Source organism: Meleagris gallopavo, chromosome 1, assembly GCF_905368555.1.
Source record: "Meleagris gallopavo chromosome 1, MGAL_WU_HG_1.1, whole genome shotgun sequence".
Lineage (NCBI taxonomy): Eukaryota > Metazoa > Chordata > Aves > Galliformes > Phasianidae > Meleagris > Meleagris gallopavo.
In genome coordinates, this window is record NC_139404.1 from 12,976,664 (window position 1) to 13,105,018 (window position 128,355).

Below are 128,355 nucleotides of genomic sequence, written 5' to 3' on the forward strand. Positions count from 1 at the left end.
AGATCCCTCTGTTTGATTTAGTATCAGCCTGTGTTTGCTAAAGCCAAGCCCCATCTCTAATGAAATTAACACCAGGCTCAGAAAGACTTGACTTTTTGTGTGGATAATTGCATGCATACAACATTCTGTTTCTCCCTGTTCTGTAGATTATTGGGAAACAAAACATAATCTTGTGGCAAGAAGTGTAAAAATTTCCTCCAGCTGCTGACACAAACCTGACAAAGACACCTGAGTGGCTCCTGCCCCACCCGTCCACACACCAATGCTCCAACATCCCTCCAAAGTCTGAAGCAGAAGCAATTCAGCACCTGCATCTTTGCTGCTCCACTCTTGTGCCTCAGCTCGAGCTGACTTGGGCACACATTTCATTCTGCTTACATTATTAGAGCAGCAGTAACCTCTGGCAGGCAGGTGGGAGACAGCTCTATCTGAAACCGCTGCAGCTCCTTGCTTCACTGCGCACAAACTGAAGCCCTGAGGAGCTGAAGCTCCATTTGCAACCATAGGAAGCTCGGGAAAGTCAGCAGTTCACCTTTCTATGGTTCTTTGGGGAAAGAACAAAGAAAACAGCAGATACAATACAGCAGTGTTCTTAGGGAGCTGTATCTTGGAGATCACATATGCAATAACTCACTGGTCAGTAATGGAAACTATCAGTGGTATCTTTATTCACCAGTCAGCAGTCAAATCCCTTTAGTGGCTGCTTCCCAGACACAACCAACACTTTATTTCTTCACATTTTCACGCATTTCACCCACTGAGAGCACATTACCCAGCCGCCTCCATGCTGCTGGGTAGAGGGTGCTCCCAGGTGGCAGAGGAGCACTGCATTTCATTTCTGCCCTCTGTTACAGTGACACACAAAAAGAAACCATTGATAAATTGTATTTTTCCTACAGGCTACTAGCTGTGTGAAGGATCAAAGGCAAAGTGCCTTTTCACAGCTCTAGGTGCTTTAGAAAAGTAATAAATAACAGCAATGTTGAGGCTGTGTACAGACTTTGTATCCAGAGACAAAGCATTTTGCAAGCACAGGTAAAAATGCTTATCGTATTTTATACAAAGGGGAACATAGAATCCAAATAATAGGTAATATTTTTCCTTCTATGTGCACAATATGTTGGAACAAAATCTATTTTAACAATATTGCATTTATCTCAGCTCTGCACCGTGCACTAAAATGTGTGGTTCCAAAGCTCCTTGCCACTGCAGGCAGGAGGGAGGCACGGTGCTGCCTGCTGCAGCAGGATGCCTAGGGTTGGGGCTGTGACTGCTGACACACTAAGCACTCATACACTGATCAACCATGTCCTAGCAAAAGCATTAACTGTTTGAGGCATCCAACCTCTGTAAGCCACAATTGAGGCTGAAACATTGGGACTACACACCTGGAGCAGGATTGCACGTGTCGAGCATGGATTGCAGCAGCATGGCAGATTTTCCTTCCCATTTTGCACTGACCAAAGTATATGGATGTGTGGGGATGTGATGGGGACTGTCAGCCTCCATAAATGTGTGTGTGGCCTCTGAGGCTCAGAGGTGCTCCCAACAGGCTCCACATACAGGGTGGTGACACTGGAACTGGTGCAGAGAACTTGCGGCTGTGGGAGAAACCAGAGGTGCAGACTGTTCTTTGTTTAAAATTGCATTTTTGCCACTCTGATTAAACTGCACTGCATCTCATTAACAATTCAGGTGTTGTCTGTGTCTTTAGAGAAGGAAACGTGAGATGACAGACTATTTAACAAGTTCATTTTGAGCACAAAGTGTGTTTAAGACAGGAAAAAAATATTACTTCATGCAAAACTTGGGTTTGTGTAATTGCAGCTCTGACTGCTTCTAAGATGAAAAGTCTCTTTCTTAATTCAAGGCAAATGTAGCAGAAATAATGTTTAGAAAAGAGGTGCAGGTAGGTACACACCAGGGAGTACAATTTTAATATCCTGAGTACGAGATTTCTTAAATCTGTGTCTGACCCTGCATTAACACACTTGGTTACATTTCATCTGCCACATTTATCTTTGTCACTTACTTTTTCCCTACAAGTTGTCTGCCTGTGCTTGTGTTAACCTTTCTGGCTGATGCTCCTGCCCATTTCAAGGCTTTGTGGAATCCTGCACCGACCCATTGGGTGAGGTCTGGTTATGTCCTTCTTGGGCAGATCCTCCTTAGTACCTGGTGGCACAGATTCCAGATATCTGCCCTGAAAATAAGCAATGCAATCAGCAGTTCTTTAATCAAGAGCACAATAGGTAATTCTGGAAGCTCTGAAGATGTGCTCAGTGCAGATTTACACCTGATGCTATGGCTGTGTCTCAGTGTGGAGTGAGAAAGATTCAGGTAGTTCCCAGCCTGTAGGCTGGGTGGCAGGGTTATTCATCAGCACTTCCAATGCAACCTAAAACTTTTGTTTGAAGGGCAATGTGTGTGGAAGATCTTATAGAAACATAGAATCTTTGGGGTTCAAAGGGAGCTTTAAAGGTCATCTGACCCAACTCCCCTACTAATGATCAGGGACACCTACAGCTAGATCAGGTTGTCCAGTCTGATGATGAATGTCTCCAAGGACAGGGCATCCACCACCTCTCTGGGTAACCTGTTCCAGTACCTTACCACCCTTAGTGTAAAAACTTCTTCAAATCCAACCTAAATCTAAGTTATGATGGGATGTAACTGAAAGGATAAGGGATAAGGCTCCCAAGCATCTTGTTCTGAAATACTTGTGTGAATTTCCATTAGTGCAGTTCCTTGGGCACCCACCTCTCTGCTGAGACTTGGAGCTGGTGGGAAAGCCCCAGCTTGCCTGACCTTTCCTGAGTGTTGATTTATCCAAAATAGAAGGTGCTGTCAGAAAGGGTGGATATCAGCAAGGAAATGAGGAGAAGTGGCACAGTGTCAGGCTGGAGCTTTCATTCAGAGGCCCCCAAAACACACCAGACTCCATCCCAACAGTGTGGCCAAACCAAGAGCTAATTGCCCAGGCCACCTCTTGGAGGTCTGAGGCGTCCATCACGTCTGGCACCCTTGGTTGCATTCAGGCCTCCTCCAAGTCTGGAGGCCTCTGGCAGAAACTTCTTGGAAAGCTGAACAACAGCTGAATGGCCACTGTGTTTCCTGAAGGCCAAGGGTTCTGTGCTGTTTGCTGTCTTTCCTACCTCCTGATTCAATGTTTTGTAAATTTAGCTCTCTCCATCTTCAGTGTGAGGATGAAGACACTTATAGATGTTATTTATTCCAATAGCGAGAAATGACTTGATAATTTATGGGTTGTAAACCCAAAGTTGTACAGGTTTTTACCTCAGGAGAGAATAAATCCACGTCTCATTTCAACACATTTTAGACAACGTGCTCCTTTTTAATGGCTTCCTTTGATTTTACTCTGAGATATGTAGACACTTCCTCACAGGATTTTCATAGGGGAGCTTCATGCTGTTCTGTCAGGTTGCATATTTTCCCCCTGAATTTCTTATAGAAGATCACGCTTATTTGAATTACAAAGATGTTAACATTGTGTTGTCACTGTGAATAAGGAGTTTAGGCAAAGATTTTATTTTGATTAAGAAACAGAAGTGTTGGAGAATAATGATTGCAATAGCAATAAGAAATGCATGGATGTTTAAAATGAATCAGAACATATTTATTTATTTACACATGTTGAAATTAGAGTACAATTTTAGCCCCAAATAAAATAATTTTTGCATACAGTTGCTAAGTCTGGTTGAGATGATGTGCATGCAGTTTTGTGCCCTGAGAGTAAAATATAATGGATACATATTGGTACATGGCGTGAGGAATTTTTAGGCAATCGCATTTGACATTACAGTTCAAGGATGGAAAAGATTTATTGATCTGTGAGTTAAATAGTGACCTTGGTTTTACCTCTTGTTAGTGCTTTGTAGGTTGCATTCAAAAATTGTACAGTAGTGAATCCTTAGGCTCAGGTAAATGTAAATCCTTCCCTTGATATGTCACAAAGGAGAAAAATCACTGCAGGAGATGCTCAGTTCTACAAGTTGTTTAATTTAGAGGACATTTTCATGTCTTCTGCAGAGATTAGGGTCAGTTTTGTGGGATTCCTCCATCTCCTCTTTTCTGATGACAACCGTTATTTTGATCTATCATGACCTCCCAGGCCAATATTTGTAAGTAGTGAATGAAGTCATGAGCCAATACCATCTAAATACACAGTATGGCAAATGGGACAGGACAGGCTTTTGTGTCCCTGTGCCCAGCCTCACACCACTGAGGTAATTATTAAACTCGTGGCAAACAGAACTTTGATCCCATCTGTATTTTTAAACGATTGGCAACTGCAGATCTTTTAAAGTAAGACACTTGAAAAGTGACACAGGAATTCATTGTGTCAACACAGAAGGTGTCCAGTGCAAGGTTTAGAGGAGCAAACAGCAGTGAGAAGCGGCATCAGGAGCTGTGGGGCCTCCACTCGGGGAATCGAAACCTTCATTTCCCAAACGAAAAGGACATTCACTCAGCATTAGTGCTACTGTCTAGCAAGAGAAGGCAGCCATGGTCAAGGAAAAAGTGGACGTGTAAAAGGATAAAAACAGGCACTGCTCATAGCACAGCAAGATCTTCAGAAGGTGAGCTGTTCCTGTTGCTGTCTCACAGACCTCAGCAGGACAGCTCCTTATGAGACGTGGCTGAAGGAAATGCCACCATGCGGGTGTCCAGGAGGCACACAGCGGCCTCAGGGGCAGGGAGGCCCTGTTTGGTGGCCACTCCGCAGGACAAAGGCCTAACCTGGGGATGGGCCAACGTGGCACCAGGATGGGGCCAGAGCACTCTGGCTTCTCCCTGGTACGGGGTCCATCTGCAGGAGACAAGGCAAGATGGGAAATGCCAGAAGATAAGCAGCCTAAAAGTAGCTTAGAAGCTGAGCACTCACCAACAAATAGACCTCCAGCTCATCACAGCTTCAGCAGCTCAGCTTAAAGTACTGTTAGAAAAACAGAACAAGATAACACCAAAAAGAGCTTTTGTAGCATAGCAGAGAACCCATTTCTGCCTCCATGTGCAAAATACTTCTCTCTGGTTTACCTATGTTGGGTTATCTTCTTCTCTGGATGCTAAGAGCAGTGGGGTGAACCAGGAAATTTTTTCCTCATTGAGCTGCTGCCAGGAGCTATATTCTGAGATCCCTGCAGCAGATGCTGCAAAACTAATGGTAAGAGCACCAACTCTCCAATGTTTGCTTAACATAAGCCAGCAGTGTGCACTTGCAGCCCTGAAGGCCAGCAGTATCCTGGGCTGCAACAAAAGAGGGGTGGCCAGCAGGGACATGGAGGTGATTGTCTCCCCCTACTCTGCCATTGTGAAGTCCCATCTGGAGTACTGTGTCCAGGCCTGGGGTCTCCAGCACAGGAAAGATGTAGAGCTGTTGGAGAGGGTCCAGAGGAGGGCCATGAAGATGACTGGAAGGCTGGAGCAATTATCCTATGAAGATAGGCTAAAGGAGCTAGGCTTGTTCATTCTGGTGAAGAGAAGGCTGTGGGAAGACCCTATTATGACCTTCCAATATTGAATGGGAGATTATAAACATGAGGGATTTCTAACATGGGCAGATAGTAATAGGACCAGAGAGAATGGTTTAAAACTTAAAGAAGGGAGATTTAGTTAAGATGTCAGAGGAAGTTTTTCAATGAGGGAGTGGTGAGATGCTGGCACAGGTTGCCCAGAGAGGCTGTGGATGCCCCATCCCTGGAGGTGTATGAGGCCAGACTAGATCTAGTGCTTGATTTAGTGGCTGGCAACCCTCCCTGTGGCAGAGTAGCTGAAACCTAATGATCCTTGAGGTCCCTTCCAATTTAAACCATTCTATCATTCTATCATTCTATGATTCTCATGCACATGTGAATGTGGGGAAATTTGGGGAAAATGAGTAAAGTGCAAGAGCCCACCTGCCACAAGGAAAGCTCCCGCTCACAGCCACTTTTCACCAAAACAAAAAACAGATGGGATAGTTTGCTAAACATTCCATCTCGCTTTCCAAGACTGATCTGTACCTGTTGTGTGCCCCTGTGCTTAAACGCAGCTGCCTGGGGCTGAGGGCTGTGAAGTGTCCTGAGCAGCCAAGAAATGCCATGCAGGTGATGAACATCATTATTCAGCAGCAGAACCTTAGGCTACTCCTAAAGGACTGAAGTGAGCAAGTATGGATAGATATAAGGTATGGATGGGCAGGGAGATGAGCAGCAGAATCAAGGCTTTCCCTCAATTTGTCTTGCTGTATTAACCTATGTTCTGAGGCTGGGGAGGTGAACAGCCTGGCTGTGCACAACTGCAGTCCCAGCATGTGCAGCCCAAGTGGTTCATTCATTTCCGGTTGCACCTAATTAAAGAAATTCTTCCTCTATTTTCATTATAGAAATAATTTCTAACCACGTACTGGAATAAAATTACATTTCTCCCACTAAAACAATTTTGCAGCGTGTAATCATACAGCTCTTGTATTTGCAGTGTAAGATGCACCACACAGGGACGTGTCTCACGACTGTGTAAATTTAGAGCTCTGAATATTTCATGCAAGTTGTAAAATAACATAGTGCAATCAGAAAGTATACCAAATTGGGAAGGGTTGGGCTAAGGTGTGAAGATGATGAAAACTCATCTGTTTGCTTGGAACTGTCAGCTGGGAGTTACTTGTCTACAGTTCCAGAGGCCGCTCCAATAATTTATGAGTGCTTTCACAGCTGTTCCTTGCCACCCCCCCACCCTACCAGAGATGCAGCCATTTATTGCACCTACAACACTGGCTGGATTTCTGCCTGTGGAGGGTCTCAGAGCAGAGACCAGCACCCTGCAGGAGATGGCCCCAAGACCTGGCAGGGGATGCCCCGATCACTGCTGAAGTACAACCAGTGGCTGGAAATAATAACCAAGTCACCACGAAGTAAGAACCCTCTTATTTGCAGTGATAAAAAATATCTGCGGATGGGCAGGTATCTATAGAGGCAATCTGCAAAGAAATAGCAGGTGAAAGCTCAGCATGCCGGCGAGGCGGCTTCCTAATAGCTTCTGTGTATCACCTAGCAAACGGATATCTACAGCGGTGTTGCTTATTGGTGATGACTGATAATGGGATTACTGCTCCCACATCCAAGAAGCGTGGCATCCCAAATAGCATCATTTCATGCTGATGGAAAGACATTATTATCGTGTCCTGACTTCGTGTACTGCTCAACCAGTTATCTATGCAGGACTCAGTGTGGAGCTCTGAGACTTTATAGGGTATTATCATGTTATATGAAATTCATGCTGCTGCAGCTATAAATCAAGAGGATGCCTCGTTTGGTGGCTGGTTCTCCTTGAAACACTATCTCTAAGCAGAGGCTCTGTTCTCTGAAAGATTAGAGAGAGATTTAAAAAAAAAAAAGTTGTCAATTAATTTAATGCTCATGAAAAGGGCAGGTTTAATAACTTTGGCATTTGCACAGCACTGTTTGTTACGGCCTAAGCTTCTGCACAGCACCTTAAGAAAATACCCCCGGCCTGACCAGAGAGTGCCTTTCCATGGATAAGAGGATAGTTACGTCACACTTTTAAAATAGTATTTCCATCTACTGACACTGTCTAGGAGAGCACAAACTGTGGCAGAGGCCAAGTGCAAGGAACATCAGTCTACAAGGGGCTGCATATATTCAGGATGTTGTTTTGAGGGCAGTCAGGCTGATCCAATGGCTTATAGGTACCAAAGAACACGCTGCCAGTCCTCACCCTGCTCCCCTGTCCTTGCTCAAAGGCAGATCTGAGAACTTCTCTTTTGTCAGTCAGGGTGCTCATCAGCCCTTCTTGCCTTGAGGGAACGCAAATAGCTCCCCAGATCTTTAGCTGGGTTAGCTTTTGGCTCTCAGAGGGTAAGACCTACTATGAAAGTGGTAGAAAGTAAATGAGGGAAGTGTATATCCTAGGGAGAGGGAACCCACTAGCAAGAAGAGATGACTCACCATATCTCACAGAGTTGAGCCCTTTTCTGGTGGATTAGCTTGGAAATGCTAATGTGGGGCTTCTCTCCTCAGCCCTGCACAGCCCACATACACAAGGACTGCTAAGTCCACAGATGCCCAAAAGAGTTGATATTCCCCAGGCACAGTGTATTTATTAGGGTGGCTCTTGTCTGAGACCTTCTCTTGCATTTTCTCACCAGCAAGAGTAACTACCGCATTTGTTGGACACACGAGCGTTGGCTTATCCTTGATGGAGCTGGAAGAAAAAAGTCACCTTGGGAACAAAGAGTTGATAAAGTACTGCTAGGTTCAAAAGCAGGAGTAATGGAAGTTGAATAGCAAAGCTGAAAACCAGAAAGCTTTGGTCAGCTTTGTGCAGCTGATCTGAGCCCTCCAGTCAGCCCCATTTAGAGTCCCAGCTTGAGCCATCTCTGCTGGGCTGCTGACGATGGATATTTCAACAAATCTCTCGCCTCCTTTTGCTGACAGGAAGCGGTATTACTTACAGGACCAACTGAACCAGGGCACGCAAAGCAGATTGGGGTCAAACATTAAGACATATCTTTATAAATTCATTCCTAATTAAGCTGCAAAAAGGTCAAATTTGAAGATCAAGCTACAAAGGGGAGCTCTTGTATCATTAACCTTAGGTGTATATATGAACCCCTCCTAAACCACCAAAGTCAGATGAAGCCTTTGGATCTGTGCCTCAAGTGCTGCTAATTCTCATCATTCCAGAAACTTATAATGAGAAATCAAAGCTAAAATCCCAGCAACGAGAACTAATTCATACGATGACCAAACACGCTTAGTAGCCAACTCTACTAGGTCTGAGTTAGCCTGCAGCAGCAGGTTTTTCTACAGTCTTTTCACCCGTGCTGCTGGTTCATTTCTTCATGAAGAAATGGTATTAAATTGATGAGGTAAACGTCTGCACCCCCTCAGGCTCTCCATTTCACCTGCACTTTAAAAAATAAACGAGAGGGAAAATAGCTTATTAAATTAAATGTTTTAATCTTGAGGTTGACTTGAAAACTTAGCATCCATCCTTTGTGTGCTTCTTCTTGGGACTCCCAGCAAATAAAAAGAGAAGGAGCAGTGAGATGCACTGGGGAGAATGTTAACGGCACTGTAAGTTAACAAGCATGCAGTTTGTGAGAAAAAAGCAACCATCAGACTGGCAGAGTTTATCATTCAGGATTCACCCTATACACGCAGGGAGAAGGCAGAAAGTTCTCCAACACCTACAACAGAAGGATGGTACTTTATCATCCTTTGGAAAATCACAGAGAGCTTTGAAGGTGTACAAAAAAGTAATGATTTAATAACAAAATTCTGTTGGTTGCACATTACGTCTTTTAAATGCCTGTTGACTATAAAGGCTTGTAATATTTCAGTAGGTTATTGCCTCTGAGAGGTGTTGCCACTTCATTATACATTTTTTTGATTGTTCAAAAGCCTATGATGCTAAAGATTTGCTTTCTTCTTCCTGAAATAATGCCTGAGACTTGAGTGAGAGAGTGAACGTACAGCGCATGCTGCTCATGAATAAAAGATGTTTGCAGCTAGGCAATCTAGAGTGTTCTTCTCTTAGGGGATTAATGCTATTCTTCAGAAATTATTTTAAAGAACAGTTTTTAGAGGAGAAATATTTTTGCTTGAGTGATGGTGAGGATGTTGCAGGGGGGAGAAGGGGAGGGAACCGGGGCATTGAGCATCACTACGGCTATGGGAGAGGGCTCGGTGCAGCTCCTCACCTTGGGGCAACTCTTCGGATCACAGCATCCTTCTGGTGCTTTCCACCAGCTCTGTCTTGCACAGTCAAGTGCTTATCCCTGCTCCCACTTTTAGACATTTCCTCCTTGCTCCAAATCTAAACATGGCTACCAGGCTCCTGTTGGGCAAATCATCATCCATGCCCTCAACCTTGTCACCATCATTGTGCTGCCAGCTCTCCAGGCCACCATGACCATGGGCACCATCTATGCATGGAACAGACTGAAGAAACACAGCATCTTCTGCTCCAGGTTGAATATTAGGGAAGATTTCTTCTCAGAAAGAGCGGTGGAGCATTGGGACAGGCTGCCCAGAGAGGTGCTGGAGTCACCGTCCCTAGAGGTGTTCGAGAAAAGGGTAGCTATCACACTTAGGAACATGGGTTAGAGGGCATGGTGGGTGAAGGCTGGACTAGATGACCTACGTGGTCTTTTCCAACCCCAACTTGTACAAAGTTGTGACTCTCTGGGTGTGATAGAGTGCCTCCGAGGCCTGCCAAGCCCTGGGATATGTCCTCCTCACTGCCCAGCTCCACATGCAGCCTCAGTCACTGTCTCTGATTCTTAGCACCAATTGCATGGCAAGCAGTGAGCCAGGTGTCATGAGAGATGTCTTACGGGACTCATGGGTGATGGTCTTGTGCAGATCAGAGGTAGAGAAGTGTGAAAATGCTCTACTGAACTGTAACTGTGACTGGCACCCACAGAGTGCTTCTGCACACACATCTGAAATAGCAGCGACAGTCAAGATGCTCAGAGAAGGGGAATGTGGTGCATATGCTGCATACGAGCTGCGGGCAGCATAGCCACTGCTTCTGACCACCTACAGGACCATGCCACACCTGCAGCCACGCCGTCATGCTTGCACCCAAGCTGTTGTCACATTATAGAAGCCAAAAGCTCTCTAATGTGGCTGGACTGCATCACTCAGGCTGGCTGCCTGCAGGAAGAACAAAGGCTGAGCCATGTTCCAGGAAGCACCAACACATATGTGCACTGCCCATGAGCATGACAACATCTGTAAAGGACAGACACTATCTCTGTCCCTCTTTTCAAAGCCACAGCCTTGGTGGCACAGCGAGTGCAACCTACTGAAAGGTTCCTCCTCCCTGGAGAGTGTTTGCAAGCGATCAATCAGGAATTGCTCTGTACACACTGAGAAGACAGGGAGATCCCTGTCTGCCCATGAGTTTTAAGGATAAAACTCCAAGTATCACCTGCTTATTGTACACAGTCCTCATAACAAAACATTTTTTCTTTCAAGAATGTATGTACATGGGTTGCTCCAAAAGTAATGCCTCCTATTTATTTCCATAGGAACTACAACAAAGAGCACGATAATTCTATTTGATAGAGCAAATTCTTAGGTACAAAACACTATTTGTCAACATAGTCACCACCACCAGCTATGCATTTTCACCAGTGATGAACAAGAGCCTGCATGTCATGCATGTCGCTGTCACTGCTGCTGAAATGCACCAGCCACCATCTCACTATGCTCACATCCACTGGTTGGTCTCCATAAAAGATCAGCAAGAGCCATTGAATGTCAGTGAGGCAATCAACGACACACCTTTGCTCCATCTGCACTTCCATGTCAGACTCCATTCTGTCAGACTTCCCCTCTGCTGACATCTGTCACACAGCAACAAAATGCAGTGGAATACTGACGGGAAGGTTCAGCCTCTGCTGCCATATCACCAACATCTGCCTCTGACATTGTGGGCCAATGTAACTAAGTAGAAGACACTACTTTCGGAGCAGCCCCTATGCATATAAGTAAATACGTATGTAATTTTATAGGATATTTGGATCTCAGGCAGCTGTGAACAAATTCAGCTTGTGAAGAGTCACAAAGTCCATCAGTATAAGAACTACAGCCCTAAAATGTGAGGGAAAATGAAAAATGCTCCCGTTTCTCTAATGCTGTGGCTCTGCCTGTGGTGCTAGTAAGCAGGGGACTGCAATTACAGTTTAAGCATTTTATTGCAGGAAAAACATCAACACGTGTGCTGTATTTTTTGGCTCCTAAACAGCAAAGTAAATGTACATAAAATTGTGAGGTGATGTATAATACATGAAATGAAGACATTTTGATTCATGCAGCAAAATGAAACACATGCAAATTATTGGTAGTCTATATGGAATGAAGTTTCATTCCACATAACTTTATGTGCTTGCACAGAGAATCTGCAATCCCACAAAGGAGCACTTTGTCACCTGTAATGAATGAGGGGTTTTAAAATGAGAAACCTTTTGAGGTTTGAGCCAATAGATATCTAATACATCTAATATATGGAGACTAAAAATAACACCGGAATACACACTGTATCCAAATGAAACCATCACATTTGTGCTTAAGAAATTAAGCATCCAGCAAACACTTAATTTCCCCAGAAATACCTCGCTTTAAATTCCATATTTTCCTCTGCCACATTTTTCACTCAAAAGCCTGTGTGAGCTTTTGTACTGTTGCCAGGCTTATTCTGTGTGTATGTACAGGTTCTTGCCATGGAGATGTGTCCCTGACATGGAGGCATCCAGTATAGGAAATGACACGCAATGCCTTATTCTTCTGGTTTAATTAATGCTCTGACAACTTGGCAATGTGGCTGCAGCAAAGAAAAGGTCTCTGCAGGAAACCGCAGGTTCTGAGCAATAAGAAAGCTGTCAGAATTTTACTATATATCTATAGTAACATATCAAACATCCAAAGATTTCTGGAAGGCATCTGTAGAAAAGAATTCAAAAGAGAAAAGGTTAGCAGAAAAATGATGCTCCTTAACCTACTAAAAATAAAAGAATTGCTTTCCCAGCAGCTGAAGCTGGAACTCTTAAAGCAGCCTACAAGGACTTACTCATTCCATGCAGAAATTCCCGTTTTTAATGCTTGAGGACCGTTAGGTACATCTACAAAGGGTTATCCTGATCCCCACCGAAGCAGATTTTCTCCTGCCATTTAAACAAGCTGAACGAAGAATGGGTCTGTTCCACACAGTGATCCGGATCCCCAGGACCTGCTGGATTCACTATGTTGGGCAGCAACTGAGACACCAGCCTGAAGGAGGCTGCAACAGCAGCCACAACTCTGGATCATCATGGCTCCACGCCTTACCAAGAGCATAATTCAAAATTCACGGTCTTACCGTCCTCTATCAGCACCTTCTCTTTCCCAGGGTAGGATATTGCAAAGGAAATAGCACACCAAGTACAGCACCACCCAACCTCCTCCAGTATCCCCACGTCTCTTTGGCTGTGCATGCACAGACACAGGGCTCTGTTCTGATGGATGTGCAGTTCTCAGTCGCTGACGGACAACAGCTGTCAGTGCTCATGCACTTAATTGCCTTCAGCACCAAAGATTCATGAAGTTGTGCTGCACACTTAAGTAGCTTTCTGTAATTGGGACTTAAGGGACTTTTATTTTAGTGAACAGATTAATTTATTTCTGCGAATGCTTCCCAAGCGAACCAGACAGGCTTGTCTCCTCACAGGTCTGATTTCTGAAGAAGGGACGTAGGAGAAAGTAAAAGGCTGCCACCAAAAGTATTCATTCCGCATGAAAAATAACTACAGGAGAGGATATGGGTGCTATTCAGTGTTACAGCTGCCATGAGCAGCAGTGGCTATAATGAAGATTACCTGATTTTTTTCCATATAATAAACTCATTAGCTTCTCAGAATTTATCAAAAGATTAACAATTTTCCTATAATGGGTGTGTCAGCCTTAGCAGAATTTCTATCTCGAGGGTAAAGGAACTTCAGCAAAACTTGGCTAATTGTATGATGGAAAACTAAGCCTGGCGTCTTCTTTTTTGAGACTGATACAAAAAATGTTGTGATTGTTTCACTGAAAAGCCTTGTATTCCCATGCTTTGGAGAAGGTATTGGAGATGAGATTGGGAAGAGCAAAAGAATTGAGTCTACAGCTGGGTTATGCACAGACCATCTAGACAGAAACACAAATGAGTCTGTGCTCATTTTAAATGTGGGTGGTGAGTGGTGGAGGGATCGTTGAGGAGAACACTTTGCAGAAAACTGACCAGCTATTTGCTTTTTTTTTTTTTTTTTTTTAAATGCATCCTTAGGGAATAATAAAAAATTGCATGAGAAACATTACTGTGGGATAATGGGATGGGCATTCCTCCAGGTGTCTGCAATTCAGAACTGCTGGAGCTGCAGGGGAGTATCATCATAGATCCTCTTTGAAGATCATAGAATCATGAAATCAGTTCAGTTGGAACGGATCTTTAGAGGTCATCTAGATCCCTGCAATGAACAGGGACCCCTACAGCTACAGCAGGTGCTCAGAGACCCATCCAGTCAAACCTTCAGTGTCTCCAGGGATGGGGCATCCACCACCTCTCTGGACAACCTGTTCCAGTGCCTCACCACTGATGAAGGAAAGGTTACTCCTTGCTAAGCTCTTTCCAGCCAGGATTTAGAAGTATCTGTATAAAAACTCTCATCGCCCGTCTGAAGGAAGTGCACAGCCATTGCTCTCCCAGTTCATGAACACCAGAAAAGCCTGCTAGCAAAGCTCTGCTATCCTACTGTTCCTACCTTATTCCCAATACCTTCACCTGAACTCAAATATCTAAACATTTTACGAATTTATATGCTTACATACTTCCCTGAGCAAGAATCAAATGCAGAGAAGAAAGTATTTGCACATTAAAAATCCTGTTCTGCTGAAAATCCATGTGTGCCAGGAAAGCAGAACATATGTACTGAATGCATTTCTGAGTGCATTTAAAGAGAAGTGCACTTTTGCTTTGCTGCTCATGACAAATCACATTCTACACTAGGCTAGGTCTTGTTGCCATTTTTCATCAACATTTTATCAAAGCCCAACAAACTTGTAAAACAAACATCAACAAGACAACCAGCTACATAGTCACCATGGCATGATGTGCTTAATCAAATTTTGGAAAAAAGAACATTGCTGAAGCCAAACACCTGCCCTTGAGTCTTTAGTCAACACTCATGAACACCCACACAAGTGTTGGCAGGACAAGGGACATTATGAGACAACAGGATGCTCCAACAACGTGCACCCAAGGCACAGGCAGCCCACTGCAGGCTGCCCACTTCGCTAGCTCACTGAAGGCTTTGAACCTTCAGTGGAAGAAGAGTTAGGGACACTTTCTGGTACTCTGGACTGCCCTTTTCTCTGTTCTACTCTTCCCTTGGTTCCTCTGATCAGCTCTAAGAAAGCTGCTCCCTTGCTCAGTTTCAGGGAAAAGGGGTTATTAATTTACAGAGGAGGAGGCAACATAAGTACAATCCATTACAACATCTCAAATATTAAATCCACCTATGCTACTTTGGGCATCAAGCTGTTTCTCAAAGATGACCTTGCTATTGGACAGTGAATTACTTCCTTAACCTAAACAGCATGGAAACCGGAATGGGCACAGGCTGCTCAACAAATAGTCTTGGTCTTACTTGTAGGCTTAATACTAGAAGTCCAAATATTTACAAATACGTGGCTTATCAAATATATGGCTGATATATTGCCAATGTCAAACAACAAGCAGTATGATTTCCAACTTTTTATTCCAGCAGAAACTGCCACTGATGTTGAGAAACCAGAAGTTACCATCATGTCAGTAGCATTAAATCCTGGATGGAAGAAATCTTCTGTTTCCAAACCAGGCAGACTGAAGCACATAGCATGCCTAACTCCAGGCAATCCCTAAGAACCTGCTGTTCCTTGCTCTTCCGTGCTACCTCTGCCAATGGAGGTGCAGAGGGAATATCTAATCCTGGGATATTCAACCGTCTGCGTTTTGCTTCCAGGTCACAGACATGTAATATCTCCTATGTTCCTGCTGGGAATCCCATCCTTCACACTATTTTCCTGGCATGGCTGTCTGTTCCAGTTAGAGGGAAGCAAGTAGCGCCTGAAAGGGCTTGGCAAATCTACTTGGATACTGGAAAAATTTCACCAAGGAAAAAACGGATCTATGCTCATATGTAAATCATGGTGTACAGCTGCACCAGATGTCACAAAATGTTCAAGTAACCAATTCACTTCTTTTAACTAACAAAAAATCAGAGAACAGGCACAGGGATTATTATGGTCGGCACAGTAAGCTCTGGGAGAAGCAGAGTAAGGTAAATCACTGTCAAAAAAGAATAAATTTCCTTCATACTAAATGAAGATGCACTCTTACAAGACTCTTTTAAAAAGAAAATCTCTAGGCTATTGGTATGAAAATGCAGCTGTTGATGAAGTCAGGTATTTAAGGGCACTAATTTCTCTGCAACTTTGTGATAGGCGCAATGCTTTCCCCATTACTTTCTTCTTCTAAAAACAAGACCTGGCTCCAGTGGATGTGTGGACCAGGCACTAAATATAGGTACTATGCATTTATAATCTTTAAAGTATTTTAATACTTTTTGAATGGCAAACATAAAAATCTTGGTATTCTTTAAATAAATCCTCTTGTACTGAAGTACTGAGGATTTCTCTTGCTCTGCATCTTTTGCAAAGTTCTCAAATTCACCTGTAGGATCAGTGCAATTCTAGTCCTGGGGAGGCTGAAGCCCAAGACTTCACCCATGAAAATGGGGTCTTAAACTGAAATATTGCTAGGGTACATAATAGGACACTCAGCAGTAATTTATAAACTCATTGATATGGATATATAGAGGTATTTCTAGTTTGTTAGAATAAATTCCACTATCCATCATCAGCATAGTTATAGCCTACATCCATCATCCACACCTCAGTCACCTTGCTCATTCTCATTCTGCTGATTCAGCTTTAACTTTTATATCACTTGATAGAAATCTTTCAAAAAGGTCACAAAAATGGAATTAAGTGAAAGGAGAGCAGCTCCAGGTAAGGGATCCCCAGTAACTACTCCTTCTCCAGGTAACTTTGTTTAGTCAAATTAACTACATCCCACAACTATCTGTAGCCTCAGCCTCCAGATTTACACTGGTAATGATCATCAGGCTAGCGGGGAAGAAATTGCACTACAAAACATATCTCCAGCATAACATTTCCTCAATGCACATTTTCTAAGGCCCATACTTTGTGTCACCCATTTTCTGTGTCCCAAAAAGGGGGTTTGGTAGTTCTGACAGTCTGACCTTCTCTCTGGGATTAATGGGACTACAGATAAGGTTGAACAACCAAATGAACACACTCGCTGCAATGCTAATGGAACACCTTTCCAGCAGCAACCTAAACCAGAACTTACTGTGATTGGTTTTGTTCCACACTCAAACATCTGCAAAGGCACATCAGTTCTGAAAAAGCATGGTTAGTATTTTCCATGTACATTGCCTGTGTGTTGCCTAGCACCTATAACAAATTAAGTCCTCAACTGGTTCTGCTCTTGATCTCTTTTTAGAAAAGATATGGCAACAGTGAAGAAGAAACATCACTTACCTATACATGTCAGGTGATTCATAATATCCAACTGAATTTTAACATTAAAACAATACTGTGCATTTTATTAAGTGTTATTACAAGCACTTATGTGCGTTTATGGATTCATACAGCTAAAAATACTAAGATTTTGGAATTGATTTAACCATACAACATTGAGTTGGGGTCAACTTGCTTTTATACCAGAGCAAAAGACCATTATGTTTTTTTTTCCTTTTTGAAACCTTTGACTTTGCATCTTCTAAAAATGCACATCATCAACAGCATTAAAAACATTCCTGAAAGAATCAGGTATTAGTCCAAGTGGTAAAAATCCTTCTGGTAGGATATTAGATATAAACATTGTGTGACTCCGAGATGACAAAGTTTTTTTATGCATTCTTATACTCACACAGGATGTATTCCATGTTCTCTTTGTATTCAGTTTGCATGCATTCTCTAGAACTATTTGAGTATTTCTGATATTTTTATGCAGGGTAATTTGAAGTGTTATACTATTCAGAATGTGCTGTTGGGAGTAAAACTTTCCAAAGAAGTGCTTCTTACAAGACTGACTTGGTAGGTGCTTTGGTTTTCAGCCAAGCTGGCAACCACTGAGCAGGACCTTCATATGCTGCCACTGTCCTTCTCCAGCAGTACAGCCCAATCTCCCTTTGTTGAAAGCTGTAAAAAAAGGTCAGCTGCAGAATTTTCAAAATTTTGTGACTTGAGAGTTGTAGGACTTCATAAATTAGTATCAATCACATTAAGTTTCACATATCTAAATGTAATCCACATCAGATATCTGGAAAAGCTATGATGCATGGCTGTTTCTCTGCATGGGCTAGTTTAGGTGTAACAGCTCAAACTTCCTTCGTCAATTTTCAGCCCTTGGTAGTCAGACCAAGAGCTAAGCTCAGCCCATCACAAGCTCCAAAAAAAGAAGCAGCTGTAAAGTTTAGTCCCAAGTACAACTTGCATACATTTTTATTAGTAAAAACAAAAGTAGGCAATAAACATTTTGAAACAGGTCATGTATTTGCATCCATTTATTTCAGCAAGTGTGACAAATGTTGCCACCTCATGGACAGGTGCAGAGTTTGATGTAGCTCAGCAGTCGGAAGGAAAACGGATCACAGAGATGACTCACTGCTGCCCTTTCACATTCTCCTGAGGAGGGAAATGACAGCTTGGCCAGAAGGATGCTTCTGTTGCTTAGATTCACCTGGAACTCCTTCATCTGAGTCCAAATCCAGAAGCAGAAGCCTGGCTACACATTCACAATTGGAAAAAAAAAGTGAGAAAGAGCTACACATGTTCAGGGTATCTGACCATCTCCAATATCAAGACAAGTGTGTATTTTTCTTTTTAGAAATCCATAGTGGTCAACACATGACGTAGCATGGTCTTATACTATTAAAGAGTCAAAGGCAAGCATTAAGGAACAAAATAACCAAGTAACAGGCTGTGGGGCCCTGAGTCTTCAAGATGGTGAAAAAAACTTTTGATTTATGAAGACAATAATCCTTAAGTGGGTCAGTGGATTTCAATACTCTATAAAGGTAACAGCAGCTGGGACTCCTCTGCTTGTAAATTGGAGACAAATATAGTTTCATTGTATTCCATCATATATTTCCAAAGTCAAAGCTTTGTGCTGTTAGAGAACTACATTGATTATTCATTATTACACCTTGCTTGGGCAACCACTACAGGAATACTTTGTCAACTGTTGAACCTCTCTCTTTCTGATGGAACGGCAGCTGTGCCACAATTCTCTACAGGACAGACACTGTTAAAAAAACCACTACAGTGTGCATCTTAAATTATATTCTTTAAAACAGCATTATAATTAGCACTCTACAGAATTGGATGAGTTTAAAGGGAATTTAAAATGTTCAAAAAAAAGAAACTTTCAAGTTCAACATCAGGTTAGAATTTCATGAATCAATGAGTTTTTAAAAGCAAGATCATAAAAATAGATTCGTAGTTAACATTTATGAATGGTCTGAAAAAGGACAGTATGATGATTAATTGGGAGTTCCCAATCATTGTGATCTCCATGTAACAGTGTAACACTCTGCCTACAAATGACTGAAGAGAAAGTATTTATACCAGCTTGTTTTTGAATATTTTCTTATATTTATTGTATTTCACTACTCCACTCTCCTAAAATGGTAGCCTCAGGAAAAGCTACTTTGGCAGGCAATTGGAAAGATTCCTGTGGAGAGGAAGTGAAAAGACTGGGCATACAAACAAGGGCTGCTGCCATGTTCAAAGCACTGGGGAGAGTTCATAGAGCAAAATGCAGTCCTAAGTAAATGGGTTTCAGGCAATTTCAGTGTTAAGATAACATCATTAAGAGTAGAACAGATTGTGCTCAAACCCTGCTGTTTATAATTAACACATTGCTTCCAAATACTCCAGGGTCCCCGGTAAATAGTCCTCTGCTCAGATCTACCCAGACCAATCAGAATATTTTCATCAGAATCCATGCTGGGCCAGCACCTGTTTGGACAAATCCAAAAGAGCCAAAATACTCTTCATTCTGGCCAGCTAAGTAGAGAGATGAACACAGCTTGCCTTAGTCATTGTCACAGTGTCCATATGGCTGTGAAGCTTGTTTTCACAAGAAATCGTACAAGTACTTTATTATGTCGAAGTTCACAGTCCTATAAACAAAAACACAGTATATTGGAGCAAGCATCATAACACTGCTAAGACTGCAACCTGTTTGGAGACATATATATGAGACACAGCACTATCAAAATCAGGGAATATCTCCAAATAAAAGCCATCAAGATTTAATTTTTAATTTTTAATTAATTTCGTACCTTCTATTTATTCAAATTTTGTTAAGTTTGAAAAAAATAAAGCAGCTTTCTAGCAACAACTGAAAGGTTCTTATTCCAGTCATTAAGCAGAAAAAATATCTAAGTAAATACATTTTCATATGGTAAATATGATATTCCTGTTGGCGATGCAAAGTTGCAGCCTTTTATGCTATTGAGTGTTTTGTTCATTTTCCAAACCACCTGTTTTACCATGTACTACATAAGTCCTTCATCTCCACTCATTTGCAGTCTGTGTTCTTTCAGTCTTGACACTAGCTGACCCATATTCGTAGCTAAATTTGAAAAATCCGAGAACACTACTCAATAGGATAGAAGATTTTAATGTATACTTTTATACTTCAATAGCAGGCAGAACGAACAGCAGTAAAATAAAACATATAATTATTTTTTTTGTCTTCAAACTCATTCTGTCATGCAATCTAACACTCAGACTTTGAGATTTACTGCCTGAACAAATAACACAAATTACTGCATATAATGACAAGTATAAAATTAAAAGTTTTTTGGTTTTTGTGTTTTTAAGTATTCAACGATTCAAAAATAACTGTTCTCAATGCTAAGTGAGATTAACTGACTGAATGTCTTATTTTCTAGGCTGCAATCATTTAATATTCTCTACTCACGCGCTATTCTGTAACCCACTTTTCAAGAAGTTTTTATAGAACATCACGTTGAGAAGAGAAAAAGTTCAGAAATCCCCATGATACCTAATAAGGTATAACCTGTTGGAGTCTACCCAATAATCCAATGACAAAACTAAAGGAAATAAAATGCCACTGTTATATTCATATTACCTTACGTTGCTCAATAAAAATGCTAATTATAAGGCTTTCCACAGAAACAAATCACATTCTAACACCAACCTTATTAGCTAAATGGAACTCAACCACTGTCGTAAGAACAAGATCATGAGAAACTATATGAAAAGTTACATGAAATTTTATGAACATTAAGTGATTCTTACTTCAGCTACAGAAAGATTATAAACCTGAGTTTGAGATCTATTTATCAGAAATGAAAAGTTTCTTAAAAAGAAATGCTTAAACTGATTTGAACTGAAAATGTAAATACTACAAAGCATGCGAATTTATCTGCAAAGGCTGAATGTATGTAATAGAATAGAGAGAGACATGGAGTTCTACACTATTAAACAGGAAGACCGTGCATTGGAAGAGGTTATCACCTTAAAAGCCACCAGAAAGATAATTAAGTTTGCTCCGCTTTTCCAAAAGCAGGTGGGTTTCGGCTTGAAAAAAAAAAAAAAAAACCAAACCAGACTTCATTCTTTCTCTAAATAAATAAATAGATAAATAAATAAATGTTGAATAGCTTGAATAGGGTTGGGAAGGGGAAGGAGAGGGCACAATTGCCTGTCCTACTCTCCAGCCCTGTAGAAGTAAGTTTGTCCAGCAGCAAGGTTGAGATGCTAACAAGGATGAAGTATTTGAGGATTTTGATGACTGAAGTTATTTTAGTGCTATTATAGTAATGGAGATGAAGGAATCAGGAGACAGTCGGCTTACTCAAAGCAGTCTGCAATAAATATAACTTCTTCCATTTGTGGTTAAAAACTACAGGGTTGGAAAGACAGTATCAAATGCTTTTCTAAAATCAAGGTAGACTACATCTACCACTCTTCCCCCATCCACCCAGCATGTGACAGCATCATAAAAGGCCACCAAGTTGGTCGAGCACAACCTCCCCTTGGTGAACCCGTGCTGACTACTCCTGTTAACCTCCTTTTCTCCCAGTTGTCTGGAGATGGTATCCAGCACAAGCTGTTCCATCACCTTTCCAGGGACGGAGGTGAGGCTGACAGGCCTATAATTACCCGGATCTTCCTTCTTGCCCTTTTTGAAGACCGGAGTGACATTGGCTATCCTCCAGTCTTCAAGGACCTCCCCTGTTATCCAAGACCTCTCAAAAATGATGGAGAGCGGTTTGGCAATGACCTCCGCCAGCTCTCTCAGCACACGTGGATGCACCCCATCAGGTCCCATGGACTTGTGGACCTTAGTACTGCCATCTGACCTAAAGGCCAGTGCTGTGCACTGAGGTTTGAAGTGACAACATCTCTATCAACTTTCTCTGTTAAACATAAGCTGCACGGCCCAAGTTTTGGTCCTGTTTTCTCTCCACCTGTACTGTATGGCAACACTAATAGAGTCCACAAAACTTCAAAGGATATTGAAGTTGTAGGTGAAGGGCCATTGCTTCAAGTGTCCGAATTTGAGAATCCTCATAGTCAGTACAGAGTTTAGAACCTGGTTTCTGTACTCATAGTAAGAGTCAGAGCAGAAGCAAGAGCATAGGGATGTCTGCACACAGTGATCCATGTTGCTAAACAGATGGTTTGCTGTACTTGGTACCAGTGGGAGCTTTTTCAGAGCATCATTCACATGTGATTTTATTGCTGGGAACAGCAAATTGATGCAGCAAAGCCCTAGAGATGCTAGCAGTTATGGCCCAGCCAGGCCTGAACAAGATGAAGTTTTGCTTCACTATGTCTGTGTGGTTCACTGACGGACTATCAGACATTTCATAGCTCAAGGAAGCAATGTGCACTGAGGATAGGGGATATAGCCTGAAACACAGATTCCTCTGAAGTCCCATATTACAGAGGAGAGGTGGCCTTCATAACCTTTTTCTTTTTGCCACATGTCATTCCTGGATTCTGGTCTGGCTACATATTCTTTAACCAAGACCTGCTAACTGAGCTGGCTGCAGCAACATGTGTGAGGTAATACTGTTTGGATTTCTTGTCAGTGAGACATCAGTTGGATTGTTGCCTATATATTGCATGCAGTTCTGTCTGTAATTTATCACCATCTCTCCTGATGCATCTGGAACTGCTCTCCAACTCCCACACTGAAGGCTTTGAAAGAACAGGTAATTACTACCTTTGACGTACCTACATTGAATTATTGAATTAGTTTGTATTAACTACAGAAGGCAGACAATGTGGAAGATTTCTTATAACCTAGGCAGCTTTTATGTAAGTCGTAAACTAACACTTCTGAGAATTAAATATCGGTTTGGACTTAAATACCATAATGTGCCTCTGGAAATAAAATGGATTGCTGTTTTAGATCAGTATATTCACTGTAGACACTATAGTCAGGAAGTTCCTGACTTTCATTAAGCACAAAGACAGTATGTTACTATGACACACTATAGCAATTCCTCGGCTTACTCCTGTCACTCTAAGATAGCTGTTTTTCAAAACAGGATTGAAACTTATCTCAAGTTCAACACCTCCCGTAGATAAGACTCATTCACTCATTCTTCAAAAACATCCACAGATATCCATTCTGATCTGCAGAGCGCTAACATAAAGACTGGGAAAAATACAGGTTTTAAGTCTCATTCAGACTGGCACATATAACACTAAGGGTCTCTAGAAGGCTCACCGGGCAATAGCTCTGATGAAGTCCAGAGATACGGTACATTTGTATCGGGGTCCATCAAGCTGGTCATTGTTGCCAACCACGGCCAGCAACTGGAGAGTCACAAGGGAGGTGATCTACAAACAAGAAACATCAGTAATATTAATCATTTTTGCTAACATGAAGAGCAGTGGCAACCTTTTTTTTCCTATTTATCATCAGTGTGTCTTCCCAAGTTACAATATTCTTGTACTTCAGAAAGTTACTCTTGGTTTCTTACTGATTTTCACATAGTCCTGGAACTAGAGAACTCAGGAATGTTTGTACATTTTCTCTATGACATTTTCAGCACAGGCAGTGAGCCACACAAGCTAAATCCTTCAAATCAAAGTTATTCTGGAGTTCCGATCAGAGAGAGGAAGATCTTGGGGGAGAATTACAGGCATGAACTGAACATCTTCCAAATCTTTGCCCGACAGCCAGGACAGACTTTGATTCTCTTTCCTTTATATCTGAAGACCTCCTCATCAATTTTCACACTCAAAGTTGAATTTTCTTGTTCCAGCTCATACCACATTTCGAACAGATGGTTAGTATCACTCTATTCCAGCTAAAAGAAAGGAATTCAAAGGTCGAAAAGAAAAGGTCTGAAGACCACGTGCTTAAAATAAATAGTGCCTGAAAGGACAGAAATTTGCCTATGAAACCTCATGCAGTGCCTTGGCAGAGCTGCCGATTACTGTACCAGTACAACAGTGTACCAGCATATTTGTCACTGTCTTCTTCCCAGGGATGACTGCAGTATCACCGAAGTGCAGTCAAAGGACGTTAGCATTGAATGCAGTCAGGCTGTTCTGCCTCAGGAAAGAATCCTGCAGTGATTCTGCTGCCGCCCTACCACCACCCCTGGGAAAGAAATAGGTAAAAGCAGAGAACAAGAAAATATTTTCCTAGCCTTTGCAAAAGATGCTGCTGAGAACTCAGTGCAACAAGAATTGGTATCTCAGCACAGCCCTACTTTTCAGAAAAAAATCACCACAAAACAAAAGGCTATGACCTGCTTCTGTATAAAGATAATAATATAGTAAGGAATATCTGAAGCATGAATGTATTGAGAAAGAGCATCAAATCAAAACTTCAAGGAAGCATGCTGTTATAAAAGGTAGCAAGTATCAGAATCAATTAAAAAAAACACCCTAACTCAGTAATAACCCCACTCTTCCACTGGAAGCGAACTTTGTCTTCAAATGTGTGACAGGACTTGCAGGAGGTACAAATTTCCCTCATGTGGATATGATATGAAAAAATGACGCTTGTGGAGAATAGAAAAAAAATACAAGCATCAAGAATGAGGCAATCTTTTATACAAGCTTGTGCTTAACTTTCCTGTATAGGGCATTAGGCAACAGTAATTAGGATGCCATCTTTCTGCAAGGTATTTGGAGTCTGGTTAAGGAACACAGGCCTCCCTCTGCTCATCAAGACAATGACTTAATTCAGCTCAATAATTACATTAAAGAGAAGCAGATGATTTACAAATTGTTAGTGCTGAAAGCATTTAAGAAAACTGAACTTGCTATAGTGTACATAGCTCAAAACACAGATCATTAATCACTTTGGACTTGTCCTTGAATTATAACCAATCTCAAACTTGTTACATGTTTGTTTTCTTAGAATTCTCATGAGTTTGAGAGCATATTTTTCTACACTCTTCATCCAACAAAGTCTTTATTTAGCTAGTAAAGAAACACAATGTAGTAGTCTGCTGTTGCAACTGCTGTTTTACACCCCAGTGCCCCATTACTGCCTAATCACTTCTGTGATATGCACTTGCAGCTGGCCCCATGTTCAGAAATTACCAGTGAAGGAATTGCAGAAGGCTCCTAAAAGCTTCCAATGAGCCCAGCAAAAGCCTAGAGATAGCTTGGAGCTATTGCAGTTTTGTGAGATGCAAAAGTGACTTTGCTGCTGCATTGCAAATGTACCAGCCATGATTTAACAGCAAATCATAATTGATTTTTTTTCCAACTATCATCAAATGCCACATATGTAACATAAGGTCAGCAGTATAAAATTCCTCACTGAAGGCTGACACTATAAATCCAAAATAGTGTCAGAGTACATGGGAAGTTTCATTGATGTTTCAGACGCAAAGTTTTTGATCATGTCAGAATTAGTTAGTTAGCAAGCCACATTTTACTCACTTCTTTCAAAAGTCCTCCACTTATTTAGCTTAATAAATGTCACCATAGTGAAAGGAATGTCTAAACACTGAGTTCCATAATTGAGACTGCTTAAAAAGGAAGAAATAGACAGAATTGCTGTTTTTAATTCATGCATGTTTTTAATTAATTCAGGTAGGAAACAGCTGAAGAGGCTCAGAACTGACAAAAACAGAGTCCGTATCTCAGGGGAGCAGCCTTGTGATCAGGCCACCTAAGACAGTCAAAGGTTATATTCTAGAATACCTAACTTGCGAGTCTTCAAAGTAGAATTCAAGACCTAGCTACAGATGTCTGCTCCATACATGGAGACAGGCAGAGATCTCACGAGGACACATGCAAGAGCCTCCATGTTGTTCTGTGGGCACCAGCCCAGAAGCTCTGTTTGCACAGCTTTCTCAACAGGTTCAGGAAAAATCAAAACCAAGGGTTTTATAAGGGTTCTGTCACACAGCAATAACTATTTTTTGTTTGCTTGTTTCCTGTTTTATACAAATACAACACTTCCACGGATAGGCCAGAGACAGAACTGGGTGACACTTCTGGCAGTAAGCTGTTTTGTCAGAAGGTTCAGTTTTGCTACAAGTGGAATTAAGTCCCTGAAGCATTTTGTGCTCAACCCATCTATCTAGATCTGATTCATAGGAAAGATGACTTTCTTCATCAGTCATTACATCATCTAGGTCACAGAAGGCTCGATTTTCCCTGACACAAGGGATTTGGGCTTCCCTTCGTTGAGCACCTGGGACTTACCTGGGGCATGGGTAACTTTGCAGGTAAACTATTCTTAAATGAAGATATGTCATCATATTTGGAAAAAATAAAAAAGCAGTATCAAACTAATTATACTTCTTAGCACAAAGAAGTGTTCAAAGCTTTTTTTTTTTTTTTTCCCTTAAACACTGTGCATACAGTGGCTGCATTTCATTGTCACAAAAGCTGGAAAAAAACATCTGGCAAGAAGAGCCTAGCAACTAGCCAGAAGAATTGTGTGGGTGACATAAAAGAAGAATATTTACTGAGAATCTTCTGAACAAAGGAAATTACAGTTGGGAGAAATATTTTAAAGCTATTCATAAAATTAAAGTTATATGTGGCAATAATTTAACACCAGCAAAAGCTAATAAGTAAATGGAATTTTCTATAAGAGGAACAAGAAAATCTAAAGAAAAGTTAACGGAAAGAGAAAAAGGAATAGGTGTCATTTTTATGTTCTAAAATAAACCAGGACTGAGCTTTCTTTGGAATGCATTTATGTGAGAAACCTGCTGCTGAAAGCCTGGCTGCAAGGTGGGAATACCCACACATGCATGGCCAATTGTTGCTGCAGTGACCCCTCAGAATGCTTCTGAAGATTCGCTGGTCAGAGACAGACATGGACAAGCCTCTGGAAAAAAACACAGAGTAACCCACCAGCCATCCTTAAAGGCTGCCTTTTTCCTATCAGTCTGAGCTAACAGACAGCCTTGCATCATTCTCCCAGAGAAACAAAGGCAGGCTTTGTTAGCATGCTGCTGCGAGGGGGCAAGAAGAATTCCAGAAGTGAAAACTGTCCATGGGGAAAGGCCAGGCTCTTCCCATCGACAGGCACGCCTGAAAGCACTGACAGAGGTGCAGAACACAACTGAATTCAGAACAGAGGTACAGGCACACATGGGTTTGGTTTGGTTCTGTAACGACAGACTACCTCAGGAAGAAGTCTGGATAAATCGTGTGGCATATCTTGAAGTTAATGGGTAAAACTAAAGTGAGAAAATGATGCTGACTGCTATAAGAGATGAGACTGAAGTATCACCAAGTGGAACACTCTAAACTGGACTAGACAAAATCCTAGTGAAAAATACTGCTTTAGGAACAAATCTCAAACTGGCAGAGATGTACTGGATGATCTACAAGGTATTTTTCATCTCCACATTCTACAATTTCTACCTTGCTGTACTATTAACCACAACTCTTAAGTCTGGGTTACTTTCAGAAACTGACAGCTTTAACCTATTTTATGATTCTGAACCTCAAACCAATCAAGGTATTAAGAACTTCCATAACTTAAGTTATAATACTCAGACAACAGTACTATATTATTTCACAATCTTTAAAATTTATATGCTCTCGAGTATTTATATGTATTTATATTTATATGCACCACTACCAGACAGCTCTCAAAGCACAAATGCAGCTTGTGCACTTGTTCAAACCTCACTGCTGCTTGTAGTTCAACTCAGGCACACGTTAAGGCTGCTGCTGCTCAGTAAAACAGTCTGAAAACCAGATGCTATTTAGAAAGCACCTTTCTGTCTCCATGACTGCAGAACTAGTCTCCTGGAGCTGAATTCAATGACCCCAGTACAAATTACGTGAGCAGAAAAAAAACCTGCTCAAAATAATTTCAATCAAAATCATATCCAGAGTATGTTCAGTGTGCCACCCCTGGTAGGAAAGCCAACAAATGGGAAGTTAATGATAGAAATAGCAATTACATATATTTAAGCCAGCAATTGATCAAAACTGCTTTTATAAAAATTACTAAAAATAAATCAATATTTTTCTGAATGCCTACATTTTAACAGACAGTTAAATACTTTATAAAGTATTTTGTCAAATTTTCCATTGGTAGTGAGTCAAAGTTTCCATTCTCAGTAGCACTCCAATATTTCTAACTATACCATGCCATTCTTGCCTTATTCTTTATCCTATCAAACTGCTTACAGCCTTTAAGTGTACAGTTAAAGGTTCACTACTATATGCTTCAGTTGTTGTCTTTTTCTCAGTTTAAATTATTCCTTCTCTTTTCAAACCATCTTCTGAATGTAACCCAAATGTTTCTGGCCAAAGCCAGAGATATATCCCAGACATAGCTCCAGGGGAGGAACTCTGTTGCCTTCCCATTGGAAACACACATGGGTGTCTCAACAAGACGCCACAGTGCATGGTCGATATATTTGTCATTGCTGTGCAACTATAAGGTATCCCCCACCCTTAGAAGCCTTTTTTTTTTTCCTATGAATATTTGTGCTGTTAGGCTTTTTTTCCCCCTATACCAGTTATTTTTGCATTTCTTTTAATATTTTTCTGTTGACTCTATACATCACACTACCTACATTAAGTAATCTCTGCACATTTCATCAATGGGTTGACAATACTTTACAGAAGACTTTCTCAGATGGAGCAAGCAGATCGCTGGCACTGATAATTAACCTGAACTAGACAAAAATGTTGGCAAATTTCAGATGTGACAGCATAATCGTCACTAAATGTTCAACAAGTGAGCTCAGACCACTCTGTTACCTCTAAAATCTGATGTTGCTTAGGCTTGCTGATTTTTTTTTTTTTTTAACTATTTTTATTTTTATACCTATTTAAGAATTTCAAACTATTTACTTTCTCAGTACACTTAGTTGTTACCAGGCTGCACTTCTGACAGCATGGCAGGCAGGGAGATTCGCATCATATTTTCCTTTAAAAACTATCATGCAGTATCCCTACAATTCTACTTTCACCTTTCAGTATTAAGTATTTCCTGGATCATCATCACTCTGTGTTACTGAAACCATTAGGTCATAGCATTTTTTTCATGAGTGCACTACATTTTATTATAAAAGCAAGAAACATTTTCTCTCTAACAACAATGACTCCCTTAGAAGACTTTTTCAGAATCCTAGGAAATTTGCTTCAGGTTCCTAAGTCATTTTATTCAGGACCAATTTACACGAGTACACTGCTTTTAGTCAAATCTTTTGCACTTGTTATTCTGCATCTCTGTATTATGCTCATCTCTGACTTCACTTCATTTACAGATTTAAACAAGCGACACTTTTAGTTCTTTCAAGGCCTTGTCACATTGGTAGTTCAGTCCTTCACTAAGACAGACAAAACTTTCAACAATTCTTTAGAGTTTTAAAAAGACGATCCTTCTGTTTTCAGAAAAAAATGTTTACTTTTGAATTTTATGCTGCTTAGCCCACTAGTTTGTGCCATACCATCTTAAATGTATTTCCACTTCATAGTAGGAAAGTTTCTTAAGCCCATGGCATAGAATCTTGAATGTTTACATTACAAAATTCCTTCAGTTTCCATTATATGGGTCATAACCATCATTCCCATATGGTATTTTTCCCACTGTATAAACAACATGTATCACTTGCCTTGTTGTACTCTGTCTAACTTTGTGTCCCACTTACGTTAAATATTTGACAAAACGTGTTGCTGATCTCATAGGCTGATTAAAGGCGTAAGTGTGAATCTTTCACTTTTTTTCCTTCTCCCCTCCTCCTGTCCCGTACATCACTCACCTTCCTTCAGACCATTTCAGCATACTAGAAGCTGTCTATTTCTATTACACTTTCCTGTAGATCAGCTTCCTTGATGGCTTCTCTCTTCAACCGTAAGTGAAGCAAATGTATTTTTTTTCTTCAAGAAGACATCCTCACCTTCCCCTAGAATTTATATTCTTTTTTATAATCAATTCTCTTCAAATCTGTCTTCTACATCTTTTTGTTTGATGACAATTTAATTTATAGAATCACAGAATGGCTCAGATACCTGCAAATCTTGAGTCATCAGTGCAGCATCCTTTCATCTCTCCTTTACCATATTCCCACCTGTACTTTCTCATTATCTCTAGCCTTCACATCTTTCCTTTCAAAAAACATTAAAAAAAAAAAAATCCACAACTTTTTAAAATGCAGTGAAAACAAAGCTCCTGTTTCATGGATACTGAAACAAGGTTCAGTAAACATCCCTGGAAAATAAAAAGGCAAGATAAAAAAGTAAGCAACAAAAGCACAGGAAGTGGCATTTCTTCAAATATGCAGTTAGTCTGTGGCACACCTGGCCACTGAAGTTCAGTGAGGTGATACAAGGTTTTATGAAGTTAAGAAAGTAGCTTAACACAATCCATACAAACATGGGCTGTTAAACACAAAGACTGTCAAATCTGCAGCAAACAGCTGAGCCAGAGTGAGAAGCAGTAATGTACACCAGACAAATTCATCCTACGTTTGCCAATTGTATATTCTTCCCTACGTGTCTGATATTAACCAGTAGCTGTTATGACACATTCACCAGAGGTTATATAATAAATCAATAAATATCAATAAAATCTGCATCTTCTACATCCTACTACTTTTCCCCATCACCCTTCTGTTGGGTCTCCACAGGAACTTCCTCAATATTAATTACCCTATTTTCTCCATAGCCTGCAGTCTGGGGAAAATAAATAAATAAATAAAATTTGCTTCTTCCTACCAGCTTCCAGAAAAGTTCTAGGTATCTCAAAAGCAGTGAGAACATTAGCCTTGCCCACTATAATTGTCACAAAAAGAGAACTTTCTGAAAGCAATTCAATAATTTATTCATTTTTGAACTATTCTTAGATGGTTCTTTAGAATTATAAATGAATTTATTCTCCACTATTTTTACTTGGTAGATAAATTTGGAGAAGGATCCTTTTTCTCTTAGAACATTTCTTTAGCATTAATTCAGTGCGCAGAAGGAGAAAGAGAACAATAGAAGGCAATTCACAACGATGTTAAAGTACTTTGTCATCTACCCCGAGAGGCACGCTAAAAATTTGCTTAAATAATCGTATCTCAAAATACATTTCTGTACCCGAGGATATATGTGTAAATTTCTTCAAAAATTTGCTAGTCTTGGAACAGACTGCAGTTTATTTTGATCCTCTAAAATGCTGAAAAACAAGAGTTGAATGTACTTAAAATCTGCTGGATGCACACACGTTTGAATCATTCCGTAACAACCTGGGGAAAGCACTCCTAACCACAGGGTCTACAGAGACAAGTTGTAGACAGATGATTCAAAAGTACTTGCCTTTCTCTTTTGAATTTTAAAATCAGAGCAAACAAAGATGGTAACAGACGGTCAAAAGAACACCTGGGGAATGATGCTTACAGTTCTTTTGATTACTTAAGTCAGGCAGCTTCACAACATGGACACCACGCAAAGGCTGGCTATTTTTCAAGGCACAGGCAATATGGAAGTATCTGTCTGCCTCTCTGTAACCCCACCATCCCAGGTTCATTTCCGCAGAGCTCCTACATTCCAAGTGTTTTTCCAGAAGCATTTAGAAAGCTATATTTACATACATAAACATACATACACACACACACAGACTGTTTCCCTGAAGAGAACTTTTAATGAAAAAGATACTGAAAGAAAACTCCTAAACTTTTCTCCTAGCTGTCAATACATTTATAGCACCTCTGTCCAACAACGGCAGCTTTCTAGATAAGGCAAGACAAGTTGGATCCAGAACAGAAGACACTAACCTTAAATATGTTGTCAAATATGTGTGATAATGACATGACTTGATACTCATATTGTAGAAGGCCCCTAAATTTTTAATACTATTGTCTCAGCAAAATATAGAGCTGTGTACAACTGACCTTTCACTGCTGTTGGTTTTGCTTGCAGATACAACTTTGTATTGAAAAAGTAGTGAAAGCAATTAGAATTTCTGACCTGAGACAAGGCAAAAATCAGCACTCACTGATTCAGAATGCTGTGAACAGAACTCATAAATTAAAAGGATAATTCCCACAATGAGATATTTGGGGGCATCTTCTGAGACAAAATTACCTTGCTTTCTCTAAGAAAAAGATTTTCAAAGCCTGTTAACTGCAGTCTACTTTTTTATGATTATGATAATTAAGTGTGGAAAGAATATTGATCCAAAGCTTATATAAGGAAAAAAGATTTTAAGAATTTTTAATTAAAACAACTACTCCAGGAAGATTTGACCTAAATACTTCTGAAATACAAAAATTAGACATTTTATTCACAAGGCTAGACAAACGGTAACGTTTACAGTATCTGAAGTAGGAGTTTGCTCTGAGAAAGTGACAATTTAAAGAAATTTATTTTGTATCTTGGGATTACTAAAATCAAATCTAAAATTCTGTTTACTGGTAAAAATCATAGAATGAGTTGGGTTGGAAGGGACCCAAGATCATCAAGTTCCAACACCACTGCCACAGGCAGGGCCACCAACCTCCAGATCTGGTACTAGGGCAGGCTGCTCATGGACCCATCCAACCTAGTCTTGAAAAAATGTTTCTCTTTGGTTTCTTTCTCATATATGGTTTGTTTCTAATAAACTTCCCTAGTCTGCAACCTGCCCTCAAATACATACCATGTGTAAGAGCTCAGTGTCTTTAAAGATGGCCAACAATAACATAATATATCCCAACTACTCAAGAGAAGCACTGCAACACACTCAAAATTAAGACTACATTCATTGTAACTACATACATCTCCACACATTTCAGTGATTCTATAGTAGAAACAGATAGCAACAGAAATAAAAATAGAAATAAATAAATCGTATTACTGAAGCATACAAATACATCATCCTGGTAAAAAAAAAACAAAAAAACAAAGAACTCTTCTGTTCCAGTATGCTGTCTCTTGAGAGGAGCAGCAATAGATGCTTAGGAAAGAGTACAATACAGATTGTACTCTTGTAAGCAAGAGAAATTCCACAACATACACTCCTGGGTAATCTCCATTTCAGGGACTTAAGTAATTACATATAAAATTATTCACACATACAGATCTGATGTGTTGAAATATGGCATTTCATTTTGTTGCATTGTAGAACTGAAGCTAAAAAGATTGCTAAACTGGGAAATTAATGAACCTAATCAACACATTGCAGGAGAAAATTATGATAAGGTTGCATATACTAGGATGAAGACCATCACTCAGTAAGTCAATCATCCTAATTGCTTGAAAAATAAGGAAACCCTACTGTAACAGCACAGAAACTAATGGCTGTAATCAACAATAAGAAAATTTCGCTTTGTTTTTATAAAAATTGATAAGTATGCAACAAGTTTACAGTACAAAAGTGACAGTGAATTTGTAACATCCATTTGTATTCATCATTCTCCAGAAAGCAAAGCTTCCACTCATCCATGAATTGATGTCATGAAATATTAAAAATTTAACTTCAGTGACCCAGTAAATACCTTTTAGATACAATTGCAAAATATATCTATAAATATCTTTAAGCCTCTTGGATAGAGGACCCTTAAAAGTGGTCATAAGTACCAGCTTTCCATCTTTTATTCAGTTGTACTGTTTCATCAGATGAAGAGCATGAAACATCATCTGTCAGCACAACACATCATCTGTCAGCAATTAATTTGAAAGGAAATAAACTGTTCTGCAAACACCATACTACTTTTGTATGCAGTTTCCATCACAACTGTTAAATTTGCTAGTTACACCGTGTATCACTTAGCTTTCCCAACCTGGGAAAAAATAGCTTATAACACATTTGGCAAGCACACATGTCAGGTAGAAAAGTTCACAGACAACCAAGAAAACAGATGAAGTAGTGAACTAGCATGCTGTAATATCTGCTATCTACACAGGGTAGAGAATTTAACTCAGTTTTATCTACAGACAAGTAATAAAAAGGGAAGAAAATATCCAGGTTGGCATTGAGGAAGAGACAAACTTTGTATCAAGTACTGTTACACTTCAAGTAATCTCTTGAAATTGCTCTCTGAATTGCTCTTGGGAGCAGTGTGTACATTCCATCTAAATACCTGCAAAAGGAAAGTATCATGTAGGAGCAGGATGCAGCTAATTAGTATTTGTCCTGCCCTTCCAGGATACAAGATAATACTATTTAGACTGACAGAAACACTCAAAGATACAACCCTCCTTCATATCTTAAAGCATCTTACTATAAAGTTTGGATTAAAATTGGTGTAGCTTGTAAACACTGACTAAATGGCTCCTATATCGTTTTATCATCATTTATGGAGCACTGATGTGCTGCACAATACAATTTCTATATGTAGACCAGGAAAGGATTAATGCATAGAAAAACCAGCACAAGACATCCCACTTTAGTTTCAGAGGAATAAAACGCAATCAAAAAAATGCAAGTCTCAAGTTTCCATGACTGATTAATATTGATTTTTGCAGTTGACGGCTGTGCCACTCACAGTGTTCTTTTTATCAATCATTATGTCAAGACTTTTTTGTAACATTCAGTGATAATAAATATGATTTTTGAATGTTATCACCATAAAGAAGGTTATACCCCAGAAAGTATCACGTTGATCACTACACCAAAAAAATCCATGCAAGAGATTAATGAAAAGATGCAAAAACACATGAAAGAATCAAACAATGAGTGAAGTCTTTCCATTTTATGGATGAAAGCCACTGTCCCCCTACCTACAGTGGGAGATATAGACTGTATCTACACATATAGTCTATCTTTCTCTATTCTGTCTACTGCAGTGAGAAAAACGGAAGAAAAATCAAACCAAAGAAATAAGAGGGGAAGCAGGTATGATTTGGTAAAGGCAATATAAGTGTCTGATGAAAAGTTCCTTGTCATTCCTATTGACTGTACTAAACCCCCTGAAGGTTTTTCACAGAAGCTTTACATAGTGGATAAATAAGTCCCAAGGCTATCTTCTGCAATCTCTTTAGTGAGAAGAAACAGAACTATCCCTCTTGTACCTTTTAACCTATCCACACCAGAACTAGCACTGCAGTCAATAAATGTTTATAACAAAGAATGGTATCAAAGAATCAGTGGATCAGGGAGTACTGGTTTTAGCCTGCGGCTTTTCAGTAAGGGAAACTCAAGCAGCAGAGATGAATTGTCATCTAGGGCTGAAAACACTCAACTTAAAGGCCTTCCCCTTTCTGTCACTGAAAACTCAGTCTTGCTCTGCGTGAAGTTCTTGACATGCCCAAGAAGATTCATTAAAACAGACCACTGGTGGAAACTAGTTATCAGATCGGGACATCCAAACTGCTCCTTCTGAGGTGCCTGGCAGCCTGCATCCTCTTTAATGGTTATACTTGATTTTACTACAAGAAGTAACAATCTTAGAAGTATCAGTGGTGACTTCCTTCAAAGTCAACAAGTTATCAAAACTACATCTCCAATATGCAAGGACATCTCTGCGCTTGCATATCTGGTCTGGCAGAGGCACTACATATCAGTAACATGGCTGATTTTATCTGCGAAGTGCACTGAGACTTCTTCACCCCAAGAATAATTTAAAGCTACCAACTTTGGAAATTGCATTTCAAAGAATTTCGCACTCAAAAATAAAACAGAACAAATGTTCATAAAAGAAAGACTTTTCTGTCCCTAAAATGATTCCCAATTTATTTTATAACAGAGAAATTGTGCAATATGAATGCTACCATGGTAATGACTCACTTTATTGAACAAGAGAAAAAATAATTATCCCAAACCTGTGCATCATGCTAGTACATGAAGTAAATTTAGTGCCGTCCTTTCCCTTCTTGCTATTTTTCCTCTTGCAAAGAGAGACAGATTTTGAATTTATACATTATTGCAAGCCAGGCATCATTTTGCTTGTTCCTCCCACTTCTTTGTATATTTTACACCTCTTGAGGGCACAATGTGAAGGACTCAGTTACTTACAAAAAGAAAAAAGGATTAATGAATCAGAAATGCTCTTCCCCCTCCTGAGTTAAGTACAGAAGACTCCTACGTAAATGCTTCATGCATTTAAGAAAAAGTGAAGCCCTAAGGCAAGCACAGCACATGCTTAGTATTCACTCAGTATACTGAAACAGGAACCTTACATTTATAGTAAACCAAAAGTTATTAATATCCAAACATAAATAAAATCTGATTTTACTGTTTGGTCCAAATATTCTTTGTGATATTATGTTCTTGACCACATTGTTACATTCTATATACAAGGGGCCATAATATTTTCAGAAGAACGGCATGGATAGAAGCCATACAAATCCAATTACTCTCAATAGAAGTTGCATAGCTAAATCCCTGTGCTTGCCTTTGACATTTTGGAAGCAGTGGGGGAGGTTTTACAAGCAGTGAATGTATTATCCAAAACTCAGTTTTCTCTGAAGAAAAATAAAATAGATGTAGACGTATTCAGATATCAACAAATATTTATGTGACTGTCAGTAAAACCACATTTCTAGCAAAGCAAGAAATGATTTCCTCAAAACTCTACCAAAAATAAAAGTATTATCCTGCTACTTGCACAATAAAACTAAATGCATGTACGTATTAGTTGGATAAATTATTCTTATTTTACCTCCAGTTTTGATCTTTTTACTTCATTTGCGGTGGATCTGCCTAACAAAATGCTCAGGAATGAATTAAATCTTGTGCTCACCATTAGAGGACAACTCAAAGAAAGTGTTTGGGATGTATTAAATTTATGTTTTCAAATGTTACCTTAAAGAAGAGACTTGGAAGTGCTTTAAAAAAAATGATCTTGTTTGCCATAGACCTTCATCACTTTATTTTTCTTAACTATTCCAACAAACTTAACAGTAGAAACAAAAGTACTCTCATCCAACTTCAGCAACTGGTAGATTTCTTCCATTACTGAGGACAATTCAGGTTTAAGCACATTCACACACATGCTGAGAAAAATCTTCTTTAAATATGCTGCCTTCATGGAGCTGGAGCTCTCCAAACCATCCAAATACAACTTATTTTGATAGACTGAAATGTAAGCTGTCATGGTATATCCTTTGTAAATACACACACACACACAGCTAAATGTGATTAATACTCCTTATGAAGTTCTTAAAGAAAAGGAAAATTCCAATAGTTCTACTAGGAGAACTCACAATTTCATGTAAAAGAGACCACTCTTAGCTACAAACAACCTCCTCTCTTTGCCCAAATCTCTCTAGATTAGTAAAAGGATCTCACGTGGTGAATATAGTATGTAGGTGCTTTTTCCACCTTAAAAGACATTAAAACAAAGTCACTAAGTGTGCATGTTTTAAATGTAATAATTTAACAATTAAATCATAAGATAACTGGAGAAAAAGTACAAATGCTTCATTTTACAGTAATGCAATTTTTGCATTTGAAGGTACTTTTTGTATGGATACATTTTCCAGTTCAAAAATAATTCACACAACCACAGTGGAGACGACTTCTTATTCTGTTAAGTCGGAGTATTAAAACAAACAAACAAACAAAAACAAAACAAACCTCACAGAAAGGTTCAGCCTGTGTAGCCCATGTACTAGAAATTTTAAATAAAACTTGTGCTATTTCAAATTAATTATAACTATAGAAATACTGTATCTTCAAAGACTGGAATAATAACCATGCTTTTTTTTTTTTTAACCTACAATGGATGACAAAGCTGATACTTCATACTAAACTACTGCCAATAGAAGACATTGCTAGATATAGCAATATTCTGCAGCAGGATGTTCTGAAATCCTTAAGATCTGACTAACAAGACGTTTACAAAAACATTAGCATGCTTTAAAAATATACATAATCTGCTGGGACAATATCTGAAATGGTAGCTTCTCTGGCCAAACGCTCTCCACAAAGCTGCCTTTGAATTTTGCAGCTATACAAAGCTGTGATTTCTGGGCTACAGAACTTCAGTGTATTAAAATGCTTAACATAATAAAATGTAAGTGATAAAATGTTTCATGTTTCAACTGAATTAAAAAAGAAACTGTTCTGTAAAGAGAAAAACTTATATCCATAAGCCTTTGCCAACACAAAATACTCAAATTTCACTCCCCTGACCATGGCTCTTACAACCTCAGCTACTTCTATCCCCTCACAACCCCTTCCTGTCCCTCATTATAACACTTGGCACACCACACACCTTCTGTTCCCCAGATGCACATGGGTGAAAACATTCCACACCCCATGGCTGTGTGGGTTAGCTGCTGGTGGATGGCCAGCACCAGCTCAAACTGGAAAACCACTGAACAGAAGGCAGTGGTCACCATCCTTCATTACATTTGTTGGACTTTAATGTCTTTGAAACATCCAACTTTCCATCCATTTTAGTCAGAACCAGATAAGCTAAAAAAAGGCTTGGAGGACGTAAATAGACTGAAAAATGTGTCAGATACGCAATGGACGCTATTCTGGAAACCAGGCTAGGAGAAGCTTAAGAAATAAGCAGCCCTCTGAAAAGTCAATACTGTGAAGATATGGAATAGACACTGATACATAATCACATTCAAACATACTACAGACTTGTGGTGGGGGTGGAAAGGAACACAGCCAGAGTTTTTATCTTCAACAGCTTAGGAAGTACTTCAATATTACAGATAAAACAAAAACAGTTGCAAGTAGAAGTACAGCAATTCATTAACGAAACACGTATATCCTTTATTTTAAAAATAAATAAATTCAGATATAAACCAAAACCTTCTTCTAAAGAAAAGAAAATTTGTAAAATTAGAACAAGTACAAGATTCCTAAGCATTTTCCTCCAACCAAACCTTCTCGGTGGTCCCCACAAGCAGTTGCTCTTTGAGGGGATCACAGATGAAGCACGGGCAATACTTGTTAATGCATGCAGGATGGCCTACTTCACAAATCAACTGTTAGTTGTTCATTCAGAAATGTAATTTCATTCAGCTGACTGATGAAAGAATACCTGACAGTAAGATCTTTCATAGGCTAGGTTAAAACCATTATCTGGGCCCACGGCTTAGATTTTAGTCTCTATGTGGCAATTTTTTCATGTGGCAAGCCCTGCCCAAGGGGAATCCCCCGTCCCCCTGCTTGGGGGCTGGCCCATCCCCAACTGCAGCCTAGGCTACAATTTCCAGTGGCAGAATGCAGCCTATTCAAGCTAGCATGATTAATTTAACCAAAAAGAAAACCACAAGCAGAGAGAAATGGATTAAACACCAACAAAACCCTACACACACATGGTCTTATCTTAGACTTGCCTTGTTAACATTCCACTTTTTTGAGCCACAGGGTGAAGCACTCCCTGGGCACTGCCCAATGCTGACACTATAACCTAGTGCCTTCCCGGTCTCCAGCACAACCCAAGGCTGAATTCAGGTATTGTTCCTCCCATCACAAAGCAACTGAAAGAAAGCCACTGCTAGGTTCCCAGAAAGCTGGGGAAAGGCTTAACTGAATTTAACCCTTAGTGTTCCCTAAGCAGCTACACAACATCCCCTGGGCTAAAGCTACTTTCAGCATCAGTAATTTCCAACTTCTTTGTAACTACTACATGCTACATTTGGAAATACTATTAGACAGGGGCACACAGCAAGGAAACAGTGTTATGAAATAGTTTCATTTTCTCCAATGAGACCAGATGTTAAAATTTTCCTGTAATGATCTAGTAGCAAAACCAGAGATACAATATGGTTTATTTACTACATACTTTGTGTTTTCCTCTAACCAACAAATGTATCTTTAACTTTCAAATTTGCTCTCCAGATTCTCTGCAATGGGAAAATCCAATAATATTTAGATCCAACAAAGAAAAAAAGCTAAGACAAAGGAAAATAAATGCAAAGTACTGATGAGAATGACTGGCAAACCTTATTTAATCAAGAGGTTAGATTTGCAGAAGTAAAACAGTATTAGCTTATATTGGATCATCCAAATCTTCAACATACCAATGAAATTATTACTTATCTAAATGTAAAGTCAGCTATTCAGTAAAGATTATTTCAGACATTAGGATATAACATTGCTATATTTTCATCTTAAGTCTGTCACCTTTACTTCAATATGGAATTAAATAACTTCAAAAAAAGATGGCATACTTCAAAATAAATTTAACAATTTTCTGTATGGATTCTCATATGCTTCCGTAACTTCTAGAGTTTGTTAAGTCTGAGTTGCATAATCTTTTAAGTAAAGCAATACTTTTAAGTACTGCCACTTAATGCCACATTTTCTGCGGATTTACTGTACATTTCTATCAGACATTTATAAAGTTGATCAGGTTGATACCCGTGTGTCACTTTATACAATGTACTCAGCCATGATTATACAGTAAGCACCTACAGATAAAACAGAAAAAAATAAATATATTCTCAGTGCATTATAAAATCATTGAAACAAATTATTTGCCCATCTTTTCAAAAAACAGAAAATGTCATTTTCCAAAGGGTTCCACTATTGAGTAGAGAACCATCTCAATATGTCTATCAGTGACCTCAAATACAGAGTTGCTCTACATAAAGGTTATGTCTTGGATGTATGTGTGAGCACACCCTGGACAGTTGGGCTAGTTCCAGTACTTCCGTAGGACAGTGCTCACCTGTAATCACTGCAAAACGAAGGAAAAAGAAAAAAGAAAAAAAACACCAACAACAAACAGGTGAAAAATACGTGGTCAAACTTCTATGCCCCCGATTTCCAACTTTAACTTCTTCCTATTTAAAATATATTAGGGTTTAGCATCAAAATGAGCAGTTTTTCTCTTACTACCTATATACCACGAAGATGACAGTGGTTGACAGTTGTGATGACACATCCCCATATTACATCTCTAAACACTTTTTTTTCTCATTTATGCATATTTTTTGTTTTGTTTTGTTTTGTTTTTTGTTTTCCTAGGAGAATATTGTGCTTATTCACAAGATATTTCCTAACGTCATCTGCTGGAAAAGTTGTAAAACTAGTTTTTTAATATTTGGTTATAAAATAAAATTAATTTAAAACAAATTAAACCTCTGAGTTTCAGCATTTTTATTCATGTGAATATGACTATAAGCAAGACTATCATCTGAGGCAATACATCCTTTATATAGATAGCACTTCTATAGGTAATACAGACAAGAGTATTGTTCCACTCAGGATGCAGAGGGAGTTAAATCATGAAATATTCAGTTTTAATTAAGATTACTGTATCAAAGGCAAGACTTAATGCAGAACTGAAGTAAGGATGAAGGTTAATGCCTATTCTATCAAGAATTTACATAAATTATGTTTCAGTAGCACACTAGAAGGCTTATATTGTCAATTTATACCATGTGATATCATAGAAATTAGAGATTGAAAAGTATCTATTAAGTTATCTTCCTCTCTTCTCCCTCCAACACAGAATTCTTTTCTCAAGTTTATTTACAAATGCTTTGTTCACTGAAATTTCAAATAGCTCAAGTAGTAGGACAATCCACTGAAACGCCAGGAGAGAGTATTACACACTCCAACATCTCCAACACGTAGGCTGTTTTGGGGGATTTTTATTTTTTTAACAGTACTCAAAGATAGGCTTCACCTCATCTTATTTCATTACTCCTACTTAGACCTCCTTTGGACTTCAAAATGAATCCTTTCTTGCTACTTGAAAGCTATAAATGCTTTTAGACATTTTCATCATCCCCCAGTAGCTATTTAGCCAAATTAGTATAGGGATCATCCCTCTTGATCTGAGCATCGCCAAGCACACAGATAACTATGTGTAATAATTACGCATGTTCATTTCCTTTAATCTTTCTTCACAAGTCATTCCCTTCTAGCCTTTAATTTTTACCACTCTTCGTGCCTACATCTTCTTTCAAGTGTTAGTTTCTTCCAATTATTTTCTTTCCTCTGAACAGCTTTGTATTGGGCCATTTCCACTTAAGTATGCTAGTCTGAATTTGTGAATTTATTCTCATTTTTTTCACTAGAATATGTGGGTTGTTCTTTCTTATAAAACAACACACTCAATTTCATAATTGAACAACCAAAAAAAAAAAAAAAAAAAAAACCTGTACTAAAAACTAGCATCTTAACTTATTAAAAATATTATAAACATAAGTGCCTAATAAATTGAAATTATTTACATTACTCATTTCTGTCTTTGGCTATTATTTTCCAGGCTCCATTTTGGAGTACAGATAACCAATCTTCTTTCTTTGCATTTGTTTCTGCAGACACTCTAACTACAAATAGAGTTAACTGCATAAAGACTTGAAGGATTATTTATGTCCTGTATTTGCTATTCCTATCGTGTTTTCTTACGTTTCTTCATGACCACCCCAAAACACTGAGTTATCCTTAGTGCCCGAGCACAACACAAAGTTATAAAGGCTTCCTTTGAGTCAGACAGATTTGCTCTCATCTGACTGAAGTGCAACTCCACGAAGTAAACTCCAGACAGTGCATACGTAATTTTAGCTTATTCTTTTAAAGCAATTTATGATAGTAAGATATTGATTTAAACGTGATTATATAATGACAGAAGTAATTAGGGGATTTTTTTTTCTCTTAAGCAGAAACTGCCTTGTTAATTCCCCACCTGTACCTCTTTACTTTTCCCAGTCGTTAACATATAGTCCAATTCTCATCATGACCACAGTAAATATGCTAAAAAAAAAAAAAAAAGTGGTCAAATCACAGTTCTCAGGCTAGTGTTTTTTAATGCCCCCAGTAAGACTAAAACTGTTGAGATCTTGATGTTTTTTATTTTGTACAGGAGGAGGGAAGGAAAAAGCACGTCAAGTATGCATTCATCAGCAGACCAGCCAACTTTGCAACAGCCTGTCAGTCACTACATCTTTTCATCCTTCCCCTTTACTACTTCTCTTGGTTGACCGATGCATTTTATGCTACAGAATCTCACACTGATAAGAGTAAATCAATAAAGGAAATAAAAGATTTTTCAGGTTAAAAAGAAGCACAGAGAGATTACACTGTTGATGTCACTGCTATACCTGTTCAGTGAATCAGAACAGATAGCTTCCATCACCCATCCTTCTAGACAGTCAGTCTAGCATCTTTCACAAGTACTACAGTCACACAAATTATTAAAAAGCTTTTCTCTGCACCATCAGTGTTACACATCCATTAGAGGTCACTTCAGGCTAGAAAATATCTGTTGCAAAACATATTCCTATGCTATTTACTAGTAATAAATAAAAAAGGCTGGAAAAAATAATTTTGTATCAACTATCTTCAGTTTTATTCTCATAGCTCTGCAGTAATCCATTAAGTCAAACTCTTTACTCTCTGTATCAACTACTGAAATTTATTTTATTACATACTATTAATCAGTGCAACTTTTGACTTTCATATTTCTTGCCTAGATATCTAGAACATAAAGTGCCCTCTTGCCCATTTGATCTAGGTCACACATGGTCCTCAATTATTAAACTAAATCCAACAGGGATCTCTCTTTCTATGTCTTTTATTAAAGCCCCCACTTAATACTCTCCCTGGTCTTTATTTTTAAAAACTTGATTTGCATTACACTTTAAGAAATATATATGGACAGGAACAGGTGGGAAAAAAAATTACATATGTAAAAACATGCACAAAGACACCTGTCAGTGTTCTACATGAATCGTTACAAAGAACTGGCCACATGTCCTGCTTGAAATGGAAATGTATATTAGCTTGTAATCAAATTTAGAATTGAGTATCACTTATAATACAGGAGATAACAATTTGAAGATTAAAATACAGAATTTTTGGTACTGGGATATTTTCTCTCCACAGGGTTAGCCTGTAACTCAAGTTCATCAGATTCAAGTAAAATTGTCCCATCACATGTTAGTGAAATGTGCTTGCAGACAAGCATCTACCTTCTGCTCATCTAGAATATGTCTTAAAGTATTTTAATTTTAATTTCCATTGTTAAACTGTGCCTTAAAATCCCCTCTAAATAAGCTAAACCATGTTTTGAAATTTTACCTCCAAAGCACCTTCAGAACTCATATCTGAGCAGCCTGTTTTTTTTCCAGTTCTTCTACAAATTCCTCATGCAGAGGTTATACCCAGTCTTCTCATATTTCAAAATGCAGAAGCAGAAAATCCTACCTTTCTTGTCATATTTGGCTTTCTCATGTGAAAAAAGATCGCTATTGATGTTTTCCGCAAGACAATAAGCCGTGCTACAGTTGCTCTACTGAAATGTGGCTCAGAGATGTATGGTTCACACAAATTCAAGGATGGAAAATGACAGATCATCATCACAGAATTCTGCAGAGTAAGTGTCTACCAGGAAAATCCCAGCATTGAAAAGACAGAATTTAAGCACTTGCTCTTTGAGATAAATCAAAAGCAGTTCTGCAAATTGAAGGCTGGCACTAGGCTGCCAGCCCCAAAGCATACTACAGCATAACCAGACAACTCAGTGCACCCAATCCACAGGAGTGACGAAACGAATGGTAGGGTATAAAAATCAACTATTTTTCCTGCTCTGCAAAAGTTTTGACAAGGAACATGACAACCAAGAAGGTGCATTTGGTGGCAAGTTTTTGGATTGTTTTATGAATAATTCAGGATACTTAAGAAAAAGAACTTACTAGCCAATATGAGTAAGACTTCTTAGTCCTCAGAGGTGGAATAACTTTAAGATAGCTTCAAATGTAAATATTTACTTTGTAGTTATGTAGCTTCTAGCTGATAAAGTAAAATTGGTACTTCAAGGACACACGTCACTGTAATCTAATAAACGTAAAAAACTGTCAAAATCAGAGAACTTTCAGAAGATCACATCTACAACAGGGTGCATGAGATGATGTTCTCTGTATGACCATTTCTCTCCATTAACTAGAAACTCACACTACTGACTAGCTTAGATATACGTGTGTACTGTCGAAGTACAGTGAAGACAAATCTGATTCTGCTTCCGTCCGTTTTTGTCTTAAAAACAAACAAAAAACACTTTTATGGAATCAAACTTCTGCAAGTCTATGCTACGTTAGGACATTTTAGCTTATCTTATGACTCCTCCACATTTTAAAAAGCAGTATTTGTAATGTTCATTTGGAACATAAATTTTTCATATTTTTCAGGTTTACATGCACCATGTTGTCAGTCTTCCACATTGCTTCCCGCATCTATTTATCAATTTCTATTTCCATAGATGGAGAAGAGAAATTACGTCAATTCTTAACCACTCTTTGTACATCAAGAAGCATTTTTTTGTCAAGCTTCGTATTTTTAAATCCCGCCTTTCAAATTAACTGTAATGTAGTTGCTGCTTTTATCCCAGATGCTGTGTCAAGCCGCACTATTCCACATCAAATGAATAGAAAGCAGCAGAGGGTCCTTGGAGGAGGAGGAGGAGGGATGTCAAGTAGAAAGTCAGATAAGTATTAGGAAAAGTAGAAAGTGGCTTGAACCGACTGCAGCTGGCAGGGCAGAAACAGTAGAAGTGTTCACTGAAGTGATCCGACATATTTTTTAATACATCATTTTGCTACTTTGCACTCTATCACTGTACAAGTACACAGCCTTGGTACCTTCCTTGCCATCAAAAATGTAAAGAGTTCTCCTGGTACAGATACAATGCTACAGGTTTATTTCACATGCAATATGAAAAAACCTGTAGTGAAATGACAGATGAGGGGTAAGAACCTAAAGAGAATATAATCTAGAAAGGGAGATGTAATAGCACATGAAGCAGAAGGAGGACAGAGACCTTATCAGAACCATTCTGAGGAGAGTACCAGTAAATAGAAAGTAAGATTACAGTCAACTTCTCTGCTAGTGATTGTGAATCATTTTTGTGCCATTTATGTGCAATTATATTCATTTACATTCATTACTGTATGTGCAGAAAAGTACAAGTCCCATGTATAAGTTAAGGCTTGAAAAATGAAGACCATGTCAGAATATCCACGCCCTTACAACCCTGCTGAGGGAAATGCCAAAGAAGAAGTAAAGCTATTTAGGTAAAAAAGACAATGGAAGTACAAAGTAAAAGAGGTGAAACTGGCCTTGGGTAGTCTTCAACTCAGAATCAGAAATAATTATAGTCACCAGGGCAGTGGAGAAACTGGGACACTACGTTGCGATTTGACCTGAGTCCCGTTCTAGTCCTGAAATTATATTTCACTGAACTAGGTTCTATACAAATTCTCAGTAAGGAGATGGCTTCTTTTCCCATTCTGTGATCCATATTAGCAGAGAAATCATCCAAGTTATTTTTAAAAAAACAGAACAACAAAATTTATGAATAGTGTTTACGATGTCACCTGGGTGTTCAACAGTCCCCTACCATACCAGAGATTTGCAAGAGAAGTAACAAACTCTACCTTAACTCTCCAATTTACTTTATCTCGATGTTGTATCCTAAGTCATTTTGACGAATAGCTGGTAATTCTGGAACACATTATGTGCATACAGTAAACAGTTAAAGGGAAGTGATTAGAAAACTTATCATATACAAGCTGTTTTTAGATATGTACGTTATCAAGCGAGGTTGTGCAGTATTTGCTTAATTAATCCTTGCTGTCTTAACAGATGAACCAGATGTACCATTATGTTCTTTGTTCTTCCCTAAAGAGGGGATGAGCCGATTATTTATCTTCAAACAATAGGAGTTCATGTACCACAGTGAAGATTTTTTTTTAATCTGGGATGCAATCACTAACAAGCTTCAGCTGCAACTGCTTGATGTAAACACAGTGTGAATCTGTTCCTGGAGTATTAAATGATTTTCCATTAAGTACACGAAACCAATTTCTAAATAAGCATGTGAAGAAAGGGATGGAAAGGAAAGAGTCTGGAAGGAGACGAACTCTGCTCTGATTTCATATATTCACATTTTCTTCTTTTATACACTAACACATTTGCATAGATAAGTTAAAATTTCAAACTTCAAATACTGTTTACAAATAATGCACTGATAAAACAGAAGTTAAAGAAACCATTGGTTGATGCAACAAATGTTTTACACCATACAGTATATGATGTGAAGGCACAAAAGAATATATAAGGAACATAGGGCTGCAAGAATTGCTAACAGATTCAGAGAATTTAAAATTCTTCACCACTGTTTTAGCAACGTGGTGCATCTATCTCAAAAACCACACTTTTTATTTGGTCACATTTGAAAAGTACAAATTTCCTGTAAACAAATTTTAAAGAGCATTATATATAGCTACTTACTGGTTTATGAGAGTCAGCAAATTCTTACAGAGATGCTACTAAAACGATAAAAATAGAACAAATATAGCTAGAAAGCTTCTCATTTTTTTTCTTAACTAAAAGCACTGGCAGAACAAATTAAGAAATTCCATTCATCTTCCTCAATCTCAATCATATCTGAAGTCCTCCTTCTCTCCCTCCCTCTCAGTAGGCTCTTGTCATAACTAGAATTTCTTCTGTTAAACTAGTTTTCAATAATTCACAACAATTTGCCTTTGTTATATACATTTATCCGTGCCTTAAAAACAGCTGAAGTGCAAACCTGGGCACTGTTACCAGAAGCTTTTTGGAAAAATAAGTTTTCTACCTAAATTACTGAGAAGAAAGAATTCAAGTAGAACAGAACAGAGTTTGGTTAAGAAAATACTTAAGAAAGCCTCCCAGGAAACTGTAAAGCTTCATTAATATGGAAAGTGATAGGACAAGGGGGAATGGTTTTAAACTGAGACAGGGGAGGTTTCGGTTAGATATTAGAAGGAGGTTTTTCACTCAGAGGGTGGTGAAGCACTGGAACAGGTTGCCCAAGGAGGTTGTGGATGCCCCATCCCTGGAGGCCTCCAAGGCCAGGCTGGATGTGGCTCTGGGCAGCCTGCTCTGGTGGTCAGGGACCCTGCACATAGCAGGGGGGTTGGAACTAGATGATCATTGTGGTCCTTTTCAACCCAAGCCATTCTATGATTCTATGGTAGGTCAGACAACACAGCATAGCTCAAACATCAGTTTCTCTACAAGATCTTTTCTGTACCAGCTAAAACTAGAAGGAATGAAGCACCAGAAATATATTTATTTTTATTCACAACCATGCTGATGCTTAAAGAATAGTCAGCTACTTGGTTAAAAGTCATGGTTTTTCTTTCTCTTCTGAAAAAAGCAGGCTTTCTCAAGCTGCCACAGCCAGTGCAGACGTGCTAACCCATGTTCCCATGCTATGCATCACAAATTCCCATTTAAGGCTGTAAATTTCCATCAGATCAGTTTGATGACCAATAACAGAAAAACTGAGTTATTTATTAGCTCTTATCACCATCTTTCCAAATGTACTAAAAATTAACAGAGTACTGACCAATAGATTACTAAACTTTCTAATCAATAGATATAACAAAACAAGGCATGCGATGCATAATAACCTAGAGAATAAGGTATGTGGTAAGATCAAATGCAACATTAATATTATAAAGACATAGAAAACACAGCTGCAATTTTGCCAACAGCTAAGCAAGCTGTTCTAACAATCCCTATTAGGTATTGGTAGTCATGACATCACCGGACAAAAAAAGCTGCTTTACATGCCCATATGGACAAGATGCCTGCAGGGCTTGCACAACTTGAAGAGACTGAATGTACATAGAACTGTTAGTGATGTTATATAAGAATAACACTCATTTTGCCAGCACAGAATCTATGTGGACCTCCACAGACACTGCAAAAAGAAGGGAAGTTTATTTGTAACAGTAATGAAAATTACCAGTAACGACAACTACCCCAGAGTAAAGTTTATGTTCAATCATCCTATGTTTGGAACACTGGGAAGCAAAAGTCTTTAGAATGATTAGATGGGCAGCTATACTGTACACAACATGTATTTTTAACCAAACCTTTTCCTCTGGAAATGCACACATCTTAGCAGTGAACTACGATCAGGATAAGAGCATCTGATGTCTGAGAAAGGCCATGCCAAAAAGCAAACTCCCTATCAAATAAGTAGCTAACTAAACCAGAATTCTTACTATCGTCTTGTCATCTGAATTTTACCATAGCTGGAAACAATAACAACAAAGTAGTAGTTCAAATATCAAATTATCATATGAAATAGCATGATATGAAGTATGCTGCTAGCAAAACATAGGCAAATAAACCTTGTAGGTAAATTGCCATAAACTGTTCCAGTTGACGTACACCAATATTAGTTACTCCTTAATCTACTCCATGAGAGGCAGTCAAGAAAGGAAGGAAAAAGAAAACAAACCTGGCAGTATTCTATGCTCCAAGAAAGGGTATTTTAATCAAGGGAAATTACATTCCTCTGGCTCCTTCCAGCTGGGAGCATTCTACATCAGGGGTTTTATGTATTTCTAATAGATCTGTATCAGATTGGTACTTAACACATGACTCTAAATCTTAGAGCTGAAGACTTATTCCACCTTCAGATAAAATCAGTTGCTCTGTAACCAGCATCACTTGGAATTGCATTTATGGGTTTGCCAGATTGGAAAATGTTAATTTTTAACCTTCGTTCCAAATTCTTACATATTTGTATTAGCTTCAGGAGTTTGTGGATCTCTTAAGGAAATTCAAATGCTTTTCTTGGGTCCAGCATTAAACAGATCAGAAACATCTTTAAATGAAATGCAGGCTGTGGAGTACAAGATAGCAGATCCATCATTATATATCTACAGAGAGAAACAGCCTTCGTGAAAATTTCATTTTCCAAACACACTGTGAATAGAAATTAATTCTAACTAAATTAATTCTACGTATATTAATATTGGGTATATATGATACTTGTTGTTTTCATATATAGGTATACTACATATAGATAAATCTGAATTATAACTATTTAAATAAAAATATAAACATAAAATAGATCTATTTTAAAATAATCTAACAGTCTTAACTTTAATGCATTAGAATGAAATGCAGACAGAAGTGAAGTTACCTATCAGCATGTTCCAGCCATTACTACATTCTGAGATCAGTTATTGCATCTTTCTGCATAGGCCTCTCTCCAAATGTTCTGGGTTGTGTTACTAATTACGAAGTATGCAAAAGTAAGCAAGACAAAGGAGCTGGTTCAATTTTAGAGAATAAAAGCAACAGCACAACTCAAATACAAGTAGATCTGGGCAATCTTTTTAACGAAAAGCATACTTCACAACAAGGTGGACTGTTTGGTCTAGATATTAGAGGTCTTTTCCAGCCTTAATGATTCTGTGATTCTAAGAAAATAAAAGCAAAATAAAAGATATAGAAAACAGGACACGTGAAAAACAGCTGAGAGAATTAATATGAAGAAGCAACTGAAAAATCATTTTGGTAAAGGCGAAAGTATTGGTGAATTTTGGCTAGCAATTCACAGCGTAAGCCGTAACAAGAAAAACACAACCTTGTGATATTAAATGAACAACACCTATCTACTTCAATGTAAACAGAGCTGCTTTAATTTAAATAAATATTGACAATTCCTGCATAACGTTCCATGCAGGAACAAATTCATTTACAATCTTCATTTACAAAGAAAAGACTGTATTTCTGTCTAAATAGTAGAAGTCTAGAATGAAACACTGTCCTTCTACAAACCAGAGTGAACAGATCCGTGCAACATGCACTTGTGGTAGATATCATAAAGTTTCCTGGTATCCATCCATCCTGTAGCAATTACATTTGGCCGCAATGCACATTTGCAGCTCTGCACAGTAGGTGCATGTGGACACAAATCATAGTCCTGGTGGCTCCCTAGGGCTGCAAAGGCGAGCTGCTAGGAAACATCAACCAGCTTACCCAGATATGTGACTTTGCTGCTATTGTAGGATGCAGGCTGCATACCACATCACTGCACTGGCTGAACAGTTTTCATTTTTTCCCCACTAAAACATTTCCCCATTAGCCATACAGCCAATTAGAACATCAACTGTGCAACTGAGGCACAAGTGATGTTGTTGGTATCATCTTTCATCTGTTAAATTATTACCCAAAAGTGCATCTGAAGAAAAATAGTTGGAGATTGTGTCCTCTGAAATGGTTACAGAAATCACTGATTTAATTTCCCTTATCTCCTGATTAGAAAATAAGCAAATTCAACCAAGTTGGTGATATGTAACAGCAACACAAAATGCATTAAAAAGCAGTATCATCATGATAAATTAAAGCTGCTAAAACAACAACAACAAAAAGGATATTCTGGAGAAGACCTATATTCACATATGTTCCAGTATCAGTAGTCTAAAAACCTCACCTTTGCTTCCTCTCAAACAATTCCTCACTAGATGTATGAAAATGTTATTTAAAAATAGCACAGAAAAAAAAGAAAGGAAAACCAGAAGAATGTTTAACCTTTGAAGTGGCAATAAAAACAATTTTCATTTGCAGAAGTGTAAATCTGTATCTTTTTGTTTTTCCTGCTGCTGTTTGCTCTGCTAACTAGTGAGGGCAGGGGGAACAAATCAACTTTATAACCCAATTCATACAACCCAATTCCAGCAAGAATCAACTGTAAAGATCACACAGCTAAAAGACATACATTAACTTTCTGTTTGAAAAAGTACGAGATTGTTAAAAGACTAATTAATATTATTCATATTACTAACGTTAAAAGGCAAAAGTTGTATGAAGATTGAAATTTTAAGTTGAAACTCTGTTTTGTGAAAATGAAGCATTTTTAATAAACCCAACTATTGAGCAGAACATTGAAATTTTTTGTGCTCAAGGAAAGCTTCATTTGGAAAAGCTAATAGCCACAATTTTGGTATGAATAGAAATGATGTGCAGAAACAAGAAGCAATAAGAAACATCAAGAAATCAGCAGCATGGCAGATCTTAAAGCAGCTGCCAGTCCTTGAATCCTGACTGAGATTGTTGATCAACTTTAAAGTCAAGGCATGCTATTTTCTGATAGCACATGGGAAGAATTCGCAAGCATTTGGTTCATGCACAGCCTTTTGGTCTTCAAATGAAAGAGCACAAAATTAAAGCTGAATCAGTTAAAAAGACTGATGTTTGATTTCCAGCTTTTTAAAACTTCTGCACAATAACTATTTCCCTATTTTACACACAAGTAAGAAGAAAAAAAACTTGCAGCAATCTAACAGCAAAAAATACAGATGCTGTAAGGTAATTAAGCTCCTAAGTAATCACTTGGAAAACTATTTGGAAACTAGATCAGAATAGTTAAAAAAAAAAATTAAAAAAAAATCAGTGAAACATGAAGTGTTTTAGGCTATTCCAGTGGAAGTACAATTCAACTACTTCAAAATCTTTTAAAATTCTGCTCTATGTTATTGTACATTAGAAATGAATTTTAGACTAAAATTTAATGCAAAACCTGTTCCTAGAGACAAAAAAATTACAATACTTTATTTTGGTATCAAAAAATTTAATTTCAACCTATTTTCCCTAACCTAATTACAATTCAATAGATGCCTTCTAACATGTCTTTACAGCTTAATCTGCATATTTTAAGAAGAAAATATTACTATGACAATTCTTTGACAACACTGCCATCTAGTGTTGAATTATTTCATACTTTAAAATGAAACAACTATGTTTAAAATCACTGCTGCCTGGCTTCAAATATTTAATGAAAGAAAGGCTTAATGCAAGAAGTACCTACATGGTCAATCAACAGTAGACAGAACACAAGTGAAACCAACCCAAACATTACTTGGATTGTATCGTATTTTATTCTGCTCTGCAACAGCCTTGTAAGACACCTACTCATTTCTTACTGAACTAACCCTAGTTCTATCCTTGTTGATCAACATACATCATTAACTGAGATAATTCTTTGTGACTTTATATTAAGTTGCAGCTTCAACGCTGTGTCTTAAATCAACAGATATACTGCACTGAATGCAGCAAACCAGAACAGTTGAGGTATAAAAGTCACAACCCTCTCTCTACGCAACGCCATTAGACTGACCAACAAACTTCACAGTACAGTGAGTTAAAGAATCCATGCATTTATAGAAAAGCAATTTATCTCAAGCTACCTCTGACATTTCAGCCAGAAGAAAAAAAAAGTGAATAGATACTGTTGTCCAAAATTAGACATTTTTATTCACTTATTATTCACACATTCATTTATTTATTAGTATCACTGAATTCTTTCTGTTCCAAAGAAACTCTAAGTAGCTACAAAGCTGAAGCCAGCCAAAGGCTGGACCAGCGTGCTTCAACAATATGATGCCCCTTCATATAACATTGCTTATAGGAAACTGTGTAGCTTCAAATATTCACAAAGTTCGGAGTTCTTCTGAGAGCACAGTGAATTCTTGAGGTGAAATGACAAGAGAAAGGTAAGAATGTACAGGACGCAAACAGGTCAAACAGGTCTGAAAGGCCACTCCACATCTGGAGTACTGCTTCCAGATGTGGAGTTCTCAGTACAGGAGAGACATGGATCTGTTGGAGCATGTCCAGAAGAGGCCACAAAAATGATCCCAGAGATGGAAAAGATTTCCTATGAGGACAGACTGAGAGAGCTGGGGCTATTCAGCCAGGAGAAGGCTTCGAGGCCTTTATATTTAAATTAAAGCTGAGAGTGGCCTTTCAGTATCTAAAGGGCAGTTACAAAAAAGAAGGGAAAAGACTCTTCAGCAGGGTCCCCGGTGATAAAACAAGGAGAAATGGCTTCAAGCTCAAGGAGGTAGGTTTAGGTTAGATATATGGATAAAATCTTTTATAGCGAGGGTGGCGAGACACTGGAAAAGGTTGCATAGTGTTGTGGTTGATGCCCCATCCCTGGAGACTTTCAAGGCAAAGTTGAGTAAGGCCTGGGCAACCTGATCTAACTGTGGTGCCCCGGTTCATTGCAGGGGAGTTGGACTAGACGGCCTTCAGAGGTTCCTTCTAAGGACTCCATGATTCTATAAATTGTTTACATCTTTTTTTTTTTTTAAGCCTCCTCCTCAATGCCTCTGGAAGGTAAAGCATTGACCTCACCTGGGAGGTGCAGAGTACAAGCTGAAATTCACTGATCTAAGTACAGAAATGTTTCTACTAGCAGATTTTTGAGCTTGATGTCTAATAAGGTCAAATACCTCAGATCCTACGGTAACCTTTAACTTTTAACCAATGATCTTTAACTAAGTTCAAGCTTGAGAGAAAATGTTGCATGAAGATGTAGCTGCCTACTGCATCTGTAAAGTACCTAGGCCCCTATCATTATTAGTAAATACACATACACATACCAGTGATTAAATAAAGCACTATAATTCACTTGATCTTGCATTTCTTAATTTTAAAATGTGTATTATTTGTGGTGAATTGTTCTGCAAATATGAGAGATGAACTTCACCAACCTAAACGTGTGTGAACACTGAACAGCAATGATTAAAACTGCAGCAGAACTGGTTAGGTATCTCAAGCTTACTTCCTAGAACTCTGCATGAAAACAAACATCATTTAAGTAATCCCTGATTTGAGACTTATCAAGTAGATGTATAAAAATATTTCTAAGTAAAAGTCAACTGGAAAGCAAGAAAGCAGCGGAAAGGGAGATCTTCTAAGGTGTACATGAAAGCTCTAAGAATCAAGCTGACATTAGAGAACAGATATTTACAACTGATAAACGCAGAGCTTTAGAGAGAACAGAGAGAATCCTACATTTACTGCACTTCACTCAATGCTATAGTTATGCTGCCACCTAGTGAAATGGGAAACTCACTCTCCTCTGAAAAACAAAAAGTTGGTTCAAATGAAAAATATCATCCCTATGACATATATATACCAGAGCAGGTACTTTCAAAGACCTTACTCCTCCCTCTGCTCTTTCTTGACTACTGCAACTTCTGTAACACATTATCGGTGACTAATTCTGTCCATAGGATAGAGAACACTTAAACTGAAATGCAAGAAGGCTAGCAGACTTCAGTGAGAATCCAACAAGCTAACCAACACAGGTAACATTCCACGATCAAGAAAAACTGTAGCTGTTATAAAGTTTCAGATCATTACATAGATAAAAGCTTGTATTCATAGCTACTAATAGAGATAAATACTACCAAGAGACTTCAACTTAAATTAATAATGTGCTTATTTTTCCATTATATTCCATTAAAATAGTGACTTAAAGAACCAACAAAAGACCTCCACACACATACCAGTGTGAAACCTTTTCAAAAATTCCACAGACAATATACAGGAAATAAAAGCAAGTACATATGTACTTGACTCACCTGGGAAAATATATTTGCAGTTGGAGCAACTCTGTTGTCCACAATGCTATATAATATTGCTAATAATCTGTCCAGAGGAAATGGCTTTGGTCCAAGGAGGTGATTGCTGGTCTGCAAAACAAACAGGAGTTTTTAATCCAGGAGATTTTTCCCAGAGTATCACAAAATGCTATTCTTGTAATTTTCAGTCTCTAGGGAGGCACAATCACTCACAGTAGTCTTATATATATATATATATATATATGGCTTCACATATATTATGGAAAACATTGAATACATGCTTTCCAATCAATAAAAAAATACAGAGAGCACTAGTTAACATGGCAAGAGTTCAAACTGCACAATAAATGGGAACATTTTGAGCTATAACAGAGATTTCCTGTCATTGGATTTATAGACTGACTTGTCCTGTTAAATTACCGTTTCCCATCTATGGATTAAAGAGGAAAGACCTGATTTTATGACAAGGTACAAATAGCTTTCTTCAGTTTATCAATGGGAAGACACATTAGACTTCTTAAAAGCTAACAATTTTTAGCTAGTGAAAAATGAAAATGTCCAGACTTCTTCTATTGCATACAGTCTGCAATCCACAATTACCTTAAAAGTACTGCACATAACAGCAGTTTTTATAAATCTGCAGGAAGTGTTTTTTAAATATGTTTTTTGGGCATTTTACTGACAGAAAACAGATGTTTTACTAGATAGTTTCAATTTGAAAATATTTAGAAAGAGGAGATTCTGCTAAAGTACCACCATATCTGCTTTGACTCATTTTAACTAATCTTTTCCTCTCTTAGACCTGACACTACTTCTCTGTTCCAATGGCAGTTGTATTAGCTTCTTATGAAAGGCAGCTGCAAATCAGAAATCTTAATACTATAAAAAACAAATAGGTCACATCACATTAGTTTTACATCACACACAACAGCTTTACTTCTAATCATGTTTTTGTCCAAAACAGACTGAAAATTATCAATTAAATGCCTACAGAAAAAAATCATCAGATGTTTCAGAACAAGAATTCTTCATCTTAAATGCCATATTAAACCACTCTGATAGACAGCCTTATGGTCTTCAACATGACTATAGTACATCAGCAGAGTAGATCTTGTATAGTTTAACAGAGATCATTTGATCTTCCACTATTAAGTCTGATCACATTTTCATGGGTTTGAGTCATAGCTGTTACTTTAGTCACTTCCAATGAAGAAAACTGATGTGCTTGCTCTATGTTCCATGTAAGGCCTTTAGCTGAGCAAAAACTTGCTGTAAGACCAGGAAATACACTGGCTCCTGTGAATACTATGCTGAAACAACAGGTAACATTCTGTCCTAAAACAACTGATTCTATAAGTTCTTCATTTTAGAAAATCGTAAATAGCTGAAGTCTTCTGGCTATTTAAGATTTTCTAGAATTATGAACTTCTCTAGAAATCAATAATGTTTCCAGATTTAAATTTCATGGATTCAGAATTGGCATCAACCAACGATGCTGATGACAAGTAGATGAAGTTATGTATTATTCCCATGAACACGATAGAGTTAAAGGCTGACAGTACAATAACTTCACATACAAAAAAAAAACCACAACCAGAGCATAACATTCTTTAATGGTTACTGATAACTAAAGGAACAGGCAAGGGACATCCTGCTGCCAGAAAGTAGAGTTCAGCACAAATATTTACTCATTTTAAAGTCTGCTTTGAAAAGAGTTAGTGACCAAGTAAACGCACAGGGGAAATTGCATCTTCCTGTAGGTCTATTTTACTAGACTCTGACAAAATCCATGTGAAAGAAAAAAACAGCATAGAAGATGTAAAACTTAGTTTTCCCTTTTTTCTCTGCTTCTCATGTGGTACTTCTTTTAATCTATACCAACAGACAAGGCAGCAGTGCTACAAAAACACAGTATAAATAGATTCTTGAATTTCACTTCATTTATATTAGACTACAGAATTACAAGATGGTTGAGGCTGGAAGGCACTTCTGGAGGTGCCTGGAGGTTATTCAATCCAGTCCCCTCACTCCCACAGTTCAACAAGATTTGTTCGCTCTTTTATATATATATATATAACTAAAGCTTCACTGCTACTAGCTCACAGAACTGACTTTTTAAACTCAGAATCTACCAAACTTCAGGCAAAGAACAACAGCAAGCCATGTAGAAATATGAAGCAGAAGCAACTTGCAGACCAACTGATTTTCACATAATTGTTACAAGAAAACAGCTCTGATGAGTTCTTCACCACCAACAACCAAACATTCCTGGATATACCCATGAGGACAAAAACTCTTCACAGCTACTAAATTCACATACAAAACTAAGCCACTTTCACTGATTAGGCACAATGACAAAACTATGACTTCATCTTCAAAAAACAGCAGATAATACACTTGCTTTTAAGAAAGTCATTTAAACACATACCTTTCCTATCTTTCACAAGCACTTACACCTATATTTTAAGAAACTTAACCAACAGCATTCTTCTTTGAAGCAGACCAACATTAACCGCTGTATTAACTTGTTGTTAAGCATTAACAGACTCAAATTCTCCATCCATTCATCTATTCTCTTAAGTTTCTAAAATGCTTTACTCTTCACATAGCAAAGTGGAAAACTATAATAGGATTCACCTTTCTGATTTGAAGACCTAAATTTAATAGTCTGCACCACTGCACTCACCAGAGAGCCACTTGATGGAGTCAGGAGGACCCTCCTGCAGACGCCCAGGTAATGGTTGGTAAATCACTCTATGCAGTGACTAGTTTCCCTCTAGCTACTCAAGAGCTTTGCTGGCTACTGTACTGAATGACATTTAAATTTATGTGCAAATTGAATAGACCACAAAGCACCTGTCATACGAGGATGCTGAGAGGTGAACTGCTTAACCTTGAGAGGAAAAGGTTTGTGGGGATCTTATCAGCGTGCAGATAGATGGGGCTTCAGGAGGTCTCAATTCAAATCCCTCCTGCACAGAGCAGGGTCAGCTGTGAAACCAGACAGGTTAATCAGGACTACATCAGCGCAGTCTTGTAAACCTCAAAGGATACAGAGTGCACTCAGCCTCTCCAGGAAGCCAGTGACACTTCTTGACTGTCACTATAGGGAAAAGTCTTTCCCTTACACCTGGTACAAACATCTTGTTTCAGCTTATGCCCAGTGTTTCTCACTCAGCTACAGACAGGCCTTCCCTCAGCCTCCCCTCACAGGACAAGTGCTCCAGCCGTTGACTGCTGTGGGGATGAACTTGGCCAACTCACTGATATGTCCTGGAGATAGGGCAGAACTGGACACAGTTCCAGATGTGGCCCAAAGACTGCTAAGCAGGGATTCACTTCCCATGACTTCAGCTGCCCAAATTAAGGAGTTCAGCTGGCTGAGCCCAAAGCATTACATCTTCTCCTAAGAGCTGCTAGCAGACAAAATGATAGACATTTTAGGCATTGCAGACTACAGCGAATTCATAATATAACACAGAAATAAGTTCCCGATTTGCAGCATGAAGTTTTTTCTCAAGTATTTTTTAAGTAAGCCATTTTACAAAAAGGAAAAATACAGTTTATAGAGCATAGAACTGGATAATATGAAATTCTCCACACATGCAATACTGTCAGGAATACAGAGACACATTCATGACCGAGACTGTCAAAAGTTCTGACAAAAGGAAACAAGTGTTTTCCTTAAGTGTGTATTTCATTCTCTCTACTTTGACATTCAGCTTCCTTTTTTGTAGCATACGTTGATCTATTCATACTAGCAAAGCAGCCAAGATTAAAGAGGAATTTCAGAAGATAGTTTGTTTAAAAATGCTTCTGGAAAAGGACATCACTCAAATATACCATCAGCACCTTTGTGGCATTAGCTTTCAGAAAACTCATTTCTTCAGCAGAACTAAAGAACACTTCCAATACATGTTTTAGCTTCAAAAATCCAGGAGGTGTCCCTAAAGCTATCTCTTCACTAACAAAGAAAGTAGTAATATCAGAAATACGTCACCAAAACTGTACTAAAACCATCTATACAGATAAGCCCAATTCATTCTAGGACAGCACCACAGAATCACAGAACCACAGCTCGGGTTGGAAGGGACTTCAAGGATCATGAATCTCCAATTTCCCTGCTACATGCAGGGACACCAACCTCCCCATTTAATACCAGACCAGGTTGCACAGGGCCCCATCCAACCCAGCCTTGAACACCTCCAAGGACAGCGCTTCCACAACCTCTCTGGGCAGCCTGTTCCAGCACCTCACCACTCTCTCTGTAAAGAACTTCCCCTTGACATCCAACCTAAATCTTCACTCTCTCAACTTAAAACCATTTCCCCTTGTACTGCAGTTGTCAACCCTTTCAAAGAGTTGTTTTCAAAGAGGTGTTTGTAGGCTCCATTTAGGTATTGAAAGGCTGCAATGAGGAAACCACACAGCCTTCTCTTTTCCAGGCTGAACAAGCCCAGCTCCCTCTGCCTGTCTTCATAGGGGAGGTGCTCCAGTCCCCTGATCATCTTTGTGGTTCTCCTCTGGACCCTCTCCAACAGCTCCCTGTCTTTCCTGCACTGGGGGCTCCAGATCTGGACACAGTACTCCAGATGGGGCCTCACAATAGCAGAGTATACGGGGACCACTCCTCTTCTGGCACCCTCAGAATGCAGGTAAGATGGAAGGTATGAACTGCACACCATCTCAACCAGAAGCTTCTCAACAGCAGTGCCATGAAGCATGTTCTCCAATATCAACCAGAAGAAGTCAACAAACATACAGTAACTATTAAAACGTGTACACCCCAAGTAACTAGCAAGCACAATCAGCATACAGTAATTCCTGAAGTTGCATTTAGCATACAGTTACTTCACAAGTCTGTTTTCTTCACATTATCATCTTTCTGCTTTAACAGATTTGAATTTTCAAATTTGAGAAATGGTTTCTTCTGGAAAAGCCAGGAGAGTTAAATACAATGAAATGCTCCTTCTAGAACTCACACTTTACTGGAATTCTTTGGCAGAAATAAATTCCTGTAAGAGTAGGAACAGTTCAGAAATTCTTCCAAACAGAAGATAGTGAAGATTTATGAAGATCTTCTGGAATGAACTGAGGCAAAATACTGCATAAAATAGTACTTGCAAAAACTCAAGGGAACCCTCATATCATTTCACAAGGAAAGATATCTTCCACATTCAAAAAAATTATTCATGAATGTGGCTCCGGGTAGCCTGGTCTGGTGGTTGGGGATTCTGCACATAGCAGGGAGTTGAAACTAGATGATCACTGTGGTCCTTTTCAACCCAGGCCATTCCATGATTCTATGATTCTCTTCCCCAGTTGTCACTGTGTGCTTGTGCGGTTTCATATTCCCAGCGTTTGTGTGACCAAAGCCTTTCAGAACTTCACAACTCCAAATCCCATATTAACATGCCAAAATTTCATGAACAAGAATGAGGATTAGAAGCATTCTTACATAGTAAAAGCTTAAACCAAACTAAATCATCTGTACAATAAGGTGAAAATTCTTAACCTCAATTGGCTGAACTTTCAACCTTTATTATCATATGCTAAAAGATGGAAATATACTTCTCAATGTTCTGAGCAGAAAGTATTTTTAAATTTCCCTCACTGTTATACAACTGAAGTATCATGGGGTGTATGCTGGAAATTAAAAAAATAATTATAATAAATAAATTCTAGGTTAAAGTCCAGGTATCCTCCAACAAAATAAAACAACCACCAATACATCTGATCACTTGTAAAAGCAAACTCCTACAAAAGCAGCTCCACCAGGAAAAATCTCACTCACTTAACTGGAAAAAACATTGTCCCAGATCAACCATGCAACGAAACCCAACAAATTCTGCTCTTATCTGCAACAAGGTAAATACAGGCAATTTTTTCCCCTCACAGGGAATTCAAAAGATTTATTTTTTCTAATTAGAAAGCAATGCCTTCAGATTTTAAGCCTGGCTGTACCTAAACATTTAAGGCAGGATTTATTTCACCTAATGTTAGCTTCCTGCCAAGTGGATATGTACAGCCAAACTAGTTTCCTAAGCTCCCATTATAGCCAGTAGAAATCTAATCAATATAGTTTATGGTGCAATTCATCCAATTCAATACAGAACCTACTTAAGCATGAGATGAATCTTGCACTGCACTCCAATGCCCACACCAACTGGCTCTGCACTGTCTATAGGAGACTAGTTTAGATGCAGCATCCCCCTGGATTTAAGTGAATGTGAACTCCAAATATGATGTTAGACAAGTTTTTCTAAGCAAAGGTACCTAAGCACATACAATTGGTGTGAAAAACACAAGCGAGCCCCTACTTGTAACACTGCATATGTAATCCTTTATTCCTGTATTTCCATTTCCTTCATTGTAAAATAAATATACAAGGTTACATCTAGGTCACTGCATCTCTGTGCAATATTTATATAAAGTCAGAGAAAATGTATATAAAGTCAGAGAGCAGCAAAAGAAATGCTGGTCCAGAAAATCCCTTTGGGACCTGCAGTCCTTTTCTCTACTATTGCTGGTACAGTGCCTGAAAAAATTTCTAAACCAGACTCTGGCCTACAAGCAGTTAGAATTTCTGGCATCAACTGTTAGGAGTGAAAGGGCCCTTTTACCTGTCTTACTCTTACTACAACGAAAACCAGAGCTCTTATAGAAGGAAAGGACCTCCTGAAATGCTACAAAGTTCTGTCATACTAATCATTCCCCAAGACATATTTCAGTTTCTTGCATGCAGTCAGTTTAATGTAACATAGCAGATATCTTCTCTTCAATATATTTGATGTACAGGGTTACAAAATTTTAATTCTCTTCAAAGTAATATTAATTTTTAATACAACAAAGGTACAAGATGAGATCTTTCGCAAATTTGGGCTGTCCTGATAATGAAACTTACAGGTGGGCAATAAAGCAAGCTCATTTAAATGCACACATCTAATCACACTTTCTGAACAACAGCCCAGAGCTTTGGCAGTAGGCTAAATGGAAAACCAAAAAAACTAGAACTAATCTAATAAAGATTAAAAAGAAAAAAAGAACTGAAATCTTAAACTTTTGGGCCATTAATTTTGCTTACATAACTACATGGATCTTGTCAGTTACCCTCATTTACTTTTCTTTCCTCAGTACCTCTTCCTGTTCTGTTTTTGTACCTACTTGATAGTTTTTCATTTTCATGAAAATGTAAATAGACTACAGGGCATAGACTGTGCCTGCATGGTCTGATGCTGCACAAACAGTAACAAAATGAGAGAAATTCATAATTAACGGAAGTACTTCTGAGCACTAAGAAGTAAATTCAGACATAAGTGCATTTAACAATTATACAGAAGTACAAGCTCTACAGCACAGTTAAGGTGACCGTGACCTCTATATTCTATCATCCCATCTCTTATTTTTCCCTTTCTTTCACATTCCTAGCTGTTCTCATCTCCCTACTAGTTCCCATCTCATCACTAAGGCTGAAAATCCTATTGCTGAGAGAATAAAACAAAACACTGCTCCTGCAGAGGCTGCAGGAAGAACATTCTGGTCTAAGGCACAGCAATTATTTCTCCACTTTCTCTCTTCTGAAAATGATTTATCAACTAATTAAGATGTGGATGTATTTCAAGAAGATAACAGTCCTTAAAATAATCACATGCTCAGAAATATCTCTGGAGTTCACGTGCCAGAGAGAAGAGGTATATGACATCTATGTGTACAGGACACGTATTCAAAGACTTAAGAATTCCTACATATACTTAATTATCTACTTAAAGGTGCAATACTTTAAGTAAAATTAAAAATCAAATTTTCACAAGTATAATCAGCACCACTACAGAAACAGGACCCAAGGACTCTAATCTCCTGCAGTGCCAAAAGAAAAATGAGGGCAGGTTCAGAAGGAAGGGTTATTTAAGCTAAGAAATTATCAAATTAAATTTTTCACCCGCACTGCTTGTGGCGCTAAGAAGGAAGGACAAAATGATGATTTCTGCATGGATTTAGTACTATCTGTACTGCTCCTCTATGATTCATCTAAAAGCAACTCAACAGTTTACAAATGTTAATTTGATTTTTCCTCTTACATTACATCTACAAATACACATACAGGTACTTGTTTTCCAAGTACATCAAGCATCTGTTAGTAAAAACTGGTGCAGCTTCACCAAAATCAGTTATGTTTAGATACTTATAACTATGGCAAATTTAGTTAATAGTCTGATGGAATAATTACCTTTTTTTGGTTAATTGATTCTTTCTATGTAAACAACAGAAGTGCAAAGTTCTCAAGCCTCAACACACAAATTTAAAGTCCTTATATCTTAAACATAACTAGGAATTGAAGTGATTTGATTTTCAAAATCATTTGTTACCTTAATGTGCTCAGCAGAAATTGTGACACCTGGCTCTTCTAGACATGCTGTCTTTACTCATGATATACAGTGGGATTGAGTGTACCCTCAGCAAGTTTGCTGATGACACCAAGCTGAATGGTGCAGCTGATACAACAAAAGGAAGAGATGCCACCCAGAGGGACCTGGAAAAGCTTGAAAAGTGGACACACAAGCATCTAATGAGGTTCAACAGGGCCATGTGTATGGTGTTGTACCTGGGTCTGGGCAACCCCAGATATGTGTACAGACTTAGAGAAGAACTCATTGAGACAAGTCCTGCGGAAGAGGACTCAGGGATGCTGGTGGACAAAAAAGCTGGACATGAGCCAGCAGTATACCTCTGCAGCCTGGAAGGCCAACTACCCTGGGCTGCACCAAAAGAGGGGTGGCCAACAGGGAGGGAACTTTCCCCTCTGCTCTGCCCTCTTGAGGCCACTTTTGGAGTACAGCATCCAGGCCTAGGACTTCCAGCACAAGGATGTGGAGCTGCTGGACAGGTCTAGAAGAGGGCTACAGGGCTGGAGCAAAAGCTGAGGGAGCTGGGCTTCTTTAGCTTGGAGAAGGTTCCAGTGAGACCTCACTGAAGCCTTCCAGTTCTTGAGGGGAGCTTGTAAGCAGGAAGGAGACACATTTTTTGCACGGTCTGACAGTGAAGGCTTTAAACTAGAAGAAGGGAGATCTACGTTTTTGCCCAGAGGGTGGTATCCCTGGATGTAATCAAAGCCAGGCTGGATGAGGCCCTGGGCAGTCTGAGCTGGTGGGTGACAACTCCACTCACAGCACAGAGGTTGGAACTAGATGATCTCTAAGGTTCCTTCCAACCCAAGTCAATCTATGATGACCTTTAAATAGCTTTATTGAGTACATTTAGCTATAAAAAAGATGTGGAGGACAAATTTATGGTACAGTAAATTCTCACGAAATAAAAATGTATGCATCATACAGAAATGTATACAATGTAAAATAAATGCATCAGTAACTTATTTCAAGTAATGCCTGTTTCTACAGTAAAGAATACAGGATAATACAAAGTACGAAAGTATGAAATCAGTAGTGCCGTAGTAAGAATATCTTTGCTCCCAAGCTCAGCTTTGAAAGAAAAAATAGATACCTTTTCATGTTTCTTCATGAAGTTGGTCTTCTTAATTTTCCCATGATGCTGTAAAACAAGCAAGAGCAAAAAAACAAGAGGAAATACGATATGCAAATTATTTTCTGTTACTGTTACTGCAGTGACAAAATTAAATGAATCAGAAAGAATCATGCACCATGTCTGGCAGTATGCTAGTACAGTTCTGCTTTTTTATTACGCCTCCAGTCTGTACGTCTCTGATGCTGCTAAGTAATTCTTCTTACTAGAAGTCCTAAAATCACACTTAGCTCTTGCCACATCGTGTCCCAAGTGGTATAAAACAGCACTCTAATATTTTTTGATGTAATGCATAATTTATTTTTTCTTATCTAACCCAGAACTGGTGAGAACAAGTGAAAATTTGCTTTTAATATTGTTCATTGCTACCTTCTTCCTCCAACCCTCAATCATATCATGGAAAGGAAGATTTTTCATTTCTTTTTCATTCCAGAGAAGTTCAAATGATGGCCCCTTGATTTTTAAAAATACACCCATCTGAATTTTCATTTTTTATCTCCTGCATTTCAGAATTCAGACGGTCTGCAAGTTAGCAAAATGACAAACTACACAACATAAAGCCAGTTCAAGTTGAAGGAGGAAGAGAACAAACAGGAACACAAAGAGAAAACAAACAAATAAAAACAATTTAAAAAGGAGCTTCCTTAAGAAAGAAGACAGTCCTAAGGTAATATGAAGGGCAAAATAAGGACACAAATGGCGTAAGGATGTTATAAATAAACAGGTTAAAAAATATATTAAGAGAATAAAAGAAATGAAAGCCGGCATGTATAAATGATACAAAATTACTGGAGAAGTACCATTCAAATATTCGTTAACATATTTCAGTGTTATTCCTCAAAATATCACTTGACATGTGCTTCCACTACTTTGAGAAGCATTAATAAGTGTATCTTCTTAGCACGCTCAATGAATTTTGAAAAACCCATCTCCAATAAAGGAATCTTTTGTCCATTTTAGTGATTAAAATTTCACATTTAGTATTTATATAGTTCAATACTTGGCCATGTCAAGACCTCAGTAACCATGGCATTTCTGATTGACTTTTGAAGAACTTAATATTGTACTGAGTTTTCTATAAATAATTTACCAGAGTAAAAAAAAAAAAAGACAGTTTGTTCAATTAACACATACCACACATACTTAGAGACAGCAAAGTAATCTTTTTACTATGCCTCTGAAAAGAAAACTGCTCTAATAACAGAGAACTGTTGGAGGGGAATGTGATCAAACCTACATGGCATAATAGTGAAGGATCACAACACACATTTTATCCATTTTAACGGTTATGCTGCGATCTCCATATGGTATATTTCAGGTATTCAATGGTGTTTCAAAGCAACTGAGCAGGTACTCCATTTCTGTGTGAGTACAACAAAACATGAATCTCAGAGCTCAGATTTTCAGTTAATTTTTAGTATTGTTTAAATTGAGACAATTACAATTCATATATTTTTTTTTTAAATTAAAGAATATTTTAAAAGCAACTTATTTTTCATTTAATCTTCACAAAGCATTTGAATTTTCACGTAATTAATAGCATCACTGCCCATTATTACTTTACTGTTCTATCGGGCTTTTAATATTCCAGAATCCCACAGATCACAGCTATATGTAGCCTAGCACATCTACTAGTAGTGCAGATTAGCATCTCAATGCCCACGCTGTTGTTTGCATTCCTTTTGCTTTCTGGCAGTCATTAGTAAACTACTCAAAAAGATAGTTTTCTCTGATCAACTTGCAATCTCATTACAGCCTTGTCAAAACTATGTTCTGTTTTCGCTGTCAGTATGACTCAAGAACACACAACTTGAAGGCATACCCAAAAAGTGTTACCACTGGGCTCTGAGATGCACCTGTTTCCGAATTTTGCCCCAGCACCTGATGAATTGCTAATTGCTATCTGACGATACTTGCAGCAAGAACAGTAGCTTCTGTTTCACCCAATTCTTGGGGAAAATATTTAATGTCACTGACTGAAATGCCTACACTGTTCCTGCTTCAAAAACCTTAGAAGTTCACATTGCATTTACTGTGGGAAAGTTCAGTATGGTTCATATGCAAGAGTGGAAATCAACTTCAGAAATGGTAAAAAAAAGAGAGAGAGGAAAAAATTAAATTGAGAAGGTTGTTCAGTGAACACGAGCAAGAAAGATGTAACACGTTAGGTAACATGCCTTACTTGACTTGATTCTTGTAGGCTTTCTTGTTTGAGTTCCAGGACTAATATAGAAAAATCTGGCCAACAACATTTGTTTAGAAAATAAAGCACTTACTATGAAACTGCTTGCTCAAGCAAAAAGAACAAAAGATGCCCATAAAAATAATTTGTCAGTCACTGCTTACTAGAAGCACACCTACAACACTCTTATAAAAGACTAGACAGAAAGATGAAAAATCTTCAGTACCAGAAACCCAAAACTCACTTTAACAATTAAGATAATAGCATATCATTCACTTGGAACTGCAGTAAACTCTAAAACATGTATTCGCAATTCTAATTTGAGAAGAAAAGCATATTCTTAAAGACTTTTCCTCATGTTCTCACATTTTTTTCCAGTTGCTCACCCTTACCTGCCATGAATACAATATATTCATGCACACATGCACATGTTGATAAATATCTCACACACACAAAGAAAATTCAACTGTCAAAAAGTTTTAAACCAGGACAATCATTACTGCTGAAAATTGGATTCCTGCATAAGAAAAAAAAAAACCCTTTACCTTAAGAAAGAATCTCTTATCTGTCCTAGCAGGATTGTAGGAGGCAAGGTAAGCAGCAATTAGAAGAAATTTGGAGTAGTAAGGAAGTTCCACATGTGCATGTGCAGAAAGTCCTGTAAAATAAACAATTGAGAGCAGATTTCAGTGACGTATAAACCTCCACAGACTTCAAATTACAGTGGTTTGTGTTCTCCTGTTTCAATATTGTAGTCTATATGATTTCCTTCTCTGCAGCTGTACTCCTGTAAACAAGATACAGCTTCTTTTGACAAAGCTGTTACCATGGATATAAAGTCAGGGAAGGGCAAGGAATGCTGTCATGAAGCTACACAAAATACACATCCTGAACTCCTTACAGACTTTTCTGAGAAGCAGTATTTAAAAATCAGCAATTCAAAAACCACTGAAGTGTGATCTCCCTAAAAATAATTCAAGGATACTTTCATTGAAGGACACCGTTCCAGCAAACAGAACAAACGAACAGACATTCCAGACTCTGGAGGACACAGCTCAGCATGGAACTGAGCTGCCATGCCACCAGAACTGGTGCTGCATCTCTGAGCAACAGTTCAGCATTTCACCTTTTTTAGCTACTCTTCTATTTTCTATAGAAAGGAAAATGTTCTCAAGACCTAGTGTGCTACATAATATACTTCATTTATATAAGAGTCTTATGTATTACAAGCACAAGTAGTACGGTCTACTGAGTATTTTTCTTCTCTTTAATGCACTTTATAATTTTTCCTTTTAAATATCCTCACTCTTGTCACCACAGTTGTTTCTTTCACTCACGTAGAATCATCAAACCACCTTACTTCATTAGTTGTCAAAGTAAGGAGACAACTAAAAGGTCCCTCTTCTACTTTCATTTACTTCAGTTGTTTCTTGCTCTTTAAAGCACTACTACCTTTATGGCTTAATTCAGAAGCATCAGCAAACAAAGATGAAGAAATTAAAGATGTTTAAAGGTTGAGAATCAGAGCTCACAGTGTGATGAGAAGCACCCTAGATAACAGCTAGTAATTTCTTTTAAGGTACTCAGAAAATTACAGCAATTTAGCTTTAATTTACAAACAAGAATGTTTTCTACTGCATACTCATTACATGGAACAAAATTAAAAAAAAATCAATCCCATACAGAGAATTCAGTTTAATAAAGAAGTGTCAGTTTCTACAACTGATATGCTAGGGTTGCATCATGCAGTATTTCCTTAATTACAACCACAGTAAAACTTAATATTTTTAAGCATTTTATATTTTTTGTTATATTACATTAAGCTGTTGGTAAACAGCATTTGATGGTCACAGGACACCTGTTTTGCACAGGAATGTGGTAAACCAGTGCAATGCACCAAGTATAACACTGACATCACTCCACAGACAATTCTGCCAGTTGGCATGCATGGGTTTACAGTTAGGAGAGGGGTGAGCCCTTTCCTCATGCATTATTAGATGGAGAAATACTGATGTAATGAAATTTGCTTATACCCCAAATAGCACCATAGGAAAAACTACTCCAAGGATATATGAAAGGGGATAAGATAGTAAAAGTCCTTTGTAGAAGGTCTTTTCAAAGAAAATATAGCTTCCCTAAACCGTAACTGAACATTAGGTATCCTCGTCCACATTAATTCCAGTTACACTTTATCAGGTAACAGTGATCAATCAGAAGAGAATATGTTTTACATTACAAGCTTCTGCACAGTTACTGTATTTGGCACCTTTAATCTGCCCAGGTTCTTCTTCTTCACACTGTAATCGCTCCCACTGTGAGCTAAAAGACAGAAAATGCAAGTACATAAATTAATATTTGTTATTCCCATGTAAAATCCTCTTTTAGTGAAAAAAAAAACCAAAAACATATACCAAGTAGGTAGTTTAATTACATGACTCTAGCTAGGCCAGAGTAGAAGTAGAAGTAGAAGAATAATTATAAATATCACGTCTTATTATATTGAATATAGGTTGCAATAATACAGACAGTAATAATACAGAACATAATTTTACATTAAGGTATAAAAGTAAAACTGAGTACAAGATAATTATAAAATATCTATTCCTTTCCTTTCAATTACTACAGCATTTTAAGTCTCGAAACAAAGCAAAATTGAATGAAGAACTGACAGTTTTGATTTTTTATTATTCTTATTTTGCTTAACTGTGTTTATCCTAACAAAAACAACACTATAATTACTTCAGACTGGAATTTTTAAGTCTGTGTGAAAAGAAGAAAGCTGATTTTATTCTTTTATGAAAAGCTTTGGTAAAATCAAGAAGAACATTTTGACAGTAAAGTAATGTCTGTAAGTAGGTGTTTCACTTAATAGTGAAATCTTCACCTTAAAGCTTCCCCTAAGGAACAAATTTTTTATTAGCACGTCATGATTTTAGACCATCACTTAGTATACTACAAACAATAACATTTTATTCAAGTACCAAAGTACCACTGCATTTTTAAAGATCCTCGTGATCCTTCCCTCAGCTGAAATCCTGTCTAATTTATTATCACATATTAGGTTTATCAGCCATGAGCCATTAAAACTTACAAAAATAGCTTAATGAGACCTGATGTAATACTCAAATCATAATGAACATTCAACCAAATTATTAACCCAATATTTCATACACTGTCTACCTCAAAGGTAGAAAAAACTTTCATTTTCATCTTGGTTCAGGCAGCACAACAGCATATAACAAAATTCCATTGCTGTAACTTAAAATTAGAAAACTCAGGAGTAATTACAATTCTATGGCCAGAAAAATTAATATGGTTATTTTTATTCCTCAAGTGCTTACAGTTATGCAGAAGTAAATCCTAGAACTATTATGCAAAAAGCTGAAATTTATAATAAAAAATGGCAAAATTCAAATTTGTAATCAAATAAAATAGTAAAGAGGGAAAAATAGTTATTTGGGAACCATTAATAAGCTACTTTACATCATCATGTTAGATTACACACTAATTAGGAAGGACCATTAGAGAATACAAAAAGTTGAGATTGAGAGTAGACCATAATAAAGATCAATACTGAATATGAATACACATTTGAGGCAAACAAAGTAATTAATGACTCACTATACAGCTAAGTCTAGCTCATACAGAGGGAAACCTATTCTCTGTTTCAAGGAAAGATCACTTTTCCAAGCCATTTAGCCAAGACACCTACCGCTCACCCAAGTTCTGTTACCAGAATACTCTATGGCCTCAGTGACATTCATTGAAGAAGAAATCATTATGTATCAGTACAAAGAAATCAAGCACTAATTATTTATTCCTACTTACATGGGTATAATATCAGAATCACAAATCTGAAGGATAAAGACATTAAGCCTGAGCCAATAGCTATCATTAAAAAATGAGCATGAGGGTCCTTTTTCTAGCAGCCTCACAAGTCAAATAAACAAGGAATTTCAAACTATACCAACCTAAGTTCAGTGCATGAGCAGTACAGCAAATTTTAACGTTGTCAAAAACAATAATTGTATAAACATTTAAGGAATGTTTTGTCCTTGGATAAAAAAACAAGGGTCAGAAAGCACAGCAAATACATAAATCTAATGAGTAAACAAAGTTGAAGGACACTGATGTTCAAAACCTGCAGCAGTAACTGTGTCTGTATGTTCTGGTGATGGATTCCCACGCTTGACAGGTCCACTTGTGGCAACGTTGATCTGCACAACCACCACAGAAATTCTAACTACAACCCGTTCCTGCTAGTTCACTCACTACATACTACTTATCACTTACTACTTCATATGCTACATGTATCAATTTATCTAAAAGATCTCTCCTAAGGTATCTAATTTTTAACATTATATGTCAAGAAAGAAATATAGGTTAAAAAGTAAAGATTCTACCTAGCAAAAAAGAAACACTGCTCACGAAAGTTAATTGAGACAAAGAAAATATTTACAAAGAAAGCTTGCTAAATACAAAAACAGAAAAAGAAACCACAGAAGGTTACCTGGATATTTCCCGGAGGTAAACTGTCTGCATTGCCTTCTTCAAATGAGGTTCAATATTTTTCCAGAGTTTGCGAGTGTCACGTTCTTTTGCTGCACCAAACCAAAATAAACTCTGTTAAATGTTTAACTCATGGAACACAAACCACATCTACAGCATCTGAACAGTCACAGGCAGAACACAACCATAGAATCACTCAGATTGGAAAAGACATTAAAGATCATTGAGTCCAACCACAACCTAACCATACTACCCTAACTCTAACAACCCTCAACTAAATCATGTCCCTGAGCACCACATCCAATGGTTTTTAAACACATCCAGAGATGGTAACTCAAACATCTCCCTGGGGAGCCTATTCCAGTGCTTAACAACACTTTCTATAAAGAAGTTTTTCCTGATATCCAACCTAAACTTACCCCTCATCCTGTCACCTGTCACCAGTGAGAAGAGACCAACCCCGCTCTCATTGTAAGCATCTTTCAGATACTGGAAGAGAGTAATAAGGTCTCCCCTCAGCCTTCTTTTCCCCAGACTAAAAAGCCCCAGTTCCTTCAGCCTCTCCTCATAGGGCACATTCTCCAAGCCCTACACAAACCTTGCTGCCCTTCTTTGGATCTGCTCCAGCACCTCAATGTCCTTTCTGCACTGAGGTGTCCAACTGAACACAGTATACACAAGGTGAGGCCTCACCAATGCCAAATACAGGGATAGGATCAGTCTAACACCCTGACTCTAAGTGCTGCCTTACAGTTATACATTTGCATACTACAATGCAAGGCTGTTTCTCTGTGGTTATTCTGATGAACTCTGGAACAGTTTAACAGAACCTCTGCTTTTAATTTCTTCAGAGTCTTGATAGAGAAATGACTTTTGTCACTGCTTTGCAGAAGTACTGCTGCTTGAGAGAGGAGAAAGTTGTACAGGGGAGTAGCCAGTTTTCAAAGTATTTCCCTCTCATTTTTTCAAAATATCACTATCAGAAACTTTAATCTGCTTCTACTGCAAATGTTACCTACTAGGTGCAACTGGCCTAAGTGATACTGCTGTGACCAGAAAAATTAACAAAGTGAGGATCAAAATAGTCTTCCAGAAAGTCAACAGGAAGACATGTGCACTCTCCTGTATGTGCTCAAATCAAGAACAGAAGCTTACCTTCTCTTCTGACCACCGGTTCGCAGTATTTAGAAAAATTGAGTGCTGCCTACAGAAAGTAAAAAGTACAACACATTAAGAAGGTATCATGCATTTGATCTACCTACAGAATAGAGAACATTGCGTAATTCATTGGTTTTATAATCAAAAACATTTCAGTCAATAATTACGCTGTTTTACTCCCAAATGTTCTACTGTGAAGTGTCACAACATTTTTGCAGATTAAATATAAGCTGAAATAATCAGATTGGTTGGCAGCAAAATCTGTTTTCTTTATTCAAACACTGTAATCTTTAATTTTTTTTAAATAAAACAACTAAGCATTATAAATGGAATTTAAAAAAAAAAAGTTAAACCTTCAATTCAAAAATGAGTAATGGAAGTAAAGTATAGTCTAAATGTAGTTTAATATGCTCAGAAGTAAGCAACGTGTACTTAAAACAGACAAGCAGGAATTATTTGTAAAAACTGTCCTAAGAGAATGTGGGATTTTCACAAGGATCTAATCTCAATCTTTTCTTAAATGGTCAAGTAAATAGCACACAGAATATTGTAAAGTGACCATCTTCACAACTCATTCTCCTCTTGTCCTACTGAATCTTTCTAAATCTCTCTGCTAATATACGGAACTCAAGGCAGTATCTTCAACACATAAATTTAATATCATTCCAGAATATGTTACTAAGAATCACGCATAATAACATACATATTTCTAGATTATGCTAAGCACTATGGAGTGGTTCATAAGATACTGAGAATCACAGAATCACTAAAGACCTCCAAGATCATGTAGTCCAACTGACTACCTACCACCCATGTTTCCCCACTAAACCACGTCACTTAGTACCACATCTAAATTATTCTTGAACATCTCCAGGACAGAAGACTCAAACAGCCCCCTGGGCAGCCTGTTCCAGTGCTTCACCACTCTTTCTGAGAAGTTTTTTTTAATATCCAACCTGAACCTCCTCTGGTACAACTTGAGGACATTCCTTCTAGTCCTATCACTAGTTATGCAGGAGAAGAGGCCAACCCCCACCTCGCCACCACCTCTGTTCAGACAGGTGTAGAGAGCCACAAGGTCTCCTCCGAGACTGCATTTCTCCAGACTAAACAATCCCAGATCCCTCAGCTGCTTCTTGTAAGACTTGTGCTCCAGACCCCTCAACAGCTTCACTGTCCTTCTCTAGACATGCTCCCAGGCCTTCACGTCTTTCTTCCAGTGAGGGACTCAAAACTGAACAGAGCACTTGAGGCATGGCCTCACCGGAGCCGAGTAGAGGGATGGCAGCCAGCCTTCTCAGTTTTGTCATTCACCTGCCAACTTACTGAGGGCAAACTCTGCTCCACTATTCAAACCATTCATCATAAAATCATAAGATTGGAAAGGACCTACAAGATCACCTAGGCCAACCATCATGAAGATGTTAAACGAGGCTGGACCCAATACTGAGAGGAAGTCTCCCGCTAGACTTCACACCATTTATTACCCTCCTGTGAGCTCAGCCACTCTGTCAGTTTTTGATCCACCTCAATCTCTGCACATACAGCCCATATATTAACACCTTGTCTATGAGGACACAATGGGGGACAGTGCCAAAGGCCTTACTGATGTCCACAAAGACAATATCCACTGCTCCCCCTACATCCATCAGGCTGGTTGTTTCCTCGCAGCAGCTTATCAGGTTGGTCAGGCATGTCCTCCCCTTGGTAAATCCGTGCTATTGCAAAAAACTTCCTGCGCCGCCCGGGAATCGAACCCGGGTCGCAAGAATGGGAATCTTGCATGATACCACTACACCAGCGGCGCTGCTGCTGGCCCTGCAAGAACTATGCCTGATGGAGAGACAATCTCATCTAAATAGAAAGCTTCTAAATGTAACAGATAAGTTCAGTTGAAATTTAGACATATTTTCCTGTTGGAAACGCAAGTGGAACACTCAGATACTTCACTTGCAAAATCTCTTCATTGTTTGTAACCACTGACCACAATACATTTTTGAAATTTCAGTGGGTTTTCTCTACAAGAAAAATTTCCTAGTATACAGTAACTATATTTACTATATAACAACTGTTATAAACAATAACAACTGAGCTAAAAATTGGCATCGCTTTTCACCTTTACCTATGCAAAGGTCACCATTAAGAACACGTATTTTTTTTAGTTTATTTTTACTGTTTGCTGTTACATTCCCCAATTTATACCTGGTTAAAACTCCTCTTACCAAATACCTTCAACATATTTTCATTTTCTCAGATGTTATTATATTACAAGAACTTTTAACTTACCTATTTTTAATTCCAACAGAAGGACAATGAAAATATCTCTGTCAATTTAACTCCTCTAGACCTCTGATTCAAATTAACATGCTATGTTTATGCAACACTGCAGAGCTCTAGCTTGCTGTTGCTACTTAACAGCTTAGGTACCTTAAAATCCTCTGTAGGAAGCAAATCAAAGGGAAATTTTACACTACTGAAAAATATAAGAAATTGTTTCAAATTTTAATTTAAACTTCCCATACTGATGAAGTATTAACAACGTTGGGTGACAAGTTACACTTAATAAACACAGGAAACCATAGAACTTGTAGTCAGACATGCAATGGTTATCTAAGATCATTCACTCTAATTTTTCTTTCACGCACTGAAAGTAACTGTCTCGTGTTGTACTGAATATTCTGAATTGTTCAGGAAACAAATACAACAGAATCTATTATGGACAACAGAAGTCCACAACTGCAGTGCGCAAAGTTCAAATCCACATTACTACATACAAAAAAATCTGAACAGTAAGGAAGCTTGAAAGAGTAAAATCATAACCACTACAAAAAAAAATATTGTTATACCTAAGTCTGTAACAAACCTGTTCTTCAAGAACTGCTGGATTTGCAACAACTGCTTCTACCATACTTAGCAGTAGCCATAAAAATTTGATGAGATACATCTCCTTATTGCAACAGGTGAAAATAATTGGTTTAGTCCTCTCAGCCACTCTGATATTGTGGAACTGTTTGAGCAGAGGTGAGATCAAGAGAAGTTCCAGGCTGGGTGAATCACATACATACTGAATTCCTTTAATGCAGTTTTTGTCCTCTCTGTGACTGGTTGGACACTGTGTAATACAGGAAACCCTTTGCAGCCACCAGAACCACCACAACTTTTGTCATGCATCTATAGGAAAACTACATTTTCTGCTAACACATCTTCTCTTTGTCCATATTCAACAGCAAATCTAGACTTGCCAGAGTCTTTCTGGAAAACATACAAATAAACAAAGAACAACAATAAGAACAACAACAACAACACTAAAAGAGCTTTTCTCACCAGATGCTGAAGTTCTTTGAGATCCCTACAGACCATGTAGAAGACGCCAAGCAGAATATTTATATATGCAGAATAGAAATCTGCAGAATATTCTGGAGGATGATTCTGGGACAAGATCTTCTGCAGGTGTCCTATTTAAACATAAGTAAGTTTGGCTTATCTAAAAACAGCGTTAAAAACTGAACACATTTTAAATTAAGTGGAAAAATAATTCCCATTAAAAACAAACACAACCAAAAAAATCAATGTAACTGAAAGAACTAACAAGTATAATGGAATCAAAATGTTGTTTTTTGATGTTCTGCTAAGAGGAGTATTTTAGAGCTCGTGTGAATATAGCCTTCTGCCTTCCAGTGGCTAACATGCTCTTCAGATTCAGAAAAAGGCATATCGGTAAATATTGTAAAAAACATTTGCACAGTTTGACAAAGTGTTATTCTATCCCCAAAAAGCAAATTCAAGAATTATATTACCTATGCTGTAATCGGGAAAATACAAGATGAATGGCTCAAAGCATCCAGTATTTGGACGAAACATTTCCCATACTATTTCACTAAGCAAGATAACTGTCACATTTCTGTCAGTCTACAAAGAGGGAAAAAAAAAAAAAGTAACAGATGAACAGAAAAAAAACATTGCATATTATAACACCAATGAAAAAAAATACCATGACACTTCTATTCAAAATAATAAGCAAAAAGAAATGAAAATTATGGTTTAATACAAATCACTACCATAATAAAGCTTCAGCTAGTCTAGTCAAGAGTGTCATACATTTGAAGATTTTCATCTTTATCTCTTGTCATTTCATTGACAGATATGCTTTCCGGGGTTACAGAGCTTCAGTACTAGACAATACCAAGTTCAATCCATTCACTCTTTGCAGAATTAAGGCAGCAATTTGTATTGGTAATCAAACCCAGACTTTCAGAACAGATAGGAAGAGTTAAGAAGCAAAAGAAAGCTCAGATCTTTTTAAAACCAAGCTAATGCTTTATTTTAAAGGACAGGTGGTGAGCAGGAACAGAAGATTTTTGAAAACTGCCCTTCTTTCCTTCTGCCACATCACAGTGCTTCAATGCAGCTCTAAGTATATTCTAAGAATGCTGAAGTCTTATAGTGTAAACTCTTAGACATTGCCTACAGAATAAAAACCATAAAGAGCTATGTCAAATCCCCTACTGATATAGGATGTTTAACATGAGTTATGAAAGATTTGAAAAGTTTATTTCCCTTCTCCAAAATTTCCACTTCTTGCTAAAATGATACCCACCAGCATTTTTATTGTTTCTTCTTTCTCTATTTGTATTCATCTATTTCCTTTTAACGAGCCCACTTTTCTACAGATTTCTTCACCAGACCTCTTTCCCAGACCTCCTACCATTTTAGCTAAGAAAAAAGCTAAGGTATTTCGATTTCTGTTCCTGACAGACCTTCCAGTATGAAGAACCTAAGTCCTTTCTATCATAATCCATACAGAAATCAAGCATTCCATTCTTCACAAATTATGCCCTGTTCCACAAAATCTCTGATAACAAAGAACCTTGCCTCCTAAGCATGAAAGTAAATGATGAAGCAACTTTGCCCCACAACATTCATCTCCCTGCACATGAGTTCAACATCATCCAGTTCAGAATACAGAAACTACGATACCAGCATTAGGAAAGGCTAGCAAACTTATCTGGAGATCACTTTTGAACTTGAGGATGCTGCTTTAGCATATTAAAAAAAAAAATCATATGCTTTTTTGGTTCCTGAACAGTGGGGGCTATGCTTCCCTCATTTACTGTCAGTTTGTTTCTGCTTTAGGGCAGCAAACTCTACAACACGGGCAAAACGGACAAGAAGGACCAGAAAAATGTATCAGCTGCCAAGATTAAAAACATAGCTCTGAATAAGACTTCATTCAGTAAATAGTGAAATCAGTGTCACCAGAAAATTACTGAATATCATATATAAATTCTTGAGGTACAAAAAAAAAAAAAAAAAAAGTCTTCTATTTACCTGTTCGGATATTTCAAAATACCACCATTTTCAGGTTTTGTTTTCTATTTATTTCCAGAGAATACACTATCTTTACTTCTTCCAAGGAATAAGCCCATATACTTCAGAAGTGAAAGAGGATAAGATATGGAGTTTAACTTCAAATCAGAAACATACTATGGTGTGATTATAGTAGAAATGTAAAAACCTTCTGCCAACATCAAGCACATTCTCAACTGCTGAGCTGAGCAGGTGCAACCACAAGCATATGGTTCTTACTGTTCTGAAAAGGCCATCAAGAAATGGCCTGAAGTTTTATGTGGGAGAAAACTGAGGAAAACAAACATTTCTTGACGTGCAAATTCATGCTTCTGATACTGAATTCACTCTATTTGATTGAGATCTCTGAGTCAGCCTGATTCATATGTAGACTTTGGATCCCCACACCAACATTCACAAACGCTAGAAGGATTTTTTTTTTAACTTATCTATTGTTGGTACGAAGTATGTAGTATGTAGAACTGTGTTGAACTTATGCCTGATAACCACAGTCTTCCTTTTTTGCTTTTTTTTTTTGGTAGTTATTACAGGAGTTTAAATGAAGTGCAGAAAAAAATCACATTCTTCCTAAAAACAAAAACAATCAAGAAAAGGCCGCTACATATCAGGCATCAGTGTCCCTGTCAGAAGGCATTATTAAACTTTACTTTTTTTTGTTTATATTGAAAGATAAGATAGACCTGCAAATGTTTAAATTCTGGTTTACTTTCTGATTTTGACCTCTGCCAGTTGCTTATTTTTTAGAAACCAAACAGACAAACCGACCAACCTGCAGCTTTTCTAATCTAAGGAATCACTTTTTATCATGAGCCTGGACAGACAGATATCTCACATGTGGTTGTCCTGAATGTAGGAATCATATGCTATTTTTTTCCTTGAGATACTCACCAATTCTTGAAGCCTAAGAAATGCTGGCAGGACATTTGCTTCCATTTCCCTTAGCTGTTCTGCTCGATCCAGTACCTTTAATAAATAATGATCTCATTACATAGAAAATATTAACCTGAACTCTCTTGCTGACTTGAAATCTGCTCTCAGCTGCTGGAGACACATTTCACCAATTGCTCTCAGACAAGAGGAAACTAAGTAGGAAGTCATGTTAAGAAAGGAACATCAGAGAGATTATTTCTTCAGGTGTGCTTCCAGAAAGCTCAAGCATCTCTGCCTTCCAAATGAAAGATACAATTCCCAGAAAATCACAAATCACAGAAACACCAAGGTTGAAAAAGACCTATAAGATCATCCAGTCCAACCATCCACCTATCACCAATAGTTCTCACTAAATCATATTCCTCAACACAACATCCAAACGTTCCTTGAAAGCTACATTCTTATACCTAAGGGTAGCAAGAATTAAGAAGTACATACATAGATCAAGAAATCTGTAATATTTATAACCACTGAAATCTCAATTTTCTCCAAAATTATTCTTTTATTAAAAATTGGGTATTACTTCAACTCTATATTAACACACTTACTGTAGGAGAGTTGTCTTTTACCACTCATAATTTATGTCTCTAAATAATTAAGAGCTACCACTTAATATCTTCAAGTAGCTAACATCTGGTGTTCATACAACTGAATTTTGAGAGAAACTTTTCTTATCATAGTTTGTAGCCCAGATATTTACAGAATTTAATTGTATTTATGTAAACCCTGTGTAGTAATAACAGATATGTTGTGTATGTATAGCTTATACAAGGAACACCAAACAACTGGACGTTTGAGCCTATAACAAAAAAACAGGAGCACAAAAACATTTGTGAACATCTTTCAGAAAAAACAAAAACAAAAACAAAAACACAACTTATTCCACTATACTTCGAATCTTAACAGGAATGAAAAAAAAACCCACAATCATTTATTCTATTCACTACTCACAATAACAACGTAAGCTCTGAAGTTCTTTACTTCCTCTGAATTACTGCTGTTGAAAGAGAAACTGTCGGTCTCTGGAAAATTGCATTAGTCTATTCTTTTACCACATCAAAATACTAAAACATCTATTGGTTCTGTTGTTCACAGTAAGAAAAATAATTTTATGTGGACAACCAAAGAACATCTTATGAAAAGGATATTTAAAAATAAAACTGAAAAAAAAGGGGGATTGTCTCTGAGATAATAGCTCAAGATTCTTGGACTACCATAGTTTTAAATAAACTATAATACAACATGATTTTATAGTGACATCTGTATTTCGTTCATATAGTAACCAATTTCAGGGATGAGAACAGCTGACTAGGTTTACTCAGAATTGCTTGAAAATATTTTTACTAACCAAACACTCCTTATTAGGCCCAGTAACAGGCAATACTGCATACCAAGCTTTAAGCTCTTGACTTAAGTAGATGGGAAACAAAGTAGAGTTTTTATTCACAACACGCAAAACATACTGCAACTGTGGAATGTGTCGTGTGTCATGGAAATGGCCAACACAGACCTATAAACCTACATGTACTTTATTATTTATTTTAATGCAAATTTGTCATGTTTTTTTAAACCAAAAAGTATATTTTACCAATGACTGTTGAGCAACAATAAACTGCAGGTTCTTAATTCTGTATAGCACTAAATACTGCAGATGTATAAATGAATAGAAGTTATATTTGTTCTATTTTTTTCAGACAGTTATAAAGAATAAAGTCTTTTTTTTTTGTAAGTAATCACAAGCATGCAGTACCCGTGCTACAGTTAAAAGAAGCATTTAGAATCCTTTGCTTAAAAGTAAACATTGATATTAATTAGGCTGAAACATTAGATTATTTAGCACCAAAATGAAATAGAAACTGGCTTTGCCAGTTCATGTTACCAGCATACTGGTCTTCCATCAGACTCAATTTAAGCCATTCTATCACAAACCCAGATGACACAGGTTATACATGAATAGATTTCCTGCATTCCTGTCTGTTCCCATGCAGAACAGAACTGAAATACTAATTTAATACTTAACTCTTTTGATTCAGCAACTATTTACCTGAAACAATTGAAACTTTCTAATTATTTAATGCTTTGCTTTCTGTAACTATTGTTCAGGAACATTCTGATTTCCAGATCAATAATAATTTTAATATAACACTTGATGCATTCTTTACTGATGCAGAATAGTGCAGAATAGGCTTTTTAATTCAAATATTCAATTGAAAAGAAGTAAGGATTTATTATACGTTTTGTGAAATTTCCTATTACTGTGCTAAATTCTGTTTTTATGGAATTGTTGAAAGATGTCAATACCAATTTTTTTTATCTGTATATTAAATTGAATTATTTATAAGTAGTTTATTATATATTTTAAGTATTGGTTTGGAGTTGTTTTTTTTTTTTTTCCAATTTTTGAAGAGTAAATTTTATCAACTTCATGAGCTTCATCAGTCAGCATTGCTTCCTCTAAACATAATATGAAGTTATTAAAAATGCTTTTACATCCATTAAAAAAATACTCAACCATAACCTGTGAAACAGAGTGTAGAATTTTCTGTGTAATTCTAAACTTCTTGTTTGACTACAAAAAAGCAAAGCAATGTGCTCTTTAACCGGTCTGAGAAATGTGCAAAGTGATAGTCCAGCTGATCAGACTTCCAATCTTGAGTCACTTTCATGTTTTCTTAAATAATAAATTTGACCTCGTTTAACAAATTATTTAATTCCTAATACTATGCTGAAAATTCAGTCCGTGTATTTTGTAGGTTTACTAAGTATGCATGTATACATCACTTACAGATCACTATACTAAGAGAATTTATTCAACCAAGTGAGAACTAGGAAAAGTTTTGAGGAGTCTACGTTCTTTCTTTAGAGCTCTTGCATGCCTCATATTTATTTCAATATTCATCCGTTGACACAATCAATGCTATTACTGTTTACTACTTGATGTAGCTAGATTAGCACAGTACCAGTGCTCTAGTCCCACACTGATTCAATCATACTTGTAATCTAAGTTCTCGTATTTTCTTCTGCAGACTGCTTCTTTCTTCCAAGCTTACTTACGTATGTCATCAAATCTTTCACTGCAGGATATTTCTGACATCTCAATGTTAAAACCTCAGTTCTTGTCTCCAAGGGCAACAGTCTAAAGACGTAAGATTTTTACATTTACAGAGGAAATTGTACATTTTAATTCCTTAGTATGACTTCTGACTTAAGTCTACAGTAGCAATTGTTGTCATTTGTGTGCACCATAATGCACTTCATCCCTGCTTCCTGCTTTCGCCTTTTCATTTGTGAAATTACCTTCTTCACAAAGAAGTACCTGGGTGTGACTTAAGAACTATGAAACAAATATAGCCTCTCTATAGATAATAATATAAGAGACTTAATTATACAGTATAATTTATTGTAATTACTTACTATGTTAAACAGCTTTGTGTATAAAAAACTCCAAAAACATGAAAAATACACGTTCACCTGAAGACAGTAAGCCAGCTGGAAAAAAATCTACTTGGTATCAACAGATTGTGAACAAGGTACAAAAAAGAATTTTGTGAAAACTGTTCTAATACATACATTGCACATACAAGTTATTGACAGCAACTGGATCCACATAAGCAAAACAAAACCTAAGCACTAAAAATAAATTACTTACAACATATACTGTTTGATCTTGAAGATTTTGACTCGTGAGAGCTTGTTTAAACAGACGCACAAAGTCATTGAAGGTATCACAAGGCACAGGAGAAGCTTGTTTTGTTTCAGAAGAACCATTGTGCAACTGGATGAGAATTTCTTCTAGAAGAAGTCGTGAAGTAAAGCATTCCACACAGTTCACAAACACATGAGGAAGCTGGAGGGGATAAAAATATCCAACTTCATTTCTATATTGTATTTATAGTGCTTTTTCAATATAAACATTCCAAAATCAAGTTTCCCTTCCATATGAAGCACTGAAAGAAACAAAACACTGCCAACAGAAGAGAGCATAAACAAACAAAAAAATCTCGCTGTAGATAAATAATTACTGAAATATCTAGTCAAACTATCACATGTCATAAGGTGATGAGAGATCTGACAAATCCTCACACAAAACACGCGGTGTACCTTCCAATTATGTTTTAAAATTTCTCTTTTGAGAGCAAAACATAGAAAGAACACCAAAGAGCATTTTGATCAAAGAAAAGACATGACAATCACAACACATTACAGCCTCATAAAACAACCCATTACAAACTGGATAGTATGAACTTTTCAAACTCATAAAGAAAGTAATCTAGCAGCACACACTTCAAAGAAATTACTCAATGCTTTTGGCATTCATTGCATACAAATGACCCAAAGATGAAGTGCAAGATTTCACATAAGACATGTAATAAGCCTGTTTGTGCAGAATATTCTGCACAAATCTGAAAAATGTGCATATATATTTATGTGATTATTTATATGGCATTAACCAATTCCAAATTAAGATGATTTTACTTAGAAAGTAGGAATCCTTGATGTGAATTTTGTTTTGCATTCGTATGCTCCTGAAAAAAATTGTTGATTCCAATTAGTTGATACAATTCACTTATAGCTAGCCATCCAGCTACAACACCGCTACAAACATTTATTCAAGGTACTCAGTTCCTCCAAAATTTTGAAATAAGTAGCCTAAATAAGTGGTTTTCTTATGTTAAAAACAACAAATAGCATACATTAAAAACCACAGTAAAGCAGTATGATTCACCAGGAGAGGTTTAGGTTGGATATCAGGAAAAACTTCTTTACAGAAAGGGTTGTTAAGCACTGGAATGGGCTCCCCAGGGAGGTGTTGAGTCACCATTCCAGAATGTGTTTAAAAACTGGATGTGGTGCTCAGGGGCGTGATTTAGCAGAGGGCTGTCAGAGTTAGGGTAGTATGGTTAGGTTGTGGTTGAATTCAATGATCTTTAAAGGTCTTTTCCAATCTGAACAATCTGTGATGCACAACAAGCTGTGTTTGAAGGACCTAGAAAACCCAAAACAATTAGCCTATGCAACACTGCTTCAAGATTTAAGATGTACTTTTCAAGATTATCAAGATTTTCAAAATTTTCAAGATTTAAGACTGTATTTTCTAAAGTGAAGATCTTCCTGCATCTACAAGCAGGATGACCAGAATAAACCAAATATGCTACAATGAATACAGTGTTCTCCTTCAATCTGCAAAAGTATCAGAACAAACGGCAGCAGCCTTGTATTCAACCAGTGATTTTCATTATTTCATTGACTTAATTATTATTTTTTTTTAATTTCCAGCTTGTACCTTTGCTCAGAATGCTAATGACTGAACCATAAATTCAAACTTTTGGGACTACATTTAAGAGATTATGCACACCCAACTGAACATAACGGAAATTAGTTTGTTAACAAAAAGCAAAATTCTATTTTGGCAAAATCTTCTTACTGTTACTCATCTCCTCTCACAGCTGCTCCAGCACTTGGCCCCCAACATTTTAGGCTAGGAACAGCTTTGCAATACATGTCCACAAAGACTGATGGGACATTCGGGTATCACCAAAATTACATTTGTGAAGCTTCATTAAGTCATTGTTTTTTGTTTGTTTTTTTTTTAAATACCCAAATAATCTATTAAAGGAGAATTACAAGATAGAAAAAAGGTTCGCTGCATTACATAAGCAACCCCTTGTCACTGAAAGGCTATTGCAGGTTAAGTCCTTTTTGGAGAGAGTAAGAAAATAGGTTGCTTTTTCTTCCTCTTTTAAACTTTTCTAAGAAAAATTATTATTCCATATGTTATATATTATTCTGTACTATTTCACACTAACTGGGGGGGGAGGGAAGTCAAGGCAGAAATGGCTGAAGAAACAAATCACTCTAGGAAAGCAGACATACAGCGGAGGATTATGTTTTCATCAGTCCTCCATTACAAAGTTCTAAATTCAGAATCAAATGTAAACAAACTCACCTGTAATGTGTTTAGAAGAGTCTTCATCACATAGGTCTTTCCACTAGATGTATGTCCGTAGATAAAGATGGATGGAAAACTCAACTGCTGACGCTAGGGAGAAAAACAAGTTTGAAAAGAAAATGGTTGCTACTTCGATACCTCTTCTGCTTTGTACTGTTGTTTGTTTGTTTTCAACAGAGGATTTACCAATGAAGTGTTCCCACAAAAAAAAAAAGTTATCTTTGAAACTGAGGTATAAAGTATAAAATACACCAATTAACATGAAACAAAACTTGATCACATTGATACCATGATCATTGAAATGCTAAGGGAATAAGTCTCAAGAATCAAAAGTCACATAAAGCTACCTATGAAAATGCTGTAGTGCGAGGACACATTTTTCATGAAAGACAATTTAAAGAGGAGCAAATAAGAAGAAAAACAGTAGACTCTTAATTCAAACTGATTAAATAACAAAATTCTGGCAAGGTAAACTGGTAACCTTTACATTGCCATAACTTCTACAAATACAAGATGCTTTTCATTAGCACTACAAAATCTTATGGACAGCAACGGAACTACCAAGAATCACGCACCTAAAATTCAGACATACAGATACAACAGTTGCAAATAGAATTTCTATACAGACACTTAAAAAAAAGCACCCCGGAACTTGAGACCAGGGAAAAAGACAGTCTTTCTTCCATTTTTGGAACAAAATTAATACCAGGAACTATCATGAAGAAACAAGGCTACAGAGACAGTAAAGTACTAATAGCTGACTAAAGAAACGAGATGTACCCAAACTACATTCATAATAACATCACAAAACTGTACTTTTACTCCGAGATAACAAAACATCGTTTTTCCACTCAAATACACAACATAGAAAGCGCTACCTCTCCAAATATTGACAGCAACATGGACACTTGGGATTCTCGACAAGGCACCAAACTTTCCAAGCAAAGGAGAGTAGCTGGTGGATAAGCTGGGTGTTCAAGAATAGGCATTTTGAAGTTCCTGTAGTTGGGATCCTAAACATGAATGTTCCTCCTGAGATGTGGAGATGAGAAATAAGGTGATCTGGAAAATAAAAAGTTTTAATTATGATTTGCTGCCATATATCATAAAGGAGAATAATAAGCAGGAATTTCTATTACATCTAAATAGATATTCTAATTCTGGACAACAATATGAAGACAGCTGCACCAAAAGAAATGCCTTCTATTTCATTTGTTGTCCCACATCAGAGGCAAATGTTGGTGATATGGTGGTAAATTCCCACCAACGAACTTCCAGGGGCGGACTTTGATCTGTTCAGGGCGCTTGTAGCGCAGGTCCCTTAGGAGTCGCTCCTTCCTTAAGGGTAAAGGGTCCAGGAAGCCCGGACGCTCCTCAAGATGGAAATCTTAAAGGCATAAGAACAGGCTGTCCCTGAGTGCTGTAAGGCGTGTCGTAGGGGTAGACAAAGGGTGTGGGTGAGCTGGGAACTACTGCTTAGACTCAGGGAGAAAAAGAGTCTACGTCCTCTGGAAGAAGGGACAGACTACTTGGGGGGATTACAAGGGAGTGGCTAAGGTATGCAGGGAGGAAGTTAGGAAGGCAAAAGCCCAACTTGAACTCAGATTGGCCACTGCAGTAAAAGACAATAAAAAATCCTTTTATAAATATATCAACGGCAAAAGAAGAACCAAGGATAATTCTCATCCTATACTTGATGCAGCAGGGAATGTGGCCACTGAGGACAAGGAGAAGGCTGAGGTCCTCAATGCCTTCTTTACATCTGCTTTTAGTAGCCAGACCAGTTATCCTCTGGGCATTCTACACCCTGATCTGGAAGTCTGGGATGCTACTCAGATTATACCCCGATTCAGGTGGAGACAGTCAGAGAGCTCCTCCTCCGTCTGGACTGTCACAAGTTCATGGGACCAGATGGGCTACACCCTCAGGTGCTGAGGGAGCTAGCTGGGGTGACTGCTGAGCCACTCTTGGCCATCTATCAGCACTCCTGGTTAACTGGAGAGGTCCCGGAGGATTGGAGGCTTGCTGATGTGACTCCTATCTTCAAGAAGGGTCGTAAGGAGGATCCGGGGAACTACAGGCCTGTTAGCCTGACCTCGGTACCAGGGAATGTAATGGAGCAAATCATCTTGGGTGAGATCGCACAGCACGTGCGTGGTGTCCAGGGGATGCAGCCCAGCCAGCACGGGTTTGTGAAAGGCAGGTCATGCCTGACCAACCTCCTCTCCTTCTATGACTAGGTGACCAGGCTGGTGGATGAGGGAAAGGCTGTTGATGTAGTCTACCTAAACTTCAGCAAAGCCTCTGACATACGGTCTCTCACAGCCTTCTTCTGCCCATGGTCTGGAAAAGTATACACTCCTTTGGGTAAGGAACTAGCTAGAGGGCCGTGCCCAATGGGTAGTGGTTAATGGAGTTAAGTCCAGCTGGTGACCCGTTTCAAGTGTCCCCTATGGCCTATCTTGTTTAATATCTTCATTGATGACCTAGATGAGGGGATTGAGTGTAACCTCAGTAAGTTTGCAGATGACAGGTGGTGTTGATCTGCCTGAGGGTAGGGAGGCCCTACAGAGGGATCTAGATAAGCTGAATCGCTGGACTGAGATGAATGGGATGAGGTTCAACAAGGCCAAGTGTCGGGTCCTGCACTTTGGCCGCAATAACCCCATGCAGCGTTATAGGCTTGGGGATGAGTGGCTGGATGATTGTGAAGAAGAAAGGGACCTGGGGGTGTTGGTTGATGCTTGGCTGAACATGAGCCGACAGTGTGCCCAGGTAGCCAAGAGGGCTAACAGCATCCTGGCCTGCATTAGAAATAGTGTGGCCAGCAGGAGCAGGGAGGTGATCATCCCCCTGTACTCAGCACTGGTGAGGCTGCACCTGGAGTACTGTGTTCAGTTTTGGGCCCCTCACTACAGGAAAGATGTTGAGGCTCTGGAGTGTGTCCAGAGAAGGGCAACGAAACTGGTGAGGGGTCTGGAGCACAAGTCTTATGAGGAGCGGCTAAGGGAGCTGGGATTGTTTAGTCTGGAGAAGAGGAGGCTCAGGGGAGACCTCATTGCACTCTACAACTTCCTGAAGGGAGGTTGTGGTGAAGAGGGGTTTGGCCTCTCCTCCCAGGCAACAAACAGAACCCGGGGGAATGGCTGCAAGTTGTACCAGAGGAGGTTTAGGTTAGACATGAGGAAAAACTTTTTCTCTCAGAGAGTGGTCAGGCACTGGAATGGCTGCCCAGGGAGGTGGTGGAGTCGCCGTCCCTGGCAGTTTCAAGAGGTGCCTGGATGAGGAGCTGAGAGATATGGTTTAGTGCCTGTGGTAGCAGTGGTAATGAGAAGACAGTTGGACTAGATGATCTTATAGGTCGTTTCCAACCTTATGATTCTATGATTCAATATTCCATTATATTTTGTTGCTGTGTGACAGATGGCAAAAGAGAAGCAGTCTAACAAAATGGCATCTGATGTTGAAGTGCAGATGAAGCAAAGGTGCGTCACTGAATTCCTTTACGAGGAAAAACATGAACCTGTTGACATTCAGACACTTGCTGAATGTCTAGGTGTTAGCACAAAGGAAGTTGGACCATGTGGGCAACATTTTTCTAGCAACAATGCCATCACAGTAGCTATGAAACAGTGGTCATCTCTGCTGGAGCAAATTTTTACGTATGGCATGCAGGTTCTTGTTCATCGCTGGCAGAAACACATAGCTAATGGTGGTGACTGTGTTGAAGAAATAGTGTTTTGTAGCTGAGGATTTGCTCTATCAAGCAGTGTTATTATGCTCTTTGTATCTATTGTAGTCTCCACTGAAATGAATAGGAAGCATTACTTTTGGAGCAGTCACATACTATGCAGGGCTGAAAGACCTCATCAAAATTGGGCTTTACTATGTAAGGCATTATATGGCCATTTTCACATAAGGCAGATTCCAAAATTTCAAATAAAAATGGAAAGGTATGCAATATATCAGCAAATTGCTATAATAAAGAATTATCACATTTAACTAACTGGAGAAACACATATTTTGGTCTATCTTTACACACATTTAAAAGTAGCAAAGTAATAAAATAAGAAAAGCAGATTAGTCAGAGATGATCACCTGGACAGCCAAAAAGTTAGGATCTGCAAGTAACAGGGAAGAGACAGGGCATAAGGAAAGATGAGGATGACAAAATAAGAGCTCTTCAGATGTTAACATGAAAGCATAGCAAACTAAGCCTTAAAGCAGCAGTAACGTACAAAGAAAATTAATCTGATGATGAAGGTCAGAAATACTGATCAAAAATAGTAGAAGCTCAATTACCAGACCAATCAGGCCCAGGTAAAGCTGTAACATTGATCACACTCTTTTAGACAGCTAGAAGTCAGGAAATACTGAAGATCTGACTGTTCATTCACTGGAACAGCTTCATTTTAGTTACAAAACACAGAAAAACAGCTCTGTTCTTGTTCTGCACCTTCTAAAACTGCTGTAAAGATACCACATAAGTAAAGAAGTTTTTACTCACATTCGTATGGAACTTTCTGTGTTTCAGTTCGTGCTTGTCACTGGGCACTATATATATATAAAAATAATATAAATACATTTATAATATAAATGTATATTTGAGACTTTTTTCCTTTTTTTACACTTTGCCTTCAGTATTTTCAACATCTCAGCGTTTCAAATTACACACTTATGTTTAAGTAAGCACATCAGATCTAACAAGGACTAACTCAAAAAACTACGTTTGAATCAACCTGAAAAACAGAGAAGTCCATAATTGCAAGTATGAGAAACTCAAGTAATGCAGCTATAGAAAAAAAATGCATGGTCGTACATATCAGGCAATTTTTTTTTTCTGCATACCAACAACCCTTTCTATCAAATCAGCTTTGAAAAGGTTTGCCTGCTTGTCTCCTGCATCAATTTAAGTGTCTTCAAAATTGAAAGAACATTTCTAGAAAAGAATAGCTTAAAGTTTCTCACTACAAATGAACTAGAAGTAACTATTAAAGATGGAAGGAAAATACTCAGCCTCCACAGGAGGGGACAATCAGACAGAAAGTTTTCGAAAGAGCTGAAAGGCATGTGGTGTGAATGTAAGGGCTGCTCTGCAGTGACTGCACTCCCCATGGCTCAGCACAGTGCCTTGTGCACATCTGAAGCCATTTGAGATGCAGAACAGCTTAAATCTGCTGACAGTATCCTATCTGCCAGCCCATGAAGATGCTTCTCAGCTATGTCACCTTATGGCAAACACATTTAAAAGGAAAGAAAAACTTGCACCTCTACTGACTATATACAGGTGTCTAGTTCTTCAACAGGATCTCATTCTAGAGTCCACATGAAAAAGGGCATTTGGAGCAAAGTTTTCAAATTTAATTCAGACTAAATGGCAATGCTGGCATCACCAGCCCAAGCTCGAACTCAGAATGTTCCAAACTGTGCTGGAGGCGGTACGTGTGGCTGCAATCAGAACAAGAGCAGCACGTACCTTCAGGGTGAGCCTGGTGAAGTTGCAGAAGGCACCACTCAAGCCAGACGGCACGGCAGGATGTGACACACGGTGAGGATGCCTCTCAGCTCACTGCTTCCAGAATACCTACCCCTGGCGCGTCTTTCTACACTTGATCACCAAAATTGAGCTCGTAGCCCCGCTCTCCCCCCGCCCCACAGGACAGCGGCTCACAGAGACGTCCCGTCCGCCGCGCCAGGGGGGCTGAAGGCGGAGCCCGGCCCCGGAGGGCAGCTCGGGACAGGACGCGGCAGGGACCCCACCGGCGCCATGCCCTCGCCTCGCCTCTCCGCCCCACGGCGAGCGCCACCCACGTTCCCGCCCGGCCCCCCTCACCTCGCTCCCCGCGACGGTTCAACCATCACCTCGCTCCGCTCTGCTCCGGTGCCCACGCCGCCCGGCTGCTGCTGGCCAGCCGGCTCCTGCGGCCGCCTTCTGCACATGCGCACCGCCCGATCGGTCCCCCTGTCCTCGTGCAGTGCGCAGGCGCGGAGCCTGCACGCATGCGCCTTAGCGACATGACGCTCACTGCCGTCAGCGCGTCCCTGGCAGCGCGGGAAAAGGCGGGAAGGGGAGGCGGTGGGCGGTTTGTGTGCGGAGCCTTCTGTCACCGGGGCGGAATGGAATAGCTCAGTTGGAAGGAAGCTTCAGTGATCATCAAATCCAGCTGTTTTTTCAGGACTAGCCAGAAGTTGAAGTTTATCAATGAAGACATTCTCTATTTGGATATGCCTTCTGATCACTGACAGACATGGGGCATTAGCCTCCTCAGTAGGAAGCCAGTGGCTGCCCTCACAGTACTGAAACTTTTCCTGTTGTCCACTCGACCTCCTCATCGCAGCTTTGTGCCATTCCACCATGTTCTGACATCAATTCCTAAGGGGTAGAGCTTGGCACCTCTCTCTGCAGTGACACCATCATAGCTGTGAAACAGTGGTCGCCTCTGCTGATGCAGATTCTTACAAGCACAGCATGCAGGCTCTTGTTCATAGCTGGTGAAAATGCATAGCTAATGGTGGTGACTGTGGAAAAGTAGTGTAATGTAGCTGAGAATTTGCTCAATCAGTGTTACCGTGTTCCTTGTATCTTCTTGTCATTAACAGAGAAATAAATAGGAGGCATTATTTTTGGAGTGAGCTGCATATATGCAGCCCAAGACGATTCCTCTTCGCTCAGTGTGGCTCAGGCAAGCCAAAAGGTTGGACGCTCATGCTTAAGAGGCATTGATGGCTCAGGCTGCAGTCCCTCCCAGGGCCACTAAAGCACCTGTAAATCTTTATTGCTTCAAAGTGGAGAATCTCATTCTCACTGTTCCATCACTGCTTACATTCATTTTCCTAGGACTTGGGTGGTTATGCAGTGAGCTAGTTCAGGGAACAAGTCCAGCTGCAATTAACACAAAGTAAAAAGCAATTACTTTTGAATAGCCTCACTTCTACAACTCTAGTTATTAATTGAGTGGGACCACCACTACTGTCTTACTTAGCTTTTAATCTAGAATTCAGACAAAATACCCAGTAGTAACACTGTTTATAGATTCAAGTGGCACCATTATTATCACAACATAGTAAATAAAAATATATCCCTTTTCCAGCAGTTTAAAATGATTAAGAATATCTATGTAATTGAAATTGTTGGACTATAATGCTTGTTTTTTTCAGATATGACTTGTAAAAATTAAGATAGAATCCTGGAATTGTATATGTGCAGATAGAAAAGTATTACAGAAGATGATTGAACAGTTCTGTCCAGTTTTTCGGGCCCATCAGCACCCATATATTCCTCCTTCGATTTAGTAAGCGTGATACTTTATTCTTTTCATTTAGAAGGTCAAAACTTGTAAGTAGCAGCTGCTAGAGAGAGGATTCATGCATTAGTACCAGGCTGGTTATCTGTAGCATAATTTGTTTCAGTGTACATTTTTTTATTACATTTTACACTGATGTTGCCACTGAACATGCATTTCTGTAGAGATTTAAATATTTTCTTAATTCATATTCAAATGTCATGGTTCTTTATCTTATTCTGACGATGAGTTGCTGTCATCTAAAAGAGAAAGCAAACAGTAAGCTGAGATTTGAAACTTAAATCTAACAGCAGAAGATAGTATTTTCTCATTGTGTTCATGCTCAGATATTTTACATTAATTCTTTTTTTTTTTTTTTTTTTTTTGAGTATGAACTTGATTTTCAGTACAAGTAGTAGTTAGTTTTCCTTTAAGTTTTCTTGCCATAGTTCTGGTTCAACAAAAATCTTTTTTTAAGAATAGAATACTCAGTGATTTCACAGAATCACAGAATTGTAGGGGTTGGAAGGGACCTCCAGAGATCATCGAGACCAACCCCCCTGCCAAAGCAGGTTCCCTACACCAGGTCGCATAGGTAGGCGTCCAGGCGAGACTTGAATATCTCCAGAGAAGGAGACTCCACAACCCCCCTGGGCAGCCTGTTCCAGTGCTCCGTCACCCTCACCATGAAGAAGTTCTTACGCACATTTGTGCGAAACTTCCTATGCTGCAGCTGATGGCCGTTTCCCCTCGTCCTGTCTCCACGTACCACTGAAAAGAGACTGGCCTCACCGCTATGGCCGCCACACCTCAGATATTTATAAACCTGGATCAGGTCCCCTCTCAGTCGTCTTTTCTCAAGGCTAAACAGACCCAGTTCACTCAGCCTTTCTTCATAGGGGAGATGCTCCAGGCCCTTCACCATCTTTGTGGCCCTCCGCTGGACTCTTTCCAAGAGATCCCTGTCTTTTTTGTACTGGGGAGCCCAGAACTGGACACAGTACTCCAGATGAGGCCTTACCAGGGCAGAGTAGAGGGGGAGGATCACCTCCCTCGACCTGCTGGACACGCTCTTTTTAATGCACCCCAGAATGCCATTGGCCTTTTTGGCCACGAGGGCACACTGCTGGCTCATGGCCAACCTGTCGTCCACCAGGACGCCCAGGTCCCTCTCTGCAGAGCTCCTCTCCAGCAGCTCATCCCCCAGCCTGTATTGGTGCATGCAAATCCCTGGGATTCCTTATTCTTCGAATTTATGAACATGTGAATTACAGGATTAGGTTGTTTAACATCTAAATACATACAACACATACATATTCTGTGTAGGCTCTGGATAATAAAATATAGGGAGTATTATGAGTGTAAACGATGTGCAGAATTTTCTTCTTCATTTCTCTCAGTCTTTCCAGGATATATTTTACCAGTAATACTGTTGTGCATTATGCCATTGAGACTGTATCTGGATTATTACCTAGCAGTCTCTTCCTATTCAGAAAAGTCATTTCAAGCTGATAGAGGTGCAAAAAAGGGCTCCCATAAAGAGCAGGAAGATAAGAAATTATTGCCCTGGAAAGACATTTGCTTGAAAGGATAGTTAAAGTGGTATAAGGTATTACTGTAACCATATGTTCCCTGCTTCGCTAGGACAGTGTTATCATCCTCTTCAACACAAGTCATCCATTTGACTCAAATCCCCAGATAGAGACTATTTAACTGGGTGATTTTTCTTTGAGGTGGATGAAGGGATCTCAAGTGATTCACTGTACACACCAAGGTACAGAAACAAAGCTTAAATAATGAAAGAGAAAAGGTATCTACAATGGCTTCTAAAGTGATTTCAGTTTAATCTGCTGAAGGATATCTGACATATCCTAAAGAAGGATGGGATTTGAACTTTGATGAAGAACAGATATCAAAGAGAGGAGAAGAGGTGCTTAAAAATATGGAAATTGTGACATAGTTTATAACCACTAATAGTAAGAAATTTTCAGACATCTTTCCCAATATTTTGAGTGAGAAAATAAACTGATGCTGAGTCACACTCTCAGTTATTTAAGAAAGAGGTTGTGAACGTTGTTTGTTGGAGCAGAAAAGTTTATTTGACTGAAGTTTCTTTCATTCATATGAACAAGTATCACAAAAATGAAATAGATATTGGTTAGTTGTTGCCATCAGAATTTGTAGAAGTCTTGCCAGAAATACCCCTGAAATGATAATCTTCAACTGTTTTAAACAGCATCAGAACTATCTTGTAAGTGCAATGCTGCAATGAGAAGGATCATTAACTTCAGGATAATACTAGTAAAAGCAGACTCCTTAATTTCTCCCCAGATGGAAACCTGCCATTCCACGTGGTATAGGTCTACATGTGTGTTATTTTAAAAAATGAATAATTTAAAAACATTTTTAATGAATGTATGAAGGAAAGAAGTATGTTGGAGCAAATAATTTTGGTCTGGCTGAAGCACACCTACTCTGCTGCAGGCTATTCTAGTGGAAGTGGCTTATACACCAGCTGCACAAACATGACCAAGTTCCTAATAAAGCACTTTGAGCACATTTTAAATACCCAGCAGAAGCCTAAAAATTATTATTTCCTGTCAAATGAAATTATATGGAGGTAGATAAATCTGTGCACAAGCTCACATCCTATTTGTAACTACAAGTTATTAGGCACCTCTAAGGAATCAGCTCACCTCCTCATTCTCGTGATATCAAAACTGGGAAGATGAGGTGTTGTTATGCTACACAGATTGTAGTAGAAGATTTAGACCAAAGAGCTTCGAGTTACATCCGAAGAAATAGTCCCTGGAGACAACTTTTTGGGACGTGGATTACAAGAATGCAATATATTTCCTGCACATCTCATCCTGTGTACAACGCTGAGGTGGCCAGGCACAACAGGCACCATATCCATGCCGGGGGATAACGCTAATGGTGGCATGGCTGTGCTCACAGCTGGTAGACGTTCATTTGCACTGGTACAGCTGAGGATCTGATCCATAATTGCTCATTAAGTTTGCTAAAGATAGACAAAGATGAATGCTTAACAATCTAATCGTTAGTGATTATAATCACCGACAGTGGATTTTCAAGCAATTAGCAGTAATTAAGCTCTCATTTATAACTCATTAATATGAAAAACAGTAATTCTATGGATGAAGTACTCCCATAGTATCTAAGGAAAAGTATTTTGCAGGCAGAAATATATAATGAACTATCTAGAGTTTCAGATCACCAAAAGAGATTTGATCAATGTATCATCGTAGCCAAATTCTGCTGAAATTTCAGCTGGCTGCTCAGGCAGAAATCAGTTGCACACTACCATGATTGTTTACTTACACTCCAGGTCCCGGGGGGACAATCTGCTAGAGAATGAGAGTAAATAAATATCTTTCTTCAAACTGCCAATAAGAAAAATCAATTCACTGTTTTTACTTTGAAGTTACATTTTCATTAATTCTCTATTCAAATAATGTTTGTTTTCCAATTTATTTTTCTGGGAAAATGGCACCAACCTCTCCAAATAAATTAATGTGTTAGTATATATATTCCTTTACAGAAATATGTAGCAGCTTACAGCAATGTACGTACTCATGGAGAATGCTTTACTAAGAGCATATTGCTGAGTTTTTGTAAGTTTCATTATAGTCCTTATAAAGCAAGAGGGCCAAAGGAAATTGATGTCTTGACACAAGCTTAATCAAAATCTTTGATGTATCATTACATACTCAGGTTCTGAAAGCTTTACCAAAGTGATATCGCTTCCAGTTGAAGTCAGTCCTACCTGGCAATTGTTGATTTACTTACCTTAATGCCTGGAGATAATCTGAATGAATTCTAAAAAACAACCTTTTTAGAAATATTTTACTTCAGAAAGAAACTAACATTGTCCACTTCTAAGATGAGACATGGAGAAAGATGTGACTTATATGCACCAACAGCAAGGGCAGACACTTGGATTAACAAGAAATTAACGAGAAACAAAAGACGTGGATCATGGCTGGGAGAGTAGCTAATGGCTACTGTTACTACATAAGCATTTCTGATATGCAGAAGCTGTCATCACGATGTTTCATGGGTCATCTGAACCAAAACTATGGCATCAGATTCTTACTGCTCAAATCCGCAGTTACACTTAGCTGTGCTGGACTAGGAAAGGGCAGCACGGCGTCATGGAATGACGTGAGGTTTGAACTAGTGTACCACTGTGGGTGGTTTACACAAGGCCTTTATTAAAGACCACTTAATTCTTTGATTAATTCCATAGTTAATTCCACTATTAAAACTTCCCCTCAGTTTTAGGGAGCTTTCTAGATCCCAGTGTAAGTTAAAGGAAACTTTGTTTCCTCTTATATTAAACTTTCCATAGTGCTGCGAAATACACTGCATTTATCTTCATCCATACCCTGAGGCACCGTTGAGCAGAAGCTGCTAACAGCGCTTGCTGGCAGCAGTTAGGGAACGTTCTGCAGAAGGAGGTGCCGCCAGGAGGCAATCTCTGCAGGCACAGTCTGTGATGCAGGATTAGCATTAGCAAGGAATATACTCTGCTGGGAGAGATTTTGGTTCCTTGGATGGGGCGTGTAACTGCTGAACCACTCACTGTGAGCCTGCTGCTGTTTTATAGTTACAGCCATATCATGCTCAACTTCTATCCTGTTTTGGATTTTGGTTTGCTTTTGTTTTGGAGTATTTTGTTGGTGGGCTCTTCTTTTTGTTTGTTTTGTTTTGTTTTGTTGCTTGTTTCCAGTAAGTTATGAGGCAGATCCAAACGCATTCTTGTAGAGTTGAAAATGATTTTAATCTTTAAATAGAAAACCAAATAAAGATCTACACTACAGTAGAAATCAGCAACTGAGACATCACATTTGTGGACTAAACATAATATCACAATTTTAATCTATAATAGTAAAAAAACAGCTAAATGTTGCCCTGGCAGATAGACTGCTTACTGAGACTAATAAGAAATCCTATCTCCTTCTCAGCTTGAACTGTTTCTTCAGCTTATTTTCCATGGACATACAGCTGTCTCAGTCTCATGTCAGCTTCTCAGCAAAATAAATTTGGCATTTAACTAAGTGCCGAGCAGAAAAATTCTGTGCTAACAATTTTTAATAATCGTAATTAATTATTGATTACTGTTAATGACAGTAGGCAAAAATTGATTTGCTGTTTGTACTGAGCTGAAATAATTTACTTGTCAAATGAAAGTGATTAACCAGTAAGACTAACAGCAATTATGTAATAATCTCCCATTTCTAATTTACTATATTAATGAAAAGATCTCTGTTTGGTAAGTGGTAAATCAAGGAAAGAAATGCAAGATAGATTTAGGTAGTAGATCTTTCATCATATTTATCACTAGGATGTGGTTTCTTTCAACTACAATAAATAATACATGAATTGGGGATAATGCTATGCTAACCTTGATAGGTAAGGATTTTTTACCTTACAATATCCTTTGGGTAGCAGTAAATGACCATTTAGGACTGACCTCTTTCTTCTTCATTTTTTCAGCTAATTGTCAGTATTTATATCTGTTGTGGTTTTTGGCAAAGCATTCAAGCACTATACCTACACAACTTGTCTTTTATGTAAAGACAAACCTGTGCTGCCATTGAGAATTTATACACTTATAGATGCTATTTTTTTTCTTTACTGACTGGTATTTACTGGTATTTAAAAATCAGTTCTGAAACCACACAGCATTTCAATGACATCATATGCCAAGCATCTGATTCCACCTTCATGTCTCTGTTTCCCTGTTTGTATGCTTATTCCTTAGTATATCGATAGCTTCATGCCAGAAGATCATAATCAGCTGGTTAGCTTTGGTGGCTCTTTCCACCTTCCCCCAAGAAGCTGTAATCATAGCGTAGCATAAGCCTAATTATTGCAATTTTTTTCCTCTTCTTTGATACATAGCATAGCAAAAAGTGTTCAGGAGGAACTGGAAAGAGACACCTCTGCCAGTATTTACTAAGATATGCTCCCAGTACAAAAGCATTGATTGGAAGGACAATGTTGTTTGACACCATGAACTGCTCACAGATGCAGGCAATATTTCCCATTGGAGAGAGAGAAGATGTATGTGGTGATAGGGTATGTATATGAAAATTATTTGCTGAATGCAAGTGTAATTGCAGAGTAAGGAGATCCAAGATGCTGCCTGGGTTACCAGTGACCAGCAGGAAGAAGATGTTGCCCACAGAAATTCAAGAAAGAGAGAGAGAGAGATCATGAAGTTCAAGAACTCTAGTTAGACCCTTTTAACTCAAGGTGGTGTTTATTCTCTAGAGATTGATGTGAGAGAGAGAGGCTGTGAATTTTAGTTTCATACAAAAAAGATTATGTGGAAGAGAGAAGGTTAGTATCACTGAGCTAGGGCAGAGATAGGAGCTGTATTTGTACTCGAGAAGATAAGAAGATTTAAAAGAAAAGATGTCTGATAATACTTTATCAGGAATTTTCTGAGCTATGAGTAAGAACAGTTTTCATCTCAGGACATCTCAGCTGATAATTTCAAATTTTGAGAACACAGTAATTGTTTCCTCTATGAAATTAATGAAGCTGTCTTTCTGTCAATACGTATTCTGCTGATATATCTTTTATTTGTTTATATCTACCAAGATATTGCATGCTCTGAACTCTGTTTCATTCTGAAAATGTCAAAGTCAAAATGGTGTAACACCCACATCAATTGTATATGAAAGCAAGTGTTGATCTCTATGCTAGTCCAGCTTAATTCAGAATCCGATATGTCAAAGTTCTTAATTTTAAGTTCTTATTGTCGAGACTGCTATAGAATAAAATCCAGCTGCATCAGGCATGGATCTGGGCTTGGAGGAAATGTAGACCTTACGTATGTCCTGAATGACTGTAGTATTCTGGAGATTTCTCCAGAAGCCTTACAGGTTTCACATGCTTGCTTGAGTTGTTTTTAGTACTTCTGGTAGAAGCTAGCAATGAGAGATATCTTTGCAGCTTTTCCCTTTGCCATCCTCCTGCAAAAGATGTATAGCAATGGCAGGCATCCTACACTCTGCTAAGCCTGTTACATATATTCTAATGTTCAAATTACTGGCTGAGGTAGGAATAGCACAAGTACCCAGAGGGGAATAGCATGCATGACAGCAATGGGCCACAAAGGAGGAGGCCTGGGGGACTCTTAGCAGTAGCAGACAAGAATGTTCTGAGGCACAAAGTGGTAGCTGCTGAGTGGGAACTCTGGGCAGAGAGTGGTGAAACAGGACTGTAGTGAAGAGTCTGAAGATATGAGCAGAAAAAAGGGAGTAAGAGTGCAGTAAATGCTGGGATAGGTAGGGGTTCCCATGCTCTGGCACTCCTCCTGCCATCTGCATGTTTTTCTTGCTTCGGAGCTTAACAGCAGTGGTAACAATGTGGTCCCTCCATTTCAGAAATATATTTTATGTTTAATTTATGTTGTCTAGAAAATGAAGTACAGGTACCTTACCTTGAACAGTAAGGACTAAGCATATAATGTTGCAAGGTAGAAATAATAATCTCCCTTTGTAAGGGAGAAGGGATTTAAACAAAGAATATGAATTCATTTCTGAAATACTGACAGCAATATCTTAAGAAATGGGTGCCCAACCTTTTGTCTTGTGGAATGGAATTGTCTTGGCCTGCATATAAAATATACAATATAGTTAATGTACATAAGTAACAACATTTCTTTTAAAAAAAATGTTTTATTAAAACTTAGGGAAAAAAAAGAGGGCAAGAAAAGCATAAAATGAATGGGTTGGATATATATGCCATAAAATGAGCCCAGGACTCAGTAATGACAGAGTCATGGTTGTCAGTGTCATCATAAAAGGAATTCAGAAGCTGCACAGGTCAACTAATTGAGATACTTGAAGCTGTCCTTTGGGTTGCTGGAAGGCATTGTTTCTCTGTGAAGTCACCCTCAAAAATCTTCTAGCCTGCCAAACCATTATTTGGTCTGAATTTGATCCAAATTGCCAAATTTTTTTTAATTATTTTATCACATTGTAATCATTTTGTTAATAGTTGAAATAAGTCAGCTTCACCTAAGACAGCCCTTCTAAGAGCTGCTTCGAAGAGCAAGTTTCAAATCCTTCATCTTACTGATCATGAGTTTCAGTGGTTAAAGTGAAACAACAGACAAAGGTATCACAGCATGCCGAAGGGATATAGTGAGACACAGCTGTTTGTCGTGGGATGTTTCATGTGCCAGTTTGACCATAGATGACAGCTGTAGCTATGTATTTTCCTTTAACATTAAGATTTTAATGTAAGAAATGTAATTAGCTTTTTACTTCAGAAAGTACATATCTTGACATCTAGTAAAACAGTTTGTAACATTCTATAACAAAAATGCAAGAGATGCGAGGGAAATGTGCAAAGGAATGGCATACTATCCAGCAGAGTGCTGTTACTACATTATGAGGTATGCTGGAATTCAGGGTGAAATAATAATATGTGAGAATGGACTAAATCTTGACATTTCCAGGACTTCAGAGACAAGTACGAACAAAAGGTGTGATATGTCATGTGTTTCTATAATTGCAGATATAACTTATTTTGATGACAGCTTAGATAGTGGCAGTGAAATAGCCTCGACCTAGAAAACATTAATTCTGTAATATTCAAACAAGTGTGACTCGGACAGATTCTAGGAGACATATCATTCATTTTCACAGAAGAAAGCTGAAATACATCATCTTTCTGAAAGGCCTAGCAGTGGGGCAAGAACAATCAGTCCTGTCTGTATGCCAGACTTCACCCAGTGGCCAATGACCTGAGTTCCACAGCTCAATGGCAGAAAAGCTTCTTATCTGTGCCAAGTGCCAGCATCTGAGTGTGGTGAGCGCTGCCGTGTCTGAGGACCAGCAAGGGTTAAACCTCTCTGCAGAAGTTAGCTACCTAAGTGGTGTACATCCACTAATGCTGGGAAGCTCACTGTCTGGGCTTCCCAAAGCAGATTTCCGTGCTATTGCGCCTGCAGGCCAACAAGATACAAATACAATGAAGCTACTCTGCCAAAGCTTTTTTTTGTTTTTAAATTTACATCACAGTAAATATCAGTTCAGCTTATGAATAAGTCCATCTCACCTATCCTAGAATTAAACTGAAAATCTGTAACTTAATAAACTTTTCATCAATTCTTTTATTTTAAGAGTTATCTTCAAACATTTGGTCAATTGTGTTGACAGTTTGATATGATTTCTTATTCTAGCACATTGCAGAATTCATAAAACTAGATTTACAAGTTTAGTGGTAACCAAATCATATACAATTGCTTTTTGTAGCCTCCAGTGAGTCAGACTTGGTCAATGATATGGTTTTGGTTGTGTTAGAATTTACAACAAACCTTTTTTCTCTGTGTTTATCTCTGTGTTTATTTATTCAGCAAATTTGACTCCCCACGCTGGACTCTCACAACAGAAGCAGCAAAATGTGGAAAAACACTTGGATTTTCTTAAACACTTCCTTTTGGTGCTCTTAGAATCAGCAATATGTACATTCTAGTAAGTATATATTTGCTATAGCTGAATGATCTTGATTAATAGAGTTGTAGTAGTTTTTACCATGCAATTTATGTTCAGTTTTGCTCACTCCTCTCTGCTTATAGTCCTTCAGATTCTTTGGTCCTTCACAGCTAATGCTGTGGTATTAAAATAGCAAGGATAATCTTACCAGAGAACATGGTTTGTACGCATGGAAATGAACTTAAATTTTGCTATATGAGTTTTGTAATTCTTTTAGGAAAATGCAATTCAGAGGAGTGCTGCAGCAATCTGCTGTTCTGTTATGCTAGTACTGTTGCACTGAATGAGGGAGGAAACAGACTCAATTGTGCTAAGTTACTGTGTGCTTTTTTACCACCATATAATCAGCACTGAGGTGTGGATTAAAAAAAAAAAAAGATTTAAGTGTATTTGTGGCACTTATCTGTGACATCCCAGAAGAAATGAGTTCTCAGAAAAGCATTAGCACAGACCAGGTACCTTAAATGATTTGTATTGTGCGCTCTGAAATGCACACAGCTCAAATCATCTTATATCACTGCACCATATATGCAAACTGTGAATTACGATTTCATCTTTTGTGCACTTTCTGACTTCCGCCCAACATTTACCAATATCTGAGAGACGTCTGACACTTTTTGCCTATCAGTAGATACCCACTACTCTGCTGCTTATGTTTTAAAGAGCTGCCTTATGTATTACTTAAATTATAATACTGCATGCTGAAATGTTCCCTCAAGCGATAGATAACTGAGGAGACAGTATGGGAAGCAGTGAGATGCAGATGCTGCTCTTAATATACCAATCAGTCAATTTCTTACTGGCTTCTTTACTCAAAAGCTGATTTTAAAACATAGATTTATCTCACAGCACTGAGAAATCTGTATTAAATGCAAACAGTCAACAGTAAATAAACAGATTTCATAGACCTGCACAAATGAGATGCATGCAGCCACATACTGTTATCTGTTTTCATTCTCTGTCATGCAACAAATGCATTAAAAGTAGCTTGTGAGCCAAGGAACTGTTGTTTGTTTTTTTTTCACCCTTCCTGCCTGAGAACATGATGCTGTTAGGGGAAAGGGAATATCCTGCTTGTGTTTCTGCACTGGGTGAAACTGGACTGGTGCTGTGACAGTGAAAATGAAGCTGCTTGGACTGCTCACCACATGGGCTACAGTATTGGGAAGTTAGAGCCTGCTACTCAACTTCACAAGGATAAATCAGGAAATAAGAAAATAAGGGTTTTATACTCAGTACAGATTGTGGGTACAATCCTACTCTATGTACATAGCTATTGATGAGGATGAGCACGTGCCGCAAGGAAACTTCCTTAGAACACCTGACAGGATTATAAGTATCTACGTATTCCCAAAGGTAGGAGAAGGTTGAAAGGAAGAGGAGGCCCCGCTTTGTGCCTGCTGACTGCAGTGTGTGTTGGCATAGATCAGGAGGCAGGAATGAAGCTGTTAGCTGGGGCTGTTCCAGATGGAGTCTATTCCTTAGCCATAGAGTGTAAAAATCTTCTGAAAATCCACGAGAATTGAGAAAGTAAGGAAGGAACCCAAAAGAGGAGAGAATGAAAACAGAGTTATTCAGGTTACAAAGGCTTCCTAATGTTCTTGTGCTAAAATCGTTTCAGGGCCCACAGGCGCACATCACACATAGCAGCTGGGAAAGACCAGTCCCAGAACAGGAGAACAGAATTTCATCATGCATGGAGGCTGCTTTCCCATTCTCCTCTGGGGCGGGTGCTGGTTTGCCCTTTGTACTGCCTTACTGCCTCACACATCGCTTCCTTAGGAACAGTTGCAACTTCCAGGCTATGGTCACTCCATCCTCCCTAACTCATAATGCAAGGAATCCATGCCTATAGCTCCAGAAAAGTGAAGGAACTTTGCTCAGTCTTTGTTAGTGCTGTCTTAAATAGATATGACTTTTATCACAGAAGTGGGCTTTCATTCAAGAAAGTACTTTTGCTTCCTACTTCGTATTTAAAACAAATACAGATCTATTGCTTTGGTATTAAATTAGTTTCGGAGCTCTCATTGTTACCCTGGAGCTACGTTTCACTTTGAGAACATCACACTGAAGTAGAAACCTACTTCCAAGTCGATACTGAAAGCTAATATTTCACCCCAATTACATTTACACAGGGAAAGGAAAGAACCTTTCCAATGTCTTAGTTGTTGGTTTTGCTTTTGCTTTTGTATGCAATGCATGCAGTCAGATTCCTGATAGCCCTCTTAGCAACTGCTCTATATTTCCAGGCTAACACTGAGGTCACCATTAACAAACCCAGACAAACTGGAGGCAATGTGCCACTGTTTGGTGTTGCCTCAGGAGGCATTGTGCCACTGTTTGGTGTTGCCTCAAACTCTCCTCACACCCAACACTGCAGCACTGAGCTCAGCTCACACCTGCTGGAACAGAGGAAAACTGACTCAGCCCAGATTACTCCAGGGCCTTGTGTGCTACTCGTCTTTCTGCAAAATGACAGCACCCACCTCCCATCAATGGGGAACAGTCTGCCTCGACTCTGGGTTCTGCTCAGCCTGTTTGAGGCTCCTTCATGTTCCTTTCTCCTTGTCCTAGGGCTTCATTTCAGGAAATCTGACTACAGATAAGCAACTGAGCAGCCATATGTTTCATTTTTAGTGAATGAAGTGAGATCTATTCACATATTTAGTGTAAAGCATATGCCTAAATGCCACCAGAATATCTACGTCTTTGCAGAATTGAACAGCCTGCACTGGAACAAACTTGGAAAATGTGATCAGCCTGAACTGATGAGCATCACCTTGTATTTCAACCATAGTGGTTTCAAATGCATTGATAAACTCACAGTGTAACTCTTATGAATGTTTGATTTAATTACCACATGTGATGGCCTCAGAAAAAGCATCTAATTTTTTAATGTACCATATCAGTTGCCAAACCCCGTATAAAGGAAGCCAGTGGGAGGTATCTGCACTCTAAGGAAGATGAATGTATGTACCTTTACTGTACCACTTAGGCTGTAACTAATGCCAGACATTCCTGCAAAGGTAAGGGCTTTGATAAAAGCTCATAAAGCTCCTTACTGATGGCAAAAATAGGAGCCTAAAATTTATGCTCAGCTTGTCTTCCTTACAAATGCAGGTTTTAACAGAATCGAAGTCAACACGGAAGGAGCAGTGAATTCTGGGGCAGGCAGACAAACATGAGCTGCTTAATGCTGTCTTTCTGAATTCACCAGTTTCCATTAATGTTTCCATTAAGTATTAAAGCTGTTTTTAAAAATAATTAGCTATCCTCTTTGGGTTTGGGGGTTTCTTTGTTTGTTTGGAGAGTCAGGGCTGTAGTAAGTGTCCTACAAGAGCCTAAGACTATTTGTTAGCACTGTGCCATCTCCTCTCTTCCCATCCATCCAATAAGGTGCTTGGGATTCCCTATCTCCATGTATTCAGCCAGGCTACCCAGGGCTCCCACTCTCCTTGGTTTTGCCTCATTTTGCAATGGCTTAAAAGAGGGAACTATTCCATAAGAGGATGATTGAGCACTAATATGAGAAGGATCTTTGAAAATTGTGTCGTTTACATCATGTACTACATCCCAAAATCCCACACCATTGTCTGGGTTTACCCATCCATCCACATATATTTGGACTGAGCACACCAGAGAAGGCAGAGTCATTAACAATGCAAAGCTTTAGTTTTATGACAAAATACTTCCATTTTTCTCCATCTCCTTTGAGACTTGCCTGCCACACTCCTTTAGCTCCAGGTTTTGTTGTCCATTGTGTGTCAGTGCATCCACTCCAGCCTCTGGAGAAGCATGCAAAGCACTAAATGCCAAATACAATTAAAATGAACTGAAATGCAAAAGGTAAGAGACAAGACTGACTGTCCTCACTTAACAATGTGCCTGATTTCTTTCTTATGCCTGTTTCCTTTATTACATGAGCACACCTCTTAGCAGGCATAGCAAAGGAAGCATTTTCTGTGTACACAGCTTAGACCACACCTGGAAGCAAAAATTTTTTAGTCTACCTTAAGAATGGGCAGTTATTAAAATAAGCAGTACCAGTGTCTCTTACAGCCCGTGGGCACCAAGAGCAGACTTTAATGACCCCTCCCTGTCTCCTTGCTGGGAGCCTGCTGTCCTGATGCTCTTGGTGGCCCTAGAAGAGAGTGGGCCCCAACTGTGGGACCCCATAGCCTGCCTGCAACAGGTCCTGATTTCTGCAGCTTCCTCACTTCCTTCAGCTCAGGGGCTTGAGCCCCAGCATGCAGCCCTCAAACAGACTTCTGTGCATGACATTGGCACTTGGGTGCTGAATTGTTGTTACCAAACCTGGTTGCACTCAAATGAGGGAAGTTCCTGTGAATGGTACACATGCTGAAATAGTCGAAGGAGGAAGGATTTTTCCTATGCAGCAAAGTACACTTCAGCTGAGTAAGTTTGCTTCACAAAGAAAAAAAAAAAGCTATCATACAGAAATGTGAGTAAAATAATTGAGATATTCTGTACTTTCTACATAAGCTTTCTAGCCAGAAGTGCATAGACCAACTAATCCTTAGTACAGCTTTCTAATTTCTTGAGTCTGAGGTAAGAGATACGTGACCAGCAGCTGCAGGATCTGACTGCAGGCATCCCAGCCCATGTGCTTGCCTGCCCAGGGGCCCTTCTCTTCCTGCAGAGGGAGCCAACCTCAGCCTCTGGGATGGAGCCCAACCTCCCAGCCCCAGACACACCAATGGTCCTATCTGAGTCTTCCTGCAAAGCCCTGGTGACAGTTTGGCCAGAAGGATGCTGTCTTCACCTGCACCTCTGCAGCTGTGAGAAGCACTCTGGGAGCCCAAAAAAGCAAGTGAGCCTGAGAGCAGTCATCTTCTTGCTTGTCACCACAGGGATGAGGTGTACATCTTCAGCAATTTTTTTACAGGGATCGTGTTATCCAGATCATTTCTGTAACAGAAACCTTGGCTACTTTCCATTCTACTCACAGCAAGAAAAATCTTCACCAGGCTCAGCAGATTATAATTCACCAATCTTTGCAGCAACTGCTAAGCAGCAGTAGCCCATTCTTTCGGATATATTGTTAGCATCACAGAACAAAAAGCACAGAGAACATGATCAGAGATCAGAATGGGTAGGTATAGCAAGAATATTTAATAGCCATTTTAAGTCCTTCTTAATCCAACTTTCATGCTTGAATTTACAAAGAGTCCATGATACAAGGTTGTGTTTCTCTTATCTGCACGTTATCAAATGCAGCTGGAGGGGCCCCGACACCATCAGATTTTAAAAAGTCTCAAAAATCTGAAGAAATCTTTAGAAGATTTCACCCAAGTCCTCAAGCAATTCAGGTTCCCTGTGAGTAGCAGGGATGCCACCACAATGCTTACTGCCTGTAAGCTTTTTGTATTTGCATTCTTTCTGTGCCACATGTGAATGAAGTTGCTCGGAGTATGATAAATTCTTATTCAAAGCTCCTGTCCCCTTTCCCTTACCTCCTAGCATTTTGTTCCTGTAGCAATAAATGGCTTCTCACTCTTTCTTCAGTTTCTTTTAAGCTAAACATAAAAACCATCACAAAGCTTCCAGATCTAAGTTTGGAATCAAAGAGCTTTTCAAATCTTTGAATATCAGCGCCAACTCCTGCCAAATACACCGCAGCTCAGGAACTCCAGCTGAAAGTATTCTGAAAGTATTTACCAACCAGGGCAGCCAAACCAACTTTAGTATGCACTTGAAATGAACACTTCCAGTGCCCCTTCTTTATCAGGATTTTTGCATATGCAATCACTTCTTGAGTGCAACATTCCATGTGTTCCTGCACCACGAGGTGAGGAAGGCAGTACTTTTAGGTGACTGGCAACTGATAGCGCACCAGATCAGCTTGAAGTCTCCTGGTTTCTAATCTCCAAAAAGTGGTATAGCACTGGTGTCCTATATTAAAAGGGGTTCAATAAAGCTTGATGTTAAGAAAGAGTTTTAAGGACGGAACATGGTGGGAAGCCCAGTGAGTTTCTGGGTATATTGAAAATGCTGCAGACATTTTGAGTTGTGTATTAGCTGCCTTTCTGTAGGCTAGACTCTTAGCCAAGCATAGACAGCACTGGTCACAGGCAATGGAGCCATGATTCAGATGAAGGGTGGATGGTACAACTGTATGATGTGAGATGGCAGCGTGCAGTTAAGTCTTCTATATCTCTGTGCACTGAGTTTTTGACACATCAGGGATGAACCAGTGCCACAAAGTACACACTGCCTACGTGGCCAGATGCACAGATGCCACTTGTTCCTAAAACTCTCCAAGAGCAGTATACCAGATGTTATTATGGAGGAGGCTTTTGCTCACTGCAGCTGCACATTTAATAATTTAAAGTTCAGGCACATATTACAGCTACAAGGGAATGTTCATCATTTAGTATTTAAACATGAAGAATTTTGAATATTTCTAAAGGACTTTGTTATTCTCTTAAACTTGTTTTTTGATATTAGGTGTTTAGGAGATTTTTTGCCAAGTAAATAACTGCAATCCTACCTGTGGATTTTTCTATGAGCATCAGAAAACAGACTTTTGTATGCATATTTATGCAGATGCATAATGTTCTTCAGCTTTATGCTGTCTACAGCTCCATACATACTGTTCTGTCTTCAGCTCCAGAGGAATACAGAACAAAATAACACTTAAAGGATCAGTAATCCCACATTTTTAATGTAAGTTCCAGGTTTCAGTTAAGCAAACCTTCAGCATTACATGCTGTGTTAGGGCAAAAGAAGGTTGAACAGCCTCTGAGCAAGGATATTAGCTGACTTTTTTTACTATACTCTGAAGACAGCAATAATAGCAATGCAAAATGAATAATATGAGTCACTGACTGCAAGTATATGGGAGGTCATGTTGACTGGCAAAAGTGTTCAAAAGATTACGTTAGGACTTGAATGAAATTCATCCAAAGAGTCTTAAAGCTGTGCAGCCATCTGGAGACTTGGGTTTGGCACTGGTTCACAGTACGCCTGTTGCAGTTGCATGTAAACCTACAGCTGTTTGTCCAGGATCTCTGTGATAGGGTGTTTTAGCCTTACCTTCATTTCCCACTGAAGGACATGGAAGAAACTCAGTAATTCCTTTGTGTGTATTAAACTTTCATGCTAGCAAAAGTCCATGTTTGTGTAGTTCCTAGTGGCTCTGATTCATACAGAGCCCTGGTTCACACTCAACACAGTCATCAGGTGTAAGGGATTCTTATATCCCTGATGTGGAAGCAGTAGGCTTTTTGGAGCATTTTGCCCTTGCCCCCCCTCTTTGATAGGAGCTCAGGAAACAAAATGGGAATATTCAGAGCTGACGGTTGTTGTTTTCTCTGTCTGGAAAAGAAAACATTGCTACTCTGTCCTTCTTCAAGGCTAAGACCTGCTACTGAGTGAATCTACTTATTTTTGAGGATTCCATAGTTTGAGACCTAAGAAAGCCTAACTTGAGTTCAATAGTTTGATGTAAAATGTTGAGAAAAAGAATTTTTTTAAACAGTATGGTAGCTGTGATGATGTAAGGCTATATGCAAGGTGTGGCTTTCAGAAGGAGGCAACATCTTATGACACTAGAAGAAAGTTGAGTAAAAGGGATGTTCTTTCCATTTTACCTGAAGAGCTTTTATGCCTGAAAGATCTCCTGTTTCCATCCATATCAATCAAAAGGAGAGCTAACCTCTCCATAAACACCTTGTCTCTGGAGGTAGAAAATATCATCTCCCCTGTTGGCTCTGATGTGGAATGCTGGCACCTGTAAGTTGATTTTCTTCTGAAGACTCTTCTCACTTCTTGAATCCATTGTGGAGAGCTTTAAATAATATGTTTCTCCGTACTCAAGTTTTCTCTTTGTAGATATTTTCCACTTGAAGAATAGCATGCTCCAATATTAAAGCAAACTTCACTTCTACAACCAAAACAATAAAAGCCAGATATTTTTGGTTTTTTTTTCTTCCCAGTGTGACATGGAGAAGGTGATGTAGTTTGTCAGCCCAAGTAGGAGCCCAGGCACAGCCCCACAACTCCTCCTGCATACCTGACTGGTCACTTGAGATCAGAAGGAGATTGGAACAGGGAATTTTGATGCTAGTGTCTTATTAGAGCATCTCTTCCACTTGTACTATGATCCTTTTCAAGGTGTTCCTACAGAAAGTATGAATTAATGTGCCAAATCATTAATTAATATTGAAACAAAAAAAAAAGAAACAAAAAAACAACAAAAGACCACCACTGTTGTCAGAGTTGTAAGTACAAGTATTCTGGGAAGTTCATTAGTATTCTTCACCAGATAAATTTGGAAACGTAGCAGTACATGCTAAATGATGAGAAGATACTAAGGTGTCTCTCTGAGGGAAATGACTTCTCTTCCCCAGTGGGTTGTTGTGATTACTCAGAAACTGCATAATCGGAGATGGTGATGCCTGTCTCTTCTCCTGAATGATTAGAAACCTCTGCTGTCAGAAAATATTTAGAGTATAGTTTGTCTTTCATTGCTTTCAGTTCCCAAAGCAATTACATCAAAAAGACTTAGAATGGACCAGTGTGGTTTTCTTTAGAAGTGATGCAGTTTTATCACTAGCAACCTACTGTAGATGTGTAAGAGAATGCGTGGGTGTCTATTCTGCCAGAATCATTATTGCCCTGATGATATCTTTGTTCTGTTTTCTTTACCTGCCCAAGGGATGCCACTACTCTGAGGACTGTCTCCAGCCCTGATATTTGGAAGCTATGGAATATTCATCCATAAAGTGAGAGATACTTCCTCCTCTCATTGTATGGGTGGTTGAATTGGATAACAATGTGTATTTGTAAATACATCACTGGTGTTTGGAAAATCATGCTATGGAGCATGTGGCCCCCAGTCGCCTTGCAAACAGGTGACAGAGAGGAATCGACAGACAGACTGTGCTCCTGATACAGTGAGCCCTCAGTCTGCTCCTTCCCCTCACAATACTTATGAAGAACTAGGGGGTGTAGGACTGGGACAAAACTCTTTCCCAAAAGGGCAAGGTGATATCCACTGCTCAGTGGAGGAGCCTCTGCCCTGTTGTTGTCGAGCAGAGCAAAGCTGTTTGAGAGAGAAGGATGGGTGGAAACAGATACTGACTTGGCGTTGTGGGCGTCCCCCCTCCAGACCATGCTCGGCTCCCCAGGTGCCTCTGCGGAATAGATTTGAGGCCCTGGAACCCAAGGGAGAGGTGTGTGCAGGTGTGGAGGCAGGCCCACCCGTGAGGGTGCCTCAGGGGGAGCGGTCAACCCCGCGCCTCAAGACTTCCTCCACCCGGAAGGACAGAAGGGTGGTTGTCATAGGCGACTCCCTGCTGCAAGGAACCGAAGGCCCTATATGCCGGCCCGACCCTACCCGCAGAGAGGTGTGCTGCCTCCCTGGGGCACGGGTCAGGGACATTGCTAGGAGACTTCCCAGACTGATCTGCCCTTCTGACTACTATCCACTCTTGATAGTACAGGCTGGCAGTGAAGAAGTTGGTGAGAAAAGCCTGAAGGCTATCAAAGATGACTTCAGGGGACTGGGGCGGGTAGTTGAAGGAACAGGTGTGCAGGTGGTTATAACATCTGTACCTTCAGTGGCAGGAAACGATACTGAGATGAGCCTAAAAACCCATCTCTTGAACAAATGGCTTAGGAATTGGTGCAAACGCAGGAGTTTTGTTTTTTTTGATCATGGGGCAATTAACTCGGCACCTGACATGATGGCTGCAAATGGAAGCAGCCTGTCTCCATGGGGAAAGAGGGTTCTAGCCAAGGAACTGGCAGGACTTATTGACAGGTGTTTAAACTAGGTATGAAGGGGGAAGGGGACAAAATGAGGACCGCTGGGACTGAGGGGGCAGTTCGAGACTCCAAACAGAACTTGATGGGTGGAGACAGTGGAGTTCAAAGGCTTGGAGAGGGGTGGGGGGATGCTGCTTCTCTTAAGTGCCTGTATACTAATGCGTGTAGCATGGGGAATAAACAGGAAGAGCTGGAGTTCTGCGTGCGGTCGCGAGGTCATGATCTCATTGCGATCACGGAGACGTGGTGGGACAGCTCGCATGACTGGAATGTTGTCATGGAGGGCTATGTGCTTTTTAGGAAAGATCTGCTGGCTAGGCGGGGTGGTGGAATTGCTCTTTATGTGAGAGAGCAGCTAGAATGTATTGAACTTCACTTGGGGGAGAGTGATGTAGCAGTGGAGAGCTTATGGGTGAGAATCAAGGGGCAGGCTGGTAAGGGTGACACTGTTGTGGGTGTGTACTACAGGCCCCCTGATCAGGATGAGGAGGCTGATGAGGCCTTCCATAAGCAACTGGATGTAGCGTCATGTTCCCAGGCACAGGTGCTTATGGGGGACTTCAATTATCCAGATATTTGCTGGACGACAAACATGGCCAGGCACACACGGTCCAGATGGTTCTTGCAGTGCGTTGAAGACAACTTTCTGATGCAGGTGGTGGAGGAACCGACGCGGGGAGGGGTGTTACTGGACTTTATTGTCACCAACAGGGATGGACTTGTTAAGGAAGTAAAGGTTGGGGGCAGTTTGGGTTGTAGTGATCATGAGATGGTGGAGTTCAAGATCCTGAGTGAAAGAAGCAAAGCAATAAGTAGGATTGCTACCCTGGACTTTAGGAACTTCGATCTCTTCCAGGACCTACTTGGAGCTATCCCGTGGGCTCGGGTGTTAGAAGGGAAGGGGGCCTCTGAAAGCTGGTCAGCATTTAAACAGCTCTTCTTCCAAGCTCAGGATCGGTGTGTCCCTGTGAGCAAGAAATCAGGAAAAGGTGGCAGGAGACCTGTGTGGATGAGCAAGGAGCTCATGTGCAAGCTCAAAGGAAAGAAGAAGGTCCATAAAATGTGGAAAAAGGTCTGACCACTTGGGAAGAATATAGGAATGTAGTCAGGGCCTGCAGGGATGCAATGAGGAAGGCTAAAGCCCATCTGGAATTGAATCTGGCTAAAGTGATAAAGGAGAATAAAAAAGGCTTCTTCAAGTATGTTAACAGCAAAAGGAAAACTAGAGAGAATGTGGGCCCCTTACTAAGTGAGGGGGGGGTTCTGGTAACGGGGGATGCTGAGAAGGCAGAGATACTGAATGCCTTCTTTACTTCCGTCTTCAGTGAAAAGGCTCTCCCTCAGGAATCCCACACCGTGGAGGTTAGTGAGAGGGTCTGGGGAATGGGAGACTTCCCTTTAGTCAGGAAAGAGGACGTGCGTGAGCGCCTAGGCAGTACTAAGGTCCACAAGTCCATGGGACCTGATAGGGTGCATCCACGTGTGCTGAGGGAGCTGGCGGAGGTCATTGCCGAACCTCTCTCCATCATTTTTTGAGAGGTCTTGGATAACAGGGGAGGTCCCTGAAGACTGGAGGATAGCCAGTGTCACTCCGGTCTTCAAAAAGGGCAAGAAGGAAGATCCGGGTAATTATAGGCCTGTCAGCCTCACCTCTGTCCCTGGAAAGGTGATGGAACAGCTTGTGCTGGATACCATCTCCAGACAACTGGGAGAAAAGGAGGTTATCAGGAGTAGTCAGCACGGGTTCACCAAGGGGAGGTCGTGCTCGACCAACTTGGTGGCCTTTTATGATGCTGTCACATGCTGGGTGGATGGGGGAAGAGCAGTAGATGTAGTCTACCTTGATTTTAGAAAGGCCTTTGACACTGTCTCCCACGACATCCTTATAACAAAGCTGAGGAAGCGTGGGATAGAAAAGTGGACAGTGAGGTGGGTTGAGAACTGGCTGACTGGCAGAGCGCAGAGGGTCGTCGTTGGTGGTGCAGAGTCTGGCTGGAGACCTGTAAGCAGTGGTGTCCCCCAGGGGTCTGTGCTGGGTCCGGTCTTGTTCAACATCTTCATCAATGACCTTGATGAGGGGATAGTGGCCACCCTCAGCATGTTTGCTGATGATACAAAGTTGGGAGGATTGGCTGACACGCCTGAAGGCTGTGCTGCCATTCAGCGAGACCTGGACAGGCTGGAGAGCTGGGCAGTAAGAAACCGGATGAGGTTCAACAAAAGCAAGTGTAGGGTCTTACAGCTAGGGAGGAATAATTGCATGCACCAATACAGGCTGGGGGATGAGCTGCTGGAGAGGAGCTCTGCAGAGAGGGACCTGGGCGTCCTGGTGGACGACAGGTTGGCCATGAGCCAGCAGTGTGCCCTCGTGGCCAAAAAGGCCAATGGCATTCTGGGGTGCATTAAGAAGAGCGTGTCCAGCAGGTCGAGGGAGGTGATCCTCCCCCTCTACTCTGCCCTGGTAAGGCTTCATCTGGAGTACTGTGTCCAGTTCTGGGCTCCCCAGTACAAAAAAGACAGGAATCTCTTGGAAAGAGTCCAGCGGAGGGCCACAAAGATGGTGAAGGGCCTGGAGCATCTCCCCTATGAAGACAGGCTGAGTGAACTGGGTCTGTTTAGCCTTGAGAAAAGACAACTGAGAGGGGACCTGATCCAGGTTTATAAATATCTGAGGTGTGGCGGCCATAGTGGTGAGGCCAGTCTCTTTTCAGTGGTACGTGGAGACAGGACGAGGGGAAACGGACATAAGCTGTAGCATAGGAAGTTTCGCACGAATGTGCGTAAGAACTTCTTCACGGTGAGGGTGACGGAGCACTGGAACAGGCTGCCCAGGGGGGTTGTGGAGTCTCCTTCTCTGGAGATATTCAAGTCTCGCCTGGACGCCTACCTGTGCGACCTGGTGTAGGGAACCTGCTTTGGCAGGGGGGTTGGTCTCCATGATCTCTAGAGGTCCCTTCCAACCCCTACAATTCTGTGATTCTGTGATTCTGTGAAATCATTTCCAAGCTATACATGATCACAGAGGCAGTGTAATTCCACTAAATATAAAGAGGAACAATAACTTATGAGCCGAACTCCTGTATCTAGCAAAAGCATAAATATGCAAGTAAAAGTCAAATGAAAAATATTCAAAGTCTTTTCAATTCCTCCTTGAGTCCTCAGGGAAGAAAGCAAGAGATAGTAAAGTAACAACAGAGAATAGAGAGGATATCTATAAGCAGGCCAAGCTGCTTAGAGAAAGGCATGTTTTGAAACATAACCCAGAGGAATTTAAAAGAGTGCGAGGAGAAAGAGAAAATACAGACAGCACCAAGAGGGTACCAACAAGTATCCTGGTCTGTCCTATAACTTTGATCCATACAAGGTCCTGGCATGGCACTTAGCAATTCTTACCTTACATCATTTTGCAGCTTTTCGCTTCTAATTACTCTTGTACAAGCAATACACATTCAAATGTAGAACACCTGTTTCTGTTCTGGCAGGATGTAGAGCCAAATGGCTATTAAATATAACAAATAATCATCCATGATCAAATTCAGAGATCTGCAGAAAGAAGGTCAGAAACTGCAGGAGCATGAGGAAAGTCATTTGCTAGGCATTAAGAATCATCTCAAGATTGAAACATAAACTACAGACCAGTTGTAAGGCAATGCCTGGCACTCAGCTCATGTCTCGCACACATCAATGTCTGCTTCCCTCTTTCTGACCACACCTCTGAAAGGAGAAACTGTTTTTCTGTAGTTATGTGAAGAATGAAAAAAATAAAAAAGGAAGCATTTTTATGCTTTATTAAATAGCTTGTACCTCAGTGAGACATCACAGCCATGTTTTAACTCACCAGTGTAACACATATAGAAGTATTCTCAAGATTTCCACTGTTGCTCCAGGGGCAATAGGTCAAGCTTTCAGTCCTCCACACTTTGAGGAGCATTAGGCATGTGCTGCTCAGTAATATTTGCAAACATATAAAACAACAGATACTTCCCCCACAAAGAGGAGGAAGTAATTTAGAGAGGGGAAAAACTGCAGTTTAGAGCAGAAAAGCCCAGAACCCCTGTCCTCTCACCTGTTAACGGGGCCTTGGCTCTGTAGCTGGGCCTGCTGATGCAACCAAATGCCCAAAAGATTGCTGCATCCCTTATCAGCTGGGTACAGGAGATAACATGGCTGGTAACTTCTGCAAACAAAGAATTTTATAATTCAGCCCTGGAAATCAAACCAATTCAGAACTCTTCTCTCCCAGCCCAGGAAGGGGCTCGGCCTGGTGGTGCTTCACAGGGCTACGCGGTAACATAATGCCCACATATCTGTTGATCAGTGTTACAGCAACACAGAAACTTGACTCAGAGATGGATTTAAAAGTGCAAGCTGAGGTAAAAAGCAGGGTGGCAGTCACGTTCAGCAAATGTCCCCCAACACAAGACCTGTTCAGCTCTCTGTGATTGCTGTATCCAGGGACCAGCCCTCTGCTCCTTCAGTTCCCTGCAGGTCTGCCTAATCCAGTGCTGAGGTCTCCTCATAGCCCTCCTCTCCGTTTCTTTTCTGTCTTTGCTCTTCTTTAACTGAAGCATGCTCTGCACAACATCCAGATCGCTGTCAGAGAAGATATCTGTTATGATGAAGAGTAAATCTGAACAGAAACTGATAAAGCAACCACAGCTGTAATCATTAAAAAAATAGTTTATAGTAATCAATAGAACTCAAATAGTCCATGATAGTGTGTGATGCCAAAATAATTGAAGAAGAGAAAATTTGAACAGTTTTATGTCATTTACCTTCCAGCAGAAATACAATAGGGAACATAGATTGGGATGGGACACAGCTGAGAGGAGAAAACACACTGTTCTGAGAATTATTCTGACCCAGTAAGAAACCAGGGGATGGTTTCTTCTCCCCACATTCCCTTTTCCAGAAATTTTTGCCTCTGTGCCCTAATTCAGCAGAAAGCCCAAATCAGAGCAGTGTGCAGCAAGGGCAAGAAGGCATCTGTCACCTTTGCACTAATCAGCATTTCAAGTACATCATGTGCCTCAAACTAATTTACAGCCAAAAAAAACAATCCGTTTTCAAGCACTTACTTGATATAAAATGAAATAGAAATTAGACATATCTTTGATTGATGATGATTTTTCAGCTCAAAATGGTTATTTATGATGTTTCCAAATTTGATTAAATAAATTCATTCCAGTAAACTCCAATTTTTCTATTTGTTGACAAAGCTGCAGAGTATTTCTTTGTCAATTCCCATGTCAAGAACTGCAGAGGTCTGACCTATCCACGTGCTTGAGTGTTGCCACATCAGCACAGTCGGGCTGGGGACTGCCTCTTCTGCAGGCACTGGAATGACGATTGGAGCAGAAATGCTCCTGCTAACTCTGGGCTAGCAGGAGCAGAGATCATGCAGTTGGTGAGGTGACACCCACTAGTGCAGCACAGTGAGGTATGGCATCATGCAGTGCAGTGTAGCTGTGAAGTTTGTGTCTTCTCTGCCTCCCCCTCAACTCACTGAAATCAGGCTTCGTCCAGGCGTGGAGCTAAATCTGCCAGTCCTGTAATGCAGCAGAGAGCTCAGAGAGAAATAACTTGGGCTCATCAGTAGAAAATACTTGAGAAAAAGTGCTCCTCGTTCCTCAGTCATCACCAGTAGACAGCAGGCACAGAGCTAGTCATTAGAAATTGTCCTAAAAGTGTATTCATTCCCCAAGGGGGAAGCCATGATATCAGCAAATAGCCATGAGCAACATGAGCACATGCTGTGCATCTGTAATTGACAGGCTGAAGACATGATGCATTCAGAGACTCATAGTATCATTAAAGTTGGAATAGACCACTAAAATCATCTAGTCCAACCATCAACCCACCCCGCCATGCCCACTAAACCATGTCCTTGAGTGCCACATCTCCACATTTCTTGAGCACCTCCAGGATGGTGACTCCACCAACATCCCGGGCAGCCTGTTCCAATGCATCACTATGCTTTCTGTGAAGAAGTTTTTCCTAATATCCAACCCAAACCTCCCCTGGCACAGCTTAAAGCCATCGCCTCTCATTCTGATTCATATGATCATGTGCCTCTGCCAAGTACCAAGCCCAAGATCTCAAGTGAACATCTGAGATATCTCAAGCACAACTTTTGGGGCACTTATATGTGCTCTCTTGGAGCTCTGTCTGGATCTCATCTCTCCCACCTTACCATCCAGGCACTGGCAAGACAGAAAAATAGGCTTGGGAATGGATTGCTGCCACTTTTATCAATGACATTTGAGGGAATGAAGAACCTCTGCGGAAGACTTGAGACGCAGCCCTGATCCTCCCTACAAGACTAGGGACAAAGTGTGTCCCATCGGCACAGGGCAAGAGAAAAGAGAGCATGTCCTCCTTGACCTATGGAAGAGCACCTAAGAGAGATCCTTTAATGAGGAGCTATCTGCAGTGCCACACAGCACTCTGCTGGGGACAGCTTTGAATGTCTGTTCAGGATTAACTAAAGTTCGCAGTTTGATGCAGATATACACTCCCTGGCACAACCTTTGGAGGCAATCCAAAGTAATTGCAAAGCTGTCTGCCTGTACTGTGAGAGCGAGTAATAGGTAGTGAAAGACCTTTATGTGTTGAAGAGGTTGTCTGTGCTGGTATGGGGGGAATTCACATAGCTCTTCCAAGAGGAATAACCTCAAAATAGATTTGCTTATCACTAATGAGAGCATACCGGTGTTCGATTGAATGTGGCTTCCTTGCATGCTAAAAAGACATGCAGTCTCATTAATTCCCTTTAACTGTGCCATTTCTCTTTCACTTTTAATATTCTCAATCCCAAGGAGCGCCAAAGGGAATACAGGAAAGGCTGAGTAGAGACGAATTATTTCCTCTGAAATCATGTTCAACTGTCTGTCAGAAATTTTTGAAACAACCGCAATAAATTCTGAATTTTTAATATGGTTCACAAGTTCAGAGACAGAAAAGTCAGTGCACAAACAGTTGGGATTGCGGTAGCTATCTACAGTGTCAGGTTACACGTGTTTCTTTAAAAGGAAATCAAACGCAAGACTGCATTTAAAGACTGATCAAATATAGTCTGAAGACAAAGAATGTCTGCTGGAAAGCAGAGGAAGAAAGGTCAGTAGAAAGAGATATGGAATGGCTGGGAGAGAAAAACAAGCTCTCTGCCTGTTTTCTCATTGCACTGTATTATAGCTAAATGTATGGGTCTGTATCTGCTGTAAAATATGACAGCACAGCCAATAAATACTGGGAAATCTCTGATGGGTTTCTTTGCATGTCCAACATATGGCCAACTGTTTATGGTCCTGCTGGAGCCACTGATAGCTAGTCAGTAGCAATTAATGTGGGGAGGAGGGGGGCAGTTAATTTGGTAAGAAGTAAGCTTCTGCTTAACATCATTTGTATTGACCAGGTTTCTATTGATTTTATTGAGGTTCCGGGGTCATTTGCTCAGATGTGGATGCCTGCAGTCTGGACATCTATGTTCATTCAGCTGTCTATCCACAAAGACAAGAAAAACAAGGAACAGTGATAACAGCAAATTCTGTCCATTACATACAACAGCATTCCATGAAATAAACGTACTTTCCTATGTCAGTAACAGTCACATTCCTTCAATTTTCCAGGAGGTCTTTTTGAAGGTAATAGCATCAGTCAGAGTGAGCGGCAAAAAGATCCCTTGAGTGAGTCTCTCCATGAGCAGCTAACAGATTCCAGCTCACTGTGCTTGGTTGTGTATTCAGTGGATACATAGGGATATCTGACGTTCATGGAGGTCTGTGGTGAGGTTAAGAATGCTGAGCTGATCTAGAGACATTCTGCTATTTGGAACTCAGTGCTGATGGGTGCTGTGTGCTGGGCTGGCCATGGGAGTTTATTGCTGTTTGATTGCACTGACTGGTTGTTCCGCCTGGTTATGGTAACCTATCTTAGTAAAATCCATTATTGCAAGATTTTGCAAACTTTTTGATATTGACCAAGATTTCGATGTGACAGCTTCAGGGATCTCTTTAACGTGCACCATTGATTCCTGCACTAAAACATGTCCCAGAAATGAGAGGTTGTCTCACAGTTGAGCAGGTTGGCATGAAGGAATAGAAAAACAGGTGGGACCGTGAAATCTTCAAAGCACAGAGGAGAAAACAGCTGCAGGCATTCAGGTGCTGGTAACATACATGCTACCTAGGGGGTTAAGATGTGAGCTTAGGCCAGTTTCTTACTCACATGAGAATACTTCTGCTGATGAAGCTAGTTAGCTTTCTTTAGCCTTGGGCTAGAATATGAGCTAAGTTTAGTGTTCTAAGGATGGCCAGGAAAATTGAATTTGCGTGAGGTGATGAGGCAGCTGACACTGTAGGGATATCTAGTTAATCACTCTTTGAAATAGAAAGGCCAGTTAGTGATCAGAAGAACAGTGCTGGCCAAGAATGGTGAATCAAGACAGCCCAGCCCAGCTCATGGCAAACAGCTTGGTGTAAACCTATCACAAGTGAGTGATTAAGAAATTGTCCCTAACGCAGAACAGGCTAGGGGTTTCAACAGAAGAACATCTCTTCAAAGCACTATGTAGTCCAAGGGCAACCTTGCTAAAAGGACTCAGTATGGGATATTGGTGTGTGTGAGATCTGGTGAGCCTTGAAAAACACAGCAATACAAGTGCTTTCTCCATAAAAGCATCATTGTGAGGAGGCTGTTCTAGCAGGACGCAGCTGCGGTTTTGACTGCCAGAGATTAAGTCAGCTTGAAGTTGACGTGGAAGAGCTTGGCAAGAAAAACCCACATAAAATCTTTAGAGATGGGAAGCCTGATTAGAAAATGTGTCCAGAAAGGGTAGGATAGCTTGTTTCTGTGTGCATATAAGCTAAAGCCTATATTTAGACTTTTTTACTTTGGAGATGGTGGACCTTTGTGAAACGTGGCAGAATGAATAGCTGATTTCAGTCCAAAGAGAAGAGGCAAAGAGGGAAAAAGAGGAGGAGGCAGTGCCCCACTAACTGTGGGTAGAAGGCTGCGACCAGGCGTGTCTAGCAGTGTTCTCTGCACGTGTCATGCACACAGAAACCTGTCACAGGGAGATCTTTTCAACCTTTCTCTCCCTGCACAGCTTGTTCATCTGCACATAAATCAATGCTTGCACTTTACCTACAGATGGGCACATCCATCACAGCAACAACAGTACCTGTAGTATCTGTAGCCTGCAGTAAACTAGATGGCATGGCCTGTTGCACAAAATTAAACATAAATGATGGGAAATATGGAATTGGTTAGTAGGAATGATATAGAGAAGGCTTAAGAACTACTTTTTGTTTTGATTATGTATTCAGAAAGAAAAAAAAGTACATTATGTACTTAGAGAAATATATTATGCACAATATTAAATTGCTATACAGAGCTTGTTAGATGACACAGACAATGCACAATCTCCTCAAGAACAGCTGTCAAAGGCTTATTGCATTCTAACAACAAAAAAACTCAAAATCTTGTGTTTTCTTTTTCATTCTATGGATTCTGGGGGGAGCTGGAGCTATTTTAGCTGTATAACAATAATTACCAACCCCTTCACAAACATTGGCTGTGAGAAGTTTTCTTTGTGCCTCTCATACCTATTTTCTGTAGGAGGAGGGGCCAGAGAGAACTGTTAAGGAACTGCTTCCAGCTAGGAGCCTGGCTTGAGGACAACTTGAGCAGTGCTGAGTTACACAGGATTTCCAAGTGGCTCATTGTCTAGAATGCTTGGTACCTGAGAATTTGTAGTCTACAGATAAATTGCCAGATTTCTGATGAAAACGGGAGTTTGACATCAAAGTGGACCACGTGGACAAGTAAATAATAATAATAATTAAGAAATATACATTATCTTCTATAAATCTCCTGGCTTTCTGGGCCTATATCTTGCTTGTGGAGTTTTGAATAGTGTCCTCAGATCATTCATTAGTAACAAAACAGTTTTTGACTCTTTCATCTGTCACTAGTACGCAGAGCTCAGGATGCACCAATGTTTTGGTGGCTCCTACCCTGTGAAGATGCCCTGTGCACACCTCCCAGAGCAGCTCATTGTGTTGGTTGCACACACACAGCTCATGGCAGAGCACTAACTAGGCAAACCTCTTGCCAGATGTGTCAAACTCTGTGATTGTGATGGTTCACTTCTCTGCATCTGATGAGCTGAAGTCCGAAAGGGTCAAAAGGTCCTCAGGAGTGGGTAAGGAATTTGTATCCTTGAGCTGTCTGTGGGGAGATCATAGAATCATTTGAGTTGGAAAGCACTCTTAAAGGCCCTCTAATCCAACTCCCCTGCAGTGATAAGGAACACCTATAGCTAGATCAGGGTGTTGAGAACTCGGTCCAACCTGACCTTGAGTATCTCCAGGGATGAAACACTCACCACTTCTCTGGGCCACATGTTCCAGTGCCTCACCAATACAGAGAGGCAGTGGGTGGCTGCCCACAGCTGGCATTGGGCAATTCAGTTAGGACTTGAAGAACACTGAAGAGTAGGCTTAATTAAGTGCTGTTATTTTGTTAATTGGTTTTGCAAAATTTCTTTTATGTTCCTTCTCTCTTGAAGTCTTGTTTGTATAAAATCAGTATAAAATCAGCACTCAACTAGGGAAATCCAACTCTTTGGTGTTCCAGATAGAAATCTGAATTGGAATTACCTCTGTTTTTTTGAGAAAGAACTATGAAATGATGACACCCAGCTAACTTAGCCCTTCTTAATGCCAAATGCAGATGGGAAAATTGTTTTGCCTCTAAAAATACATATTTTTTGTCCTTTGGTAAGCATTTGCAGTAGTTTGCGACATTTATGTTATACCTGTCTTTTCCTAACCAAGGCCATTAAAAATGAAGGAAAAAAACCCATAATGAATTGCCAAATCTTAGAGTCATTGAATCACCATATTGTTGAGGTTGACAATGACAGTTTTCTACTCCAACCTGCTGCTCAGACCAGGCTTCTTAGTGCCCAGCACCTCTTGTGTTCCAGTTTGTCCCCATGGCCTCTTGTCCTGGCATGAAGCACAACTGAAGAAAAGCCTGGCTCTGTCTTCCTTGCACCCTTCCTTCAGGTATTTATGGACACTGGTGAGATCACCTCTGCTCCTCTCTTCTCCAGGCTGAACAGTCCCAGTTCTCTCAGTTTCTTCTCACAGAAAAAGTACTCTAGTCCCTTCATCATCTTCATTATCCTTGGTTGGACCATCTCCAGTATGTCCATGTCTCTCTTGTACTGGGAAACTGGAACTGGGTCCAGCACTCCAGATTAATCTTCCCAGTGCTGAGGGGAAGCATTACCTGCCTTGACCTGCAGGCATTGATGTGCTGAATTCTGCCCAAGAGATTGTTGGGAATCTGAGAACTGAGTCAGAACCAGAAGATGAATGTTCTTTGGGGCACTGTGGCTCCTCGATGCACCATTCAAATTTGATTTATAAAATGTTCTTGACATCCACTATGGGTTATATTCTTACAAACCTCTGAGTACTTTCTCATGATAACCTCATGTCTGATCTTGAATTATATAGTATTTGGATATTTGATCAGTTTTTCTTATGCTGACAGAGGCAGTGAAACCCTAAAAGAGCTGGCCCTAATTATGTTGCTTCCCACAGGTAAGATCAAAAGTCACATTTTTAGATAGTTCTTGACAGGAACATGGTGAAAACTGAAAAAAAAAAAAAAAAAAAAAAAAAAAAAGAGACTACAATGATATAGTACTTCTTGGTAGCAGTGGGAAACATTCAAATTGGTAAAAATGACACTTTTTTTTTTCCTTTTCAGACCACCAATAACAGATATTTAGTCTGCTTTGGCTTTCCCTCAAAGTCCTCACAAACGTGTCAAGATGTTTCACCTACAGACTTGAAAGCAGGAAACAGAAGGCCTGCTGTTAGCTTTTGGTGTTTTTGAAATTGTAGACACTCAAATGCTGCAGTACCAGGGACCATGGGTAGATGTGGGTTGCTTTGCCATCAGTTGGCTGCACACAACCAAGGCCTCATGTAAGTGGGGCAGCCAAGTTCAGTCTGTTTCTCTAGTAGGCCTGGTATCTTCAGATGTGACAGAGCAGCATTACTTCAGGTGTCAGCTTTGCAACCTAACCTTGGTGACAGAAGGCTGCCTTGGCAGAAGATTTGGTCACAATGGGTGGGACCCAGCTTATGAATACAGAAATAAAAGTGATTCTTCTTCTAGCACCATTCATATTCCTAGTACAGCATCATATATAGTGCCATCTGCCTTCCATGATGGAAGATCCAGAAGGACCTTCACCAGATTCAAATGCTTCCAGAGCATCTGAATTTCTTTCCAAATTGGTTAAATTGAGACATTGGGTAACCGATGATGGAAGACTCCCAGTCTCATGCAAACTATCAGTTGTGTTACCTATGTTGCTTCACTAACTCAGTCATGAAACAGAATCACAGAGTGATTGAGGTGGGAAGGGCCTTTAAGAGATTACGTGATCCAACCTCCCACCTCCAGCGGACCACCCATAGCAGATTGCCCAGGACTATGTCCAGATAGCTTTTGAAACCATCAGGTAACTATTGCAGTTATAACTTGCTGCCCTGTGGTGGCAGTTAGCATCTCTTTAAGTTGAAAATTTCATCTATTTTCTCACTGGATTTCAAAACCTATTTACCACAGTGTCATTGGCAGCCCAGTCTGGTTGATGTTATATTTACAGACCAGAATAAATATCATAAAGGTGTGATAATTTTTAGCAGGGCCTCTCATAGGACTCTCCAGGGCTGTGGACTCATCTTCTGTCTCCTCTCCACCATTCCTTAAACCTGATCTCAGTTTAAACCTCACTTGACCTTCCTTGCAGTTTCTGCCTTTGCTCTTTTTCACCAACTTTCTGCCTATTTTTTGGCCATGCACAAACATCTTTTTTGAACTATTGAACTATTCTGATCACCTTGTACAAAGTCCATTCCCAAGCATGTATACCAGTCAGCCAAGTATTTCTGAGAAGATGCCACTTCATTTGTCTGCATGTTTGACCAAAAAATTCCAGCTGAGCACAGTTAACATTCATGTCTTCCTACAACTGCCAGATACCCTCCAACTGGATGTAAGTACTGTAAAACAACATATTCTGTACAAATGTTCATATTGTCTTTCACCTTTTAACATCCAAATTTATTAGCAATATTAGATTTATCAATGCAGTTAATGTCATTTTTAATATTTCTTTTCTCCCAGCAGCATGATTGTATCATATACTTCAGCGACTCTACTCTGTATGAACATACGGGCACTATTTTGGCAGCTAAAAAGGCCACAGTGGTCTTCCCTCTATTTCCAGGCACCTTGTTAATGGACAGGAGATAGGAATGGATGAAACAGAATGAAAAAGGAGAAATAAGATAAGGAAGAAAAGCCAGAGAATCAGTCTGCTGGTTTCAGAAGGCTGAGTTCAGATGCTGGAGGAAGAATCAACTCAGAAATAGAGGTCAGGAAGAGAAAAAGAGAGTATTAAAAGTTGGTAAAGAGATTTTTTGTGGAAGAAAAGATAAATTTGAGACCCTGATACATCTTTCTTCTGGAGGAAGAAAGATATGCCCCAGGAAAGAGAATTATAAAACCTACAAAAAGTCTGACACAACAAAGGGGAAGACTTGGGCAGAAGTTACTGTGGGGGAAAAAAAGCAATCCAGAAACCAGGGCTACCATCTCTATTACAGATTTAGCTCTTCTCCTAGCAGAGTTGTGGATTTTCTGTAACATTAACGTTTTGGGAAACACTATGGAATCGGAAGGAAAAGCTACAGAAGAGAAGCAAAAGGAGAAATAATGGCTTGTCTGTCTTCAGTACCACAGCCTTCAGATAACAGCTTACAGAAAAATCCTTGAGAAAAGGAGTCTTGCATAGTTTGGATGCATTCTTGACCCGGGGTCCATATATGTTGCTAGGATTCCTCTCTGGTCACACAGCCCTGGCTGCCAGTCTCCACATCTTCTGAGGACCTAGCTGCAGGTTGCTCTGCCCTCTCCTCCTGGAGTCAAAAGTCTGATGACAAGGAAAACTCCTTAGGACACGTCCAAGTCATTTAGTGCCAGGCACTGGTTACTGAAAGGAGCAGGTGTGCAGACAGCTCACCTAATCCAATCGTACTGCTGACGTCTGCAGAGGTAATCCATCCAGAGAACCGCTTCCCAGACTGCGGCTGTGACAGCCTGCCTGGCTGAGACACACACGTACAGGGAATCCCCAGGGACAAACCCGCGTCTTTGAATTCCCTCCAACTTTCACTCGCATAAATGAGAGCACATATGTCTCCTTAATTCACAAGAAAATCTGATTTTGAAATTGCCATGGCGCCTGGCTCTCTAGCAAATGTGTATGATATAAATGAAGTAGCATGGGCATGCAGGACAGAAAGCAGGGTCCTCAAAAGTGGAATGCAAACCCAAATCTCCCTATTCTGCAGTAAGCACTGACTTCATGTAACATTGGCAGCTCAGAGGGAGCTCCTTGCTGCAGTTATAGCTGCAATGTGTAATTGATAAATCTGCCACTCGCAGCTCAAGCATGGCTTGCTTCAGTGTTAGATAGGCTTCTTTGTTTGTCTGATTGCAATTTTTTCCAAGGTAAAAGAAGGAACTGCCAAAACTGAGCAAAGCATTTCAGCTAGTGGAGTGTGCTTGCAGAACAACAGGGGAAACATTCTTGCATCCTTCCTAATGTAGCACCGCATCCCCATCCATCTTACTCTAGGGATGAGAACTTCACCAAAGGGCTTGTCCACCTGCTAATGGGCTTTCCTGGCTCCAGACAGAGGTGAACCATTTTTTATCATTTATACAATAGTATCATGATGTTCTTTTTAACCAAAAGTCCTTACTGGTAACTTGAATACCATACTTTTGTCTCAAGAAATTTTGCTTTTCTCTGAAAGGGACTGCTTTGTGCCGTGGAAGTTTAATTCTCTATTTGCATTAGCACAGTACAAAGTGAAAGTGGTAGATCAGAAAATTTTGTCTGTGTCTTAATGTCTTTTTCTCATCCCCTCCCACCTGGACAGATTGCTTAACATTTTAGCTATTTTCACCTCCACTTCTCATTATCACTTGCTGGCACTAGCCAATTTGAAGCCTTCTTCAGAAAATCCTCTTCGCTCTCCCACGCCAACCTTGCTGCAAGCTGGATGGGGAACATTTCCTGGAGTTGAGCATCCAGAAAAGAACACTACATTTGACAAGGGAAATGCCCACATTCATACCCTTGCCTCATCCATCACCTTCTGAAATCATGTCATGCCACATCACAAGAAAAGCTGACCTCTTTGAGTCAACCACATTTGGAAACTGACCTTTACTCTGCTAGTTGCTGCATTTTGCATAGTTTGTTGTTAATCTGCTGCAGAATAAACCATGTCCTCCTGTTCCCAGTGACACATTTGTATATGTTTGTTTTTTCTGCTTGGCTATCAGTATAGCCTTTACTTTTCTGTTGGACATTCTCTCTTGGCTTCCTATAAGTTACAAAAACACTCAAACCATTCTACCATCCGTTAATGGGCTTAATGGATGGAATCTGTGCACGCTGCTATGCTTACTCCCACTGATCACCATGCTGTGACTCAACTTAGACCAAAGAGCCATCGCCTTGTACCTTCTTTCCTGTCACAGTGGCCAGCGCTGCTGTCACATCAGCTACAAACATGATTATTATCTAGGCTGTTATACACCTCCTTTATTAACACATCAGCTCCTTCAAAATCACAGTTCAGGAGTGCTCCAACCTATTTTGCTTATAGCTTTCAGGCTGTGCCACGCATTCTGCCTTCCTCTTACCAAAGACTTCCCTCACTTTTGGCCCTCTGTCTCCTCTGATTTTATTCTGCTAAATTTAGTGTTATTCCTTGCTGCAATTATTGTGCTTCCAAAGGTTTGCATGATGTATATACAAGGTCTTACAAAAGTAAATTGAATCATTTTTTTAAACTGTTTCCTAGCCAGAGGTGGAAGTGCTCCATTTGCTTGAGGAAAGAGCAGTGGTGAAGACATCAGCAATAGGTCAAAACCCCTCAGGCCTAAAGCAGATACACTTTGCTCAAAGGAGGAGAAATCCTTTCCCAAGCATATGGAGATTAAAGTCAGAAATAAAATTATTTGTGTATATTTTCCTTCAGCTCGTGTCACTTTGTCAAACAGAGTGATTTTCAAAGATGTCCCAGTCATAAATCAGTGATAAAACTTCGGGGAAGGCAGTAAATCTTTGGTTATTTTTTGAAGATGGTTATTTTTCATAAAATCCCACAGATATGCATGATCATCTCCACACGGATATTTATTACTACTTCACCCTCCCCACGTGCTGTTCAGTAGACACTGAGGAGCATCAGCTAGATTCATGACATCTCCATTAAAAAGTAATTTTACATCCCTCAGTGACAACTGGTTTTGAAACATCCCATAGCAATTATTCCTCAGCGGTTCACAACAGCAGCTTGGAACTGTTGGAGACACTGTGCCCATGGGTACTGGGTTTTGCTTCCTCTCCTAGACCTGCACAGCAGTGGCACATGTTCCTCCTTACCTCATCCCAAATCCTCTGCTCTGCACATCTCCAGCTGAGATGCAGTGCTTAGAATGACAATCTCAAAACATGTAAAAAAAGCATTTCAAAGGGCAGTTACACGGAAGTGAAGGATGGCGTGGAGATCGTTAATAACAAAAGCTGCACACCATTTTTCTATTAATCCCATAGCGTTTTGTTTTGTGAAAATTAACTTATTTATGATATTTTTCCACATCAGTTCCTCATAATGCAGTTCTTCCAGGAGGTGTTACATCGAGCTGTTTCCTCTCTCACAGCAGGGATTGTGTACAACGTCACTTGCTGTTGGTGCTAATTGCAGAAGATGGCAGTACTAACAGTAATTATGATGTTTGACTGATTGGAAGATTACTTCATCTTTTCTACCCTCCATCCTTTGCT

At 39.4% G+C, this 128,355-nt stretch overlaps 1 protein-coding gene and 1 non-coding gene across 7 annotated transcripts; both read right to left on the minus strand.

Annotated features, from left to right (window-relative positions):
• Nucleotides 1-18,142: 18,142 nt before the first annotated feature.
• ORC5 (origin recognition complex subunit 5) lies at nucleotides 18,143-90,763 on the minus strand. Of its 6 annotated transcripts, XM_085216910.1 has the most exons (17): nucleotides 90,618-90,756; nucleotides 89,292-89,338; nucleotides 85,663-85,846; nucleotides 84,782-84,874; nucleotides 82,484-82,681; nucleotides 78,793-78,867; nucleotides 76,335-76,446; nucleotides 75,862-75,992; nucleotides 72,535-72,583; nucleotides 71,381-71,471; nucleotides 69,137-69,189; nucleotides 67,416-67,528; nucleotides 64,650-64,697; nucleotides 55,152-55,262; nucleotides 23,386-23,498; nucleotides 19,704-19,792; nucleotides 18,143-18,393 (listed from the first exon to the last, which is right to left on the minus strand). In XM_085216910.1, the coding sequence occupies exons 3-16, from the start codon at nucleotides 85,771-85,773 to the stop codon at nucleotides 19,747-19,749; spliced, it is 1,344 nt and encodes a 447-aa protein (XP_085073036.1). In that variant the 5' UTR covers nucleotides 85,774-85,846; nucleotides 89,292-89,338; nucleotides 90,618-90,756; the 3' UTR covers nucleotides 18,143-18,393; nucleotides 19,704-19,746. The 6 variants fall into 6 exon arrangements, with proteins under 6 accessions (XP_085073036.1, XP_085073032.1, XP_085073034.1 ...); XM_085216906.1 differs by having other exon boundaries at nucleotides 18,143-19,792; XM_085216908.1 differs by having other exon boundaries at nucleotides 18,143-19,792; nucleotides 90,647-90,752.
• Nucleotides 74,274-74,344, minus strand: TRNAG-CCC (transfer RNA glycine (anticodon CCC)). Its single transcript has one exon. It is a non-coding gene; the product is annotated as a tRNA-Gly (tRNA).
• Nucleotides 90,764-128,355: the final 37,592 nt, after the last annotated feature.

Bases quoted from the DNA above. Each gene is read 5' to 3' on its own strand.
- ORC5 (XM_085216909.1), bottom strand. From the start codon at position 85,773: ATGCCTATTCTTGAACACCCAGCTTATCCACCAGCTACTCTCCTTTGC. The intron at 84,875-85,662 runs GTAGCGCTTTCT...TTTTCTCCCTAG, and splicing joins TGCTGTCAATATTTGGAGAG to CGTCAGCAGTTGAGTTTTCC. The intron at 23,499-55,151 runs GTGAGTCAAGTA...TCTTGTTTGTAG, and splicing joins CTGCAAATATATTTTCCCAG to ATCACCTCCCTTGTGACTCT.